Source organism: Astatotilapia calliptera, chromosome 2, assembly GCF_900246225.1.
Source record: "Astatotilapia calliptera chromosome 2, fAstCal1.2, whole genome shotgun sequence".
NCBI classification, from domain to species: domain Eukaryota; kingdom Metazoa; phylum Chordata; class Actinopteri; order Cichliformes; family Cichlidae; genus Astatotilapia; species Astatotilapia calliptera.
In genome coordinates this window covers 33118473-33260878 of record NC_039303.1, presented here as the reverse complement: position 1 = coordinate 33260878, position 142406 = coordinate 33118473, and the positions used below count along the sequence as shown (strand labels likewise).

The window sequence follows — 142406 nt, the reverse complement described above, 5'->3', positions numbered from 1 at the left end:
TTCCTTCATATATTTTTGACTCTGTCTTCTGTTGCATCAGTGGCAGATATAGAGAATTTTAGATTGGGTGGAAAAGGAGGGGCAAGAGCTCTAGGCAGGGTGGCACCTAGCTCTTCAGTGAAGTATACTAAAATCCCCTATATGTAAATGGACTCAACAAAATATCCACAAAAACACTATTATATACAACTATTTATTGTATCATAACTAGAGATGGCACGATACCACTTTTTTATGTCCGATACCGATATCATAAATTTGGATATCTGCCGATACCGATATGAATCCAATATAGTGTGTTTTTTAATCAATAAAACTGTTTTTTAATATCTTGCTGCATTTTGTATAAGTTCATACTCAAGTTTAAATAAACAACAACACTAAAGCTATTCTGTTATACCTGTATGTAAAAAAATACACTGCACCCAAAATATTTCATAGTTCAGCAAAACTGAGCAATCTAATGAACTTAAACCTGCTCCATCCTCCCTATTCTGGTATTTTGAAGAGTACTTAGCAGAAATATTAAGCAACCTAACTAATAGGTTTGTAAACTCCCAGCAAAAAAAAATAGGGAACCACCCCCCCCCCTCATGATGCTTAATCGACGTAATCAACTTTAATTTGATGCAGTGTGAAAAAAAAATACACAGAATTAAATTATTTTTCAAGAATAATTAAATAGATTCAACATCTTTCTTCAGCAAAATTGCAGACTGCACAGATGGTACCTTCCCAAAGGAAAAAGTAGTATAGCTTACTAGGGTATATTAGACTTAATAGTTACTATATACAGTAATGGACTTCTATACATTTTACATCAGATTAAAACTTTGGGTGTAAGATTCAGATAATTATTTATTAAAAGCTAGACATTTTAAATGAGAATAAGAAAGAAAAGTATGTCTTTGTGCCCCCCTTTTCGCTGTTAATGCCCTATCCTATCGGCCCCCCTGGCTAAACTTTGCTAGATCCGCCCCTGCACAGTTACCAGCCGTCACCTACGTCAGCGGTCCCCAACCCCCGGGCCACGGACCGATACTGGTCCGTGAGTCGTTTGGTACCGGGCCGCGAGAGTTGAGGCTCAGGTGTGAAATGTATGGTTTTCAGGGTTTTTATCGGTTTTCAGCGTTATTTTGTTATCGTTTTTATCGTTTACTCGGTTTTCCTTGGTCTTTTCACGTGTGTTATGAATAAATCTTCTTTTTTTCGGTACCGGTACTAGTTTTATTTTGTTGTATTTATCCGCGACACCTTAAAGGCCGGTCCATGAAAATATTGTCGGGCATAAACCGGTCCGTGGTGCAAAAAAGGTTGGAGACCGCTGAGCTACGTAGAAAAGGATCCTGGTGTAGAAAGTAATATTAAATAAATTCTAACAACAGTTTATCAAGTTTAAACGTGCTGCTGTTATTCAGCCGCTGTTTTCCTCTTTCTGGTGCAAAGTGGGCCAAAAACAAACAAGAGAAACGGACTCGCAACAGAAAAGCTGATCAGCTGATCATTAAGCAGTTTCATGATTGAAGTAGCAGCAGGAGAGGGAGGGAGAGAGAATATATCCATATATCGGTTAACGTGGGAATGCTTTACAAACATTCAGAGATGAACTTACACACTTGCTTTACTTCTCTCTGGGATAACTTCCTCGGAGATGAAATGCTGGTTTGGTAGCGAGGTTACAAATACACACAGCCGCTCTATCACGTGAGCACACTGCTCCAACGTGCAACGGTTATGAGGCGAGTTATGCCATGTTGCAAGTTTTGTGAGGTGCTTTTTTGATATTTAATGGATCGATTGCATTTTTTATTTCTCTCCGATCCAATAATTGATGTCAGTATCGGACCGATACTGATACATAATATCGGATCGGTCCATCTCTAATCATTACATTAAATATATTCTGTACCACTTTACAAATTACAGGAAAGTTTGGTTGCTTAGAACCAAAATTCAAAGAAAGGAAGTTTGACTTAAGATTTTTGCACAGTATTATTGATAGTATTAATATTGTTATTTGTTTTACTTTTTCTTTATCTCATTTGACCATGGTCAGAACACGGTTAACATGCTCAGCACCACTTTAAATGTGGAAGCCAACACACACCATACACATCCTAATATCCCCTCATCTGTCCTGATTATCCCAGTTTGTCTTGTTTTGCATGGTCTATATCCACACCTTGTTTCATTATTGCCCTACTTTTATTAATAAAGTTAAAAATACAAATAGAAAACTATTAACAAGCAGGATTGATGACATTAACATATTAATATAAACCGTCTTTAGAGAAGCTACCAGAAAACTGTGGCTATGGATCTGTAATAAGACATTACGGCACAACTAAAGTCAAAGTCAAAGTCAAACCATTTGGTTTACTACTACTGTTTATAGCGTTGCCCAAAATTACTTAATTGTAACTAACCAGACTTTATCTGCAGACTGCAAATCACAGCAATCACAGACCACACACAGAGTCTGGCAGCAAAACAAAACCTGACTCAGTGTTAATATTTGAGGGAGAATACCGAGGGGTTTCTGTTATCTGCTGATCTGCTGGCTGACATGTCTCCCTCCTCATTCCAGCGGTCGCAAAACACCCAGAAACCCAGACATCACAGTCTCACACTAACATGCAAATCTCAGTCAACAACTATATCTGTTTTGTTTTTATCTTTTTTTCTTTCTTTTTTTTAACTCCGCCTCTGGGTAGCTCGCTTCCCAGTGCCAGTCCCAAGCCCGGATAAAGGAGGAGGGTTTGGTCGGGGCTAGCAACCCCTTCCTGTAAAAACCTGCTATGCTACAGAAACGACAAGTGAAAACCAACGAGCAATCAGTGGAGAGGAAGGTCAATTGCTAGTGACGAGGACGGACCAAAGTCTCGCGACCATCCCTCTCTCAATGGATCGACCATTCCTCAATGCAAGAATATCGACTTGTATCGGGACATGGAATGTCAGATCACTCTACCGAATGGGATACCGCATGCAAAGGCTAAAGGCCTTCGATGACTATCGACTATCGACTTGTTGAAGTTGGCTTCAAAGCCAACTTCAAAGTTGGCTTCAAAGGCATTGATCGGTTGGGAACCAGTTTCCGACCGCATCGTCTCGGCTTGATTTCGAACTTGGCAGGCCAAGATCACGTTCATCCAGGACTATGCCCCCACGGAGGAGGGCGAACGATACAATCAAGGATGCCTTCTACAACCAGCTCCAAGACTTTTTAGCAGCCATTCCGTGGCACGATCACCTGTTAATGGTTAGCGACTATAACGCACAACTGGACGGGGACCGGGCTGGATTTGAATCGACCATCAGGCCCCATGGATTGGGGGCATGCACGACTGATAACGGCGACCGGCTCTGTTCATTTTGCGCCACGAACGACCTTTGCTTTGGGAATACCTTTTTCCAACACAAGAGAGCACACAAGACGACATGGCGGGCTCCGTGAGGAACATACGAAAACAAAACCAATTTCGTTTGTGTACGGAGACTATTGCGGTCATCGTTACTCGACGTGCGATGTTGGCGGGGCGCGGACACTCATCACCAAGCGTCGACTCTGGCTCATGAGAACAGTGTCCAACGGTCAGTGCCCCAAGCCTTTCGATGTCACTCGTCTCAGGGATCCAGAAATGGCCAGCCAGTATTGATTGGACGGGGGACCTTATTGATGAGCGGAATAAGGCAAAGCAAGTACGTGATCAAGAGCCACCGGGACAAGTCTTGGATGCAGCGGATATGCGTTATCGGCTGATAGATCAAATCGTCACACGGAGTTGCAGATGGGACAAACGGGATTGGATCGGACGGAAAGGACAAGAAGCGCAAGAGGCAGCAAACAAGAATGATACCAAAACGCTTTATCGAATCGTTCAGGAATTGAGCGGTGCTCTAAGCGGCAGACAAGTACCAATCAAGGGCAAGGACGGCCGCCTCTTAACAATGGCAGAGGAACAAGACCGATGATGGGTCCAACATTTCAAGGAAATCCTGAATCAACCGGCACCTATGTCGACAACACGCCTTCCGCCCCGTGGATGACCTTCCAGTTAACGTTGGTCCAATCTGGTCAGTGTTATAACACTGGACGGTGGCTTGGACAAGCACATCGCCTGTTGGCTCGGAAAGGCAGCATTGGCCATGCGCAACTTGAATCTGGTTTGGAGATCGACCACCATCTCGATATCATCCAAAGTCCGTTTGTTCAATACAATAGTCGTAACAATGGCTATCTATGCGAGTGAAACATGGAAGTCGACGGCAACAATCACCCGATGACTGAATGTTTTCCAACAGCGCAGCCTCCGACGGATTTTCAAGATTTCGTATCGAGATCAAAACAGACATGGAGACAGTCATTCATTGAGGACCTAAAAGCGGTCGATCTTTCATGGGACGAGGCTGAAGATGTGGCTGCAAACCGAGCTCGTTGGCGATCCCTTGCCGCCTAATGTGCCATCCGGCACAGGAGGAACTAAGTCTAAGTAAGTAAAAGTAAGTTTATTCATTTTTGATGGTTAAAGGTTAAATACAGTTAAATGCATTATTTTCATATCTATGCATAAATATGACCCAAAATATTTTGAAATGTTTAAGTCATAAAGTTAGACAAATGGATGAAAGCTTTGGTATGAAATGATCCAATATAAACAAAAGTTCGCGAACTTCTAGGATGAACAGCCAACTTGAAGGTGAATTTAGAATCAGGTGTGTTGATCGGTCTGATCATCACAACTAATCCACATCATTGTCACTGTCACACAGGAGTAGCTGAAGGTTGTAAAAGTCCTTGATGTAAAAAGGAAACACAGGATTCCAGTAACCAAAGGCCTCTATCGCACTGAGTAATGCCATTGTTCACAAGTCCACCATCAGGAGATCACTGAGTAATGATGGTATGCATGTTTTTCAATTCTCATTCAAGAGATTTCTGCCACCACGGGGCTGTCTCGTTCAAAGTGGTCCTGAGGTTTATTGACCCACCCTCATGCAAGTTGTTAAGGGCCACTTGAATGGTATGAATCAAGGCGTTGAGATATAATCACAGTTTCCTTAGCAAAGTTGCACTAATTTAACATCAGTGACAGAGTAATAGAAAATAAGCGTTGGTACAGTGAATGTTTTATCTGTTTTATGAGAATTCCCCGGAAAGAAATTAAGGGCAGTAAACTTTCACAGGTTTTATCACCGATGTTTTATTTGCCGCTCCATATAGTGTTATCAGGTAAACTCATATAAATGGACTGCAGTAGAATTACCAGATGACAGCTGAGGAAGAGTGTTCATACAAAATACACTTGGAGCTTTTAATAGACTGTGAAACTTCCCGCTGAACCAGGTTATCAAATTTTAGGCTTGCACAATACTGAACATGGCAGTGGACCAAGTAATTAAATGAGATGGGATAAAATAAGCCAGTGATATAGAGGAGCTTTTTCTGACCCCTTTCCTGTGCAGACTCATGGCCTGTGTGCTACATTCACCTTTTTTGTTGTAAGCCCCTGTTGAAGCCTTAACTTCAAAAAACTGAATTACAAAAATGTGTTTAATGTGAATTAAAACACCACAAACGCTCACACCAAGTCTGCTTTTGGGGTTAAAGGGTGCACAGCCACACACAGACAGAGCTAATCGACATGTTGATTGCACATGTTGAGCATGTACATTTACAGAGCATTAGTCATAGCAGAGCACCTGGCAGTCAGACACTTGGTGCCACTGAAGCATTTTACACAGGAAGCCTTTTACCTACCTCCTCTGAATTATGACTCAGCTAATGAGGAAGGGTGCAGGATTTAAAGACAAACATTAAAGATGGAGATTAAGCGCAGTATCGGTGGGGTGTGTTACTTTTCATCACAATGAGCAGGAAGCCACACGAGTATTCAAAATGAAAAAGGATTACCACAAAAAAAGGTATGTGGAGGTGAAAGCACGAACCATTCAAAGAGAGATCAGACGGGCTAATGTACCTGCCTTTAATAAACAATGGTGGAGTAAGCTAAGCCTTTTCTCACTTCCTAATTTACAAGTTTTTCACTGCTCATTAAGCTCCCACCACACAAAGACCAAAACACAGAAAACACCATCTGAGAGTTGAGTCTTCTTAAAAAAAATGCTTCTGTATTCGATTATGTGTCGTTGCTTCATGAGTCAGACGGGTGACAGACTAAAGGAAAAAACCCTATAAAGTGTCTCTGGAGGTCTCCTGAAGAGATGCAACACCATTCTTTAAAAGATATTTCCTGATTTTTTGATTTGGATCCAAAAATCTCCTCTTTGTGTTTATTGGGGTTGAGGTCTTGTCCCAGTGAAAGCCATAGCAAAGCATGAAGAACAACTCTGTCCCTTCCCTCTATAAAGATGCCACATGTCCTCTGTACAGTTCTGTGGAGCTCCATTATTTCCCCAGGGGTCTTCACGTGTTTGATGTGCCACAGATTTTAGACTGCATACCCCTCCTAACACAACCCTGCCATTTATCCGGGCAGCACAGGGAGTACTCTGGCTTGTGAGAGAGGAGACTTCTGTGACTAAAGTCTAGCATAAATCTAGTAAAAGAAAGCTGGATTAACAGCCATGAGCCTAGGTTACTGAGTATGCATTAGCTTCACACGGAGCATCGGGTATCCGGTGGTTAAGACACACACCTGTAGCATACCTGGATCATCCAAGACCTAAAAACTAGGTTGGCCCAAGCATTTTTTTTAATGTTTTAAATAACTGAACATATAACTTACAGAATACATACAGAGATACACTGTGCCTGAGTGGAAACTTAAAAGCAATAATCACATTTTCAATTCACAAAAAGTCTTAAAGTTTAAGTTGAAAATAGAGCAGGTTTTTCATGAGGTTTAATGTAAGTGCCCTTCTCATATCTCTTGTTTCATTCCATTTATAACACAGACTACTCTATTGTTCCACATATATTACTCTGTCATGATATATAAATAAACCAATAAATAAATGAATATACCTATGTTTTTGGTAATAGGAATATCAAGGTTTTAATTTTAATTGACTGGTATTTAGTATCCACATCCAGCCATTCACATTCATACAAAGCTTTACTCGGTACACGTTATAATGTTTTTATCTCACTCTTCGGTGCTTGCATCAGGTGCGACATCTTGCCCAAGGACACTCCAACATGTGAACTGAAAGAACAAGTTATTGAACCACAGACCTTCAGTGGTGGCATGGCCTGTGCCAAACTGGATATTCCAACCCAAATCCTTGCATTTAACTCTGGCCTGAGGCCTATAATGAAGACTATGTCGCTCTTCATCCATTTCGATTTCATATTTAAAGTTCAAATCCAGTCTGGGGCCTTGTCTGTGTGGAGTCTGCACGTTCTTCACGTGTCTGTGTTAATGTAAATGTAAATGGTTCTCTGTCTCTATGTGTTAGTCCTGTGATATACTGGCAATCTGTCCAGGGTGTACCCCACCTCTCACCCTGTGGCAACTGGTATAGGCTCCAACCCAACCTGAATTGAATAAGTGGAAGAAAATGGATAGATTTAGATTTTTAACACACTTAAGGTGGGTTCTGAATTACCTATGGATGCAAAATTGTTTTTTAGTTGTAGTAGCCACAGTGGGTAGAACTGCATATTTGATTTGGCACAGTTTTACACATAACTGATGCAGTACCTAATAGATTGGTGTCTCTACTCCTCCTGAGTGTACATATTGCTAATTAATATAATTATTTATAAAATGCCATAAAATCTTATTTATTCGTTTCCCAGGTAATAAGACAAGATGTTTTTAAATAGCATTAACGAATAGCTTAAATTAGGATATAGCTCAGTAAAATGTAACTAATCTGAAAGTTACAATAAATCACAAATAACTACATTAAAGTTAAAACAAATTATTAAGCAATATCACATGTAATAAAGTAATAAAGCACAGTCAAATTCAACAAAGCTAAATAAAACAGAATCCATACAAGTTTACTAAATGTATTATTAAAAACTGGAAATTTGAGGAGGTATTCAGAGGGACCTCTATGTATGAGTAAACATTAAAATTTAAGGTTATAATTATTGTTTGTTTGTTTCTGGAAATAATGTAATTTTGCAGTCTTTTCTTGTCTCGTGTTTCTAATTACCGGTAATACCTTAAATGGCCTAAGAGTACTTAGGACACTTTCATAAACTGTTACATAATGTTCCACTACAGGTACATGTTGCCATCGAGCGCGGCTGTTTACGTCGGAACCGTCTGCCACACACAGGACTCGCCTTCCCAGAATTCCATTGTGCGCAGGCGCAGAGTGCGTTGCCTGACAGTGGTAAACAGACGTCAGAAGGGAGTCTTCGCCTCGAGTCAAAACAAAACAAAACAAGTCGAAAAGATCCCGAAGGAGTGAATATTTGTACCGACACAACAACAGGAAGTTTTACAAAAGTCAGCGCGGACTAGAAACGGCAACTTGGATGAAGTTATCGGAGGCTTTTCACGGACTTTTCCACGGATTGTAAACTCTGGAGTAGCAGGAGCTTAAGCGGCTAACGTTACGGAGGCTATCGGTGCTGTTTTCAAAGTGCTGCGAGTGGGAGCCGACAGACCTGCGGGCGACCCCAGTTTCACCCAAGCGCCTGCGGAGAAACTGCGAGGCTTGGTTAGCGACACAACGAGACGAGGGTCGGCTGAGTTCCGGGCTGCGGTCGAGTGGGCTTTTTAAAACCCGCTTCTTCGAGTATCGTGTGCCGCGGCAGGACTGTGGGGAAACATGGCAGATGGTGACATGCGCCCGACCGCAATGTGGCGGACCGTGCAGACCTGAGGCGCGGACTTCTCTTTGCACATTTCTGTCATCTCTCTAGTGTTATAAACAAATCCCGAAGCGTCCTTACTGACATCTTATCCTCGCTGGAGGCTCGTTTTTCCCACCAGAAGACAGACAGAGACGTGTGCCAGCGTACCGGGGCAGTGTTGAACAGACCGCCAGCTCGGACAGTCAGCCGCCGCACATCTTCACTTTGACTGACTAAGCCGCACCGGTTAGTGGATGTCTGCGGAACTTAAAATAAATAAATAAATAAACTTTGGTCGTTTTCTCTCCCTTTTTCTGGTCTTGTGGAGACCTCAGACTGCCCGGTTGTTTACAAGAACAACCAGAAGCTCCTTTGTAACCGCAGCCAGCTAATCCTCGCATGCATACTGCATAGTTTCACAAGAAAACTTCACGTGTGAGTTCACAAATTTAATCCGCAATAATTACAAAATCTCCACCCGCATATAAACCACTCTCTCCTTGAAAGTAAAATATAGCAATGTAAGCGATTTTAAATGGCTTCAATTTCTATTTTTAGCCACACATGTTCACATATATATATTTTCTTCTTCTTATTATTATTATTATTATTATTATTATTATTATTATTATTATTATTATTATTATTAATAATAATAATAATAATAATTTCCAGATGCGGCCCCGAACCCCGTCTAGGTCCAGATGTTTTGGTGCTTATTGTCATTGTGCGACTATCTTTTTAGATTTCATTCAAACAAAGAGAGTCCCGCCCCAGCCCTCCTTATTTCTATATAAATCTGAAGGTTTATGATAGTTACTATTAAGGAGATTATTTGGGTTCCCTAATCTCCAATCTGAGGATTAACCGAGGCTATTGGCGTGTTCAGATTATTACGTCTCTTTTCTAGGCCCTTCGGTTGACACCCCCGCGGAGGGTGAAGTATATTGTTTGTTTATTTTTGTTTGTTTGTTTGTTTATTTTAAAGGTGGTGTGTTTGTTTTCTCTTAAGGTGTCATCGGCTCAAACTTACCTGTCAAACTTTAAATGTTTTAAGTTGAACACCTCTCTGAGTGGAAGTTCAGAGGACCGCCATGGAGGAGTCGCCAGTGCCCCCGATTGACCCAGATTTTGAGCCGCAGAGCAGACCTCGCTCTTGCACGTGGCCGCTGCCGAGGCCCGACATCACGGCTGTCAAGTCGGAGGGGGCGGACGGCGCCGAGTCCGCCGCCGGGACCCCGCCCGCTGACGAGGACAAGCCCGAGCCCCAGCAAATCGCGTCCGAGCCCGAGAAAGCGGCTGCGGCGTCCGTGGAGGGCGGGGTCGTGGCCGGCGTGGGCGGACCCGGAGCGACGCCGCGCAAAGGATCCTCCCGGCGCAACGCGTGGGGGAACCAGAGCTACGCGGACCTGATCAGCCAGGCCATCGAGAACTCACCCGAGAAGAGGCTGACGCTAGCGCAGATATATGAGTGGATGGTGAAAACTGTGCCTTACTTCAGAGACAAAGGAGACAGCAACAGCTCCGCCGGCTGGAAGGTGAGGGCTTCATCTGCAGGGAATCATCTGAGTCAGTACACAGCCAAGGTTATCTTTATGTTTATGGGCCTTTTAGTTTTAAGAGTTGAGCTGAACTGTAATAAAATAAACACTTAGGTCCACCAGGTAAATGTGTCAGTAAGAGTTTTTCCTGGCACACCACAGAGCTGCATTAAGAGTTACGGCAGAGAGTGTGTGTGTTTCCTTATTTAACCCAAGTTTGTGCATAGGCCAGCCATTCTGGTTGTCCTAGTTTTAAAAATAAACTAAAATACTTAACTTTAAGTAAATAAGCTTTGGGAAAAGTGGTTAAACATATTATTAATCACAGTTCTGCTTATTTTCCTTTTAGTGGGCAGGAAAACCCCTGGATGGCATTTACAGGCAGTACTGAGGTTAATCACGTGACCTCGTGCACATTGTTAAAAGTTGTAAACATTTTGGAGGTGATACAGCTACTAGTTGCTAGGTGGTTGGCATTGGTTGTTGACTGTCACTGGGTGAAAAAAGATGCTTTTCTACTCTACCTGAGGACTGGGAGCGCTTCATACAACATGCCTCATTTACACAAACACCCCCCAAACGCTTAAGTGCTTTCTATCTAACAGTCACACTCTGATGGTTGCATCAGGGATGCTCAAGGATGTTTGGGATGGAGACTGGAGCAGCCAGGGATCGATCCACCAACCTTCTGATTATCCTTGGGCAAGATACTGAACAGCCTGAATGTTAGATAGGAGGCACCCAGGTAGAAAAAGAAGTGCTGGTGTGAATGAGGCATGTTGTGTACATGCTTTGAGTGCTCGAGTAAAGAAGCGATCAATAAGAAGCAGTCCAAGTTAAATAAAAAGCACTGGAAACATCTTCATTTTTACACTTTTGACAATTTTGTCAAGCTACAAGAAGCACCAGGAGGCTTTGGTGCAGATGTTTATTCATACTTGTGGTGTCTGCGTCACGCCGGCTGCCTAAACAGCATGTTGAGTTTGTATTTTAATACCTCTTCTGATATTGTTATGCTAGGAGGAGACAGATACCTCCTCAATAAAACTAAAGCTGAGGCCACACTCATTTGTACTACTGTTAGCAGACGGGTGGTTCCCAGCAAGCGTTGGTGTGAAACCCTTCGAAACAAAGTTGTAATTGCTCGGGCTTATTACCGTCTAAGATCGCCTGTTTTGGTATAAACCCTTTTCAAAGATAATAAATACATTTTGTGTCATCCAAGATGAGACAAAAACTATTTTGAAAATCCTTTACTAAAGATTATATCCACAGTAGCCATACTTTAATTTTATTATTCTCATTTAAAGATAAGTGATTAATCTGCAAATCACCAGTGTAATAAAAGCAAGTTTCACCACTCTGCAACCAACTTGAAACACCTTTGGGGAGTTATTGTAAAGCATTATTTAATAAATAAACTTTAATTTCAGTGGCTACTTGGATGTAAAAATGCATTCACGGAATAAAAAGTCAAATCTGTTAAAAAACACAAAAAAAGTAGAAAAGTTTGCTCCAAAATAAGGTTTAAAATGCTTTTTAATCCTGAAAGTTTTCATTCAGTCAGCATCTTTTCTATTGCTGGATTCTCCTGTGAGTTTCAATTCATGACTCTCTCTTCATTGTTGTGTTTTGTGTTTTTTTTTTTGTTTGTTTTTTTACCTTTTGATTTTCAGAATTCAATTCGCCACAATTTGTCACTCCACAACAAGTTCCTGAGGGTACACAATGAATCGACCGGAAAGAGCTCTTGGTGGATGCTCAACCCCGAAGGAGGCAAGACCGGCAAGGCGCCGCGTCGCCGGGCTGCATCTATGGACAACAGCAGTAAGCTGCTGAAGAGCCGCATGAGGGCCAAGCAGACCAAGAAGCAGGCGGGAGCGGCCGGCCTGGGAGGCACCGCAGGTGTGTTGCAGGGCGATGGTGCCACGGGCTCGGCGGGCGCGGACAGCCCTAACTCATCCCAGCAGTTCTCCAAATGGGGGGTGAACAGCAGCAGCCCCTCGTCCCGCGGCAGCCTGGACGACACGGATATGTGGACCACCTTCCGCCCACGCACGAGCTCTAACGCCAGCACCCTGAGCGGACGTCTGTCCCCCATTGCTCCGGGCCAGGAGGATGACGACAACCTGCCTGATGACGGCCTGCTGGGGCGGTTCTCTGCCAGCAACTTGACTCCCACCCTCACCGAGACGCTCATGGAGGAGCTGGACCTGATCGATGGCCTCACTCTGATGACTGGACAGCAGGGAGGGGCCAGTCCCAGCACAGCCCCACCAGCACCTCCCACTCCACTGCCCTCCGCCTCCACCCTGCTGCCTCGAGGCTCCAGCTTCCCCTCCTTCCATCAGCTTTCATCCAGCCTCCCACAGGCCCCTACCCACACCAGGGCCACAACCTCCGTGTCTCCCTGCGGGCCCGGCAGCAAAGAGCAGACGACGTTCAGCAACTCCCTCTTCAACCCAATGCCCACCCCCAGCTCCCGTGGGAGCGGCCATTACAGCGCCCACGTACCCTCCAGCTTGGAAGCGCTGCTCACCTCCGACTCCCCTCCTCCCAGCGATGTCCTGATGGCCCAAGTGGATTCCATCATGCCGAATTCTGGAGGGGTGGGAATGATAGGTTTGGGCACGTCTGTTGCAGGAGTGAGGTTGGGTAAGGGGTTGGAGCCGAACACCGTGTCCCCCATCGGGCTGCAGGCACAGATGCAGCCTCAGCAGCATCACCTTCACCACCAGCAGCAGCAGCAGCCACCACCACCGGCGCAGCAGCAGCAGCAACAACACCAGCATCACTCTCAGATGGAGTTGGGGATGATCCTCTCAGGTCTGTCTCAGGACCCGTCACAGCTCTCTGCCCTCAAAGCCCAACACGCCGCGCTACCAGCCGTTGGCTCGCAACACGGGGGGCCCATCACCACCCTGCCGGGAATCAGTCAGTTTGGAGTGCCGTCCTGCTTCTCCACCGGTCCGGGTCGGCTCCCTACGGACTTGGACATTGACATGTTCACCGAAAACCTGGATTGCGATGTGGACTACATAATCAACAGTGACCTCATGGACGGAGACGGCCTCGATTTCAACTTCGACCCCATGCTGCCTGGAGGCCAAGGCTACCCGGGACCGACCACCACGCAGGGCTCCGCTCACAACTGGGTGCCCAGCTAATCACTCACCTGACCACACGGTGTTAGCCAGGTACACCAACCACTGTCAGAGACACGAACTATTTACTAGTCTAAAGAATTAAAAAAAAATTGTCTTTAGGTGTTGAAAACTTAAATATATTCAATTCACGGTGGTGCGAAGTAAAGAAAAGCAGCAAATCTAGAGAATATTTAGCATTTTAATTCAGGATTTAGTGAAAATGACCTTCGGTGATCAACTGTTCCTTAAAAAAAATCTATATTATATTAAATGAAAAAAACGTAATATTTTCAGTATTTTCCGACTTTCTAATCTAAAGCGTTTTTATCTTTATTCTGTTTTTTTCTGTCACTGTAGATTGAATATTTCCACCCCTTTTAGTTTTTTTCACAAAGATCTGCTCATTACTCACAGCATTGCATGCAGATATGGCTAACAGATCTTCTCAAACGGCCTTTTTAAGCGACAGCGAGGTGAATGATCCTCTCTATCGTCTTTGCAGGAAACTAATCTCCCATCAAGATAACGTCACGCAACCACCGGTTGATCCCTCCTCCCTGCTGGCCGAAGATGCTTGTCTTCAAAGCGCGCCGTTTCTCTTGGACTTTTACAAACGAAGACCTCACTCATATCACGTGCCAAGACATGCAGAGGAAGCGGAGGAGATTCAGGCTACTATGCACAACTTTCTGTTTATTTTTATTTTGTTTTGTTTTGGGGGGTTTTAAATAACACTCGGACGATTGGGCTGCTAGCCATTTTTGTTGTTGTTGTTTGTTTTTTTGTTTGTTTGTTTTTTCACTGCAAACTGATTTTTTTTTAAATGTGTGACTTGATGGTTTTTGGTTTGGTTTTGTTTTGTTTTTTTAGATTGACAAGACAAATCACCTATTTCCCCGTCCCCACCCCTCCTCCCTCCCTCCCTCTGGCTGGAATGAGTTTCCACTTTAGTTATGTTACACGACAAAAGCTTTAGGGCGGATATGGTACTCCGGATCTCAAAGGCGCTGGTTTGAGAGACTTGATGGACTGTTTTTTTGTTGTTGTCGTTTGTTTTGTTTTGATTTTTGGAGAAATGGCCAGTTTTCCCGCTCGGCGTGACTTGCCAGACCAAATGCTCGTCTGAATGAGGTACACTTGCCCTGCTGCACCGACCTCGATACAGATAAAGCGAGCGAGAGGACTGTTGTGAACAGGTGGAAGATAAAGATGGGACGGCCGGAGGCATGAAACATGTGGTTGCACATCTTGCCCTGATTAAATGTACGATTTTAAATTCATGATTTTAGAGAAAAGAGTTGAGAGGGTATGTACTTGCAGTTTGGCTTTTTTTTTTTACTTCAATCCATTGTGTTAAGGTAGATGTCAGATAGAGGGTGTTTTGTTTTGTTTTTTTAATCTCTGATGTGCAGTTGAACTAACAAAATGAAGAAATGGGATTTGTGAATTTACACACGGGGCATTCAAGGGTAAATCCATACGCTAACGAGTGATTGGTTGGCCAAGTATTACATTGTCCTAGACAGCTGACATGCCTCCACTGTCCAACCTGACTCCTTCTTCTTCTTCTTCTTCCTTTATTTCCCTCGAGCCTGTGCATTTTCAAAGCACTTAGGTTTCCTGCAACACAGGGACCCCACACTAAAAGATGCATCCATATTAGGTTGTACCATCTCAAAAGAAGAGAGTTTATGATCCTGTAAATGTACAAATTGCGCAGGTACACGATGCTATGCAGACCTATCTTTTGAAGGAAATTTGAGAAAGAAAAAAAAAGTCCCTCCCTCAAGGGTTTGTTTTTGCTATTTAACATTTTCCCGATATATTGTTGGACGTTTTCTTTTATTATTCAGTACTAACGTTGGAAAAGAAAAATTAATTCACTGTGTGAGAAGTACAAAAAAAGAATATATTTGATGATAGTTTTAATATACAGTTTAGATGGAAATCAGATATTAATACGTATGAATATATTACTAATGACAAGTGATGTTTTTTTACACATTGGAAGAAGCATTCTCAGATCATTTTTAACTGTAATTTTCTATACTTTTATTTTTGTAAAGAATAAGATGCATGTAGATTTCTTTCTTTTTTTTTTACATAACCAAAGGAACACTAATATTTGCATTGGCATGGCATGTAGGGAGCGCTTGGGCCTGAGTATACTCAGTGTACATAAGCTTTGCAAAACAGCAAATATACATACATACATACATACATACATATATATATAAGCGAGAGATACCTGTAAGGTGACTTTAAAAGTTGAAAGAGGCAAATACTTGACAGTTTTAAAGCAGATTTCCAGCCGCCTGCCTCGTGCTTCCTGTTTTCTTTTTTCTTTCTTTGAGTCCAAGTAAAAAAAACGATTTTTAAAAAATGCATCAAATAGGAAAAAAACTTTCATCTCAAAACGAGGCTCATGCAACCGTTATCTCTCAGGAAAAACAACACTTGTGCACAGACCTAATCAGATGCCGGCAAAAAAATAAACAAAAATGAATAAATGAACTTTATTTTGCACAATTTGTCTTGTATGCAGACTGGAAACCAACTCACAGCTCCCCCCCTCGCATCCCAAATTTGACTTCACCTTTAATTTTAGCTTCTCAGCCGTGTAAATCACAGCTAGCTTGTCCCCTCGGTTGTTTTGTTTTGTTTTTCTGCCAATATTTAAAACACTATAGCACGACTTTACTCTGTAGCGACGCTTTATTTTGTCATCTCTCCCCTTTCTTAACTAACTTTTTGTGTTTTTGTTTCGTTTTTTTAATTTAATTTAAAAAATCCCTGGAGTTTATTATTCATCATTTCGCTGTAGCTGTGTGAATATGTTAGCCTCTGATATGTTTAAAGCACTCTTCTTCTTTCTGTTTTGTTTTTGTCACCCACAAATATTTCCTTTTTTTAAAATTCTCATTTGTTTGGTTTTGTAATGGTGCTAGATGTCATATCAGTTGTGATGTTATCCTGGAATATGCCACAATGCAAGGGGTGCATATCGGGGGAATTTTTTTGTATACGGCACAAGGATAACGACTTGGTGTTATGGTAGAAGTTCACACGCAATCAGTAGGAATTAATACAGAACCCCTACTGTGCCGTGTGAGGATATTATCATGTGCACACAAGTTAATTATGTCCGCAGGAGTTATTTTAATTCGTGCAAGAGTTATTTATCTCCTGCAGGAGTTATTTACCTTGTGTGCACTAGTAATTTATATTTTGCAGACAAGATTTGAAAAAAAAAAAAAAGACTCCATACTTTCCTCGTCCTTGTTATTTTTATTTTTATAAACCCGACCCAACCTGGTCTTTTAAATCTAAAAGCAGGGTAACTGCACTTATTTTGAATCATAACACGATTACTTTTGTTATTATGTTTTGCACCCTTTTTTCTGTTTTTTTTTTCCTTAACCGAGTTCCACAGTTGGGGAAATTTTAGTAACATCTGACTAAAGGAGCGGCGGCTGGTTGGTGAGAATCTACTTTGATGTCTCTAGTTTACTGTTGCCTCCTTGAAGCAGTCAGGTGTGATGTTATTACTTCTCTTGTGTCTCCCCTTATGTAACTTTGTGAATATTCTTCATCCTTCAGCTTTTTTAAGTAGCAGTTAGTCCCTTCATGTTTTTACATTTTAAATCGCCCCTATTTGATACAGTATTGTAGCATTTGGCAAGGGTGAAATTGTTTTTTCCATTGGGGAGGGTGGGAAGTTGTGCATAAGCCAATTATGTTAATGATTTTTTTTTAAATCATGTTGATAGTTTTTTTTCATCCCCTGCGCCCCTCTTTATTAGTTTTCTTTCTTTACACATTGTTAAAGTCAGCCAGAGATGACAAACAGTTCTGAACAGCAAAAATCGATTCAATAAACTGTTTAACCCACTTTTCCTGCTCATTGATGACTTGTGACGCTTCAGACATGGTGCACTTGTGCATGTCTTCCACTAGAGGCCGCTGTGATCCAAGGATCCCGTCACTTACGTACAGGTATGCACTTTGTGCTGGTAGTTATTCATCTTAAAACCACGTCACAGCCTTCCTGAGTATGCACAAATTAAAACTTAAACACCGTCATTCAAAAAAACAAAAACAAAAAACAACCTCAAAGACTTATTGTAAGCCTACAATTATAACTCTTTCCAGGACCTAGTAATATTTTTTCCTAGGAGGATATGCTATGCAAATATCTTGAGCCTCCAAGGACTTTGTAAATTGGTCTTGGGATCCACCATGTAATACCATTTGGAAAGCATCTGATAGGCAACAGCCTAATTCTTCAGCGTGACAGTGATCCCAAACAATGCCAATACAATAAAAGGATACCTGGATAGAAAAACTCACAATTGAACTCAGTCCTGGACTGGCATTCCCAGAACCTCAGAATTATTGAAAAATCTTGACAGAGAACAGAAAAAAACACGGCAAACATCCGAAGAAGTCCGGAGAACTATTCCTGAAGACGACTTAAAGAAATGACCAGTTCAGGCTGTGTTGAAGAATAAAGGTCATACTAAATATTGACTCGTACAAACACTGTTTTTGCCTTGCATATTGTATTTCCATGCATGTTTGTACTTTTCAATACATTCCGTTGCCTATTTCCCAAATAGAAAATATAAAGAAATGAGAGATCGAAATATCATCATATATTATCACGAGTACACTGGCCAGTTCTCTGGCACTCAGCACTATCACTGATGAAATCTATCACTAGAAGCAAGCAGTCTCTTTGCAGTGACCTCAGATTGTGCTGATGATATGTGATGCCCCATTTACCTAAAAATAGGTAATTCAAACATATTTGATGTCGTGGGAAGTGATAAGACATCAAATCAAACAGCTGAAAACAGAAAAACAGGCTATGAGCGCTTGTTTCTGAACTGATAGCAGCAGCACTGATATAGCACTGCCCCCCAGTGGGCATTCAAGAAGCTGCAAGTGGCCTATGTAAAATAAGAGATGTTTTTATACAATTATGTTTTCAATTACTGTAAGTATAAACAGGAAAAAAAAATCAAATAAAAGAAACCAATAAGATTTAAATCACACCTTTTGAAATACGACTTGTGAATCAGAGAGTTAAAACTGAGCCAAAGGTATCAGCTGGCAAAAGGATTTATAAGAAATTAAATGTCTGGGTGGACCACAGAGCTTTTAAACTAAGTAGCCTCAGGCTTTTCTCTTTGAAGGAACAGACGACAGTAGGCAGATTTATTTTTCATAGAGCATCTTTATAGAAAAACATTTCTTCACATTTTCCAAAAAAAAAACCATTTTTTTGTCTTTGCACTTATTCTCTTTTTTAGGTTATTTATTTTAAGGTAAGGTCCTTTTTTTTTTTTTTTTTTTGTAAGTCTACTAAAGTTGAACATTTTTAACATCCATCTGTGTCAAAGGCTCTTGCTGAGTTGCTGGGGCTTGTAGAAGGTGTCTGTTAGAAAACATGGGCGTTCACAGCTGCAACGTTCATCAGAACCGGCTCCGACCTACACCAAGAAAGAAAAACAAGAACTGTTCCCACTCGGGCAGGAAAAGCTTTCCCGCCTGTCAGCCGGGCTCGTTTCCGGCCCACGTTCAGCCTCCAGTCGTCACATCCTTCCACTTCAGCAGCACTCCAGTTTTAGCCTGAAGGCACCTGTGTTAACAGCGCTTTTTGCTTTAGTCGATATGGACTTCAGTTTCTGTTCTATATCCTGCAGTTACCAATTCTAAATCTACAGTCTGTCACACTTCTACAACTACCCAGGCCGCAGCATGACAAGTAGGTCCTACTGTCACCCAGAAACAAACAAAACAAAAAGTACTCCAAAAGTTTACTACAAAAAAAAAAAAAAAAAAAAACTGTAAAAAGAAAAGACAGAAAGGAGATACAGGTGTTATTAACAGCTACTCTGCACATCGCTCTGCTAAGTGTACCACGGGTTCTCTGCTGTGATGATCTACTTCGATACAGTTCACACAAAGAAAGAAAAGCTTTAACACAAATCCCCGAACAAAAATCTGAACTCACAGATCAACCTTAAGTGTTATTTATTTTTAAAATTGCTCCAATTGATTTTTTGTACTTTTGTGAAAGGTTGAGGTCTTAAAGGACCCGTGGTCTAACATTTAGTCTCTGATTTGATCGTCTCTGAAGCGTGTCAGTGGGGAGAGAAAAAAAAAAAACGTGGCTCAGCTTACTCGTCGCTGTAAGAAACAGCTTACTGACTTCTTCAGATTAGTTTCAGAGTCCCTGTGCCAGAACTAAACTGAAAATATTAGAGCAATATTTCAATGAAATATCCTGAAACGCGTACCTTCACTCAGAAATCGGGGCTGGGGAAACAAAAGCAGAGTCTGAAAGTTTGAGGACAAACAGTCAAATCTTTTTCTCTCTCTCTTTTTTTTTTTTTTTTTTTTTTTTTAAAACATGTCATAAAGACGAGACCCACAAACTCAGTATGTCTACTCATTAGCTACCTTGCATTATAAATATATAAAGTTTTAAAAAGTGCTTATTAAAAGAAACTATAGTGATGTGATAACTTCCAGCAGTGTCATTCTCATTTTTGTTCTTGACCAGCATTAATACGAAATGTCAGGGAGAGCAAAACGGTCGTCCTTCACAGTCCTCCTCCAACACTGACAAGGATTGTCCACAAAAAAACCCCAAAAAAACCCCCCAAAGAACTGGTCTCCCATTAACATTCATTCAACGTGTACACAAAGATAGACGTTTTTGGAAAAGCATAGTTAATACAAAAGTAGACTTCTCAAACTAAAGAGGAGAGTATTGGCGACTGGTAACACACTGCTGCTGCGACCAACTGGAACACAAGACGACAGGTAAAAATTAAAATAACTAGCAATAATTGCACATAACCTTCGAGAGCCAAGATGTCTGATAAGAGGACTTCACAATAAGATGAGTTGCAGGAGGGGTGTGGCACGCTATGGTTTAAATATACTGGATCTGAGGAGAAAAAGCACATTCAAAGAGGCACAGCTGCAAACAGTGCAGCTCTGTGTCCTTAAAAGTGCCGCTCTCATCCCACGTCACTGGCTGCTCTTCAGATGTCTTCATCCTCTTGTTTCCGGGTCTCTCTGTACCGGCGAAGAGTTTTAATGACGTGCCTCTACATCCTCTTAGGCAATCATGTACTGAGTGATGGCTCTCAGCGCGTACAGCAGCTCCGCCTGCAGCCGGGCCTCCATGATTAGTAAGTTTATGTGTATCTGAGGAGAGAAAAAACTAAACATTAACACCGAGGGCTGATGCTAGTGATAACTAACAGTTTCTGGGAATGTGTTGAGTGGACAGGTTGATGTGACGGGGAATGCGCACATTTGTTGGAGTTATGCTTCTAGTTCAAATCTGTGCTGTAGGGGGCGCCAGTATTACTCCCTGGTTTGAACATGTAAACCATGAGCCACAATGCATTTCATCCTTCTGCACTTTGTCCCTGCTTTCCCATCTAAAAGCTAAAAATCACAAAATATATTTAAAAATCTACACTGCAGATACACCATAACCCTACACCCTGACATCCACCTGCAACATCCTGCAACTTTAATGTTCAGTACTCTTGTTTCCAGCTCTTCAGTTGGTTCAGAAAAAAGCTGGCAGAAAAAGTGCTGAACTGACCAGCTTGGAGAGAGAAATCCCAGAGCAATGCAGGCACACCAGTATGAGCATAAAATACCTGAACTGGAAGCTTCTCGGATGAGAGGTGAAACATCTTCAAAAAACTTAAGTCGCTTTCTTTTTAAGCTCCTTAGACCAAGTATAAACCTTTATCAATGTGGCTCGAGTCAATGCAGTTCTTTTCCCACCTGATTTTAGCGTTTCTTGGTTTAGTTTTAGTTGATAATGACCTCAGTTCAAAAGCGAAAGCTCTGCTGATCCTGCCAGATCCTTGTTTTGCTGCATTTGTGCCAAATTAAATATTGCGGCTCTCACTTCTAGCGTCATACGTTGTTTGCAGACATGACAACTTTCTTCGTAACACGAAAAAATAGTCTTACCCGTTCTGAAGTCTTAAGTGGAGTCCATCTCAGCGGACACACTGGAGTTTTGGTGGAGTCCGGAAAACAGGCCACAGCCTTGACGTACAGCTTCAAATCTCGCTCCAGCAACTGGTTCACTTCACCGTAATCGTAATCATCGTAGCTGCGACCAAAAGCAAACACAACTTTAACTATTGAACACACACACAAAAAAGCAGGTTTCTGTACGTCTCTTGTATTTTTTATTTTTATTGTTTCGGCACGAAGTGGCAGCCTCACCGTATTCCTAACACACAGTGGATGTAATTCCAGATCGCCCTCTTCAGGTCGTCACTGTGCAATGAGGAGAGGGTGGCTACGCTCCTGAACCGGTCATCCAGGAGGTGCCCAATGTCAGAATACAATCTGTTGACTAAGGAGAAGCCGTGATCTTCCCAGGAATAGTCCTAGAGGGGAAAAAAAAGGGGTCACATGAGTTTTCCTCATTGTGAGCAGTTCTGAAAATTGCAGTCAAATAGAAGAACATAACATTTTTTTCCTCGTGATTGATGCCAAACCTTTAATCTATAGAGCTTAAGTAGTAAATATTTGAAACTACTTTTCAGCATTAGTAATGCTTTTATTTGCTCTACTTTTGTTTTATGATGATCCCCTAAGGCTAGCCCCACCAATCTATGTACCATGCTGTTCTTCATTTTGTGGTTTTTAGAGGCATTCATTTGTAAAATGATCCAAAAGCGTTGCAGAATATGATTTTGTTATGATTCTTCAAGATTTCTCCCAGATATGTACTAAGTCCTATCTCCACACAGAAAGATCCTGGCCAGATGATAGAAACCCAGGCCCTTCTTGCTCTGAGGCAACAGTCAACTGTGTCACCGTGCTGCTTCCCATCAGAGAATTATGCCTTCTGCGATACATTTATTAGCGGACATCACCTTCGCTTTGTTTTCAGTGTTTAGTAACTGCTAAACTACAAGCTTCGGGCTCTTCCTGCCATATGCTTCCTGAGCAGCTGCCTCACAAGCCAGGTCTCTATTGTGGTGGTCCTCAACATCTTTCAGCCGCCCCTACAGAGAGGACATGATGCCACTAACAAGCACAAATGGAGGACAAGTTAAATGATGCCATTTGGGGGCAGCTTGAGCTGTGGGATTTAGCTTTTATAGTGAAAGTAGGAAAAAAAGTAGAGGACTTGGAGAAAGAGACTCCTAGCTCTCTGTTGTACCGTTTCTTCTCCTGTTAACAAATACAGATTTTCTGGTAATTTACACAAAACTTACATTTCTAAAAGCTCTTATATCTATTTTCATTTTATATTGTGCCTTATGAACTGGACCATGATTAAGAAAACGCATCTAATTAAAATATGAAGGGGAAAAAACTTCAGCTCACATCTTGTTAGTTATTCCTCTCCTGTTGGTCTGTGAGCCAAAGCAGTGTGTTAAAATGTCAAAGAAAGTACTGATTAACTCACTCTGCCTCGGGCTGCCTGATACCAAATTTACATGTTAATTTGGCTACCAGCATCTCAAAGTGCTTCAGACTGTGGCACAGATGCACTTCAGCAGTGGAGAGTAATAAAACTGTGCTAATGTCTTTAATAGACACCAGCCAGACAATCGGAAACTCAGAACAAAAAACAAAACCCTACACATAATCACACTGACACGTTCACTGCTATAAAGACACTCACCTGAACTCTGAACACTTGGAAGTGGTCCTCCTCCTTGCGCGCAAACTCCTGATAGCAAAAGTCAGGGTCTGTGATAAAACGCGAAGGATCTGCGAGGCATATCATCTCCTCCTCCTCCTCCGTGTCTTTAAAAGAAATGATGAAAGCAAAGGAGATAATGAGGCTAAGTAAGGAGTGGTAAACGCTCAGGTTTCACACTGTGCGACTTCACTAATGCTCGAAGAGTGAGTGGGAATGTCTCGGTGGTGTTACCTGTCTGCTGGAGTGTTTGCTTTTCACGCTCTTCCTGGGACTTCTGGATCCTCTCCTTCAGACACGTCACATCACCACTTGAGTCCAGAGACTGTCGATAAAAAAAAAAAAAAGTATCTCATCAAGTTTGATATATTAAAGCAACTGCTAAGGGTACAGAAATAATCTAATTGTGTATGCAACATCAGAAAATATCCAACTGAATTTGATGATATTTATCAAAGGAAAAATACTGAACAAATTAATCGGTCATTTTACACTATTAAACATTTTTTCCAATCCTTATTATATGATGTAAGGCCAGTGAAATAAAAAAAATACACTCCTAAAATACATTTTCATCTGGTAAAACTGGTGATATTTACTTTGGCTATCTTGGCCTTTTTCTTCTTATTCCTTTCCACAAGCACCAGTGGGTTGAGTGATACCAGTATTGCACATATTGGTCCCTTTTTTAAAGCTATTCTAACTATTTATGAACTAATTTCAGTTTATAGCTTCAGATATGTATATAAGTATATTTTTACCCGTCGTCGTGTTATATGTTCGGAGGGAGTGGCGAGGGACTGAGGCACATTGGTGTTGCCGTTGGCAGCGTCACAGGGGCAGAAGGTCGGCGGAGTACCGTTGGGAGATTTGGAGGAGAGAGGGACAAAGTCTGCGTCTGTGTCGCATCCAAACACAAAGCTGCAGAGGGAGTGGCAGTGGGCCAGGATCACCACGGCCTGCACCAGCTCAGCCAGTGACCAGCACTGCTCGCCCGCCTTCAGCAGCGTCTGGAGAGCAGAGGCAAAAACAAACACACATTTAGAACGAGGAAATGAAATAAAGCAAAGCATCAAAGTATTCTTTTTTTTTTTTTTAAATACTTATGTAAATGTTACATTTTATCCGTGGTCTGTCTTTGCTGTACCTGGATATGCGAGCAGGCGGTGAGCCAGGGTTGGTGGGCCAGCACTTTGTTAATGTTGTCAAGGAGCCGAAGGCGAAGGGGTGCCACCTCCAAACCCTGCAACCACTTGGGATCCCCGCCCACCCTCAGAAAATGCGCTGAGTGCAGGTACACCAGGTAGTTGCAGTGATGACGTGCTGCAGCCTGTTAGTCACAGGAACAAAGATGAAAACTCAAAAAAAAAAAAAAAAAAAAAAAAAAAGCTTTGTGTATGTTTGGCTGCATGATGACAGCTGGTGAGGGGTTTGGATGTATCCTAGAGAGAAAAGCCAGGTCACTAACCATGATGGCGATGTAATGGCGGTATGGCAGCGGCAGGGGGCCATCCATGTGCAGGATGTAATGCTGTGTGCGCAGGAAGCTCTCCAGGTACTGAGGGTGAGACGCCATCTGCTGGGACACGGCATCTACACTCCCCCTGCTGACCAGCAGTGACACTCGCTCCTTCTCACCATTCACCATCATCTGCAGAAACAGTGACAAGGACGAGAAAGACTGTTGGTTTCTGGAAGAGGGACCTTAAAACCATATTGTACCATAAGATATAGTTCTCCCATTTTGTGGGAAATAGCTATAATGGCTGAAACAAAGTGCTGACAGAAGAAAAAAAAAATGAGAACATTAATGGCTGTGAAAAATCTTAAAATTATGCTGGATGAAGCTGCTCTGAACTACACCACTGTAAATCCAAAATCTTTGGCTCTTTGGTGGAGTTTGGACGTCACTAAAGAGCGACTTTGACATTTTACAGACAAAGCAATCAGTTAATCCACAATGGGAACACATTTTATTATTTAAAACTGGCAATAAATAAATATATGGGACAAAAAATAAAAATAATTCAGTAACCCGAGGATGACTTTCTTTTGGAGTAATCGTTAGATCTGTAGGAAAAAACAGGCTAGACTTCTGTGTCCGTGACATGGACCGAACTTGTTTTACCCCCCCATAAATCAGCTGAAAGAAAAACAGCTTTGGGAAAACAGCAGTGATACAGGCGCCACTGGCAAGTGAGCGCATTCCTTGCATTATTCCTTCTCCAAATAAAACAAGCAAACAACAGTAGCTCAGCTGAGAGCTCGTCAGACAAACAGACACCATGGCAGGTTGGCTGCAGCAGGGCCAGATGCTTCCTAGTTCAACACCACTTCATTATTATCAAACACAGAAGCAGCACTGTGGATTTTTTTTTTTTTTTTCCTTCCAAAGGTACTTCTACTTCTGTGAAATGAAAATGGACAGCAGCCTGCTAAAACTACAGGGGGAAAAAAAACACCCATGTTTTCCTTAGAAAAGGGGATTTACATGCTGGGAGGAAGCACAGACGAAGCAACTAATGTGAAAGTTGAGCTTAAGAGGCCTTGAAGAGGGAAGCTCATGAGCAGCAGCAGCAGCAAAGAAATTCATAAGCCCTAACAGACAAACAAGGGAGCGACTGGGCTCAGGAGCCAGAGGCCAAGAGAAACAGACCCATGCGGAGAGGGGAGCTGGATCGTCCTCATGGGCACAGCCTCTGTCACCATCTTACAATCGGTTCTAGGAAAAGGTGTTTGGGAACTCAGCCATGAGCAGGAATCAGCTCCACTGTATGTGAAACCCGAGTGTGGACGGCACTCATCAAAGCCAAATGTTTCACTCCAGTTTGGCAAAGACTTCTCCCTTTAACAGCTGAACGTCTGTCAAGGATTACTACTGTCCTGTCAAATCACAGACGCCTCAGCTTATGTCACAGATAGTCGTAGCAAATGGCGACTAGAAGGACTCGCTGCTTAATTTTAGCCTTGTACAGATCTTTGGTATTCAGCTCCATGTGGTATTTCACTTCTCCCTGCAGTCGACCAGGGTTTCCTCCTGATCCTGAAGGAGGCTCCACCTCTTGACCTATTATAGACTCCATGCTCAGATCTTAAAAAACATGTCAAGACAGCACAGATTTAACAAACGTCACACTGAGACTGACTTATTTGTATAAACTACGAGTTATTTTAACTCTAAGGAGAATGCAAGGGAATAAAATGAGCTGGCAGTGAATAACGCAAGCTTAGATGCAAACCCTGACCCTCATTTATCTGTCATCATACATGAGAAATGGTTTGAATGGGAATGTAGAGTGCACAGGTGCCTGCCAATCAAAACCTGACAAGAGCACATTCACAAGAGTAGGTCTGATTAGTATGCTGAGCTGCAGAATCTAGGTTACAGCTCCATCAAAGCACTAACTGGCTCGATGGGGCCTGCACCGTGAAGAAAACACACCAGTCAAATAATTAACATGCAAGGAGATCTGCGCCTGTTTTTTTTCCCTAGTCTTTTCATTCCGGCATGAAATGGACTCCAACATAGATCGATCATACTTTTAGGCAAATACAAAAAACAATGACCAAGCTGTGCAAGCACAGAAAACTTCTTTATAGGACTAATTATTTTCCAAGTAATTTTGCTGGACAATATAAAAGATGTACTGTTGTGACTTTTTGAAATATTGCCAACTCAGTGAACAGATAAAGTACCCACTGGGGACACTCAAGTTGCTAAAATTACTGTTTTATATTATTATGCACTAGTACCTGCGATGAAAGAGGAATCCTGCCTCAAGTGTATACCCTTCTCCCTCACAGTTCATATTACATAAATCAGATATAAGAAAGTGAGACACCATTTCATCAGGAACAAGCTGGAAAGGGCTCAGGATGGGTTAGGATTATGATGGAGGAGAGCACAGAGGCTACAAAATAACTTGCCACCAAGAAAGGAGCTGTGGCTGCTGCCATTTGGAAGTTTTTCAGTATATTACAAAAAACCCCAAAAACAAAATCTTGTTCTGACCCCTCAGACTGTGCACGAGGCTCAGCAAGCTCAGCCACACCACAGACAGTATAAAATAGGAATGTAAGGCAGCCGATTGTTTGGTGTTTTAAAACCAGGTTATATGAGCAGGAGACTGACTGTGGCAGCAAACCTCACAATTTCTCAATCACAACTTGTCAACCAATGAACATATCCTGGATTATCCTTTTAACACTTAAAATGACCAAAATTTATAAAACAGCTCTAATGATTTAGAGGGTCCAAGGGCTGTTTTCCAATCCATTTCTATAGGACCGTTAATCTTTTTACAACACTGTCAGCTGTGAGAAAGAATGCACTGGCTTCTCGTTTTAGAGCCTGAAGCCATCTCCATGTTTGTGTATCTCCACCTGTCTATGCTAGGGTGTGATTTTATATTTTAAATACTCCCATGAGAAAAATAAGCAACTGTAAACATATATAAAAGGGAAAGTATTTCAAATCAGAGATGGGTATGGTTAACAGTTAAACACCAGTCTACAATCCCATCAACATTATGACAAACCCTCGGCAAAATAGGAAACTAACCCTGAAAATGGCACTGACACTCACCCTGCTGATGCATCTTTTCTCGGTGTGATTACTTCAGCTAAAAAGGTTACCGTTAGAGAAGTCAAAGCCAAAATTAAGGACTTGTGCAAAGAACTAAAAACCCACAGTGCTAAGCAGTATTGTCAAATTTTAGCAAACACCCTGCATTCGTCATCACACAGATAAATACTGACAACACTCATAGAAACACACAGAAATCAGAAAAAGCAACCCTCTAATTGTCATATTCTGTTAATTTTCAAATCTGAAGTAAAATAAGCAACAAACCTACTCTTTTAGAGACTGAGGAGATGGGATTTGCCATCACATAATCAAAGAGGAAATTGGTATTTTGCAAATTTTCAAACATGTCTGGACAAATACAAGGTAATAAGTCAAACTGAAACAGGAACTACAGTGGATGTGAAGGCATTCAGAAAGCAGGAAATGACACATCCTACAGGTTTATGGTGTCTGTTGAGGACACAGAAGCAGAAATCAAATAGAAAACAAAGAGTTTACAGTATGCTCATCAATACATTTCATTTCAAAAAATCCTAAATTTTGCTATTTTTTCATGTCCTAGCTCTGTCTTGAAAGTGATCTATCTTTATCCAAACTAATCAACATTTTCTGATTTATATGCGCTGTGGGAAAAGCTTTAGGCAGATGTATTATTGTCCCAATACCCAGCTTTATTGTTATTGCCTGATAACAACCCAGAGAAGCTGCACATAGCTTTGACAAGGCGATATACTCCTTACTGGCCACCCACATGAACACAAAAAAAAAAAAAAAAAAAAAAAAAAAAAAAAAATTGCACTGAAAGAAGAGAGAAAAAAGGGTAAGTAAGGGTGGGTGGTCATATAAAGCAGCATCATGTCTGCAACTGTGTATGCTATTACAAAGCATATTGTGGTTTCACATGTACACTCGGAAGCCTATCAATTCAGCTTACAGTACACGCAGAAACAAAGCAATTTTTTGTAGTCAAAAACAGGCCTGAGGGGGTGACATTAGAGCGTTGCTGTATTCAAATCACAAGATGCAGTCAAACTTGTGGCTTGCCTGCAAAATATTAACATAAACAACCCACAGTAGGGCCTGTTGTGAAAGAAAAAGATTCACAGGTGCAGATCATTTGACATTCAAAAGAAATCTCCTTTTTCCTCAACACGGGAGAGGACAGATAATTTGTGTATTGATCAGAGAGGACTACGGATGAAATGAAAAACAGGGATGACGTCACCGAGAGGAGGAAAGGTAAAGGGAGACAAAGACAGGCTTTGATAGCTGGCTGACAAACAAGCAAGGCTAGGAAGGAGAGCGCTGGACTAAGATGACACACAAAGAGAGGAAAATTACACCAGCAGCCGCTTCAGTGTGTTGGTGCGTGGTGGGCTGCAGGAGGGGGCTGCTGCAGATATAGGAGAAGGACATTCAATCTGCATTCCTTACTGAGTCTGGGAGGGGTTCAACTTCATCATGCGCCCACCTTTATCACCAGAAGAAGCAGCTTGGGGGGGTGGGGAGGTGTTGCTCTTGCAACCTGAACTTGGGGAGTAGTGCAAAACAAACCAGCTGCAGCCAAGATTGGAAAAGGAGAAGGAAGGGAAAGAAGCTGGAGCTTCACATACAACACAACCAAGATAAACAAAACACTGCTGCAGGATGATGGGGGGGGGGGGGAACAAAGGCGAGCATACATACTGCACATGAATGATGGGACCTGTCAGAAAACATGGCATGCAGGTAGAGCAAGGACACTGTAGGGGTAGAAAAGACTTTCCCTGATAATTAGGTCTCACAAACAAGCAAAAGGTTTAAGGTTATCAAATCAAAAGGCAAATGCACGGCCAGTATATATTGCTTATCGTTTGTCTCCAGTTGCAGCAAATTTATGTAAAAGTATAGCAGCAGTAAAAAAAAAAAAAGCAAAAAAAAAACAAACAAAAAAAAGCAACGCATATTAGTCTTTAAACACAAAGTAGCTGCTCACATTCCTGCTTGTTTTGTTCCATTTCTGGACCTCTAATCTGCAGCAAATACGTCTCTTTCGGGCTACAACTTGGGACAGCGCCCCCCTTTTGTTGTGAAGTGGAAAAACACCGGCAGAGGAGAAAAACAACTTTGATTGGCAGTCCAGTTGAAGCCAGCAAAAAACAGCACAATAAAAAAAAAAAAGTTGCCAACATTTAGAGGCACCGCAAGCGACAAAACCCGCACAATGCCCGTCAATCCTTGAGGATTAGGTATGTCTACACGCTGAATGTGTCCTGCAAAACCCGTGCTTGTGTGTTATTTAGGAGTAAATATATGGTGCTGCATTACTTCACAGCCACTTCTCTCCCCAAACCTTCAGATGATGTCATCGTCACCTGCAGCTTTCTCCTCACACTGCACCGTCTTATCGGGCTCTTAGTGCACGGACACATTAATAATCCGCAAAAGCGACGCCAAATTTAACACAAATATTAAAAGGAAGCGTTTAAATCTTCTCCCTCCTGTGGCAGAACAAAGGCAGAGCCGTCATCTCGCAGTTTGTGCGGTTAGGGTAATGTGTTCGGGCCTGGTTTTATTTACAGAAAAAAACCCAAAAAGAGAAACAGGTAAATTTGTAGCTTTAATCGGTCAAAATTAAGCGTTAAAACAGCGAGAAAGCGCTGCAAGCTTTACGTGACGCTTTAACGGCTGGAGATGGAAACCGAGCTCAGTGCGGTCCTAACCCCCATATTCAACCACTAAAACCCCACTTCTCCGCCGTCAAAATGTCATCTAAGTCAAACTAGTTTTCTTTGTGAACTGTTAAGCGTTAGCGAGCTACAACGTAAGTTTGCTGCGACTGTTTTTTTCCCTTTCCTTTTTTTTTGGTCGCTAATGTTAGCCAACCGTTCGTTAAAAACTTTGAAAAACAGTTAAATGCAAGCTAGCCGTCGTCTATCACCTCGTTTTAAGCTTTAAAAGGCATTGAGAGTGAATTCAAGAGCTGCCAAAAAAAGGAGATGTTTTCTTTGATATAAATGATCCCTTAGGCAAATGAATGAACGCTACTGAGTTAGCCGCTATTAGCTTCAATTGTCCTAAAACTAACTTACCCCCCTCCCCCTTCTCTGTCGAAATTCAGCTAACCTTATAACCTACCTGTTTCTGGACTCGCTGGCACTGGGTTCTCAGGGGGTACTCCATTTTATTCGTACAGAAGATCATTTTCCAAAAAAGTGTGCTATTTCATGGATGTGGCTACGTCCTTTCTTGGTGCTTTACCAGCTAGCTAACAAAGGCAGAGAGCCTCTGCTGGCTTCTGTCAGTCTGTAGCTGCAGACCGGACTGAGACGAAAACCTTCCTGCAGCTGAGCTGACAGCTCCAGTAACAGTGCGTCCAATCAGAGCGCAGGGGGGCGGAGCTCCAAATGCTAATGAACATCTGCAAACAACCGAGCAGAGAGAGGCGAAAACAGGCCGGGCAGACCGCGGGGCTGGACTACTAACTTACCCTGGGACGGGAAAGTTACTAGGAAGGAGCACTCCGTGTTATTTTAGCTGCCACTAAAGACTTCAAGAACGCACAGGTTCCCCTCCCCCAACTTTATTTTCATCAACATCATAAACAGAACTGCAAAAAAGTCCACAGATGAAAGAAAAAGAGACAAACAAGGAGAAGAAAAAGCAAACAAGAGAACAAACAAAGCACTATACTAAACACGATTATATGTAATAATGCCAGGGTGGAAATTAGATGCATCCTAATTCTTTGTCTTAACTGCTTATCCATTTCAGAGGATTAGTGAGGAGGAAGTGAAGGTAGCTATGAAGATGATGAAGAGTAGAAATGCAACTGAATGCCTGTAGAAGTGTGGAGATGTCTAGGGGAGAGGGACTTTTTAACCAGATTTGTTAACGCAATCTTGAAGAATGAGGAAAGGAGAAGTGTGCTGGTGCCAATTTTTAAAGAACAAGGGTGATGTGCAGAGTTGTAGCAACACTTAAGCCATGAAGCTGTGGGGAAAGGTGTTAAAGTTAGGTTTAGAAAAGAGACACTGGGATTAGCAATGCCAAGAGGGCACATACAGATGTGATGTTTGTTTTGAGATTTTTGATGGAGAAGTGTAGAGGAGCTCAGGAGCTGGACTGTGTCTTTGTGGGTCTAGAGAAAGGGTATGATCAATACCAAGAGTGGAGGGGCAGAGAAGCACGTGAGGGTGGTGCAGGGTATGTATAACGACAGCAAGACAGTGGTGAGGTGTGCAGCTGGAGTGACAGATGGCTTCAAGGTGAGGGTGGGATTACATCATGGATCACCATTAAGGCCCTAATTGTTTGCAGTGATGGTGGACAAATGAGGCCAGAATGGAGTCTCTGTGGACTCTGATGTCTGCAGACGACTTCGTGATCTGTAGTGAGAGTAGAGAAGAGGTGGAAGAGGTATGCTCTGGATAGAAGAGGAATGAAACTCAGTAGAAGCAAGAAATGACACGTGTGTATGAGAGGGAGACAGGTTTAACACTGAAGCTAAAAAGAGCAGAGGTAGTGAAGGCGGACGAGTTTAAATACCTGGAGTCAACCATCCAAAGCAACAGATGGGGCACAAGAGAGGTGAAGTTGAGAGTGCAGAGAGGGTAGAGAAGAGTGTCAGGCATGATTTGTGACAGAAGTAGAGCTGTCGCAAGAAGAAGAAAAAGATTCAATAAGGAGAATGGCTTTATGTCTTATTTTTACGTTATATTAGGAGGTGCTATATTGTTTAGACCACCAACAAAGCCTGTACGTGGTTCCTGATTGTGGAATTTTACAAAAGTCATTACTTTTCTTTCTTAGCTGTTTATCCATTTTAGGGTCATGGTGGGGTTTGAACATACCACAGCTGTCATGGTGTGTGAGGCAGGGTACACCAGCCCATCACAGGGCTAACACACTACCATTCACACCTACAGCCACTTCAGCATCACCAATTAACCTAACCCCATGCATGTCTTAGGACTGGGAGGAAGCTGGAGTATCCAGAGGGAACCCAGTCACAGGGAAAAAGTCCATACCTGCCCAGTGGTTTTAAACCCAGGACCTTCCTGCTGTGAAGGTTAGTACAGCAAGAAGGTCAGGATAGGTTCTTTTCAACTTATTTTGGGTAAAGTAAAATATATATTTTTTTATCTTGGCATTGTTTATAAAGGTAGCTATACCTGTTCAAAATAGTGTGTTTATGGTAGAAAAACAGATGAGAAATACTTTTATTTTCCAGCCCACAAAAGACACATTTACAGTCTTATTAATAAATCTTCACCTTTAAAACAGTATTTTGTACTGTAACAGCACTTCTTGGTATATCACTGAAAATGACTGTGGGTAGGCAGGTTCCCACTTTTGACATTTTGCTTGGTGTAGACAGCCCCTGCCCACACTGGCTGAGGTTATGATGGTTAACTAAATTTAAACTAAAAACTCAAGCAACTGTGAGAAAACAAGCAAAAAAACACATTTTAGTAAATTCAAATCAAATTAACAGTAGACGGTAGTTTGGGGGGGAACTATCGAATCTATAGTGTGAACCTTTGAAATGAACTAAGGTGAAATAAAACATTTTTTTAACAACAAAAGTGAAAATAAATGAGCAATGTCATCCAGGAAACTGAAACTACACTGATTTAACAAACATACAAAATAATCCCAAGTCTGTGTAGTAGGTATGTTTAGGTCAGGTTAAGTGATGTAGTTGTTGTCCGTGTAGTAGTCTACCACAGGTTCCTATGTTTGGGAAAAGTCCTCTGTCATCTGATTTATCATCAGTTCTTCTCTTATATATTTATTGTTAGACAAAAGAAGCTCTTAGCATGACACCCACAACGTAGTTAGTTGTAGTTTGCTCTAAGGCATCGGCTATAAATACACCCTTGTCTTGGTAGTTTTGATATAAATCTGATATGATATTAATCTGATACCTGGAGTTTAAAAAAGGAGCATTTCCAGCTTTTGCATGTGAAAGTTATTCAGTTAGTCTGCTTTCAGGTTAGAGATTAGGAGGTGAGTTGATTTTAGGCCTGCATTGTATATGCAGAGATATAAAGACACCCTGGCCTCATGTTTTGTTTTGTTTTTCAAGCAGGGGCTGTTCATGCCTTGCTCTTGATTTCCTGTTTACTGACATTAACAGGCATTTTCATTAAGACTGCAAAGGCTGCTAAAAGACTGCGAAAAAAACACTCCATCCAAGTTTTCAACACAGGTTTTCTGGTTTTCTCACCATTCCTCCTTTAGAGACACCAGTAATTTTCCTTGTGACTAATCACAAGGACTGATCATCATGTCTGATAATCAGTCTTCTCAGTTAATGGCACAATATACAATGTTATTTTAGACCACATGTGATTTATACTTCCATAAAGAAATGAGGCTCCTAGTTTTGGTTTAGGGAAAGAGGCTGACTAGCTTGTGCAGAGCTCCAACCTCAATCTCAAGCTAACCCCGGGGATTTACAGGATTTAAATAGGGGGAGAAAGAATCAGTGTATGTGGGGGTGTATATGAAATCAGGAGATTATATCAGGGGAAAAAATACCCTACTAAATCATCTGATAATTCATTGAGTAATCCTGGATAGACCTCAGGAGATGCTGCATGAGGAGACATTGCTGTCTTGTAACAATAAGCTGCTACAATAAAGCAGAAGATTTAAATGTGACTTAATGCATTCTGGTTAGACATAGGCAATATAAAAGATGGACGTAGCTTCAGGGTTTCAGGGTGAAATGCCTGACATCTGCAAGGGCGACTTCTGTGGATCCAAAAAGATTTTTGGCTGTTTGTCTGTTTTAACTGCCCCACATCTTTATGGGCTCTGTTGCTTCACGTCACACTGAATAAATTGTGAATTTAATGTTGTAAATTATGATCATTATTAAAAAGGAGGATTATTCAGAACATGCTCACAGACTAAAGATTTGTCAGTTACAGTCAAATCCACCCCTGCTTCGTCACATCTGGTCTCAAATCTCCACGATGCCGACAGCATAATTGCTCAGCTTGAGCCTTCATAAAGAGGATTTCATGTCTCTAGCCATACATACTGAAAGATTTCGGGCATGCAACCTATGCAGATGTCCTTGCGTGTAGTCCCAAAAAACTGCTGTGCATAGCCTGACAGTGGTAATGCTGTGCGTTGGGCAGAATGAAAAGCACAGGCAGTGTGGCCCAGGGGGCAGGTTTCATTATTTCTAACACTTAGTTTCACTTCTCCAGGGCAGCAGCTAAGCAAAATGACCAACAACAACAAAAACACAAACACAAACAAAGAGAAGCCCACGGATCACACATTTTTGGCCCTGAACCCTGGAGGGAGTAAACAGCTACAGCAGGGGAGACAACAGTTTGCAAAGCCCATCATCGAACCAACACACAACCATATCGGCCCTCTACCAGGACCGATGGGTGCTGTCACAGTGGCCTCATCCGTCCTTTATGCTTCTCCATCTCTAAAAATGCTTTATTATTTCGAATGGTAATAAAGAACAGTGTCTCACACAAATGATGGCAGTGGACTGAACTACTAGTTTCGAAAACTTTAACTTGATTGTTTTTGATAAATAGTTGTATTCACAGAGTTCCACTGAGGGGGACCTTTTTCCAGAAAAAGGGAATCTCCCTTTTACCCCTGTAATTTCCCCCTATGGCTGCATTGGCACAGCAACACAATTAAATGAAACAATCAAATTTCAAAATTTGATCGTAGCAACACCATTACAGCTAACGCACTCATTTTACATAATTTAAAAATCTTGTGTAAAATCTTCATGGAAGGATGTGGTAGGAATACTGGCACAAGATGTTTAGCAGCTACACAGACACGTAATATTCCACAGTGTACTGTGTCTAGCCATTAACCAACTGGTATGGCAACATTACCAAACTGGATAATTCCACTAAAGCTGAAGCAACAGAGACAGTGCAACTAAGACGGATGGATCAATTACTGACTTTTCAAAGCCACAAGGGGAAGTTGAAATAAAACCACACATCTGATTAAACAGCTGAGCTTCATAAAATGTGGCTTATCTCCAACAAGTCTGTAAGTCACGCAAAACTTTGCAGAGGAGACGGTAAAATCTCAATCATCTCGCTGTCACACAGTGAATCAGTTAAAAGGAATGATCTGATGTAGCACACAACCAGCACTGATTCAAGTTCCTGTGATATCCACAACTGACCACTGCATTCAGAGCTGTTTGACTGACCCTCAGCGTTGACCCAGCTGTTACTTTTTGTATGGATGTATTCAGTCCACTCAGAATGAGCCATTTGTGTATCAGAGAGCTTACTGCTATACTTCAAATCCAGTTGCTTTCTGCGTGCAGGAGTCATAACTTTCACTAACATTACAAGCACTTCATTTCTATTAAGAATTTAGTAACATTAAAGTAATATTTCCCAATTTCCAACTTGTAAGCATAAAAAAAGAGTGCACAAAACACAAGAAACCATATAAATATGCAAAAGATTGCTTATAACCACATATTTCCTTGCTATGAGTTGATGTGTTTGTAAAACAAATTTGCTGAATAACTAGATTTTCTTTAAATCTGAAAACTGGAATTCCTGGCACGCCAGTTTTAAGAGAGTGTGGGGGAGTATACAGGGCCATTAAGCAACATGAAGGCATTGTTGCCACAGCCATGACTCATCAAACATTACCACACAACAGCTTTACTAACTTTAGTCAGTTCATCTCTATTAGATTAACCCGCAGTTTGCACAAACATCATGTGAATCTAATTGTGTGCCAGACAGAAGCAGTCCAAACTGGAGCTGAATTAAAGAAAGAAAGAAAAAAAGTAAAACGCCTGAGAGGTCATTTAGACTGAGGAGGTTTTTCAGTCAGACATTAACCCTCACATAATGAAGCTATTCGATGAGTGAAATGACCCAGTGGGTTCATAATGACCCACATTATATGGCTCTATTTGTGTTTATCATGCCTACACTGTTTATTGTATCTATGACAGATATTCTAAAATGCTCCAGTATAATTAATTGTAGGTTTCAATTGCTTAAAAAAAAAAGAAGAAAAGAAGTTAACCTGAGCTGTTTTCATCATCACTTGGGCCATAAAGTATCTGCCTTGAGGCACTGGCAGGAGTACCTTTTGGTGCTGTGAGCCTGTTACTCATGATTCAATCAAAAACTGTTAGCCAGGTACTTCTAAATATATGTGTGTGGTATCAGTGACTTGAAGGTTAAGAATAGTAATAGATTTAAATAACATTTGACGGGGAAATTAAAATACAGAAGAGCCCAAGTGTACATACTGGCCACTCTATTAGGTACATCTTCCTAGAACTGGGTTGGACATCCTTTTGCATTTAGAACTGGCTTAATTCTTCATTGCACAGATTCAACAAGGAGCTGGAGACATTCCTGAGAGATGTTGGTCCATATTGACACAATAGCATCACAAAGTCGTTTCAGCTGTACATGCGTGATGGGACTGTGAAGGCCATTTGAGTGAAATTGTCACATTCTTGAATTGTCACTTTCAAGAAGCCCGTTTGAGAAAATTTGAGCTTTCTGATATGGTGCATTATCCTCCAGGAAGCAGCCATCAGAAGATGGGCACACTGTGATCATAAAGAAATGATATTCAAGAAGGCTGTGGGATTTAGACGATGCTCAGTCGGTACTCAGAGCCCAAATAGTGCCAAAAAATATCTCCGACGCCATTATAACATCACCACTAGCCTGAGTTGCTAATATGAGGAAGGAGGAATCCATTTTTTTGTGTCATTTACAACAAATTTTGACCCCATCATCTAAAAACCACAGCAGGATCTTCTACTGGCCAGTACCCAGTGTGGTCTTCTGCTGCTGTGGTCCATCTGCTTCAAGGTTTGAAATACATTCAGAGCTTTCTTGTGCATGTGCATTCTTATGATCTTGAAGCAATGTGGCCACTCTTCTCTGACATCAGCAAGGCATTTTCACCCAGAGAACTGCCATCCACTGGATATTTCTCTTTTCAGACCATTCTTGGTAAAACCTACAGATGGCTGTGTGAGAAATAATCCTAGCAGAGCAGCAGTCTGTGAAATACTCAGAACACCCTTACGCTCATGCCACATTCAAAGTCCACTATATCACCTTTCTTTCTCATTCTGATAGTTTGAACTTCAGCAAGTTGTCTTGATGACTAAATGGACCAAGAAGATTCCCTGTGATTGGATCATTAGAAATCTGCATTAATAAGAGGTTTAAGGTGTACCTAATGAATTTGGCATAAGTGTATCTATGTATGGAAAGCAGCTTTAAATTCAAGTAATAACTCAGATTGCATGTTGTGCCTTGTGGCTTCTATTCAGTTAGATCTGATTTCGGGTTGTAACACCAAATATAGCCTGTCACTAATGTGTTTTGAGTACTTGCCTATATGAAGTTCGCTGTGTCATTATGTGGTGTCATCCCATCATTTATATTTCTTTTCATTTGTCATATCAAAGCAATTATTTATTTAATTAAGCTGATGAGGATATAAGAGCCACCTGGTTTATAGAATTCGATTCTATGAATATACTTCCTTTAGCACCTTCCTCAGAAGCAGCTGTGACACACTTGATTGGTGAAAAAAAAAAAAGCTAAACTATAACCCGAGTTCCTTTCAGAGCAAGTCCTGCGCTTCCACTGAAATTCGTCTAGAAACAACGACCAGGGACTTTCCTGAGAAGAAAATCTGCCGTGTTCGGGTTCACTCCTCCTATACGAAAATCTGAAACTGAAACTGATTTAAAAGCCATCTATACTTGTGGAAATATGGGAAGTTAACAATAAATGACAATCATTCGGACATGAACAGGTTTAATATGCGACTTGGTGAAACATTAGCAGCTTATCAGTTGTTGCTCTCCAGCGTCTGTGGTCACAGTGGACTGAAATACTTCCTGTTGTGACTTTAAACACTGTCAAGAGGCTGAAGAGCCAAATCTGCGACGTGCTGCCTCTCACCAATCATTTCCTGTTTAGCAAACCATTGTCTCGATGAAGAAATGAAGACTCAGCAGTGCATGACCAGTATTCACACTTTTCCTCTATTTCAAAGATATTGCGTGAAATACAGGAGCCAGATCACCCTTGTAGGGATGGTCATTACTTGCAGTGACGCAGCACAGAAACTGATGTAACCTTTCTTCCCTGTGTAGCAATTCACTGAAGGCCAAATCGTCTAAATTGTGATATTTTCACTCATATTTGCTTCTGCAGACTTGGCTGCCATGTAGAACCACACCATGAAGACTCACATATTTAAGTTTGCTTTTTTGTTTATTTATTTTTTTAAAATTGTTAACCAGCTCATAGGCTAATTACACTATAAATGGGTCCTACTTTATGTTAAGCAATGCATTTAACTTTATGTTAGTTTTCAGAGTTTACCTACCTACCAAGTGATCTGTATTTTCTGCTCACATACTGAGAGTGTGGTAATAATCTGTACATGATTCGCAGTGTGTAGAGAGCAGGAAGGGGATCACTATCTCTTAACACATAATGTAAACTGTACTTTTTTAAAAAGATCATCGACAGTGACCGTTTTTACAGATTATTTGCTATAAAACTGGTTTATATGACTAATCTCCCTTTAAGATCTGCACAGTTAAATTAGCATCACCCCACTCCCCACTTACCTTGAGGTTAGGTTTTTTTCAAAGATGAACCAGCGCTTTTTTTTCCTTTTTTTTTGTTAAATCAGATATTTCGGGGCATAGAGAAATGGTTCTGTAAAACAAATAAAAACAAAACCCCAAAAAATGTCTTCCTGGAGGAGACCGCAGGGTACAGCTGGAGAGATGGCATTTCTTTGCTGGCTTGGGAATGCCTCAGTTCCCTCTGGAAGAGCTGGAGGTGGTGGCCAGCTCAGACTGCAATCAGGACTGGCAGAAGCACCAGAAACTGGATGTAATAAAAAAAAAAAAGAGAAAGAAAGAAAAAAGAAAGACTGGATATAGCTTCAGTTCTATGTTTGGTAGGCTTGTGGTCCTCCACTGACTCCACCTCTGATGCACAGACTCTATAAAAGTGCATTTAAAGTGTTACACTGGCTCAAAAACAGAAAACATATACCGTAATTGTCGGGCTATAAGCCGCTACTTTTTGCACAAGCTTTGAACCCTGCGGCTTTTAGTCAGGTGCGGCTTTTCTATAGATTGTCCATGATTTTTGTCATATCGTAAGACGATTTGTTTTGTGTGTTCCGCTGTTGTACGGCACTACGTTGCCTGGCGGAAGGATCGGGGTTCAAGAGTGGTATGTTGGTCACATGTCCGTCCGCCAGGCAATGTAGTGCCGTACGAAGTAGCGCGAAAAACAAACTTCAAAGTAGCGCTACGCGTTCAGCGGGAGGCGTGGATGACGAGCGGCGATAAACTTGCGAAAAGCAAGTTATGCTCAACTCCACCGGTGGATTCTGACAGCGTGGAAAAGTGTGAAAACATCCACGATCACCAACGGATTTTGAAGGGCTGGACTGCTGCATGATGGAGAGGACGACACCGCCACGGCCCTTCAGAGGGTGTTCGACTCTGACACTGACAATGAGGATTTCTTTGGTTTTGAAAGTGACAACGAAGGAGAGAAGCGGAGAGTGGATGACGAAGCCATCCTGAGCCTGTTTGTATCCGACACTGGAGAAGAGGACTTTGGTGGTTTTAGTGCGCAGGAAGAAGAGAAAGATGGTGGTGAATGACTGACTTTTCTTCTTGTTAAAGCTGTGTCACTGCACCTGAGCCTAAAAGGTAGTCCGAATCTATTTTTCTGGTGTGCTGTAGGCTACTGTTATGTACTACATGTGCAAATATGTACCCATAACTTGTTTTTCAAAAATATTAATAAAAGGGGTGTGTCTCCAAACAGCCATCTCTTTCCTGACAATTCCCTTTGTGCATATTCTCTTACATATGATAAGTCAACATTGAAACACCTGCGGCTTTTAGTCAGGTGCGGCTAATGTATGTACAAAACAGGATTTTCCCCTGATTTTAGCTTGTGCGGCTAATATTCAGGTGCGCTTTGTAGTCCGGGAAATACGGTAATATGTATTAAAACAAAAGCCTCTCATTTCAAAGCATCGAAGATACATATAGTGTATACCTCTTCTCTGATGCTATGATTTATTAAAGCACCTCTTGGACTGATCACTGAAGCAGATGGTGGTGGCTCTTATCCAAGCTAAGCTATTTTAAAATACCACTTCTCCTCTACTGTTTTGCAAAAACTCCCTGCAGCAATTCCCCCACATGGCTACAAATTTAAACATCATCTCACCCTTGTGGCAAACATGAGAACAACCAGAGCAGCCTTTTGTTTGAAGTAGAAATCATTTACATTGAGAAATCCATGCACAGTTATTCAGGTTGTTCTGGAGTTTGTGGACTTTCAAAGTCCTAAAGCTTGTTCCGAGTCAGAGTCGTGGGAGGGCAGCGGACACAGAAATAAATGAGGTGGAAAAATGCACAATCACAGGCCTGCAGCCAGAGTTAGGCCTCAGTCAAGCAGTCTCTCAAGACTATGACACATGCGTTCAAAAAGTCACAGTGGACTTTAAATAAATCAAACATGGCAATAAATACTAACAAACACCATAATAAAACAGATAAACTGCAGATCGTGTTTACTTCATAAATAAGCAATCTTGTAAACATTATTTTCACTCAGTCTAAGAGATTTTTAAATTTACAGAAAACTCTACACGATGCAATGAACCAAACACTACATGATTTACAACCCTCACCCCGTTCGGCTTTCTGTAACGTCCAAATCATTTCTAAAGTTCAAACAGGCTTCCAGCACCTTTTAAATGTATTTTAATTGTTTCTCAGTATGTCTGTTATTCTTTCCAGAGAAAGACGCTCACTTAACTTGAAATCATTCATCATATCCAGTGCACGTGAGTCTTTTTCCCCCAAGAAATTTAACAGCAGTTCTAAAAATAGCTACAAATGAAGCATAGCCTGTGAGCTAGTTCAGGCAGGCACCCCAAGCTGGATTGGATTGCACACACACACACACACACACACACACACACACACACACACACACACACACACACACACACACACACACACACACACACACACACACACACACCCCCCCCTACAATCTGGCAGTCTATTAAAGCTGCAGATTCCCCCATTTCTCCCTCTGATATGTCATTACCCTCCATCACAGCTTGCAGTTTTAACACATCCACCGCCGCAGCATCCACCTGGATGCTCCACAGAGACATCTAAATAGGACATGTCAACACAATAAAGAAATGCAACTAGGTCAGAGAGCTTCACTCTTTTCTCTTTCCTCAATTTTTCCTTGACACCAAACACTTGAAATGAGCACCTTAAAATTCGATGCATTCATATAAAACGTCTTTAGAAGACAAATCTAGAACATACAAAATAATTAAAAATATACAGCAGGGTTGTATTGAGTTGTTTTTAGATGTGTATCATTATTGCATACAAAAATATAACACATCATAGTGTCATCTGTGTATCGTACAGGTACATAACACGACATCATGCAGATATAGACTTTTCACTTAATGCCAAGAGCTTTGTCCATAAAGTCTGCAAATTTCTTTGGCTGTCCAGGCGGGAAGGGCTGCAGGACTGAGAGGTCCATGGTCCTTAGAGTTTCTGTCAGGGTGCTGAAACATTTCATCCAGAGACAAACAGCTGTTACTTCAATCTGACTGATAATTCTCACATGAATCAGCTGCATGTGGGTTCTGTGTAGGAGCACATACCTGCACGTGCAGTACAACAGGTGGGAGTCCATGTGCAGCTGTCTGGCCAACTCCAGCTGGTGGTTGTCCATCAGTTTGTCATTGACTACGACCAGCAGAGATTTGCCTGCACCGAGAGCCTCCAGACAGCTTCCTGCCCCTGAGGAGGAATAACAACACTGAGATTCTTACCCAGGGAATACACCGGGTGTGTATCTGTGTGACGTCACACCGCTGATAAGTATCTGTTTCATTCTCCGCTGAGATTTTACTCTGCAGAGGGTCTGAAACCTAACTGGATTCTCTGCTGCATTCCTGTATCTCACTTCCTGCGCTTCTCATCAGCTCTGTGCAGGTCAATGCTGTTGAAGATTGTCAAGACAGTCTCACTGTGTCGATGCTACTATGGAGTAGTAAACAGTAGCAAACTGTCCATGTAGGAAGTTTTCTATTCCCTGGAGTGTGACTTCCTGATCACCCCTCTGTTTTACCCGTTTATGTCTTAGTCATGATCCTGTCACAACACTCCCTCATTGTCTACCTGACCCTTGATGTTTTACAACTATATACAAACTATACACCCCACTGATTGTTGCCCTCTCCCATCCTCTTGTGCTTCTATATAAACAGTATGCTTGTCAGTAGCTCACTTTACCAACCCACTCTCCTGGTTGGTAAACCCACTGTATACTAAAATACCATCACAGCTATGGAAAACATGCCTTTGAGCCATTTCTTCAACAACACAGAGCAGAAAGACGATTCTGCTTATGAAACCCGCTGCAGCACATTTGGTGGATCTGCAGTTGTCTTTATTGGGCAGCTGCACTGTTTGTATTCCCAGGATTATTTGTAACTAGAACCCAAGTTAAAGAAAAAACAACAACATTTTGTTGGAAAGTTTTATAGCAACTTCATTGTAATCTTGCAACTGGTAATCCATCACACGAGCATGCTGTGGCCTGTTTATTGTTGGCTGAATTAATGAAGGTGGCTATTATGTAAATGACAAAAATCTAAGAATATTAAGAGTTTCTAGACAAATTATGTCTCAACAGGACCTCAGACATCTTTCCAATGTGTTTATTTTGATGTTATGAGTCTAAAAACGCAATCGGAGCAAAAAGGAATCGAACCACCAACCTTCCGATTAGTGGCTGACCTACTCTACCTCCTGATCCACCCCATAATGAGGTTAGGAAATGTACAAGGTATCTCTGTGAGCTGTAACAAACCGCTTCAGGCAGTTTTTTCTCCTGTTTTTGCTTTGAGACATCACTGAAAATAGATGTCTCTAATTTGACCACCTCGTGCACTGAAGCCCCGCCTACACGCTGTTTAAACTTTCTGGTTATGACAGGCAGCCAGTCAGAAGACAGATGGCTTAAAGGGTTAAAAAGAAAAAAGCTCGTTTCAGGCAGAGGACAAACTCAGGAGTTGCACAGTAAGATAAACGAGAGTCATTTTTAACTGTGACTCATACAAATATACTTTAATAGAGCCCAAGTAGAAAAATAGGGAGCTGGAAATGAACATAATAGGTTCACTTTAATGTTTTTGTTTGTCACTCTTACACTGTACTGTAGCTGCACTTTTATTATTACCATATTTTTAAATCCTTACTTCGGTCTTCTCTACAGTTTATTTGACATTTTCTTCTTAGTTCTCTAAATTAACCACCTGTTTATAATTAATACAAATAACATTAATAATGGCCCATTAAATATCCCAGGAGGCCTCTCTAGAGAGCCAACAGTACATTAACAAACCACAGACCTGACTCATCCAGATGGAAAACAGCCATCATGAGAGTTATTAATTGCACCTGTGCTTTTCCTTCTCTGACATGTCAAATGTCTTCTGTGTAAATGGGTCTACTGGGAGAGGAAAACAGGACCAAGTAAAAAGACACAGCAGTGGCTCAAGACTAAGAGCAAACTCAGCCGATTAAAAGAAGAATTTACTATATTTAAACCAGACAACCATTTGTCAACACTGATGGCTCCAGCTGCAGTTTTCTGCTCTTGTTTTGTGTGACAGTAAGCTCGGGATGTTTGTCAGTTTTAGACACTGGGTCAGGAGTAAAAATGTGGAAATGAGAAAAAAAAAAAGTGTCCCATCTATGGGGATGGGATGGGAACTGGTTCTTGTAGAAAACCAGTTCCAAGTCGTCTAATTCCTTGGAAATGTTAGTAAGTGTAATATGTGTAATAATTACTTGATGAGTAACGACTTTGCATGAAAGTAATTTCTTTATTGCTGCTTAGCAATGGTGGTGACTCTCAAAACTGAGCCAATGAGAATCAATAAGGAATCTAATGAATAACTGATATTGACAATGGAATCTGAATCGCTAATTTCTTATCAATCCCCATCCCTACCAGCCTTTTACAGCCATTCTGACACTTTACAGACCGATCTATTTACACAACAGATACACAGTAGTAACTTGTAAAGGAAACAGTCATTTGCAGCTTCAAGTGCCTCTAGAGGCAAAAGGCCTGGTCTTCAGTCATATTTTAAAAGCGTTTAGCTCTGTCTGAAAACTGCTTTGTTATGAATATCCTCCTGTTTGTAACTCCAACTCCACTCGGAGGCCCTCGTACGGCTGCACCATTAATCATCAGTCTTGTGTTTGTACACTGATGAAACATTTCTTTTGCTTTGACTTATGTTTTCCGGGAAGGTCTTTTAACACTTAAAAATTATCGCATGCTTTCCTTGTGTTCATTAAACACACGGGGCCCACATCCATATCAGAGCTGCAATGGTTGGTGGATTAACCTTCATTTGGCAGGAGTGGAGTCATGCAGGATCCTGGCTGCATACTTATATGTTGGTGTGATATTTTTATTTAAAAAAAAAACAAAAAACTGTCTTCTTTTTTAAAACCATTAAATATGAAGCAATTTAATAATAATAATAATAATAATAATAATAATAAATTTTATTTGTGAGCGCCTTTCAAGTCACCCAAGGACACTTTACAATAGGATAAAACACTTAGTAAAACAATGGCAGAATAAGAACAATAAAATAAAAGCACAAGATAAAATTAACAAACAGTGGATTCACAGTGAATATGCAGATTTGAACAGATGAGTTTTGAGTTGGGATTTAAACTGTGGGAGAGAACCAATGTTTCTTATTTCTGGGGGCAGAGAGTTCCACAGCCTGGGAGCAGAGCAGCTGAAAGCTCTGCTTCCCATGGTGGTGAGGCGGAAGGAAGGTGCAGTAAGCTGGATAAAAGAAGAAGAACGAAGTGAACGGGCAGAACAGGTGGTGGTTAACAGGTCAGAAAGGTAAGGAGGAGCGAGGTTATGAATGGCCTTGAAGGTGAGCAGAAGAAGTTTGAAAATTATCCGGAATTTCACAGGGAGCCAGTGAAGTTCCTGAAGAACAGGGGTGATGTGCTGGTAGGAGGGGGTTCTGGTGATAATGCGAGCAGCAGAGTTCTGAACCAGTTGAAGCTTATGGAGGGATTTTTTTATGAAATATGCATACATAATTAGATTCATCACTCCATAAAAGCTGTTGCCACTGATTTTCAGTCCAGTTCTTGAGTAATTTGTTCCACCTCAGCCTTTTCTCTCCATTTCCCCTCCTTATAAATGTCTTGCTAACAGCCACCCGTCCACACCATTTCTAATGAGGCTTCAGTGAACAGTAGATGGACCAGGTGCATCTCTCAGGTCTTTGCCATTTACTCAAACTTTTTTAAGGACACAGTGCACACCATGTCGAGGTATGTCAAGTTTTCAATTAGAACTAAAGAAATGAGAACAAATTATCTGTTTTTGTGACAGGCCGCTAGCAACAATAGTTATGTGTCGACACAACACTGGCTCATCCTGTGAGTCATTCAAGAAATGCTTGAGTGAGGCTCAAGATTTGCAGATCTTCTTTCCTCCATTTACTCCTGCTGTGACACGGGGGGCATTGATATTTACATGCAGCTCTCAACCAACCAACAGTGAGGCTCTGCAAGTTTTTTGAATGTGTTTCTTATAAATTTAAATGGAAGCTGAGGTTCCTTTTATGCAAGAATCTCACCTTTTTAATTCCAACAGCCATTTAAACCAATTTCAGACGCTTTGGGTTTCTGTAGAGATGTATCCATAGATATAAAAATCTCTTTTCCAGCTAATTGTTTACTCTTATTTTCAACTAGAGATAATAAAAATGAAATAAACTGTCACCATGTGTGGGACGGGAATGCATTAGCTGTGTAGGACACCTGATCGCCCTACCTGCGTGGCTGATGACGAGATCGGCCTGACTGATGTCCTCTGCTATTGAGTTTTTGAATCGAAAAGCCTCCAGTCTGATGTGTGGACAGCTGTCAGCAGCTGGAAGAACTGAACCTCTTCCAACCTGAAGCACCAAACGCTCATATCCACGAGCCTTTAAAGCCTGAGGGAGAAAATAATTGCTTAGTATGAAAGCAGCACAAATTCACATCAATAATTTACACATTATTGACATTTTTAGACTTCAGAAAGATTTTAGAGGGAATATCTTTCAGTCATATGATATACACATTGTGCAGGTGTGAGCCACCTGCGGCACCTTTTTGAATTAGTTTCCTGAGAACCTTATTCATAACTTGATACCTGCGAGCGTCACAGGTTTGGTTTCATATTTCCTTTTGTCTGCACACAGACAGTCCCGTATGTCATTATATCACCACAGTGCAGTGTTTTAACCTCTAACACAACTTAAAAGCTGTGAATACTGGATTTGTTATTATTATTATTATTATTATACAGATTTTCCTATAATTAATTTATCTACATAATGGTACATGTTGTAGTTCAGGATTAATTGATAAATATTTGCCCATCCTGTTTAATGGCAGCTAATTTTCCATCAAGCTCGAGAACAGCGCTTCACTTGTTCCATATTTTGTCACGTTATAGTTATATTTCTTCAATATTGTTAGAAAATTAGTAAGACACAATGATTACTGTGGTGCTGAAGGGAGATTTTTAAAAAAAGAAATCAAACAAAATGCAAATTTAGGGCTCTAAACAGGGGCAGTACCTGTGGACTGGCAGACCGGGGTGGTGGTCCCCATCTTTAAGAAAGGGGACCGGAGGGTGTGTTCCAACTACAGGGGGATCACACTCCTCAGCCTCCCTGGGAAAGTCTATGCCAGGGTGCTGGAAAGGAGAGTTCGTCCGTTAGTCGAACATCGGATACAGGAGGAACAATGCGGTTTTCGTCCTGGTCGCGGAACACTGGACCAGCTCTTTATCCTCTCCAGGATACTTGAGGGTGCATGGGAGTTTGCCCAACCAGTCTACATGTGTTTTGTGGACTTGGAGAAGGCATTCGACCGTGTCCCTCGGGGTGTCCTGTGGGAGGTGTTGCGGGAATATGGGGTGTCTGGCCCATTGCTACGGGCCATTCGATCCCTATACAACCGTTGCAAGAGCTTGGTTCGCATTGCCGGCAATAAGTCGGACTCATTCCTGGTGGGTGATGGGCTCCGCCAGGGCTGCCCTTTGTCTCCGGTTCTGTTCATAATTTTTATGGACAGGATTTCTAGGCGCAGCCAAGTGGCGGAGGGCTTTCGCTTTGGTGGCCTCAGAATCTCATCTCTGATTTTTGCAGATGATGTGGTTCTGTTGGCTTCATCGGGTGAGGGCCTCCAGCTCGCACTGGAACGGTTCGCAGCCGAGTGTGAAGCAGCGGGAATGAGGATCAGCACCTCCAAATCTGAGGCCATGGTTCTCAGCCGGAAAAGGGTGGAGTGCCCACTCCGGGTCGGGGATGAGTTCCTGCCCCAAGTGGAGGAGTTCAAGTATCTCAGGGTCTTGTTCGCGAGTGATGGGAGAAGGGAGCCGGAGATCGACAGACGGATTGGGGCTGCAGCTGCAGTAATGCGGACGCTGCACCGGTCCGTCGTGGTGAAGAGGGAGCTGAGTGTAAAAGCGAAGCTCTCAATTTACCGGTCGATCTACGTCCCTACCCTCACCTATGGCCACGAGCTGTGGGTAGTGACCGAAAGAACGAGATCGCGGATACAAGCGGCAGAAATGAGCTTCCTCCGAAGGGTGGCTGGCCTCTCCCTTAGAGATAGGGTGAGAAGTTCGGCCATCCGGGAGGGGCTCAGAGTAGAGCAGCTGCTGCTCCACATCGAAAGGAGCCAGCTGAGGTGGTTCGGGCATCTGACAAGGATGCCCCCTGGGCGCCTCCTGGGTGAGGTGTTCCAGGCATGTCCCACCGGGAGGAGGCCCCGGGGCAGACCCAGGACACGCTGGAGAGATTATATCTCTCGGCTGGCCTGGGAACGCCTTGGTATTCCCCCGGATAAGCTGGAGGAGGTGGCTGGGGAGAGGGAGGTCTGGGCCTCTTTGCTTAGGCTGCTGCCCCCGCGACCCGGCCCCGGACAAAGCGGATGAAGATGGATGGATGGATGGGCTCTAACAGACATTTAAGTTACTGTAGCACATACTGAGACCATTTTGGTGAAGAGAAATATTTATTGTTCAGTATTTTATTTTGCACACATGAATGAAATTCTACTCTTATTAATACTGTTATTTTAAATGTTGCTAGGTGCACCTTTTCAATTGCTCATTAGATAAATATCCAATCTACCAATCACATGGTAGCAACTGGTGTTGACGATGTTTCCGTGCCTGAATACATGGTCAAGACAACCTGCTGAAGTTCAAATTGAGCATCAGAAAAAGAACTTAACTGACTTGAAAGTGGCCTTGTTGTTAGTCTCAGTATTTGAGCAACTCGTCTGATCTACTGTGATATTCTTACAAAACCATGAGATAATGGTTAAAAAACAAACAAACAAAAAACCCCAGAAAATATTAGGTGAACATCTGGGTAAAAATGCCTTGTAGATGCCAGAGGTTAGAGGAAAATAGCCAGGCTGCTTTAAGATCATAAGAAGGCATCAGTAACTTAAATAACCACTTGTTACAATCAAGGTATGCAGATGAGCATCTTTGAACACATAACAGCTGGGCAGCAGAAGAGCACACCGGGTGCCACTCCCATCAGCTAAGAACAGGCAGCTGTGACTAAAATTCACATGAGCTCCCCAACGGTGGAAAACAGATGACCGGAAAATGTTGCCTGGTCTGATTAGTCTTGATTTCTTGAACATTCAAACAGTAGGATCATGAAAGCACGGCTCCATGCTGCCTTTGGCGTAATGGTGTTGTTGACATTTCTTTGCATTCTTAGTGCCAACTGATTATCATTTAAAGTCTAAGAGTATTATTTCTGACTATATCTTTCATTTTATGACCACAGTGTACCATCTTCTGATGCTTGCTTCCAACAGGATATAACACCGTGTTAAAAAGCTCACATAATCCTCAGCCTGTTTTCCTGAACAAGACAACGAGTCACCAAATCTAAATCAAATGGAGCACTTATGGAATATGTTGGAATGGGTGTGCACCAGCTATGTGACGCCAGCATGTTAATATGAACAAAACTATGTGAGGAATGTTTTCAGCACCTTGTTATATGTTATAAGTGAATGTTATAAAGATTTAAGACAGTTTTGCAGACAAAAGGGAGTCCAAACCAGTCATTGCAAGGTATACCTAATAAATTGACCGGTGAATACATGTACAGATGGCCAGAGATAACTTCCACTTGGTTTTTAAACATAAAACTGGGAGGTTGTCCGCAAAATAACAGAGCACATTTAGCCCACTTATATTGGTCACAGATAAAAGTATTCCTGCATAAAAATAATAGGGAGCTCATAGATTTTAAAAGCTCTACGGCCTATGCCCTGCTGATTTCAGTGGTTTATTGCACACTATTCACATCTTCAATAACTCCTCAGGTAACTTTCCTCACCTGAGTGGCCTCAGAGGAAGTGATGCTCTCAATCAGCTCGTCGAAGCTCGTGGTGCCGACAGTTACAAACACCGTCTTCATGTCTGCTCAGCGAAATTGCCCGGGTTTTCTAAATTTACGCACTTCAGTTTTCATCTCATCCACATCTTCGTCGTGCACCCGCAGACCTGACAGCTACTTCCGCTTCAGAGCCGATGGCGTCACAGCTATGACGTACAACGCGTCATGGCGCCACCTATAGGACCGGAGGTGTTTCTGCGAGGGGTACTATGTGTATGTGTGAGCTGCAGCATGGAAAAATACCAGTTTACTGCTTATGCAGGAAGGTGTCGATTCAGTGACAGGAATGTTAAGCAAGAGCAGGGTAACATGAATGAAAAAATATTAATAATTCCAGGAATCGTTTGGTTTTTCAACATATTTTTCACCATGAAACACAAACATAATGTCCCATGTTTATTATTAATACTAATAATATTGATTATGATGAGGACAATAGTATAATCAGACTACATTTCAACATTTTTCAGGTTATCATAATAAAAAATTATTATGTCATAAGGAATCCAGAGAGCAGATAATGGTGACAAAGACAACAATATAAAAGGGAGTAAGAACAATGTATTTGTAAAGCACATAAATACATGTGCTTTAACTGACCCAAGGACACCTATACACACAGAGGAATGTGATTTCATTATAAAAAAGTAAAAATTGGCACAGAATACAGAACAAAAGAGACACATAGAGTCAACAATAACCAGAGGACAGTAAGGTGGCATGTAGAGTTACAGATATTACAACAAATGAGTGAAAATGTGGGGTTTTAGCCCAGACTTAAAAGCAGAGCTGAAGGATGTTCAACACAAATGTGGAGCAGCGACTGCAAAGACTGTCAGCTCTTTGTTTCACCTTGGAACATATTCATGAGATCTTGGCTTGTGGATCTGACAGACCTGGGAGCTGAATGAAAATGAAAAAGAAGGTAATATAAGCCGGGCTTGTTTATTAAGAGCCCTAAAAACAATCAGTGTGATATTAAAGTGAATTTTTAAATAGACAGACAGCCAGTGTAGCGTGGCCAAGACTGGAGTGATGTGCTCAAATTTTAAAGAGTTACATTAATTCAGAAATGAGCTTCCTCCGAAGGGTGGCTGGCCTCTCCCTTAGAGATAGGGTGAGAAGTTCGGCCATCTGGGAGGGGCTCAGAGTAGAGCCGCTGCTGCTCCACATCGAAAGGAGCCAGCTGAGGTGGTTCGGGCATCTGACAAGGATGCCTCCTGGGCGCCTCCTGGGTGAGCTGGGTGAGGTGTTCCAGGCATGTCCCACCAGGAGGAGGCCCCGGGGCAGACCCAGGACATGCTGGAGAGATTATATCTCTCGGCTGGCCTGGGAACGCCTTGGTGTTCCCCCGGATAAGCTGGAGGAGGTGGCTGGGGAGAGGGAGGTCTGGGCCTCTCTGCTTAGGCTGCTGTCCCCGCGACCCGGCCTCGGATAAAGCGGATGAAGATGGATGGATGGATACATTAATTCAAATGTGAAGTAATAAAGGCATGGACGACTGTTTCCAGATCATTTAAAGAAGGAAAGATTTGAGTTTGCTAATGGTTTTTAACTGGTAGCAGCTATTTTTTGACAACGGAACAAATTTGTTTGTCAAAGCGAAGCCCCGGATGAAAAATAATACCCAGGTCTTTTCCATGAGACTTTAAATATGGGATGAGATTACCTAAATTGCTGTCAAAAGCACTCCTAGATTTGGTAGGACCAAAGATGATAGCCTCAGTTTTGTCACTGTTTAACTGGAGGAAGTTAATTATCATCCTGCCTTTAATATCTTCACGACAGTCCAGTAAGAGCTGGTTTGTAGTTCTGGTTTAAATGATAACGTGCTGGGTTGTTACCAGGTGAACTCTGGCTGGAAGGCTGAGTCATTTGTTTTTGTTTCAGCTGTGTTTTTCCTGTGACAGGTCAAAGGGGTTGTTGTGAAATCTGATTAAACATCAGTGCAAACGGATTAAGCACCAGCTGGCCACACCTGAACAAGCTCCTGAAAGCTCAGCACACACTCATTGTGTAGCATCATAATGAATGCAGGACTGGTAGCTGCAGGCACACCTGGACTACTAATGATGAAAAGCTGCTGTCCATTTACTTCACTGTGGCTTTACAGTGAGCCCTGCCAGGTCTCTTTCACAGACATGGCACCAACAACACGGCTGGGCTCAAAGCTGTCCATGCTGCAACGACAACCATCAAATTCTCATACAGTACTGTATATTTCCACTTCAGTGGGCCAATTCCTGTAAATATGTTGTACTTTTTATGGGACATTGTAGGACAAATAGTCAAAATTACGTGACAGGAATAATGTTTATTGGTTAAAAATAACACAAAGACGTATGAATATACAGGCTTTGTTCATAAATAACTCCACTTGGTCACTTGAAGGGGCCATTCCAGCGGCCTTTACTTAACTCTCGACAGATCTTCTCCACGTCTGTTTGGGTCCCCCCACTTTCCTTTTTCTTTGTGGGTTCCCCTAACCCTTGTGACGTTGTCGAAAGGTTTTTCGAATTTTGTGGCCAATCCGGCCCCATTTTCTCTTCTTGATGTCTTGACCAACTGGGTTCTGTCTGGTTCTCTTCCACAGGTCTGTGTTCGAGATCTTCTCAGGCCATCTGATGTTGAGGATGTGTCGCAAGCACTTGTTGATGAAGATCTGTATCTTACTGGTAATGGTGTTGGTTACCCGCCATGTCTCGGACCCATACAGGAGGACTGCTTTCACATTGGTGTTGAAGATGCGGATCTTGCTGCGCTGAGATAAGGCTTTGGAGTTCCAGATGGGTCGCAGGATGTTGAATGCAAGCCTTGCTTTGTTGATACAGCTCCTAACATCTTCATCTGCACTGCCATCACTGTTGACTACGCTTCCTAGGTAGACAACGCGGTCAGTTCCCATTAAGTCTTCTCCCTGTAGCTGCTGTGGATGTTTTTGTCGGTTGTTCAGCCGCATCACCTCTGTTTTTCTGACATTAATCTTCAGGACGGGCTTTTCTGCCTCTTCACTGAGCCGGGTAAGCTTGGACTGTGCATGTTGCTGCTTATGGGACAGAAGGCTGACGTCGTCTGCAAAATCCAGGTCCTTCAGCTGTTTGGTGAAGGTCCACTGGATACCGGTATTGCTGCCCTCTGTGGTTCTTCTCATGTCCAGTCCATGACGATCGGGAAGCTCGTCGGTGACTGCATGCAGCCTTGCCTCACTTCGTTTTTCACTGCGAAGTGGTTGGCCAGTTTTCAGTTGTGGATGATCTGGCAGGATGTGTCTTCGTATAGCTCTTGGATGATGTTGATGCGCTTCTGTGGGATTCCGTAGTGTTGCATCAGTTTCCAAATGGTCTCCCTGTCGACACTGTCGAAGGCTTTTTCAAAGTCGACGAAGATTGTGTACAAGGGAGACTGCCATTCGATAGACTGCTCGATGATGATGCGCAGAGTGGCGATGTGGTCTGTACATGATCTGTCTTGTCTAAATCCTGCCTGCTCTGATCTCAGTCTCTTGTCCAATGCCTCCTGCAGTCTCTCCAAGATGATTCTGGTCAACACCTTGCTGGGGATAGACAGCAGCATAATTCCTCGCCAGTTGCCAAACTGGGATAGATCGTCTTTCTTTGGGAGCTTCACCAGGTACCCAAGCTTCCAGTCAGAAGGCACTTGCTCCTGTTCCCATATCTTCACTAAGAGAGGATGTAGCATCTCCACTGCTGCTGCCACGTCTGCCTTGAGAGCTTCTGGAAGGATGCCGTCAGGCCCCGGTGCCTTTCCATTGTTCAAGGACTTGATGGCTTTGGTCATCTCTGCCTTGGTTGGTGGATTGTAGTTACATGGACATTTTAATTGACAAAAAAGGTGGGCATGGGGGGGGTCACAAAGTCTCAGAAAAGCAGAAAGAGAAGTATAATGACATGGGAAGGGCATTCATGCTTTGAATAATTTGCTCACAAACATTCACCAAGTTATAAGTAGTGTTGGGTCTGTGTTTCCACAGGCTCCGCTGGTTTAGAGACTTATTCATCATGAAGAAAACAAGACAGTCAGCGATCGATCGATTTACTTGCATGAAACGCACTTCGAATCTCATTACGAATGACCCCGGCGACGGGCTCCTCTCGCTGCCTTTTATTGAAAACGTTCACAATAAACAGTAGTACCTCCCCTCGTAAACCCAGGGGGTCAGGGACAAACAGGGACAAAGGCATGTCTTGATCCTATAGATTGAACTAAGACCTTACAAATTTAAGAAGCATAATGACAAACATCCAACAATTAGACTTAACAAGTAGGCTGACATAAACCGAAACATCACTGACATTAAAAACCAGTGCCAGCGACAATTTATGCCAAGTAGACTCTCCTGCAATGTAAAGCATCAAAGTGTGGGCGGCCTGTGGTGTAAAGACTTCCTGTACCTGGGGCATGCAGGTGTAGAGCAGCAAATGTGGTGACAAAGCTCTGCAGAGGCATCAGGGCACCAGCATAAAGCGACGAGCAGCAGCATCAAGGAGCTGAAGGTCAAGAGACATCCAGGAGTCCACACTTTGAGATCTCATGTGTACTGCATAAATCGTGCTGTATTTAGTGACCTAAAAGTTTACGGTTTTTGCTAAAGTTTTCTGTGAAGCTAAACAACCACAAAATCCTCTCACATCTGCTCAGGACCTTTTTAACCAATTCATGCTTCTTTTAAATCCAGAAGCAATAACACTTTTCAGGTCGCAGCACCTAAACTTCAGACTCTTTTCTTCCATGATGCACATCTGATGTGGGTGGAAAGACGAAAATTCTGATTTAGATGGTCGCAGTTGAACTTGTTTCTCATTCGGTGAATTTAAAAGACTCACTTTGTTTGTGGTAATCATGTTTTCATTTATGATGACACACTCCTGTTCCCTGTAGGCTGATGTGGTGTTTTTTGCTGTACTCACAGTGCAGATTGAGATAAACTCAGCAGGAAAACGGGACTTTAGTTTCCTTGAAGAGCTGAGATGAGCCTGCTGATTGTGAGACATCAGCGACCCCACACAGCAGCAGAAGCATCTGCCAGCTCAGTGCAGGATGCAGATTCAGTGTGCACCCAACAGCTCCACCTGACAGCCAAATAGCAGTAGCAATGAAGATGAGCCAGTTTTCTGCTGTGTGGGAAGTTGCAGCACCATCATGTGTGAAATCTGCAAGAAAAAAAAAACTCTGCAAATGGTGCGCACGCGCACACACAGATAACAAACTGCCAGGCTGGTGCACGAAAAAACAAACACATTAACAAGGAAATGGAAAGTGTGGCCTATTACTGGCAGTGTTTATTTTTAGACGATTAAAAGTTGGAACTCTTCTTGCTCGTTTACCAGAAACATCACAAAAGTTGTTGTGTGGGCCTTATTGGTGCACATGTCAGGTATGGTGTTAAAACCTGCATGCACTCATTTATGTATCAAGGTGCAGTAAAGAGGACCCAAGGCCCATTTTTTTCACGTTGACTACAAACCCCAGATATTGCTGGGAAACCTCGGTAGAGCTGATTTCAGGTACCGTGCACCTTTCACATAGTATGAACTGTCCTCACAGCAGAACTGAGGAGATCTTAAGCTCTTAGTTCTCTTTTAGGGAAACATAAAGCATCCTTAATATTTCTTGTTACTTTCATAAGTCGAGAAAATTAAACTCCATCTTTCTGTGTATATAAGCAGTCATGTGAAAAAATAAAGGTGTCTCTGTGCAGTGCTTGCTTTCCATTTCAGCCATTCTAATGTAGATTTGCTAGTGTGATTGGGATCACTGACCTATTGCATGACTCAACTTCGGCCAAGCTTTATCTGTCAGATGTCCTCACATTTGAGCATACTTTTATGTAGAGTTCATTTCATTTTCATTTATTTATTTCAGACTTTTAGTCACTGAGTCATTGAGCTGACTCAGTGACTAAAAGATGCCCAGGGCCTGTGGCTGGAAAATAAGTCCAGATCATCACCCCTCCACCACCATGCCTGACAGCTGGAATGAGGAAGAGAAACTGTAGTTCCTCTACTGGCCACTTGAGGGCGACCCCAAAAGAGACTCCCATGTTAATATGCCTAATTTTACAGCCTGGCCTCTGTGGATAATTCTCCCATTCATCACAGCTGCATGTCCTGACACAGGCAGTTGGATCAGATTGGGGTCTGCTAGGCCTCAGCTACTATTTTGAGCCATTAAACTGGACCTCTTTACTGTTTGTGTGCTGTTGGTGCCTTTTGGATCATTTCTGGATTATCTGACTAACATTACAGCTTCCTGGGAGGTACAGATCACGCAAGAAATTATTCTCCAGTTTTGATGAGTGAAATTAGCACTAATTAAATAATAAATACCCAGTTAATGGTAACCTCTGGCTCAAAATTATGCAGTGGTTCACGCACGCTATGTCCATATTTTATACCAAATTTGCATGACACATCTGACAAAGCACCAAATCACGTCTTACAAGGTGATCAAATACTTACATCACTAACTAAAATGTACATTTTTTGTAAATCTAATAGTTTTGTTGAGAATTTAATTAAATTATTAAAATAAACCCACCAATTACATTATGGACTGCTGGTGAATTTAATAATTCAGCAATGACTTGTTTACCCTAGTGTATAAATGATCAAATCAGGGTTATTTAGTCAAGTAAAAGACAAAATTTGTGTCACATCACAAAAGCAGATTCCAGCATGTTTATTACCAAATGATGACAATTGTTATCTTCCAGGGGGAAAAAAAAAAACAAACAAACAAAAGAAATATGAGGCCAAACGGGGTGCAACAGATATCTTAAGGCTCTGTTAAATTCTTAGCTTCAAAACAAAGATACAACATAGCATGTATCCCAAAAATGCACAGAAAGCAAATAACTAGTATAAGTTTAAAACTGGCTAGCCCGTGTCATTAGCTCTTAATAAATAGGTTACTATAAGAAAAAGAAGAATACAAAGTGAAATCTGATTAACTGTGTCAGAACTTCTTATTAATCCACATTTTAGAGGAAGTTATTTTTTTCTAAATGATAAGGAATCGGCGTCTCTGAATATTTAAAGTGACACGCGTCATGGAGTCAAACACAAATATGCACGCTGAACTTCCTGCAGTCGTTCCCCCCTCCCTCCAATAGAATAAAATAACAAAATAAAAAACTGCCCTCAAGAAAGCTGAAAATGGAAGACCAGCGTCCACGCAAGTCACACCTTGTAGAGACTGAAAACAGCAAAATGGCTCATCCACATCACTTCAAGTTGAATTAGCGGTAAAAAACATTTTCACTTTTGAGCGTGCGTGCTTTCAGATGAGTTTCACTGCCTCAAACTACTGAAAAATTAAAAATAAGCATCACTGGTTTAATACAGTTATTCACCCTGCTGAGCTAAAAAAACAAAAACAAAAAACCTCACGTTACTTTAATTTGTGTCAGTTTTACGGAATAAGATTTTCAAAATAAGATCAGCACAGTACACCAGGATGGGAAACTGGCTGAAGTAAGCATGCTTAAAAGTGAAAATGCTCCAATAATATGAAATAATTTTTTCAAATTCCAAACTTGAGACATAATACAAGGAATATTAAAGTATATAGTAATGATTTAAGCAGCTTTAAAAAGATGCTGCAACCTCACAACACTCCTGCTTTCAGGGATATTTCAGAAAAAAAAAAAACCCCACACACACATAAAAAACAAAACAAAACAAAAAAACCCGAAAAGACGAATTCACAGGTGGCCGTTCGTAAAAGTCAGTCAGTACAACTTGATCCCGGGTCATCGCGAAGGCCGTTGAGGTTGCAGCAGAAACATCTTCTAACAGTTATGATATCAAAAATAGGACCGACGTCTTTCCTGTCAGATGCTCTGAGACAGGAAGTCAGAAACCACCTCAAGCAGAAACTTTGCCAGCTGCGGTAAGTTTTTAATCAGCAGGGTTGAAGTCAGGTTGTGCCCGCGTTAACGGATCATCAAAAAGCTTGAGGTGGATCCAGACAAATGATGAGTCTGTGAAACAGAAAGACAGGAGGCCATTAGCTCAGGGTTTGTGAAGTTAAACGCAATGATTTTTAAGATCAAAGCATGTCAAAGTTATTTTCAAATACAAGTCAGAGTCATGTTTGGATTATTTAACAGTTTTTTATGCTTTTCTCTGCCATATGTAACGGTAAACTAAAGCTTCCCTGGTTTCTGGACTGCTGCTCAGACAAAATGTACAAATAAAAGTCATTGACGGCAAACGTCTCCTTACTAACAATCCTTATGATGCTTTAAATCCACTAAGGATATGGCATAAAGTATTCCATGTCCGAGGTGCATAAAGAAAATGGTTTTCTCTCAAACTTAAAAACTCTGTGCACAATAAAAAACACAAAAACAAGAAAACAAAAAACTGTTTGGATTACTGTCCAGTGAATTTCTTCCAGTGTACTGCAGCCTGCTGGACCCAAAATGGCTGCCCTCATACTGGATTATTTTTGTTTAAACATAATAAAATTTGCTCATGTAGCTTATTAACCTACTTTCTTAAACTAATTTGAATCCTGGAGTGCAACAGTATTGACTGTTCTTAGGTATATTTCTTCTTTATTTGTAATACACGCAGGGTTACATCCTCCTGCAGGTCAATGCCCAAACAGAACGATGTTTAAGGAACGCTACGGTTTGTGTGATAAAATCAAGTTGTGGATAAAAACTGATACTCACATGGCGGTATTTTGAGTTGCGTTTACTGTGTACACGGTAATGCTCGATGTTTTATTTTTAAATTACTGAGTTTTGCGGTTTAAGGAAAGAAAATTCGTAAAGCTTGCAACTGATGCTTAAAGGTTACAGTGAAGTTACAGTACTGAGAAAAAGTATTTGCCCCTGCTCTCTCTTTTGTTTCTTTTTTCCACATTTACAGGTTTCAGATCATCAAACAAATGTTAATATTGGAAAAAGATAACCCAAGTAAAATACAAATAGCAGCTTTTAATGATTTCATATATTATGGAAAACTAACCCAAACTACCTGACCCCATGTGAAAACGTAATTGTCCTCTAATTATAAGAGCTAGTCACAGCAAGAACTGCAATCAAGTGTTTGCCATAACTGGCATTGAGTCTTTCATATCCCTTTGGAGGAATTCTGGCCCACTCTTCTTTACAGAACTATTTTAATTCACTAATACTTTTTGAGGGTTTCAAGTATAAATAGTCTAAGGTCATACCAAAGCATCTCAATTTGATTTAAGCCCATTCAGAGGTGGACTTATCTCATTGTGCTGCTGCATAACCAGGGATGGGAATTGTTAAGAATTTAGTGATTCAGATTCCATTATCCATATCTAGAGCTGGGCGATATGAGATTTTTTCATATCACGATATGTTTTTTTCATTTCAGGCGATAACGATATCTATCACGATATAAGCCAAATAACTATATTTGTAAGATTTAAATGTGCTGTTGCTCACAAGTAAAATGTGAAATAATCAGCAGCTTGTTTTTATTTAAATATTTATTTCCCATAATAAGTTCAACAGGGTAGATGTACTTAAGGAACATGAGACTTTTTCAAATAAATAAAGGCAAATATTGCAAACTACACAAAAGGCAGCCGCTAAAGCGTTTAAGTTTCAAAACAGAACAAACGAAACAGACTAAATTGTCAATTCCACTTAGAAACAAAATATTAATTCTAAAAATAAATCTTAGTTTGTTTTACAGAAGAACAGACAAAACTGACTAACTTTTGTCAATATCAAATAAACTGAGAACTAAAAGGAAATTCTCAATCTCTCCTTGTTGTATAGCTGAGCTTTTCAAACAGTTTTAACAGTTACTTTAGTCTGACAAAAGCCGAATGACGAATTAGCGCTTCCAGTCAGAGACTGAGGCTACGTCCACACGTACACGGGTATTTTTGAAAACGGAGATTTTCCGTTTTCGTTTTAAAAAATAATCCCGTCCACACATAAAGGCAGAAATGAAGGAAAACGCTGTTATGAACATGCCAAAGCAGCAGGTGGCGCTAGATTCCTAACCGTGCAGAAATGTTGGCCAATCAGAAGTCTAGAAGCCTCGGTGGGAAAAAGTAAACAAAGCTGGGGCATAGAAGCAGAACCGAGTCGTATGTGTGGAGGGACAGTAACTGTGTGTATATATGTAAGCATTTAAACACTGCAGAGAGTACAATTAACAGAAACAGTATTGTAGAAATTCATTTCACCGAAACAATAACGTGGCGCACAGTGTGACGCATGCACCAGTTTATTGTATTTCCAGACTTGCTTTCGGCACAATTTACAGTGCATGCTACTCTGTTTTTTGTCAGACTTGAAATAGCCGAAATACCTTCACACTACGGAACTTCTATGGCTCTTCCGTTCGACAATCTCTCCGGCATTGGAACCATCATCTGTTTTCTCTTCGGTCACGCTCGGTTGATTTTTCTAGTCGGCACACTCATTTCCTCCGCTGGCTGCTTCCCAAACAAACCCACGTGCGGCTTGGCACTTGTGCTGTACGTAACAAGTCACGCGAGGTGACGCTGCGGCTGTGATTGGTTCGGCTCTGCGCTACTTAATTTAGATTGGCTGACCTTTTTTTTTTTTTTTTTAAGAGGACGAGAGTGGCGAGGTCTATCGCGATAGCTTAATTTCTCTATGAGTAAAAGTTATATCGCGATACATATCGTTATCGTTCTATCGCCCAGCTCTATCCATATCATTTACTGATTGATTCCTTATCGATTCAATTCTTACTGATAGTGCTGTGTGGTTAAATGTTTGTGCATGTTGGAGGCTTTTCCTGTCTTTGATGTGTTGGTGGACATTAAAAACAAATAATGTATTATGGTAAATGGCCTGTATTTATATAGCGCTTTACTAGTCCCTAAGGACCCCAAAGCGCTTTACATATCCAGTCATCCACCCATTCACACACATATATTATACATATATTATGCAGAACACTTTGAGGAAGTAATTTGACACATTACTTTCGCGTTTCTCAGTAAAATGACCTGAAACATACCATCTCATAATTACCATTTAACAACATAAACCTCAGGCTACAGTCCCACGCATCAGCACAAATCCCTATCCTAATGAATGGACAATAAGCTGGGCTTAATTGGCAGGCAAGAAACTGAAATACTGGGAAAAGGTTCTCAATTCCCATCCCAATTTAAAACCCAAATGATTTTGAGCTTCAAAGCATGATCTGATGGCAGGATATTCTTCAGGTTTTTTTGTTTCTGTTTTTGTAGCGAGCAGAGTTCATAGTTCCATCAATTACATCAAGTCATCCAAGTCCTGAAGCAGCAAAGCAGCCCCAAAGCATCACATTACCACCACCATGTTTGGCTGTTGATACAATGTTCTTTTTATGAAATGCTGTGTTAGTTCTCCACCTAATGTAACAGAAATATTTTAAGCTCACATTTGTTTTTAGCCACACACAAATCAAGCCTTTGGGTTTGTTTTGTTCATCGGTGGCTTTTGTCTCTTTCTTATTTCTGAATCATGAACTCTGACATCTATTGCAGGAAGTGAGGCCTAAAGTTCTTTAGATGTTCTGAGTGCTTTTGTGACCTCTTGGATGAGTTGTTGATGCACTCTTGGGAGTAATTTTGGTAGGTCACCCACTGCTGGTAATGTGCACTGCAGTTCTCTATATTTATGTGATTCAGTGGAGTTCCAAAGCCTTAGAAATTGCTTTTTAACTCTTTCCATACTAAGAGATGTCAATGTTTCTAATCAGTTTGAGTTTCTTTAACTCACAGCACGACATGTTGCTTTTTGAGTTAATTTAGCCTACTTCACTTTGTTAGACATGTTCTTGTTAAGTGATTTCCTGATTCAACATGTCTGGTAGGGTGTACTAGTGAAACTGAACTTACCCCCTGTGAATTAATCACAGTTAATTCGGGATTTTGGATAGATCTTTTCCCATAATAAAAAACTCCATTTTGTTTTTACTTGGGTTATCTAATATTAAATTTTGTTTGATCTGGCAATTTCTTAACTTTGCTGCAGAATGACAACAGCAGGCACTCTCTTTCTACAGTAGTAACAATATCTGCAGCATTCTCAAGAGAGGCGCATCATTTATTTTACTACATTTATTTATGCCCCAAAACGCATTTATGATACTGTTGTGCATTTAGCTAGCAGTATATAATATATAAAAAAAATCCCAGTGAGCCAACAGATCAGACATTTTAATTTATAAATACGTATTTATAATTTAAAATGTCTGATCTGTTGGCTCACTGGGATTTTTTTTTTTAAAACACTGAGCTGGGGATCCACTGATCTAATAACTGGATCAGATATCATTCCAGGCTTAACTCAAAAATTTGGAACGTACATCTGTGCCTGCTGTCTACAGAAGCATCTATTAAACTCAGCTGTATGTTTTGTTCTGTGTTTACTTCTAGCGTGAAAATGTGAAGTACTTCAAAAAACGTAATCTACCGTGTTGATGGACTCAAAGAAAATCCAAAGGGTTTAAGGATTACTTATTATTGATTATCTGACACATTTTGGATCCTGAACTTCACAGATGTCATCATTAGTTAAAAACAACTTAAAAGTCCAAATTAAAGGTACTGATGGAGAACCTCATATATCACCATAAGATGACAATGAATTAACAGAGTAATGATTAAAGGTTTAGCACTCAGAATTTTTAAAGCAGCCATCTTTATTTTCTTGTTTTAATTTGAGACTAAATGACCGGCGAGAATCCTACAGCTGCATAAGATTTAAAAGGCTGGTGGGTTTTAAACCGCGGTTGCATCTCTCACAGAATCTAAACTGAACTTCCTGTTTTGGAACATAAATTATTTTTCAGGATGTCACATTTTCCTCTTTCTGCGACTCGCCTCATAGGACCATCTGCTTCATTGCCCCCTGCTCTTCCTCCCGGCCCTGAGCATTCAGACAGTTGCATTCTTCATGCTGCATACTTTCTGCGATCTTATGATAACAAGATAAACCAAACAGTTTGCCCAGAGCAGCACCACCCACTCTTCTTTCTCACTTCCAGCCGAATCTCTCTCTCCCTCACACTGCACTCAAAACACCACACAGTCTTGTGAACCGTCTCTACAGGGACATTTTATCACATTTCGTAAAAATAGTAAGGGGCCAACTGTGCTGTGTGTCCAGAGCATGGGTACAGCCCTGCTAGATGATGTCCCTACCTTTTCCTCACTGTACCACGCAGGCTGTGCAGCACTGTTCCTGCTTCTCTGGCAGCGAGGAGTAATTCATCTGCCGGACAATCTCTGCAAACAGCTCATCCACCATCGTCTTGCTCTTGGCAGAGGTTTCGATAAAAGGGCAGCCCCACTCTTGAGCCAAAGCCCGTCCATCCGATCCGGCCACCTCACGCTCAGACTCCAGGTCGACTTTGTTACCAACCAGAATCAGCGGCACCTTCTCAAAGCGCTTCACTCGCACTATTTGGTCTCGCATTGGTCTGATGTCCTTAAAAATTGAGAAAAATAAGAAGTGTGAGATATTGAAATTTAAACAAAAAAAATTAATCATCAAGCAGATGCGAACTTTGGTTATTTCTCAATAGGCACAATTTCTTCATGATGCAAACATTTAATTACGATTTTTCTGGCTCAAAACTGGTCACATTGTTGAGGTAAAGCTTTGTTTTACCCAGCAGACATTCGTGAATTTTCATGAAAGTTTTGGAAATATGCAAATATATATTTTACGGTTGCTAAACATTTCCTTTTGGGAAGGCCAAAACTTCTTTTCACATCTAGTTAAAGCACTTTTATTTATTGGTACTTCAAAAGTAATTATCCATTAAATACCGAGTGCTAATATTGAAGGCTCTAAAATATCAGGACGTGGGATGACTATTTTCTTTAGTAGACCTGGTTCATAGTTATCTAAGCTTTCTTATGCACTGTTTGTTTTCTGTGTGGTGCCATCCTTCAACAAATGAGTGCTATATGGAGATATTGGGGGTCCAAATGAGCCCTAGCCTTCACATTTTAATCTCGATAATGTGGCTTGTAGCATTCCCTGCATGAGAAGTATGAATCACAGCCTGATTAACCACATACGGTTGCAGATTTCAGGTGTGTGTGGTGCATCTGGGGTACCTGGAAAGACTGCTGGTTGACCAGGCTGTAGACCAGGATGAAGCCCTGTCCGTTCTTGATGTACAGGTCTCTCATGGACGCGAACTGCTCCGTCCCCGCCGTGTCCAGGATCTCCAGCACGGAGGGCGACGAGTCCACCTCGATCTCCTTCCGGTAGAAGTCCTCGATGGTCGGGTCATATTTCTCGATAAAAGTGCCGGTGACAAACTGCACGGTGAGCGCGGATTTCCCGACGCCGCCGCTGCCCAGCACGACAACTTTGTATTCTTTCATTGGGGCGGTCAAGGCGGGCTAACTCAGCAGCTAACGACTGCTATACTCGCTCCACAAACATTTATCAGGCCTTTACGAGAGCTAACGAGAGAAGCCACAAAAGTTAGACGATATACAATAACCCCCCTCATTCACATAAACAGTTCAACCGCTCATACTTGGGTTTTTCTACGTTTTCCAGCTAGTGAGACAGTAAAAGTTGATGTCCGGCAACTCCGGCGTTAGCTAGCGTTAAAGCTAGCTCGCGCCTTGCTGAATTCCCGCTGTGCCATCCTCGCGCTTTCAGTCGTTAGATCGATGTGATTCACCACAAGCGCCGGCGTTGGTCAGTGAACTTGTTGTCTACTGACGGCAGGTCACGGTGGTACACATTAGACCCTCACCCCAAACCGCATGACAGTCCCCACAGCAGCCCGCCGGTATCGCCGCAGCGTTGACTGCGTCCTTCCCTTAGTCCGGGCCTGGTTCTGGTTCCGGCCCAGCCCGGCGCCCTAGCAACCGGGCCCGTTATCGACGCAGACTCAGTGTTATAATCCCACCGTCCATTGGCTACAGTTTATTACTGATCCGGTATATATGTGACTGTGTACAGGGTGGGTTCTGCTTCAGAAAGAAAGGCTTTTTTTTCAACCATCTGATTTCCTGGAGCTAACAACCTGTTTCCGCTAACGAGAATCAGACTTCCGCTGCGACGGTTTTCATAATAAAAGCACACAAAACGTTACAGAAAATTACGATTTTTCGTTTCTAACATCCATCCAGGTTTTCCACTTAGCCAATTCTGGGTCGCGGGGACTTGATCATGTTCTTTCCTTGATATTTATTTATTTATTTAAATACAGTACTGTGCAAATGCCTTGAGACACCCCTTATTCCTTTAAATTAGTTTTTTTTAAATGCGCCCTCTCCAGGCTTTTTGAAGAAAATCTTTTTTCCTTTTCACTCATTTTCAGTCCAGTCCTTGTACCTGACCATTTTCAGATGACAATTTTAAAAAAATGTTTTACACTGACGTTTGAGTCATTCAAACAAGTGATGAGCTAGTTTTATGTCCACACACAATAGACAGTTTGTTACATTTCAGTTTTATTACAGTTTAGTTGAATACACAATAATAATAATAATGATAATTGCTAACCTACATATTTAGCGATTTATCATGCAGACCTATCTTATTCACACAAGTTATCTAAATGAGCAGATTGTTGTCACATGAAGTGGTTTCATTTATTTTCCCGCAGTTACACACTATCCTCCAGGGGATTAGCTTCACTGATGCATAAGTGTGGGTTAGTTCACAATGTGAAAAACACCAAGACTGGACGTTGTGAGCAAAGACTGGTTTAATGTGCAATCACAATGTTGCCGTTATATGAAGGAAGAATTTGTTTAAAGAAACAGCCACAAAATGAATCAGCTACAGGTCCATCTTGACCATTTCTCCGTGTTACTGAGGATGTCACACTCAGAGGTTGCAGTCTTACATCAGCAGCATAAGGAAGCTGGTCAACCTCACTTCCTCTGAGAGCAGTTTCGATTCCTGTTTTTATATTTATATTTGGGTGAAGTTCTCTGAATAGCTTTACTATAGTGCTTTTAACTGCAATAGATTAAGTTAGTGGTCTGCTAATTCAGATTAATTCTGCATACTGAAGACAGTGACTCTCTACAGTGCAGTTAATTTCAAAACTGCATCATTCATCACACTTTGCACTCTGTTATCCAAGAAACTTTAATTTCATCTGGTTTTTGCCATACTGTCTTTAGTAAGCCATTTTGCATTTTTTATTGTAATGCATAGTCATATTACCTCATTATATTTGAGTTAATTTATTTTTTAGATAATTAAGATAATTGTTTGATCCTGTTTTATTTAATTTTATTGAGCTATAGACTATTTTATTCATTTAAACTATATGTTGTTGGGCAGATCATTAGGTATGCCTTTAAACTCCTCAATCAACACAAATATTTAATCAGCCAATAACATGGCAGCAACTCAGTGTATTGACATGTTGAGTTCAAATTGAGCATCAAAATAGGGAAGAATTGTGATTTAAGGAACTTTGAAAATGGCATGAATGGGATGGTCTGAGTATTTCAGAAACTGTGGATCTAGTGGGATTTTCCCACAAAATCACCGGGTTTACAGAGCATGGTTTTCTGAGGGAAAATGCCTTGTTGATACCTGAGGTCAGAGGAGAATGGTGAGACTATGTCAAGCTGATAAGGGTCAACAGTAATTCGTTACAACCAAGGAGGAAGAGCATCTGTGAACCCAGATGAGCTGCAGCAGCAGAAGTCCACATCAGGTGCCAGTATTGTCAGCTAAGAACAGGAAACTGAGGCCACGATTTGAGGCTACAACATTTCTGAGGAATGTTTCCAGTTCCCAGTACTGGCAAGGTGTACCTAACAAATTGTCCAGTGTGTCTATACCCTATGCTTGAATAAATTTAACCCCATAATATTTTCATCTTGATCCCAATGACCTGATTTCTCTTTTGTGAAAGGTTAAAAGGTCTTTCCTGGGTGCCAAAACACTTTATATACAGATAAGCCCCTGAGATGCATGTGTGTTATTGTAGTCTTAGTTATTAACAGTTGTTGCATAAAGGGGTCCTTTAAGGCCATATATGCACATTTAGGGGCATTACCAGATGTTCAGGGTGTACGTTGTGGTTTGTATACTTCTTTTGCTGTATGTGTATGTCTGCAATGAAAGAGACAAAAAAACACACACAAGAGGATCACAATGAAGTGTTTTATTTAAGGTCAAACAGAAATTGCAGAACTCATCATAGGCACAGTAACTTACTCATAATTAGCTATACACTGCAAAATATATTGGCATGTAGCACAGCAGCACATACAAGCACCACAAGCAGAAAACAGAGTGAAACAAAGAAACAGCAGTCACGTTCAAGTCTGCCCAAGAGTGTCAGAGTTTTTTATGGCTTAGTCCTGAACAGTCTTTGGCCCTCATCATCTTCCACGGGGGTGTCGTTCAGTCGGCGATTGTACCCAATTTAAAAAATAAGTTGTGGACTCAACAGAGGATGTAATTAAATTGATATGATTGGCACACGCTCAGTTCACGTGGCGGTTTTAGTCATTGAGATGTAGAACCTAAAAGTCCAGTTTGCACATTAAAGGCACAATCACAACTAAAATGAATCGTAACAATACAGTGATTTAAAACCCACAGCATGTACTTAAACTGGGACAGCAATGATGAGGGGAGCTGGTGAGTCAGTAGAGACGCTTTGGTGAGTTGTGGGTACACGTCGTTCAGAGACCCGTCCCTGCTCACAAACTCTTTGAAGTCAATATTCAACAGTCAGAGGGCTGTGAACCGATTCTCCAGGATGACTCAGTCAGTTCAACACTAGGAGAAGTGCCATGGCAACAAAATCGCTGGCTTTGGGGGCAAATAAAGAGGATCACATGTTCAAATCAGCAGAACCAGAGTCATGTGAGGATGCTGCTGCTGCTGGGAGAGGAAAATATTGGAAAAGCCGTTTGTTTGCAATTTAGTCTAAAATCCTGAGGAGAATTCAGATTTATTGTTGTTTTGGTTAATGACAAGAAACAGGAGAGTTTAAAAAAATTACAAAATGACAGAGATGAAGGAGAATTTAAATCTCTGTTCCTCTGTGGTCAGATTTAATATCGGCTCCTATTTTGTTTTTTTCCAGCCTGCAGATGGAGCTACTCTGTGCTTTATTTCGGTGCTTTACTGGAGAGAGGAATGTGTCTGCATGTCATCTGCTCAGATTAGGTTCTTACATATGATCCACCTCTCCTGTTTGATGTCAGGGTCGCATATTATTAAACCACAGAGGATCAATCAACTGAAGTGAACTGAAAAAAAATAGCTTTATAAAGCAAATCATTTGTAGTTTACAGCTAGGCAGTGCCATGCTTAGCAAAGAACAGGGCTCTAGCAACAAACAAAAGGGCAGATGTAAGAAAACAATAGACATATCGTTAACAATATATTGATTAGATTTTTTTTAATTGACTCTTTTATCTGTATTTATTCAAAATAAATTTTGAGTATTCTGACATAGTTATGTACATAAGTGCAAACAAGGTGAACATCACACATTCGTATACACCTCAGTGAGGATCGACATCACCCAGCACAGCTGGGCAGTAAGAGACCTCGAGACCACCTTCTTGGCCAAAACCTGAGCCAGATCTCTCGGTCTGTAGGAGGCAAACGGCAAAAACCGCTCGCCTCCACAGAAAAAAAGATCTTCCAGTTAGTCCAAGGGTCTCTTTACCTCCCTGACAGATGTTTGCTCTAAAAGCCAGAGTTCATTCCTATTTCTCAAAAACACCATGTACAAGAAGAAAAAACCTAAATATAAAATGAACGTCAAATAAACAAAACAAAATAAATGGCTGACCTCCCCTAAGGACCTTTGGATATTACAAGGATTAAAGTTTTTTCAATCACGTTGCAACAAGACAAACTAATAATTAGACATTCCCTTTTCGGATAGGTTAGTGCTGTATGTCATCTCAATTATTGTGGAAAAAAAATCACTATTAGGATAATAAAAAGGTAGCCATGTTGTCATTTTGTTGCCATAGCAACAGCAACTATTACCATTAACAATGACTCCATCATTGTGTACAAACGATTTTCATATCATAATGTTTTTCATATTGGTCTACACAAACTATTAACTACATATAAATGATTTTTTTGTTGTCATTATTGTTATTATTATTTTCATGCCGCGTTTTTTTTTTTTTTTCAGAAAAAAAAAATCTTACATTTATTACATTTTCATACACAGCTGTGACATATGATCGAGGATTAAGGCCCTTTGTTTGTATTCTCAGGACTGAGTTAACTGTGTCCACATGCTGAAGGATCTGATCACAGGACAGCGAAGATCAGAGCTCTGCACACGTTGAACAGTTATGATTCAGGACCGTGTGGGGAAAAAAAATTACAACCAGGCCCAAAGGTAATCAAGTACAAGAGAATGAATGAGGGAACAAAATTAAGAGGTAAAAACATTGTTTGTATTTTTTTTTTTTCTCATGGTGCTCCACAATCCTCAAATTAATACACTCTTGAGCCTTAATAGATACATTTAAATGTATTTAAAAACCTCAAATGCCCTCGAGAGGCACAGTTTATTAATCAAGTATTCTGTTTTTCCAGCTGGACAGTGAAGGCATACTGATGTTAGGGGTAGGGTCACTTAAGGAGGGGATTGGCTGGACGAAGCTAGTCTTTAGAAAAAGGGACCTGTCTGGACATTCTGATCATCAGGTTCATAGAGACAGCTATGAGCCTACATACTGTTTGATCCACCATGCAGATAAAAAGTCAGCTATACTTTAAAAAATACTTTATTCAACTATTTTGGGAGATACACTTATTCACAAGATTTTATATCACTCTTATGTCTGTATAGTAAATATGAAGCTTAAATCAGCTGTATGGGGCACTAGCCTGTTTCCATACAAAGTGGAGCTACACAGATAAATTAACAGGTATTAGGTTATTACAAATAAGGTGTCCTCTAAAAGTATGTAAACTGAAATAGATATTTTAAACCTCAGTTTTAGCATTTTAGGATGAAAGCATTGCATGAGATAAAATACAGACTGGCTTTAGCTTTTATTATGTGCTATTTAATACACAAACAGCACAGAAATAGATAGTTATGCATCTTGATATTTGTAGACCAGTTCAGTAGCGTTTACTTTAGGCTACCTTTTCGCTGTTCAGTCAACATGCTTTCATATGGCTTCTGATGTAGAGGATCTGTGGATTTGTTCTCTGCTCGGTCTGTTTGACCTCAGCACAGCCTCTGATACTGTCGACCATGATACTTTCCTTAGTAGACCTATGGTTTCCATTTGACTAACCTTCTTCTTATTTATCTGCAAGGCTCAGATAAATGCGAGGCTCAATCCTGAGCCAGCTGGCATCATTCAGGGTTTTTCAGAAGTTTCTTATCGTTTCTATGCAGATGACATTTACTTATACGTCTATCATTTTCTATTATATTTTATTGTGATTTTTCACAGTTTTTATTTATTTTACACTATTTTTTGCCAAGCACTTTATAACTTCATTTCTGTGACAAGTGCTTTTATAAATAAACTTTACTTATATACTATATAAGAGCTAAAGCCACCTACTGTTTTGTCTCATTTTTGTGCTTTAATAGCAACTTCAGATGCACAAATTATCCAATAATATCTGTTAACGCACTTATAGAGGGCACTCTATTCTTGTTTAAGTTGGCTTAAGTTATTACAAACATTACACAGTTTGTCCAAAAGCTAACTTTTAGTTATCTAAAAGGTGTAAACACCTTCCATGCAAGACTGCACATTTAATCTTTAAAATGGATATAAAGAGGGCACTCTGTAGTTTTATAGATGTTTTCCTCCTGTAATTATTTCTTCATGGACAGTTTACAATCCATCTGGGTTATATTGCTGGTTGCCTGGCAACCTCACTGTTCACAAGCAGTCACGATGTGTAATGCGGTTGTTTTTGCACAACTGTTTATTAAGGTGTGCTGGCCTTTTCTCTGTGTTAACTAGCAGCTCTTTCCAGCTTAGTATTAGCACAGAAACATAAGAGCAGCTCAGATCTTCTGTCTTTAAAAAAAAAGTAAGCAGATATGTGTACTTTTTCTTAAACTGCCACAAATACGCCATTTGGGGCATTTAGGTGGTCAGGAGGGAAAAGCTTTTACACGCCCAAAATGAGGGTTAATCCCAGGATTATACCTGGTGCTGAACTTGCAGCTCTGGCTGGGTGGGTTTTCTGCACAGTTATGTCTCCACAAAGCTTTTCTACACCAAAAGTTAACAGAATCAGGGCTGCAGTACTGGGACAAGGGAAATACATGTGAGAAAAAAGGTAGCATGCTGACTTTCTGCCTAATGAGAATATGCTTTGTTTATAGTGCTTTGGATACTACAGAGGGTAGGGGTAGAAAAACTGACTAGCAATAAATGGTACTGAAATGTACCTGAATTGTGTACATTTGTACTTCAAAGAGTACAGCAGTCTGCTCTACCTTTTCTGACAGTGAAAGATATTTCTAAAAGTAGTCACACCACCCATTAACATTAAATATAAATCTATATAACAATACACATACTTTAATATGTCTTAACACAGTTTCATCATGGTACCTACAGTATGTGACCTCTGAAATAGTCTATATAGAGTGAACCATTACATTTCAGCATGCCTGTCTTTTAGAAGGGCATGTGTAAAGTTTTTGCATTAGATACATTCACGACACATTAACATTATTTAAAATGAATAATGTTCAATGGGAGATGTGTAATATCTGCAGCATTTACATCTAACCAAATATGTGATCCATCGTCTTTTCTGACACACGTATGTATGCACACAACTCTCTGATTTATTTCCTTACATTGACAGTAAGACAGCACAGCTGTCTCAGAGAAGAAACTGATACAAATGTGATTTCATATTATAATAATGTACCAAATAACACATCTGTCTTTGAGCACTGGTCTGGTCTTACAGTGTACTGACAGTTTTGTTTGAGGAGACTTGAAAGAGGCACATTTGAATTTGGATATAAGTGATTTCAGCCCAGTTTCCAAAGCTGTTAAGTTCATTTTTTTGTATACACCTACAAAGCAATTCCTTACACACTTGAAAGTCCCCCCCAATTTTTTTTTCACCATCAGACATCAAGCATGAGAATTGTTCATCCTTTTCTACAACTTGATTCTGGTTATAAGAATATTTAGAGTCTCGTCATTTTTGACAAACAGGACAGCAGTAGAAAGACATGACATTTTAAAGTCAGACAGGACATTTTCAAGTTCGAAGCTTTCTCCCTGCAGAACCATAAAACATAAAAATCTTGTGCCACTTATTTAGTCCAAAAGCCACATTAAACAAACAGCCTTTTGAAATACATCTCTGCATTAGAGAGGGAAACATTTATTTGGAGGATTTATCCAGATATTGCATTAAACGGGCAGTTCCTTGCATATACCGCAGACTTTAGGCACAACAAAAGGAAACCGATCTCGCTTCCATCTTGTGCAATAACTGACATCAGGTGTAAAAGTTTAAGTGGCATTTACAGGCGAGCTGAACACACACAGAATCGGTTTCAAAGAGTGTTCAGGTTTCAAATCACAGAGGAAACAGGATGAACCTTTCCTTTTTTAGTCGTTACACAGTTACCCATCACAAAAGAAACACAATCACTGATCGGAAATCACGATTCAAGAAACTTCACAGCTCAGGTTTATCAGTTTTGATGATTGGAGCTGTCTGGTCTATTACTGGAGAGTACTATACAGAGAGGGGCCCTTACATAGAGAACATAACCTCAGCTGCTTTAAGGCAGTTTATTTAACACATCCTAAAGATATCCCTCATCCCATCTTCTTTATAAGAAGTAATTACATACTAAGTTACTTTCACCCAGTCTACATTTTTCAATAAAACAGGGGGGGCGAATCATTCATTGCATTTAGGAAACTCTAATATACATTTTAAGAGGCATTTGCTGTAACCAGTAGACTTTATCCCAATAGCAGCTACAGGCTAATACACTCTATTTACGTAACTAATTCTTCTTTGAATTATTTTTGGGACACTAAGTCTCCTCTGCAGCTGAGCAGAAAAAATCAAAGGCACAAACAAATGAACAACAACCCCTTACTGACGTATCACCGGGCAAAATGAGACCATGATGACAGACTGAGCGGTACACGTCGTACAACACAAACGTCACATTTGCACTCATCTTGAAACGTAAACGTGACATGATATGAAACACTCTTTCACTTTGACAGCCCGTCATGGTTGGAGACCGGCAGCTGGTCCGTCTGAATTTTCTACAATGAACTTCTCAGAGTTTCTTACTTTGGAACAGTCAAATGTGTTGGGTGGCCTCATGTGATGGCTCCGACCCATAAAGGGCATTTAGTCTTGAATATATATGTGTGTGTGTGTGTGTGTGTGTGTGTGTGTTTATGTGTGTGCACATGTGCTGCACTTTTAAGGTGTGGGCATGTATGGCTGTAAGGACGAGGGAGCTCTATTGCTCGCCCCGATCAAGTCAGTATGCATCAGGGTGGCTGCTTTAAAGCAACGGTAATACGTCCAGGTCTGTATTGCATGAACCATCGCAGCTCTCTTACGTTCACAACATGATATCAGTCGGTGTGCACTGTGGGCGAGGCACATGTTTGCTGCAGTGCTCGGGGTTTATGGGACTTTAACTGGGGTTTCGGGAAAGGCTTACTGAGTTTAGTGCCACAGGAGCTGCCACCAGCAGTTTGGGGACGGGGCAGAAATGGGTTTCCATGGGAATGCACTGGAGCTCCACCGGATCTGAAGTCAGAAGCTCCGAGGGGTCTACTGGAAGAGAGAGAGGGGGGGAAGAGGAGGAGGAGGAGCTGTGAGTTCTTACAGACACAAACATATGCAGGCAAACCTCTGTAGCAGATTATTTTATACTGATATCTGTGCTTAATTATAATGATCTTTTAAAATTATGGGCAAAGCAAATAGTCAAGTTAGCACTGAGGTTGTTTTTATAGATGTTAATGCTGAATGTGTGTTATCACCTCACTTTACACCTTTGCTTGTTTGAATCTTCACGTCAAAAAGAGAGAGGGTTGGGTGTAACATCTCAGGAAGGAAAGTTTACAAAATCTGTGATACCTAGTCGACTAGTTATGCACTCATCCATAGTAGCAGCAGGTTAGTTCAAAATCATGGACTGGTATGATGCTGGTAAACCGAAAGAATGCAAATTTAGTTCATTTCAGGTAAATTCCATTAAAGCTGCATAGTAGAGTCGAGCCACATGTGATTTCATCTTAAATGTGAAACATTTTTTCCTGCTGGTTTTGAAATTAAAAATCCCCATCATGTTTCGTAAAAATCAAAGCAAACGGACTTCTGTTTTAGCTGTAAGTAAACAACAAAAAGCAGCAAACACCACCAGTCAAAGGATTTTAGAGCGCTCTCATTTTTATACATATTAAGGGAAATTACATTGTGTAATATCTCAGTGCACTCTGAGTAAATAATGGTAATGGTTAATCCTTCAGTTTGTGCAAGCTCTTAAATCAAAGTGATGTTTTTATTGCTAAAATATCAAATTTACTGCTTTACAAAAAAACAGAAAGAATTAGTAAAGCACATTATTGTTTTTTGATCGAGATGGTAAATTACAGCTATTTACTAGTTTTGGTGGTTGAATGCTATCTAACGCTTGATTAAGTGTGCTGGCTCAAATTCGGGAATAAAAACGTGAATTCAGTTTGTTGTTTGCCAAATAAATAAAAACATAATTTTTAGTTTTAAGCAAGTTTTTGACAGATTTCTAAAATATTTGTGCTTTTTTTTTGGTGTTTTGTCAGGTGGTCTAACAAATTTGTGAAGCACTGTGGCCACTTTCAGTTGTTTCCTTATTCACGAGAGGTCACCACAGCAGGTAGCTTTAATTTGGCAGATTTTCTACTCTGGATCCCCTTCCTGATGCAGCCCCAAAGGGATCTGGATCTCCTCCTGGGATCAAACCGGGACTCCTTCACTTGTTAGGTGGGCTCTGGGCTTTAATTTCAGTGATCACTGGGACATAAAAGAAAACACACATAAAGAATGAAGAGGCAAATTTGATAAAAAAACTGCTTAAAATTTTGTGCCAAAATTAAGGTTTAACAAGCATTTTTCATCTTTTTGTGTTGTGGATTTTTTTTTGTCACATATCTCTTGTAACGTCTGTGTTGTACCGGTCTTTCCACAGTGGCGCACACATCAATGCACTTGCGGGTTGACCTGTCTGGTTAATCGAAGTTAAACTCTCTGTCCAGTTTGTTTCTTCAGAAATTTCAGGTCTTTGTGCTGCTGTGGGATAAACTGCAGACCCAGATTGCTTCAACTCTGTATTATATTTGATACACAAGTTTTTGTGAGTTTTTGAAATGTCTGCATCGTCAGTGTTGTTTTATTCTCTCTCAAAAACAAAATGTTTTAAGCAATAAAACATACCACATATAGCAAATTGATATTTATTTTCTTTTTTAATTTGTCAGAAGGTTCAATAAACGCTCCAGTTTCAAAAAGAATAAAACATTTCTGGCCATTTTTCACAGTTCAGGATTTTCAGGGCCAACGGTGCATCAGAGGGTGTAGATTGTTCCTGTACAGACCAAGGGTTTCTAGTATTTGAGAAAAGTTGGGACACTTACGGGTGAATTTATTAACTTCCAGAGCTGCAGGAAAGCTGTAGTTCAACCAGTTTTCTTAAACTTAGACTTATTTTTTAATAAATTTACACATTTTTCTTTTCCTTTTTCCTTTGCTGGTGACCTGCTGACCTTCGTACCATTCAAGTTTATTAGAAATTTAAATAATGAGGGTGCCCTAAATCATTTGACTGGTAGGTTGTATCCAAGCAAATTAAGTAACTGTTTGGCTGCAAACATTTATTTTTATATGATATATATTTTTTAACAGAGATGAGAGCTGGCATGCTTTAATGCCAGGCCACATACTGCACACAGTAACGACTGAGACAGACATGATGTGATTCAACACCAAACAAAGACACTCAGATGAAAACAGTTGTCAATTTCAAGATTCCTCTCAAAACGAGTTGTTTTCATTTGCTCGCATCATAAGAAACAGAAACGTGAGGAGAGATGAAATGTGAAGATAACACGTGACACTACGGGCAGACAGTGAAAAGGACTGAGATCCTACAGAGCTAAAATCAAAAGAGGACTGAAATGAAAGAGCAAACCTGATTCGAGGCGGCAGATTCAGCGAAAGGAACATTGGTGACTGGGGTCGAGGCCGACGAAACAGTGGAGGTGGTGGCACCGTGCATCATGGGAACTTTTATTCGGGCGAGTCAGACGAAAGACAGAGGACGAGGATATGGGCGGGGAGGAGGGAAGGGGAGGGGAGGGGAAGGGAGGGGGAACAGGAATGATATGGTTACCATGGCAAAATGTGTAGGATCAAAAGTCATGGCACAAGTCAAGTGATATTGCCAGGATGAATTTGAACAAGTACCAGGACACATGCAAACAAAATCAGAGATAAAAGGAGAAAAAAATACATATTTAAATAGCTGACAGGATACAAAATAAAAAAAAATTAATTGCTCACCAACAAAATGGCAGTTAAACAAACAAAGCAATACACAGTCATACAATCTAATCAGACTGGAGTATCTGATAATTGTATTGAATGGACGGAGCATGTGTATGGAAAGAGCAAATGATCCATAAGAAATACTTTTATTCCTTTCGATTACAATGGAAGAGAAATCCTGAGAATTTAGTGATTTAATGGCAATCATATTTTATCGTTGCTCTGAAGTCCTGAGCTGAAGGTGCTAAAGACTGAAAGTACTGGTCCATTTTTATCCTCATTTGAGTCGCTTTTTATTATTATTATTATTATTATTACTAACTAAACAAAAGGCACTGGAACAAATCAAAGTTTAGTTGACTACTTGCAAAGACCAACAAGTCTGAAAACAGCACAGATCTTGTCTAAGATGTATAATACTATTAAGATTCTCAATTGGTGTGTGTCAGACCAACCAAACTCACATATATGAACATAAGCCTGAAATATGTACACAAAACATGCACTGTGCTATTGTCCATCATCATACACAGCACAGCTGTGGCTCTGCAGCAACATTAGAAAGCATCTCTCACACCCAGAGGCGATAAGGTCATCGTCTCACTGCTCCACAGAAACATATAGTTGATTCATACCTTGAGCTGAAGCTTTTCAGCATAAACAAGAACTGAATTTGTCACATTTAATCTAATATGTTGCTTTTAATTGCACTTTTATCAATGTAACTTTAAAAGGGTTTTTTTATATTGACTTTGTATTGTCTCCGGCATGATCAGTTACTTGATTGTTGTGTTTTCCTTGACCTGTCACCCTGGACAGGATGTGCACTTCTGTAATCTATGGCAGGATGCAGGACAGTGACAACATCCACTTGTGGATTCATTATACAATAGATCGGCACTGTGACACTCAAACTGGTGTTTTCACCCCAGCTTCTTAATTATAGCTCGACTGAGGACTGTGAGGATGTATACACTGGGATTAATGTCGTCATACATGAAGAGTAGGGACACCAAACACTGTTATTGCTTTTATGTTCTATTTGTACATTTAGCAAGTAGGAAGGATATAATGAAATTATGTTTTTTTGGTTGCATTGTGAGAAATGTAGTAGTCAGAAGTTTTCATACACTCATCATTGTGGTCATTTTGGGCTGGTAGCTTCTCTTTGCTCACTCACTGGATTGCCCAACACAGAGCTACACCTGCTTGTTGATGACTGCTAAAAGCATTTGGTTGAGGTGGAATCTGTTAAGGAATATTTAACCAAAATATCAGCGGGTTTGTTATGTGTATATAACTGAGAGTGTCTGTTTACCTGTGTGGATTAGAGCAAATCCCCAATAAATTCAAACTTGTGCAACAAATTCTTGTTTTTTAAAGCCATTAAAGATCTATGCTGTGCAGGTTGAAATATGACCCTTTTTAATTCATTCCATTTCCCCATGCTTCCCTGAGCTTGGCACTACAACATTTTTAGGACATTTAAGGATTGTTAAAAAGGGAATCAAATCGATCTGATATCCAAACCAAAATCTCGATATCTTTACTGCATGTAAAGAAAAAACCCCCAGCTCATTCTGAGGGGATCGTGTGGAAGGCTCTGATTAATTTTTCATGCAACCATACCCATGTATTGACCCATATATTGCACTAAAGTGAGACTACCTCTTCTGCTTAATTTTTTTTTTATATTTTCAAGTGAGGTAAGCAAAAGCACAAACAAAGTTTCCCACCGTTATAGAAATGCAGTCTGCTTTAGGCTGGAAACTAAAGTGGACAAAATTCAGCAAAAGAAATCCCCAAAAACAAAACCAGAGAGGGACTCGGACCATCCTGAAAAAGTATTTTACTGCAATTTATAACAGCAAAGACACATGAAAATATTTTGCTTCTTTTTTTCTTTTATGTCAAAATTATTCTCCAAATGTATTAAATTTACGTCCTAATATCAGTATGTAGCACTGGGAAATGTAATAAAGGTGGAACTGAAGTTAGGAAACACACACACGCAGACGTATGCATGACTAAACATCTTCTGCAACTTTTTGTGATTCTAATCTACCAGATTTTTAGTTCAGATGGACTGACCGAGTGAATCGTGTATCTGTGCTTCTCATCACTGTTGGTATCCCTAAACTATCTGAATAGAAACCCTGCATCAGTCTGCTGCTGTTCCACGGTTATGTAATCCTGAACAGCATTGACCTCAGACATAGTCTAATCCTCCATGGTTAAACTACAATATTCTGATATTTCTGACATCAGTTTAGTGAACATTTGTTTCGTGCATTTAAAAGAAAATCTGTAAAACCTTCCTCTAAACCAGCTGGCACTTCACTTCAGCCCTGAAGTGAGCTTCTGGAAGCTCTAAGGAGGGTGGTGCAGGTGGGGTCCTTGTGTGGTGAGCAAAAAAAGGAGGTCCCTTAATCTGTGAGTACAGACACTGACAGGAAGCTGATGAGGTTTTTTTCCACTCCCTGCTTTCCCAGCAGTCTGAGCTACCGGAGCTGGCACAGTTCATGTAAATCCAAATGCTTAAATGATTAAACACTTGCACTTAAGACTTGTTTGTTAAACTGGATGGAGAAAATCAGTGTTCGACTTCAGCAACGGAGAATAGTCGGTTCTCATTGTCAGGTCATCCAGTAGTTTGGTTTTGATTAAATAACGCATAGTCCATGAACTATGCTGCAAATAGAAAGTCATCGTCCATGTAACACTTCCAGGTTTAGGTCTGTCTGCTTTTGAAATTTCATTCCCCTAAAGGAAAACCGTTTCACATAAAACACAAGAAGCATGAACTTGAATCCCTGCTAATCAATTCTACTGCACATGTACGAACTACACAATTTATAGTTAACTGGGCGAAACATGGTCACCTGTATGGTCGTGCAGGCCTCTGATTAACACACCAATCCTACGGCTGGTCACATTTTGTACAAACACGTACATAAAACAAGAAACAGATGACAGCGAAAGTTAAGACGAGAGAGCAGACAAAGGTGTGCCCACAGGTTCAGGTTAGAGCAGGTAGCACAAGCAAGCAGCATGGAGTTAGTGCACAATGTGTACCGGTGCACAAAAACACACTGATGCAAGCTGCTGGTAAAGTAAAAGTGCAAACACCTCAAATCTCTAAATGCTGTAGTGAAGAAAATGGCATTCAAGTATCGAGGAATAAAAACTGCATGCCAAGTGTGTATGTGCACATGTACTATCCTATTGGTCAAACGTCTAGGTTTTGCTATGCTTCCCTGTTTAGTTGGTGATAGTAGCTTTGTCGTCTCAGTTTAATTGTAATTAAAAACCTTTATTTTAGTGCCAAATTTGCTTCCTTGGTGCAGACACTTTTATTTTTACTTCCCCGCATTCCCTCCAGACTTCCTGGAGAACGTAACAATCAGCAGTCAAGCTGAAGGTGATTATCAACTCCACCAGTAAACCCGGGGTGTCCTCAATCTATCTTGGAGCCGTTCACATGAAAGAGGTGGTGTTGGCAGCATCTGACCAATCACAAACATGGCAGCAGAACAGCTGATTTTACAAAGGAAGACAAAGCTACAAAAGACTGGAAAAAATGCTACAATAGAAAATGTTTAGGTTAACTGACTTGTCATTATCAAAGCTCAATCATTAAGGCTCAATAGGATCTGACATATTCAGAAATCTGCACAAGACACTTGTAACCTTATTCTTTGAGCTGCAGCCCCGGCTGTGTAAAACCGTCTGAGAGCAAGGACAGAACAATTAAAAAACTGAATTGAAACCAGTAGGTGTGCAGATTTTATGAACAGTCAGTAATAACGAGTATTAAGTGTTCAGTTTTAGGATCAGACATGATTTTAAGCCTTGCAGAACAAATGAAAATAAATAAAATGGCTTTAAAACTGCTTGCTAGATAAAAATGAGCATTAACGTTGCTCTTAAGGATCTATATTTCTCTAAAGCACGACCTTCTCCTACCTGGATATTAAGGTCCACCTGTTTTTCCAGGACTGATGATGGCATTTTCCTGAGAATTGGTTAGTGACTAGGCGGTTGTTTCCTACGTGCAGGTTAGGTTTGCAGCTTTAGCTGCCATAGTGACTAATGAACCACCTTTGTGACTCAAAACTCTAAGTTAAACCTGAACCTTGCTAAAAACCTAATCCGGCTTTGTGGTTTAGGCCTTTAATGTGTTTGTCTCTTTAAGCTGTGTCCTCTGACTCTATGGCCTCATCACAAGCCAAGCAAGAGTGAATCCGAATCAAGCAACACAACAGACAGTGGAACAGAAGAGAAGCGTCACACAGCACAGAAGCCCTGAACAGACACAGCAACTTCTTCGTCCTACAGTTCTCCACCTTTGTGTTTGTGTGCACAGGCCACTTCTTGGATTCAAGGTTTGAGGGTGTATGAATTCAAGGGACCTCCTACTGGTGTTGCTAAGGTTTCCAGAGACTCACCAGTGGGGATAAAGGCTGGTTGCTGGAGCTGCATGTTAGCCAGGGCTTGCTGGTAGTGGAACATGCTGGGATTGAAGACGGTGGCAGCAGCTCCGTTGCTCTTCTCTAAGACAGGCCTCTTTGGTAGCGGCTGCATGGCCCCCGGGGGCAGACCCTGGCCATGAAGAGAAGGATATGAATGAAAGCAGTGGTTATCTTTCAACACAGGTAGTGATGGGTGTACAGAAAACACTCTCCCTGGAACAAAAAAAACAAAAGTAGATTAATCTGGTGTCATCTCAGGGTGAATATAAACTTTACCATTAAGATTACATGGATGCTTTTTACCACCACAAGAGGGCACTGCAGTATCTAAGATTAACTGAAGTGATGTAAGGACAGCCCAGAGGTCAGGCCAAGAGCAAAATGGGGCTTCTATCATTTCATCTTCTAATGGGGCCGGTGCTGAACCATCAAAATGCTATGGAAGATAACCAGGATATATAGGTATAAAACCTTAACACACAGGCCATTAATGTGGGATGTGGCTGAAGCAGGAGTATGTTTGAATGACCCCACCTGATCTACAGAAGTAACACAGCAGCAATCCCCTTCTTTACTGAAGTTAAAACAATGTTACAAGCTAAAACCAAAACCAAATTACCTAGAAATGATCTTTCTAAGTTCTTTCACTTTAATGATTTGTATCTTCTTTCAGTAACTATAGATTACTCACATCGATGGCGTTAGTCATTACAGGCAGCTTCACTCAAAATAGTGAACGATACGATAGAAGCAGTTAATGTGCTAAAAAACAAACCGTTTAGACCAGATCATCCTATCTGAAGCAGGATATTATGATCTTACATTGTATCATTGAACAATATAGCACTGGAAAGGAAAATCTGCTGCTGGTAATACAGCCTGGACTTGACGTGACATGAATTGTCCTGTTTTTTACTGCAACTTGGACACTAATTTCAGTGATAAGTGTTTTGTGTGTGGAGCACATATGCTGTCAAGAATCTTTGGCAGGGAAGCTTTAGAAGAAGCAGCAACTGTTGTACTCAAATAATCTTCAAGAACCTGATAAACTGAAAATTGTAGCTTCAGGAACACAAATCAAGAGAATAACATAGAATAACAAACTATTTTGTGAAATGCTGTTAAACAGCAGATACAGTTGGGTCTATAATTTGTAGTTTTGTATAAACAACTACAGTCGATTTTAAATCAAACAATCGAGATGTGATTGAAGATCAGATACCATCCATCCATTTTATACTGCTTATCTGGGTTCACGTCACGGGGGTAGGAGTCTAAACAGACAAACCTGGACTTCCATTACCCTAGGCAACACTTCCAGCTCATCCAGGGGGACACTAAGTCTTTCCCAAGCCAGCCGAGATATGTAATATCTCCAGCGGGTCCTCGGTCTGCCCCGGGCCTCCTTCTGGTAGGACATTAAATCATTCAAAAGGAGGCATCCTAGTCAGATACCCAAACCTCCTCAACTGACTCCTTTCGAGGTGGAGGAGCAACACTTCTACTCTGAGATCATCTTGAATGACTCAGCTCTTTATCTTATCTCTAAAGGAGAGCCCAGTCATCCTTCAAAAGGAAACTCATTTCCGACACTTGTATCTCTGACCTCATTCGTCTAGTCCCTACCCAGAGCTCGTGACCATAGGTGACCACAGGTGAGTGCAGGAACATAGACAGACTGGTAAATCCACAGCTACGTTTTTATGCTCAGTTCTCTCGACCACAACAGATTGGTACCAATCCAGCCCAGTCATCAGCAGGTGAGGCCTGTTTCCTTGTTACTTCATAAAAAACTTCACTTTAATTTTAAATATAAGACCCAAAGAGACGTAGAAAAAAACTGGAAAAATCAACAACCTGATCCATTCTTAAAAAGAAGGAATACAGTGGCCAGCTCAGCAACACCAAATGATAACAGAACGATTTCCACGATTAAGAAAAACAGCTTCCCAACATTTAACAAAGTCATGAACTTGAGAGAATGCAAACCACTGGTTACACTAAAGAACAAAAAGGCCCAAAAAAGTCTGCAAAGTTCTAGAAGTTTTATTTTGTGGGGGGAATAGATAAAGCTGCCAGGAGCAGAGGTAGTGAATGTGGATGAGTTTAAATACCTGGGGTTAACCATCCAAAGCAGCAAACAAAAGATGTGAAGAAGAGAGTGCAGGCAGAGTGGAGTGGGTGGAGATGAGTGTCAGGGTGATTTGTGGCAGCAACAGTGAAAAGGGAGGTTTACGAGATGATAGTGAGACCGGATATGATCTTTGGTTTGGAGACGATGGCACTGACAAAAAGACAGGAGGCCAGCATGGAGGTGGCAAAGCTGAAAACTGTAATTCTCAAAGAGCTGATGCAATTTTTTTGTAAAACCCCTAGAAATGAAAGCTGAAAGTCCAAACTTCAATTACATCTTGATTCAACCCAGCAGTGCTATTAATTAAACAGAGCAACAAAACAAAAACTGTCCAACAAATTATGGATTTAGCTGTATGGCAGAGGTTGGCTTGCTTTACAGTTGGCTTACACGCATGTTTTTCTTCTGAAAAACATGAGAATATTTTAATGCTTATTTTTGTTAAAAAGTACAGAGACACAGTGTCGAGGACGACTCACCAAGCCTGAGGACGGGGTGTTTTGACCGGCTTGGTGCTGTGCAGCCTTGATTCTGGCCTGCAGGTGAGCTGGAGGGTGGAAGTACTTGCACTTGTCTCGGCTGCAGCGGCCTTTAATATAGTCCATGCAGACAATGACCGAGTTCTCGTTGCAGTCCACCATGCCCGCCTCCAGGGGGTGAGCGTAGCGGCAGTCGTTCTCACCTCGCGTGCAGTTCCCGCGCTGGAATTCTCTGCAAACCTGGCGGGGCAGGTGGGAGCACCGATCAACAATCACCTTTCAGCGTTTTTCCACAAAACATAGAAACACAACAACTGCACGCTGGCTGCATACCTCCAGCTTGTCTGTGCGCACATGTTTTTGTGCGGAGGTGCCATTTCCCATGGCTGCCAGACCGGTAGGACTCCCGGGGACGAGCAGGGGAGTGCTGGGCAGCAGCTCAGGCATCAAACCCATCGCTGGGCCCATGTGGCTCAGATATGGACTGAATGCCATGCTGGGACTCGTTGCCAGAGAGGGTGTCACTGGGAATGTTGTCTGAAAGAAAGAGAACAAGAAAGAGACAATTTATGGCAGAGCTTTCAATAGGAGGCTTGAAGTGCTTGACTGCCAGCACTGCTTTTTACAGGAATAAGAACAATGCAGCTGCCTAAACAACTTCTACAAGCATGAAAAAAAAGCTGAGCAGGCAGAATACATAAAAGACTTTCAATGTCACTTGAGATTCTGCAAATTTTTCCTTGTACAGTAAGAAACTTTGGCTTTCAAACACTTTTTAAAAACAAAAAGGCTCTTTTTATTCCCTCTTTCATGTATGTAAGAGGACAGAAATAACCAGCATTGATAGAGTGAAATATTATTCTACTCCTTGTTGTCTGTTTAGCGCACATCTTGCACACGGCACGGTGTTTTGTTGACTGCATTACTGTAGAGTCATAGTTTAGGATGGGCTGCTCACTATGGGCTGCAGTTGTGTTCCAGGCAGCATGAACTGCATCTGCTGAGCCAACATGGCTGCCGCGGCCTTCTGCTGGATCAGGTTGTTCCTCCCATTGATTTCCAGCTGGGTTTTCAGGTGCGGAGGTGGGTGCAGGTATTTGCAGTTCTCGCGTGTGCAACGCCCCTGAAGAGGAGAGCGGAGACAGGAAGGATGAGCATAGAAGCTTTAAGCAGGCAACAAAAACTCACTCTCACTCAAAAAATAATTAAATAAATAAAAATCACCTCTTATCAGAGCAACCGATTCAAGTTTAGCAGAGGAGTCATCCATATAATCAAGTGTAATTTGTTACACTAAACATCAAGGATCTAGTGTGCTTTCAGAGGAGTCCTAATGACTATGCCTTATAAATTTTGGTGAATGAAGTACTAATGAAGCCCCAGAAGAGCTTCTGCTGCATAATTCATGAGAAAAATGCAACTGCTTTGTAAAAGAGTTCTGACGAATATTCAAAGGTGGGTTTTTTTTTAATTTCTCAGGATATAATCATTTCATTTTGTCATTAAGTCATTTTTTGAGGCAATGTGAAACGACAGGTGTTGTATTTGAGCCAGCTTTGGATTTTTCCACAGCAGAAAAATAAACTAAAGTGACAAGCGATAAAGCTGGAGGCTGATAACACATGCTTAACTCTCACCGTCCTCTATGATAGAGTCAGTATCTCCATCGGGAAGATATCAGCTCAAAAATAAAATAAAATAACCTATTTTCTGAAATAAGGGAAAAACATTGCAGTGCATGAGTGAAAAAGCAAAAGCAGTCATTACTGGAAAAAATAAACTCACAAGCCAAATTTGTACATTTTGACATAACAGAGGGAAAGAGATATGAGTCCCCCGGGGGTTGTGCCAGGAAGGGTATCCGGCGTAAAAATCTGCCAAATCAAACATGTGGAGCTACCTGCTGTGGTGAGCTCTTGTGACAAGGAAGCAGCCGAAAGTGGCTTTGATATAACAGATGAATTGATACAGAACAGCATCAGCCAAAAAAAAGCTGGTCTGCAAAGAATCATGATATCTTCAAGAAGCATTTCAACTATGAGTTAACTGTACATAGGCCTATAATTCATATATGCAGACTAGATTTATAAAGTAAAGTTGGGAACCAGTCCTTACTAATTATTAATTTCTGTTTGTGATTTTTCTTTTCTTTCTAATAATATATTAAAAAAATGTTTAAAAAAAGAAAAATCATAGATACGATAATCTACTGAACACAGAGATACATCCATCAGTACGTGAGCTTATGTAATAAGCATCTTTATTTGTAACTGATTTCCTATTCTTGAATTCTAGCCTTGGTTAAGAAAATAGCTGCAAAATTTGCTGGGTGAGTTTATTGAACGTCACCTGGACGTTCACTTTGGGGTTTCTAGCAATGTAGGTCTGTAGAGAAGAGAGAGTTGTTTTATATCAGTCTTTTAGTAATAAGAACAAAGGGAAGTGAAAATACCATTTTTAAAGTGAGAGAAATGAAAAAATTCTTTCAAGGTAACAATGTTTCCAGCGATGTTGTGAACCATGTTATTGTAAATCAACCACGAACTGCCAGTCAAAAAGAACACTGTGTATAGATTTAAACCAAGTACACCTGACCACAGCACCTGAAAAGGCACAAACCTACCAGGGACAGAAACTGTTACCGGGAGGGTTGCTTTTGCCAAGCCTGTGCCATCACCAGAAGCAGTGTAGGTTACAAAAGCAAAGATCAGCCAGCACATAAAGAAAAAGCAGCCTGTTTTCCTGTGCAGAATCACCATCCAGTACTCTTTGCACTGGTTTTCACTGAAACTGCTGCAGTGGTACTTTAACAGATTGCTTTGTATAAGGAGTAAATAAGTCAAATAATGCATTGCTTTAAAACAAGCATTTACAATTGATAAGCTGATCTGAATGATCTAAAATCTGACAAGCACTTTGATTGATCTTCTTCATCTAAGTTGATTTAGCTTTAAGTAAACTTAAAAAGGCTTTATATTGGGTTAATTCTAATTCTATTTATTTAATTAAAATGCAGTTTAACGTAGTTCCACTACGGCACATGAAACCAATGTGCTGCACGATGGGTTTATAACTGTTGCTAATTCACGACCCTTGTCCCTTGTTGGGCTTTTACATTCACATTTTACAACATTCATAACATAAATCAACATATATAAAACCACAATAAACTATAAATACATAGTGTAAAATATAGTGTAGAAAAACAAAGAATTAATATAATTTCCAAAAGTATTAATAATTATAAAATTATAATATAGTTATTTAAAATGACTACAGCTCTGATTTACCACTAATCCACTCTTGACCTTTATGTTAAACATTATATATCTGTAAATGTGCTTCACACATTATAATCTTTTATGCTAATTGTCCAAATTTAGATGCGCAATGTGGTATTGCTTGTGATGCCTCTAGAAAGAATCTTTGAAGTCAGTCATTAAGGAAACATAAATGAATGAAACTCAATTCATTTCTTTACAATACTACAATGATGTCACAACTGGCTTTTTATCCATAATTTTCAGAGTGTGATTGGATATTTTCACAACTTTTCTTCTTTAATGTGCCATTTCTAATCAACAGAAATGAAAATTTCAGGGGCTTTATATTAAAACAAACATTTCCAAATATCACACAGCTCTGCATTATCATGGAATAGAAATTAAAAGATTATTAAATTGGATAAACATCGCAGGACACCGAAATGCCAGCTCCAGTTCTTTTTTTTTAAATCTGATCATCTAATGAGACTACAACTCAGCTGGTTCTAGCTACACTCTGTAATCAATGCCATGGATTTACAGATGCAACTGAGGATAATCTCATTACTGCACAATACGTGGATATTTTGAATTTATCATCTCAGAAAAGTGGGAAAAATTAAAGTCATAAATTACCAGCGAATCTTATCCTGCATCAGCAGCTGTGGCCAAAACCCGTTTTGATCAGAAGTCATTCTTCATGCTCCTTTTTACTTGTCATTTCTGGCTTTTTGACAAACTCTAAATCAGATTTGGATCCATTTATCTAAAAGCAATCAATTTGGCCCAGAATGCCGTTAAAGCAGTGTCCTTGCTCCCTGGCAGACTGTGGGGAAGGTGAAGATGGTGCTGCAGGAACACTGCAGGTCAACGCACACTCAGAGGAGAAACTGCAGTCTTCATTAAACCCCTGGGCTGACAGCATCTGTCTGCTCCTGCAGATGAGTCGTTAACCCGCTAAACTACCTCCGCTGAGCCTCGGCAACATGCTCTGTCATCAAACCACACCCACAGAAAGTCCCTCGCATTAGGTGATCACGAGCAAACCAAGAGCACTAAAGCAGAGGACAATAATACAATCTGAAGACAAGCTGACGTCATGGTGCAGAGGCTCTGATTGTGATGGATAACATGCTGAGATGAGGGCACATAAAAAGGGTGTTAGCAGCAGGATAACTCTATAAAAATAGGGGGAAGCCGCAGTGTCTCTTCACCAGCATCCACTCACACAACCTCACACAGCAGACAAAAAAGCACGAGAGCACACAGCAACGCAGCCGCCTGAAAACCGGTCATGATGGTACACAGGCATATAAAAACACTCTCGCCTACACCGGAGCAAGCTTTGCGTCAGCGAGCTGTGTGTTTAGGGATGAGACTGTAATGAAGAGAGAGTCCCATGAGCACAGCATGCCTGCTCCAACTGAGAGGGAAAGAAAAGTATCTATTAATGAATCTAATGGTGCATTGACGTTATGCATTGCACGATCCAGACAGAAACACAAAGAAATAAAGAAAACTTTGATACAAAACCTTTATGAAAGCTGTGACATCTGGGTTAGAGAAAGAGGCCAATGAATAGCGGTGCTGAGGAGAGTACTAGGTCAGGAATCTCCTTTTGGTAGCCATGGCAACACACTACACAACACAGAGAAAGTCCCTGTTTGTACAGTAGTGTGCTGCTGATGCGCAGAGAGAAGAGAGAGCTAGTACGTCGATAAAAAAAAGATCACAGCGCAGCTCTACTCTGTGGCACACAATGACAGAACTGCACTGTAAACAATATTAACATGAAACACAACTGGTGCTTTCTTTCAGTTAAAGACGACCTGTTACGCTCATTTCCACCACTTTTTTTATTCTTGGACTCAGCTAGAGTGGCCTTTGCATTGGTTGCCAGTTCAACATAATCCATCTTCTGATTGGCTGCTCTTCATAAAGCAGGTTAGAACACCAGATAGGAGGAGCTGTCCCTCATGTGGCCCAACATAACAATATTAGGGATATCGCAGTGATACAAACACATATGTAATGCCAACATTGCGTTTCTTGCTAAGTCTGGTAAGACTGCAATAATACTGCTCTGTAACTGCAGAATAACCAGAGTACATGGAGACTTTTCTGCATTAATATCAAACATAAATACTATGCATTTTACTGATATAACTATGACATCGTTATTAGATTATGTTGGCAAATCCAACTGTTTAGAATATCAGTGTAGCATTCACAGTGGTATTTGGTAACATTGATGCGATGAGGGCCTGGTCTTACGTTTTTACTTACTTTGTTGTGTAAGTTCTCACTAACATCATGCAAATGAAAGAATAGAAACAGCTGGACATATCTACCACGAATGTCGTTACCCCCCGGGCCGGTCTTTTCAGCTGGTCTCAGGGTTTTGAGTAATTTTTAAGTTTAGGATCCTTGTTTGTTTTTGGAGGTACTCTCAGTTTGATCATTCCAGGGTTTTTTCATTCTTTATTTTGTTTATTGCTAAACTTTAATTTTCAGTCATTCCTTCGGATTGTAAGGAAACACTTCTGGTGATATTTTAATTCTAGTTTTGTAGTTTGTATTTATGATATTTTATTAGTCCCCTCGGTGTTTCAGTGTTGGCATTTCCCTGTTTCGCTGTTATTCATTTTCTGTTTTACTTTGGTGATCATCTCTTTCCTGTGTTAAACTTTTAGTTTAACTTCCCCTCCTGACCCATTGTTGTTGATTGTCTTCACCTGTGTGATCACTCTTGTGTTGTTACCCTCTTTCATTCAGCTCTCTTGTTACCTCAAGTGTATGAATAGTCCAATCCTTTACTTTAGTCTTTGTCTTGCTGTCTGTTGATCTTCCTTTGCAGTCACCATTGTGTACTCCTGCATGACTTTTTGACTTTGCTACTTTGTTTATGAGTTGTGTACTTCCCTTATTATCTCATGTATATAAATAGTCCGGTCCTTCTCCTTAGTCTATGTCCTGGTGACTCTTAATTTTCCTGCGTATTCACCATTGATTTCGATTTTGGTATATCAGCTTAAACAAATGGCTTTTGGTCTGCCTCCTGTTATCCTGCCTCAGTCCTCACCAGTCCTACAATCCAAATTCATAACAGTGAAGTGAAACCACACTCGTGATTGACAACTTATTAACTGATTAGGATACCTGGATAATCCTCCTTTGTGAAATTTAGAATGACCAAAATTTACAAAATGAAATTAATATTTTATTCAGTGTGGCCTGAAATGAGTGGCTGAGCCCATGAAATCCTCGGGAAATAAGGCCATTTTCCCAGAACTGTTCAACCATATATATGGCCACCTGGTGGCCGTCAAAAAGTTTAATGTCAGTTTAAGAAATTTCCTTACTGGCTTTGCTTTTCAGATCAGGAGGTAATGTCCATCTTTTATATTGGGTCTGATTGAACCATGAACCTTGGCTCAGACACATAAAAAGGGTGTTAGCAGCACCCAAATATTTTGGGGTATTGTTGGTTTTTTTGGACAAAAAAAATCGATTTCAAAGAAGAATTTGGCTTTTAAACTTGGAGATTTTCATGCGCTTCACATTAGGTTAGTTGACCACAAAGATTAGTTCCTAAATCTAAATCGCATAAAATGTTGTTAGCTGCAGTCCTTCGATGATGTCATTCAAAGGTGACACTGCTATTGAATCATCTTTAGGTTGAAAAGTAGCATGGTGGGTAGATGCAGTGCCTACATTAATCATTTGAGATGACAGCAGCACTTCAGTTAACAAGGTAAAAAGAACTAGGCGGTGGGTTCAGACCAACCAGACAGAGCTAATGGAGGAGCAACAGAGAATGACAGCGGTCGGCTTGGGCCGGCATGGAGATGCCAGATATGGGAGGGATGATGAGGAGGGAAGCCATTAGAAATGAAATTAACAAAGGAGGGAGGGGTGGGCGGGGAGCAGGAGGAAGGAGCGATGCTGTAGAGTGGCTCTGCCTGGGACAGTGCGTGACGCTTCCTTGTTTTTTCTAGTCAGTCGACTGAAAGCAACAACTGTCAGCTGAGCACAATCCCGAACAACAACGACAGAAACACTGGCATAGAAAAGATGGTTTCACACTCTGTGGCGGCACTGCATGTTAAAACCATCTGATCTGACCTTCGTCACCAGCTTCAGCTCTCTCTCAGACTATCAACGTGACCCTGGAGCTTCAAACAGCCTCTTCTTCCTGTCAGTGAGACCAGTACAGGGCCAGGCTGTTGCTCGGTGCTAAAAACAGCCGTGCCACTCAGGAAGATCAAACTATCCAATGGGTATGCACTCCTGTGCTGTTGCTAGGCCCCCTCTCTCTTTCGCTCTCTCTCCTCTCCAACTCCCCCCTTCTCTGGAGGACATAACACAGAAAAATGGCTGAATAATAAATTCTAACTCAATAAACGAGGAGACAGCAGCTGCACTCAGACAGAAAGCCCCTTGTCCGAGTCTCACTTTTTCACTGAGGCAAAGCTGGTGGACAAACATGCATAGATCAACACGAATGCACGCGCACGAGTGGAGCAACAGTGTATTCTGGATTTTAGCATAATTGGCCATTGAGAGATGTAACTCCTCTAAAATGCACCACGTTTCAGACTGTTTTTACACAGCGTGCGAGCAGCGCTAGTGTTGTGATTCTGTGGTAGAGGAGCGAGAGGGGGTGAGGAAAGCAGCGGCAGAGATGCTGGAGCAGTACAACCGACTAGCCCACATCAGAGGTGGTGGAGGAACAGAGAGCATCAGCTGAGCCGCTTTACGAGAAATTATGCCTCGTCCGAGCGGAAACAATAAATATCTGGAAAACCAGATGTCATTCCCTGGTTTATCTAGCTACAAATAAAGACAGAATCTGTATTTAGTTATTAAGACTCATGCCTGGTTATACCAGTTATACCATGGCCAAAAAAAATCTGGCTGAAAGGTTTATGACCCAGACAGTAACCAGACACATGTTTTTTCACCTCTAAATCAATATGGTAACATTAAACTATAAGTTTTTTTTTAAAAAAAGACAGTATTTTACATGGAGACAGTAAAACGGCTAATTAGCTAATGTGCCTATTTGGGGGGTGATATTTGAGGCAGCCAAATGATACATAGTAATTCATAATCAGAAATAATAATTTTAAAAAAACCTTTACTTTGTGATTTTCAGTTTAAAATATAAAGCTACTATCAAATGTCACCAGACATAACAGAGCTTTTATTGTGAAAATCACAGGCTACACCTAAAATTGAATGAAAGAGGTATAACGCCACATTATACGAAAAAATTCAGCTCTTGCTACTTTAAACTTTGATATTAGTTCAAGAAAAGCCAAAAAAGTATCCAAGTAAAAAAACCAAAAATCCAATAACACACAAACTGTTTTTTGTTTTTTGATATTAAAGCAAGAATTGCAACTATATTAAGATATATTAACCCTGACATCTGAGCCACAGAGGAAATCACTAGTGCAAGATTATAGTTTTGCAGCTGATGACAATTTCTATTAATTAAAACAATTCTGATATTAATACTGAATGATATTTTATAAATACACAGGTATAAAATTGCACAGCTATGATAAAAAGTGTAAATGCTGGGGTTTTTATTAAAAAACCATCTATCCTTCACAAACTACCACATCTTTCACAAGCAATTCAATGTGAAGACACCGCCTGACTGCACTACTGTCTGTTCATGCTACTCTGCTGCATGTGCTGAAAACACTAATAAGACTATTTCTAAATTACTCCAAGCATATTTTCTCTATTATGTTCTTTGGGAAAAAATTATCATAAAGTTATCATATAAAATGGAGCATGTAGGAAAAGGTAAATATGGTGTCTCTAATACATCTGTAATCGCTCAACATTAGCCAAGAAGCTGACAGACAGACAGATATGCAGAATGTATCAGCTGGGCTCTAATCTATTACAGGTATGGAAATGATTGTCAGCAGTGCCTCTTTATCATACAGTAGACTATCTAAACTACAGGGTGTTTCACTATCACAGGTTTTTCCCGGCTTCCCAGGCCTTTTGGAGACTAACTAATGTTAAGTACAAATAGATAAGAAACTGAGCCAGTGTTACTTCACTTAACAGAATATTTTTGGCATTTGTGAAATAAAAATATATTATAGTCTTGAGTAAATGAAACTGCCACTCAGAATAACTGGTTAAAAATATTCTGTATCGCAGTCTCGGTGGTTTTCCTTTTTGGGGGAAAGGCCAAAGCCTGAATTTTCTTTCTTATATATATATATACCTGAACAGGGTTTTTTTGTACCTCAAAATAGGCCTTTGGCCACAACTTGTCACAAACAGTGAAAGGAAAGAGTCTTTGTTACCTCACTTACATTAAGTTTATGCACTATGCTGTTATTTCCGGCAATTCGATAGACGAAAACGTACTTTACAGTTACTGGTAAGTAAATAACTCCCAACTTAAATAGCTCAAAAGAATTTTATTACAGTCTTGGTGATTTTCCCCTTAGGGGGAGGCCAGACGCTCTTTACAGGCAGTAAACCCCTAATGACGTGTTCTTATCTTAGCTAAATGGTGACAAAATAAAATATGTCATTTACAGCTGTTTTTCTCATGAATTAAAAAGGCCATTGTGGGACGTGAAAAGAACACACTTTTCCTTCATTATACAATTTTTTTTAAAAAACTACAGAAAAATGTTACTAAGACTTGAAATAACACACATCCCTATACTTTCCAGGCCCAGAATCACAGAGATTTACACTATAAAGATAAAATTAGAATATATTGTTAAGTAAAGTTATGACCAACTGACATAGTTTAATAGGTTTAAGGGGTGGACCACGCAAATCCTAACGTATCGCTACGTGATGTGTTTTTCCTGCTAAAGACGAGCAAACTCATTTGAAACACTGCACAAAATCCTGGTTTGTGTGTACGTCAGGATGTGTTTATATGTCATTCAGCTATATAATACTTCACAGAGCCAAAAGCCATTGACTAGCTTGACATGAAGCACAATGAATGTGTGGAAACAAACAAGCTGTATTAGAGCAGCGTGTCTGTAGCACAGTTACCTTGAGCGAATCAAAGCAGGCGATGACTCGGCCGTTCTCCACATGGCAGCTCCGTGAGGGATGTGCAAACTTACACTCAGCGTCAGACCGCGAGCAGGTGCCTCTCTGAAACTCACGACACACTTCCAAGGTCAGCCATTTGGTGTCTCGTCCCATGGTCATGCTGACAGCCATCAGAGACGCTCGCAGACGCTGTGCAGCGGCAGTGGGCAAACTGACGGAAAACTGTCTGATGAGAGCAAGGGTGACTAATGGTGATTCAAGACAAAAAATCCCCCAGCACAACACAGAGGAAACAGAAGCAAAAATATTTTCGGTTTCTCCTCAGTGCAAATAGGCAGCAAGTCCTTTTGGTTGGTGTATTTTGGGGGATGTTTATTAGTTCTTCCTGGGAAAAGTGGCAGCTGAAGTCTCACTGCAGTGAGATATATAGAGGGGCTTGACTGTGAGCAGAGGCCAGCTCTGTCTCAAAAAAAAGGAAGAAAAAAAGGAAACTAATCTGAGGGCATCACTCTGGCATGTCGCTTGGATCGCAGAGTCGCCGAGTGTGTGCATTCACCTGTATCAGCCCGCTGTAAATCACCACTACATTCACGTCAACATGGCCAGGCTGGGGCATTCACTGTAGTTCTACTTTAGTTATATTTGGGCAGCCTGACAAGGAAACTAAAGATTTCTTTAGAGCAAAACAAAAAACAAGAACAAAACAAAAATAAAACAAAAAAAAAGACAGACAGTCTTACACGGAGATGTCCTTGTAATGATGAGACGAAGTGGCTGCTCAGCTCAGGGTATGCTGGGACTGCAGCTCAGCAATGTGGGATGGATGACTCTGTGGCTGTCAGGATAAAATACAGCCTCCATTCAAGGCCAGACACACACCGTCCCGCTGTAATCCAGCAGACTCGGCAGACGTACCCTCGCAGTAGGCACTTTGGAGTTCCACTTCCTCCTCTTACTTCAGTCTCTTTCTCATCCCTCCTTGTCCGTTTCCTATTCTTCTGCTGTCATCCTCCTCCTCCTCCTCACTGACCTCTCTGCTGCATGTCCTTGCTTGCTGCCTTGCTGTGGATTGCAAAAACAGAGGAGCGTTAACAAAACACCAGCCTGTTGAGGAGAGAACGTGACTGTAGAGCTACAACCTGGTGTGGAGTTTGCTTAAACGGAGGGCGACGAGGATCACGAGGCAGGGAGGGTGGACGCGAAACAGCCAAAGAGGAGAAGACGAGGGCAAACAAATAGGGTAGCAGGGAGGGAGGCAGCGGTGAACAGGAAAGGGCAAGCTACAGTATGTCTTGATTAAGTGATATAAGAGAGGGAGAGAGAGGGAGAGGATGGAGGGAGGGAGATTGCAGGCAGTGGAGACGTCACTTTAACTCCGGTGAGCTCCATGGAGCAGAAAGTAATTGACTAACTTGACATGATTCACGCAGAAACACACAGCGGATAGAGGTGTCCTTGAAGTGGCACAGGTTGGCACGCTGGTCCACACAGATGAGTGCCAGACAGTTATTAATGCGAGGGGTAGAGACAGGAAAAGCAGAGCCAGGGCAGAGAGAGAAGGGGTAGTTCATCACAACTGCAGCTGCTGTGCTCAATGCAGAGCAGCAGCCAATCAGGCAGACTCTTACAGGCAGGCAGGGCACGTGACTAACCAATGACAGAGCAGTTTAAAGCTCAGCTCCTCCCTTCACACAGCCTGTCCTTGTTCCTCTCTGATTCCCCCACCCCTCCTCACTGGTACAAGCACAGTCATGGCAGTCATGGCTGAGCCACATGCTAATATCCACGCTGTACAAGAGCCCTGAGCTGAAACCAGACAGCTCAGTCTTCTCACAGATGTGGAGGAGTTATCCAAACTGTGCACTCTGCTGCAGCATGATGCAAGGATGATGCATGCAGCCTGTTGTGCTGCTCACTCTGAAGGAGCAGAGTGACGTGTCCAGACACTAAGTGAATACAGATACTGATCAGAGAGGTGACACATGCACACAGAAGAAACTAGCAGCTTCTCAAGGGAAGAGGAGGTCCAGACTGCATTTTGGGGGGGACTTTTTAAATTGTAAATTGAAGAGAAAGAAGACTATGCTGTTTAAAACCTGAGTGCATGTCCAATTAATTAAGAACAGAAGAGATGCAGGAAAGAAGGAGTGAAAAATAAAAAAACAAAACAGGGGAAGGAGGACAGGGCGTTGGAGCAGATATTATCAGTCCCTGCGTCTGACGGTGGCAGACACAGACGGAGGAAGCGACGGGGGGGGGGGCTAGAATGTGAGGGAACGAGTGTGTGTGTGTGTGTGTGTGTGTGTGTGAGCATGCAGATACACAGCGCAGAAGGAGAACACTGCAGCAGAGTGGGAGACGGAGGGATAAGGGGGAGGTGGGAACTGAATTGATACACCCACCTTCAAACACAAGAACAAAGACACATCCCAGCCAAAAAAAGAGGAATGAGAGATGAGCAGGTACAGCAATTGCTTTGCTTGCTTTAACCACTCTGCTTGTCTGTGCCTCTTCTCTCCTCTCAGCCTACCTATAGATCGATAGAAACTTTTCTCAGGGGCACAAGGCAAGCACCTCCTCCTCCTGCAGCTCTGCCTGTCCTTCATTCAGGTCCACATCAGTGTCAAACGCCTCTGCTTACGCACATCCTGACGATGCAGCTCAGCAATATGCAACACACATCATCAAAATGCTCCTCAGCAACACTCCTCGCGCTCGCCACACCAGACACCAAATGGCGCACAGTTGCCATTACAACCATTCTTGGAAAGCTGCATTGAAAAACTGGCTCTCCTCCAATGCCAGCCTAGTTTACACTGCACTGGGCAACTTTGAATATACACAGGAACAATTTTTTACTTCCTCATACAAGCTGCTGGGACTCTGCTTTCCTCAGTTTGCCTCTTGCCTCTATTGAGGCCTTTATGGATACAGCAAGACAAAGGAAACAGTTAAAAACAGAGAATTAAAGCCATGGAATAATGTGTAAGTGGGTTAAATGTGACATGGCCACTTGGGGGTGTTGGTTTGTTTGTTTTTTTACAGCATGGTCATAAACAGACCAGTGAGCGCCTGAGTTAGCAGACCTGACATTTTGCAAGTGATAAAGTAACTTTTATTAATTAGTTACTTATAAGTGGGAGCTGCTCCTACATCGCCTAGCATGTAAATGTAGCTAAATGGAAAAGAACAGATGACTTTTACTGCAACCTAAGAGTATCAAATTATTCAGAAGGACTCTGAATGAACTGACAATCCTTTCCTTTCCTAGTGGATATGTGTGATGCTCTTCTTGCACGCTAATACTGTGAGCTACATGCAAAATACTGCAAAATTCCCATATAACCCTAACAAACTAGTACATACTTTAACACTGTAGGTTAGTGCACGGCTGTGCATGTTAACTTACTAGGCACCACTGCCCAGTATCCTGGCAAAACATATGGTAGGGGACTATAGTAAGCAAACATGTACCTGCTCATTAATACTGTTGGAAATTTTAAAATCTCATCTTCATCAGAAACCACACATTTCTTTGCAGAAATTTCATGGCATTCATTCCAATAAGTGTTAAGCTACTTCTTTGTTGCCCTGTGATGGGTAGCTTTCTTGTAATAAGCTCCAACCACTTCACAGCCTTGAATTAGATAAGAAAGCTGGATGAATGGATGGATACTAGAGAGAGGACAAAAGGTGGATCAAGTCTGAAAAGTGAAGCTAATGTAAGAAGTGCCCGAAACCTGCATTATTTTTAATGGTCCATAGGGGACAACCTCTCTGGTTATAAAAAGACTTCTGGTTGTGTAGAAGCCTATGAGAAAAAAAAGTGCTTGGCCAACTTGATCTATGTCCTCAGTAAACACTTTCCTATTGACTTTATTGAATAAAATTTTGAATTTAAAATCCATCTCATCACATGCAAGGTCCCGTTTTACCTCAAAGACCTCATAGTACCATATCACCCCAGTAGAGCTTTTCATTCTCAGACTCCAGGCTTACTTGTTCCTAGAGTACTTAAAAGTAGATCGGGAGGCAGAGCCTTCAGCTTTCAGATCCCTCTTTTGTGGAACCAGCTCCCAGTTTGGATTTGGGAGACATCCTCTCTACTTTTAAGATTAGGCTTAAAACTTTCCTTTGTGATAAAGCACATAGTCCCTCAGCTGACCCCGATCAGGTGACCTTGAATTCTCCCTTAGTTACACTGCAATAGGTCTAGGCTGCTGGGGGTTTCCCATGATGCACTGTTTCTTTTTCACTGACTATGTGTTAATAGAGCTCTTGTCATTTAATAATTAGTTATTATTAATCTTTGGCTCTCTTCCACAGCATGTCTTTTGTCCTGTCTTCCTGACCTCACCCCAACCGGTCATGGCCGAGGGCCGCCTCTCCCTGAGCTTGGTTCTTCCAGATGTTTCTTCCTGTTAAAAGGGAGTTTTTCCTTTCAACTATCGTCACTCATAGGAGGTCAACTGATTGTTGGGGTTTTCTCTGTATTTTGTAGGGTCTTTACCTTTTAATATAAAGTGCATTGAGGCGATTATTGTTGCTATATAAATAAAATCGAATTGAAAAACACTGAATTTATGAGCTGAACTGTAAATTATAATCACAACAACACACCTCAGCATCCGTTGGCCTGTTGCTGTTGGTAAACTGATGTCCTTTATGTAAAGAAAAGTAAAATAAATAAATAAATAAGACTGGTAGATGTTATGTATATGCTAAAAATCGGTCAAGCGTTATCCCACTGCAAGGTGGTTGCTAGGCAATGTGATGGCATCATAAGGTATTAAGCACAATTTATCTTTTGTATAGTAAACGTTATTGTGAAATAAAATGGATGGGGTATTTCTATGAGGTTTTACAGACGCGTAAATGCCAAATATCAGGTCATTTTAGCCTGTTGCTAGGAGGTTGTTAAGCAACATGATGATGACATAATATAGGACATAGCCAAGAACAGGGGCTGGCAATACATCTTCCCAAGAGGCCACATGACAAAGCTGAGATTCTCGTGGAGGGCCACACCTATAATTTGAATTTAATTCCGCTCAGTGTTAATTTTAGTTCTTTATAAGCTTATTGATGCGGCCCTCTACAACAGTGCCAGTTTCATATGTGGTTCCCTTAAGGAAAATCAATTGCCCATCCTTGGCTAAGAGCTTTCAGGGGCCTAAGATTTATCTGTTTTCTAAGTTTCGTTGCCCAACTCCTGATAGCGTAGAAAGACTTTGCAGACAAGGAAACAAACACACAGTCAGACAGACAGAGACTTTGTGTATTATAGTCAGATTATTAGAGTCGGAGAGGAGGATAATCCAGGACGCACCACGATCACTGGAATGAGCATGCACTGTAAGTGGTTTCTTTGTCAGACCCACACCTTTCCTCTTCATATATAGCTCTAAAACACCATGAAAACACTTGAAACGGTGTAAACTGGTCAACCAGGACTCATTAACATACTACTGCAGCTGAAAAACTGTAATCTCTGTTAAAAATAGTTCAGGCTAATAAGACATTGACATATCAACAGTCTCAATATGTTTTTAAACACAGTTTAGAATTGACATCTACTGCTAAGCTGCTTTGTTGCAAAACCCGACCTACCACAATAGATCTGACAGGAGGAGACCACAAGGCACACGAGTTGAACAAAAAGCCAGTGAGCACGGAATGAAGAAGCAGACAGAGTGAAAGGGTTGACTAAGAAAAAATGAAAGAGAAAGAATTTGGTTCTTACACTAAATGCTGATCAGGAAACGTGGGTGTGATACTGCATACTTTAGTTTTATTAATGTTAATTATCTGCTCAAACACCACAGATAACAAAGTGCTGTTCAGTGATTAAACATAATATATCCAGGAAAGGGTTTATAATGTGTATATTAAAATAATAATGTCTTAATGAAGTGTATATATGCACAATTACATTGACAAATAATCCCATTTGCAATGTTGACATACAATGACTTGCTGTTTAAAGACTAAAGCATGAATATCATGCTTATAAAAAGTAGGTTATGGCCATGCTGACACACCAAGAGCTGGAGGTAATCTACCTTAATTCTGGTTGACAGATAAACTGATTTTAACTAATGAAACTAACTTTCTTAAAATACACTTCCTTGATCCTCTGATTAATTAATGATTTCCAGATACTTTTTGTCTTCATCTTTTCACTCATGTTGTGACTAAAGTTCATTTGGATCAAGCAATTCTTTATAGGTCAATTCATAATCAACATTGGCTTTTTCACCATTGTGGGAATGTTGGATTCACTTATTTTGCTTGTTAGCAAGCAAAGAAACTGCGTGCAGGTGAACAAAGGAAAACAACTTCAACATTTTTAGACTTGTGAAAAGAGAAACTAAAGTCTTCTAAGCAGCTCTGCTGGGAATCTGCAAAAGCAGCAGGCACGTTTAAGCTTCTGCAGGTCTGCTAAGGCCCGTCAGAATAAGTGGCAAATAAGACTGCGTGAGTTTGTGGACACCACTGCAAGGTCACAAAGAGTCAAACAACATGATGATTAAGGGCTTTTTTAAGATAACTCTTAAGGGGGAAATCTAATACTATATCATCTGTAGTGGGAACCAGAACATTGACATCATTTTGCACTTTTGCTTAAAAAATATTGATCAATACAAAAAAAAAAGCTGCTGATTAGTTTTCTGGCAACAAATTACTTTTATTTATGTTTTCGGATGCGCATTTTAGACTTTTACATAAGATATGGGGTAGAGGATGAGCCCACTACAATGAGGACTACAGTCGTCAGTGTGTGGGGTCACCTGCGCAACCAGGGCTACAGAGACGAGCCACGATTACTTTCTGATTAGAAAACTGATGATCTGCATTCCTGCTTAGTTAAAGTCGAGCTGTACAAACGAGTGTACTTTTTTTTTTACATAAATAATCTCAGCTGATGTAGCACAAACAGGTGATTACAGGGATGCAGCACGGTGAATAAATACAGACTGCCCTAGTTATAACAGTGATTAAACCGCTGCCTGTCCTCCAGGTTTCTGCAGCGAGCAGAGGGGCTCAAGGAGTCAGCAGGTGGGGGTCAACACGTAGGTGGCTTACGGATGGGGGAGGACTGACGCTGGCTGCTGTTGACACCAGCGCACTGCGTCCGTCATCAAACAGGGTGCACCGACAGCGTAACCTTCACCGGAGCTCTGACGTCTGCATTATGTCTGGCCCGTGGGCCGGCTGTCACCTCGACAGGCACACTAGCAGGTAGCCTAATACCAATAAAAATGTAGGAGATACAGAAAAAACAATCCAGTGTTTCTTTTGCATAATGGAGCATTTTAGTGTTTTCCCCAGCGGTCCAATTTGAGTGGCTTAAAACTGACCTTTCTCTGCTGTTTGTGTTTATTTTCAGTCGTTAAAAGCTGAGTGTTACTGGTTAATGCTGCGTGTTGACAGAAACAACAATAGAATAATAAAAGCAGAGTGGGTGAACTTCCTACATCTTATATTAATGTTAGATTGAGCAAAAATGGCCTTTAACCAACCGGGGGAAGACCGTGTGGGATTTTTAAAACTGTACCCTGGAAAAAATGTTTTGGTTTCACACGAGAATCTCTGAGTTTCCTGTGGGAGTTTTTTTGTTTAATCTGGAGTTTCCTCATTCCCCCAAAGCCTGGTGATTTCTACTTCTAGAGGGCACAGGTAGTTATGAAACAAAATACCAAAGCTGTGAAAGCACATCACTTATCTGCAGGTTACAACCCAGCAAACAGACAGCTTTTTTTTATAGGAGTGCACACCAGGACAACATCAATGAGCAGGTGATTGATTAAAAAAAGTGAACAATCCATAAATCAGAATGAGAGCAAAAGCCAGCAGCCAGGAGAGAGAGAGACGGAGCAGAGTAATTAGGTTAAGTATCAGTAATCCCTTCAGCTCATTAAAGCGCCACAGCTTCCATTCAAGCAAACTTACAACAAACCTATTTCATCACTTAGGACAACACCGATCATATTAGTCAGAAGCATGCAGCTCAGCTCGTCCATTTCACGCCCTTCACCAGTTTTGAATGAGAGAAAAACTCTCAGTTCACTTCCTTGTGTGGCTGCTTTCGATTGGAAGTTTCACATCTTTGCAGCGAGATAATAAAAGTTATCTATTTTACAGCCGAGACAGTAAAAATATTGTGCATCCCTGACTCTGCAATCGCTGCTACAGTGTCGGTGAATGGTTTTATTTGTGCCATAAAAGATGGAGGGCTGTTAATGTGTGTCTGTGAGAGAGGGGGAAATGAAAACAGGTTATGTGGGAAATGCAGCTGTGTGCACTCCTGTGTGTGTGTCAGTTTATCTGTATTTATATTAAGTAAAGAAAAACTAGCTAGACTGGTACAGAGTCCACAGCCTGGAGGGAGTGTGAACTTGTCCTGACAGGCTGCACTGTTAGATGAGTCTGATATGATGGCAATACATACACTCACGCACGCACACGCACACACACAAGCACTGCATACAGTTTAGGCAGGGAAGTAGTGACAACACAGCGTCGCATGGTGGCTTGAGTGTCTGACCTCATACAGGACAAACAAGGACAAGGCTGGCCGCATGACAGCATAGATAGAAACCTGCAGGGTTTAATAGCTTTACAGTCGATATTACTGTAGAGAGGCTGACTCGGGGAGTAATTTAACACCGATTATTTTTAAAATATTTGGTGCAGTTCACTCTGGGGAGAACACAAAAAATAAATAAATAAAAATTGGACTTTAAATGTCCAATAAATTATAATTCTCCATACAAGCTAAAACGCTTTTCTCTGCACCACTTGTCTCCACACAGCGCATTGCACTCCTCTACCAGACATGCTCTTAAGCGTGCAAATACCTATAAACGTTATTACTACAATGCATAGGTGTAAAACGCGGCGATTTACGCACGCGTTTAGCAATAACCGAGGCAGCTTTCAGTGTCCACGCAACAGGCTGCAGTCAAACAGGGCACATTAAATGGCTGCAGCACGGGTTAAATACGAAACTCACAGTTATTACAAATGCGTCAGGCTGCGCCAGTCTCTGCGTGCTCTGCGCTCTCTTACCTGTCCAAGTGATCCGCCGGGCTCAGACGTCTCCTCCTAAAAACGTAACGTCGGCTGAAATGTTTGTTTGATCGTTGTTTTCTGTTTTTCTGCACAGACGGGGTGTAACGCACTCAGCATTGCCTTAAAGCGAGGAGAGAGAATTAGGGGAGGGAGAAGGAGAAAAAAGGAGGGGGACGCTTGCTGGGTGAAATAAAATAAATCTGAAGCGAGTAGAAAATTAAAAAAGCGTGTTACCGCAGGGGAGTGAAAGGAAGAAGAAGAAGAAGAAGCGGGCTCTGTCTACAGGGCAGCTCAAATGCAAGTGAACACAACACAGAGAACAGATTTGTAAAAAAAAAAAAAATTCTGAGGGAGGGCAATGTGGAGAGGGAGGAGTTGGACGAGCGTGTGTGTGTGTGTGTGTGTGTGTGTGTGTGTGTGTGTGTGTGTGTGTGTGTGTGTGTGTGTGTGCGTGTGTCGCTTACTTGATAACATCATTAAGGGAAATCAGAGTCACGACTGAAGGGAGGCAGGTATGAAGGTGGACCGCCATAACATGTAGCAGGTAGATAAAGCAAGCTCTATACGTGCATGTAGGTGACATCATATACATTCAGGTTCAACGAAAGGCTTACCTGAACGATTCCCCAATATAATATAATATAATATAATATAATATAATATAATATAATATAATATAATATAATATAATATAATATAATATAATATAATATAATTTTAGTGTCTAATGCTTGTGCTACACTACTGTGCAAAAGTCTTGAGCCACTTAAAAAAAAATTTGCTAGAAGATGGGAAATACTGTGTTTACGGCCAAAAACTATTTTTCCCAATTCTGAGGAGTTTAGGAGTCAATGTGACCACCTTTATTCTTTAACACATCCTGAACTCTCTTAGGCAAGCTTTCTCCTAATTTCTTTAAGCAGTCTCTACAAATAGTTCTCCACGCGTTTTGAAGGCTTATTCTTGGGGTGTTGGCTGTCTTGTCTTCTGTTCTCTGTCAAAATGATCTTACACTGCTTTAATAATGCTGAGGTTCGGGCTCTGAGTGGAGCTATCCATAATTTACATTGTTCTTTTGTGTGTTTCTATCCTTTGATTTTCATTCTAGTTCTTGTGTACTTTAGCCTTTGCTGGATTTCTTAAGGACATGACTGTCAAATACCATCTAAAAATTAAGTGGACAAACTACTATAATTATAAATATAGGTTTTGTTTTTAATATTTGGATGAAAAACCTTTACAGTCAAAGTCTGTCTGAAGTCTAGAACCCATGGACATCACCAGATGCTGTGTTCTGCCAGGCCTTGACTGCAGTCACCTTCAGTTGTTTTTCTGCATTCAGTTTTGTACTAAATAACTGAAAAGCTGCTCTGTTGGGTTGAGATCAGGTGACTGACTTGGCCTTTGAAGAATATCCCATTTGTTTGCCTCTTGGGTTGCTTTTGCTTTGGGTCATTATCCATTTGCACTGTGATCATTTTTGCAGCATTTAGCTGAGCCCTGAAGTACACTTCACAACTTAAAGCTGCTTCTATCAGCAGTCACATCATCAGTAAATATCATTGACAGGCTTTGACTAGCAGCCATACGTTCCCATACCATAATATCACCTCCACCATGTTTGACATGTGATATGCCACGCTTCAGATCGCAAGCTGTTTCTCCCCTTTTCCGTGTGTATATATATATATATATATATATAAAAATCTTTTTTCTGAAGTGTGAAGGATCTTTTACATGTTTTTTCTTCTTGTGGCAAAGTCTAATCTGACCTTCCTGGATTTGATTGTTACTGGTAGTTTTCACCTTGCTGTAAATAATCTGTATTTACATTCTTGATTGTTGACCTTCACAATGATATGCCTCCTCGAGAGTGTTCTTGACTTTTTAGATGTTAGAGTTGTTTTTCTTAACTATAGAAATAACTTTAGTTTTCTTCTGTGGTCTTTTCAGGCTTTTTGGTGTCGCCGATCTGGTCAGTACATTCATTGTTTTTAACAATTCACCAGATTGTTTATTCAGTGACTCCTAAAGTTTATGCCATCTCTCTGATAGATTTATTTTGATGATGACCTCTCTCTCTTTGGGCCTCCTTTTTAAAAATATAAAGCTTTAAAGTATAAATTTAACACTTTGAATCGAGTTACATGCCTTGCCTGACCATGAAACTACTTATCAGAAGCCTCTGAAAATGGGGGGCTGTTTATAAAAACGACTGTGGTATAGTACAGAGGCTACCATAGCAATAGTGAAGTGATACCATGTTTTTAATACACTTTTAAAAAAGTGTGTTAAAATGTTAGTTCCTTAAAAATACCTAAAATGATTTGTTGTTTAGCCTAATTATCTGCAAGTGTGCTCATTTTGAGTTAAACTAGCATTCAAACAAGGTACACTGGAGTAATATACGCCTGCTTATCAGGATTTTAGATTCCTGTCAACAACCTTATACATTTCTAAAAGTTACTAGTATTAAATCAAAGAGTAGCCAATAACTTTTCACAATCTGGTAAACTCCAAATAATAATTTTCCATTTGCTGTGCTAAACATTTATTTAATATTTTATACACATCAAATTTTCCGAGGTGCTTTTAATGATGATCTTAATACTACCCAACCGAATTCAAGAAAAAGCTATTACCTCCGTGAGTATCAGGAAGTTGCTGTTTCATTAAGGTTGCTTCAGCGCTCCCTGCTGGTTTTTCAAAGGTCTGCACGTGCAACACAAAAGCGTGCACCCTTTTGTGTTGCATTTGCAGACAAAAGGATATCAGCGAGGAAAAAGGAGACATCTCCATTTGGGAAGAACAGAAGAGCAATTCAGCAGATGCAACAGCATTTGTTTTATATTAAAAACAAAAAGCAAAACAGACACATTCAGTAATTGTACAACTTTAGCAGCTAATGTTATACATTGAGGTATCTAAAAAAAAACTCCATTCTCATTTTCTGTTACTAAAAAGACACTTGAGATCACAGGTACATTTCGAAATGTACACACCGCAGACCAGACAATGATTTGGCAAACATATAGATTATTAATCACAAGAAACAGTGTTTGTTTTCTTAAATAGAAAAACATATTAAAGTGTACCTTTGCAACAAAGAGGAATAAAACAACAATTTGTTGTTTTAGCTACATTATATTAGGAGTTCAGGTAGGTTCAATATGTAGTGTTGAAGGTTAAGTACCATCACTTAGACCGATATAGCTTGCCTTTCTGTGAGTCCATGTGGGAAAGAAATATAATCAATATAAATAATGTGTCGTTTAAGACTGTTCAATAGGACATCTGTGGAAGGTATATGCTAAAAATAACTTGGATATATGAAAACAGACAAGGCAGAAGTTGGCACACTTAGCATTAAGACACCCCACTGCTCGTACCCATCGCTACCACTGTTCCACATTGTCTAAATAGTCCTCTAAAGTGCTATTCTCATCCAGATCCCACCAGTCTGGGAGTGGCACTTCAGACGCCACGCTGTCCTCAGCAGGCTTTTCTCTCCGCCGCTCCTCGGTTACAACAGAGCGGCTGTTGGTGGGACGCGGCGTTTCTGTGGGCTTCAGCTGCCTCCCTTGGTTTGTTCTGAGCCCACCACGGAGCCGCCTCCTCTCCTGTTGTCGCCTCTCCCTGGCCTGCCTGCGCTCCTGCTGCCTCGCCAACTGGAAACGCTGCAGGAAAAGGTCGCGGGCGTACTCGTATAGCTCTACGTCCCATCGGTTCAGCTGGCGGATTCTGCGCTGCGTCTCTGGAGGTACCTCCACGCTGGAGGCGCGTGTGCCGTTGAGCTGCGTGAAGGGCGCGATGAACTCCAAGTTGAAGGTGCGCTCGAACAGGTACTGGGTCTTACGCTGGTACTCGGTCAGTCCAAAGAAGGCCATGCCCCGCAGGTTGCGTTTGGCGCTCTCCAAAAGCACTTCCCAGCGCTCCTCCTCGCTCATGGTGGAAACGTTGTAGCAGCCAACCAGGCTGAGGTCAGCCAGCATGCGGGTCTGCCGGTTGTTGGCTAGGTTGTAGGGACAGTCCATGAACTCCTGCAGGGAGCAGCCTGACCAGTCATCTCCTGAATAGCAGCTTGGCAGCTCTGACAGCGTTGGTGAACGTCCATCACACACGTGTAATGAGGCCTTCCACGTGGCGCCGCGCTGTACGTGACGCCACTCACTCAAGTAGCGTGATACAGGGTCTCTTAAGATGGTGATATAATAATAGTTCCTGCTGGAGAGAAACAGACACAATTAGATCAGTAATAAAGTTGTAACTAACAATGTTCTGATTTTTTATTTCATTTAGAGCTGAAGTATTTGATTTTACTTTCGTTCATACAGTTTTTCCTGGCTCACAGTGGGTTTGTATACAGTTTAATCAATGGGTGTGTGTTACCTTTACTGAACGGAAGTCTGTGCATTTTCCTGCTGTTTTATGGCTATTATGATCTAAAGTTGAACACTGACAGTATCAGAGTTTTCCTTCAGTGGAAGGTCTAAACCCGTTTGGTTGGTGCCAAAAAACTTTATCAAAACAAAACAAAAAAACTGCTTCATAATGTTTGGAGAAGGTGAGAGTGGTGAGCAGTAAAGAAGATGCTGATAAATGCAAGAAACCATCTTTAAACCTAAAGCGACCATTTATGACCCCATTATATTTTACACAGGATACTTCTGTATTGTCTCTATGCGCTTCTATCATACCGGTGCTGTTTCCTTTATCAATGAGAGATATTTTAAAATGTTCTACTGTAATTTAGTTGTGGTTTTTAAACTTTCTTTGAGTTTTGGCATCACAGTCTCACCAGATCTTTTTGCCATACTTGGCTGGTTTATAGGGGATGAGTTACCTCAAACTCCACCTGCCTGTAAAGCTGCTAAATGTTCATTCACACAGGTCAGTACAAGGGATATATTCACAATACATATAAGATTTGAGTAGAAATGCAAACATTAGCCACTTTTCCCTAGAAAGCAGGAAGTTTGTCCATGGCGTGCCCGTCTGTTCTGTTTGTACTTCAGGATATTTCTGAATCTAAATCTATTAGTCTTGTTTCGCTGCAAAACATTACAACACAGGGATTAGAAGTGGAAAACTAAAATAAAATCAAAGCACATAATTGACCCCTGGCAACTTTCCATTATCCCTGCCACACCAGTGAATTAGTTCCTTTAAAAACAACTCATGCATCGCTTCTCAGTCACCTTGAAGTTGAAATGCATCATGCTCAGCAAACATACTGACCCGTCTTTCTGTTTTTTACATTTCCATGTACTGCAGCACCATGCACTTTGCATACCTGGAATGTACAAGCAATCATGGCTAAACATAGAACAATTACAACAAATTGCTGTGGCATTACAAAGGTTTTCCTGCATACATAATTAATTTTTTTAAGTGGTGTTTAATTTACTCAAACTTTAAATACACTTTTGTTGGGATTGTTGTAAAGCAAACTATGTTTTTGTGCGATAAACACTTTCCCAGAACTTTTGGACCAAGCAACTCCCACACCACTTGCCACAGAAATACTGTTAAATGCCAAAATGACCAGCTTTATTGTGCAATTGTACTTATATACATTTTGACAAATATGTTATCGTTTTGACTTATTTGTTTTTCGCCAAAAAGGAAAAATAAGACAAATTAATGTCATTGGATGGTCTGTTCAAAGCTAAAGTGGAGAGACTAAATGATAGAGTGGAAGAAGAAATTTTTATCTAAAAACATCCTTTTCAACTTGCCAGTAAACCCACAATTTTCCCTCTACAGCAATCATTTTACCAACGAATCATAGGAAAATCCAGCCCCTTACTGACGAGGTCTTCCTCATCATTAATATGGTCATGAATATTTGCATATTAATAATCAAGGAACTGACCTCTCAGCCCATTGTTTATTCAGTGGACTAGGTTCAGTTATTGTGTAAATGTATTGTTTATAAGGTTGGGGAAACCTGCAGTAAAGTGAGACTGAAGGAGCCACTTGGATATGTGACAAAACATTTCTCCCAATGAAAACGCTACGTCGAGATGAAAAGAATCAACCTTTTGGGACAGTGTAAAAAATATCAGCTCTGTATTTACTTGGTACCATATCGATAAGAAGCTTTGCACTGTGCCACAGCACTAGCCTTCACCATATGTTGGAAAATCTCCCCCCAAAACCCATAAACCCATTTTGAATCAGAAAACCTTGCATTAGGAGTTTTTTTTCCTCTTGGATATTGACCATTTAGGATTACTTGTATAGTAATCTCACTATTATAGTGAATAAACAACTAGACTGTGCAATTGGTGGAAAAACTGGACTATAGTGAATGAATACGTTTTTTTCCTGCATACAATCACGAGCTCTGATTTAAAAAGTGTTAAAAAGTTTTTCCAACTATTTTTAAGTGTTGTTTAATTTACTCAAGCATAAAACAATCTTTTGTTTACAAAGCTGACAGGAAAATGCGCAATTATCTTAAATAAAGCAACAGACAAGCTTAATTACGAAGTGATTACCCCATTAAGACTGGGGGGAAACCTCTGATGAAAGGCACCAGACCCACTGAGCCCCCCTTTTTTTACCAACCTGGGCAGACTCCTCGGAGCCTCTCGGGAGTCCATGCGTGATGGGACACAGCTAGTCAGCTCAGTCCAGTCTGCGTGGAGGCCGCAGCTCCATCCGGTGGAGAAACGGGAGAAGAGCCAGGTTTCCTTTTTACCTGGACGGAAACAGGTACACTTCTTCTGACCTGCGTGACACTCGCAGGGTCTCTCTAGCTGGATATTTCTCACCAGATGTCGCCCAAAGGTCGTCCCCCCTGTCTTCTGAATGTGCAGAAACACTATGACATCGTCCCCTTTGATATTGAAGTCTACGACGCGATTTAAGTCTTCTTTGGTGAAGTTAAAACGAGGGACAAACCGGGCCATAGCGCCGTCTTCCGCAATGTACGGATCCTTCTGAAACCCGTCCGGGAGTTCGCTGTCCCCTACCCGGGTCCCAGTCGCTTTGCCGCTGTTAAACCAGGATCCCAGCCGGTGCAGCGCCTGGCACTCAGACCTGCTCGGGCACACATACTGGACCATAATTACGCCAAAGAGCATAACCATGAGCAGGACGATCAGAAGCCTATGGTGGCTGCTGCTGCTGGATTTCTCATCCATCTTCCAGGGACGGACAGCAGACCATCACTCTGGCAGTCTGGACTCCGGTCTCAGACGGGGGAGGATCTCGGGGAGCAGCGTGTGTGTGTCCGACGGATGAAGCCAAAACAACAACAATGAGTCTGTTAGGCAGCCAGAGAGTCAGGAAATCAAAGCACGACGAGCTCAGCGTTTCCCCGGAATATAAGCAACGCCCAGCGCGGCTCTCCGTTAAAGCCGCCGTGTGGTCCTTTCGTGAGTTTCCATCGGCCCCATAAAGCCAACAGTTCCCTGAACACAGCCCACCGCGTCCGGCGCGGCCATCGATTCTTGACCTTTCTACCCAGCAGCCTCCGCGCTCAGTGTGGCAAGAACAATTACGTCATCCAGCAACGTCCCAATCAAGAGCCACGACAGGGTCTGCGCCTCTTCCTGACCATGGAAAGCATTATGAGCACTGTTCCCTCTAAGCTGCGTGACACGGTCTACGCACAAAGAATTCCAACCTGAATTCAAATTAAAATATACACATAACAAGTCATTCTGTGCTGTTTTGCAGTGTGAGTCAGTGAGTGACCGGTGACTGGCGGCTCCAGCCAATGACAAGATTCACATTTGTATATCAGTTTTCAGTTTTATTTGTCATATGCAAGTTAGCACAGGGTCAACATTGCAATGAAATATGTTTGAGGAGCAGCAGTCACTCAGCAGCATGGTACAGTAGAATAAAATAAAATAAAATAATAAAAAAATAGAAAAATAGTAAGGAGCAAAATATTAGAGAGACGTGGTAAAAGAGAAAAGATGACTAAATATATATGTATCTATAAATATAAATATATGTGCACTAGTGATTATAGTATAGATTAGAGTATCAAAGCGGAAGACACACTAATGACAACTCGTCCAACCACTGGAAATGTGAGTAGGGAAGTCGAAAAATTTAAAGTAAAGTTTAGGGTCTCAGTCAGATTTTTGCACAGCTAGTGTCATTTATTTACAATTTTAATTTGTGGATACTGATCAATAAATACTGTCACTACTTTATGAGTAGTAGAAATACAAATAATTGTGTCATTATCAGAGATGGGAATAACGGCCATTACTTTTTTCAGTAACTAGTAATCTAAATAATTACCATTTCAATCATTACAACGCTGTTTTATATTGTTATTATTGTATTACATTGTTGCTTTTTAATGCCATTTTTATATTGTTAAGCACTTTATATTTATATTGTTAAGCATGGCTGTTTGAAATGTGCTATATAAATAAATTTGACTTTGACCTTGTTACTAACAAGAAAATGTGGTGTGGACTCGTTACTATGTTTCAACGCACAGAACCTGTCTTCAGCTTGGAGCTAGGAGGAGGAGACAATAGCACATGTGCTGCTGATTAGCTGAGGAAGAATAAAGTAGTCATGACCAAATTAAGATGACATTGCAAAAAGATGTTATGTCAACCGAAGACAACTATTCCATTTTTGTCTGAAAGTGTGGACTTCAAACTATATACCAGTTTTTAAATTGTGTTGATTGGCCATGTAAAACCAGAGTTATGATTAAAAAAATATATGCCATGTTTATTCCTGAACTATCATTGTTTATATTTACTGCTGGAAGAAACTGTAAAAACTGTGTTTTCTAAGGAAAGCGCTTGAAAGCACTCTCCGCTTGTGAGCAAAGACAAAAACCAAAAAACCTCCACCCTTTCCTATTGGTGGAAAAATGTACCATGTTGACAAATCAACAAATGATATGGCAACATGGCATTTGGATGTTTAGGAAGAAGGGGACGTTGTAGGAGTGACTGCGGAGGGAGATGTGAGAGATTTGTGACGTTAAGCCTGTTTGAAGTCGAAGGTTAGTGTGTTGCATTGTGTAATTAGTGTGTTTTGTGTGTGTAAATAATTTGTGTGGCATCTTATTTGATACAGACTGTAGCAAATTGGTACAGTTCAAGTTATTTTTACTTCCAATAGTGTTAACATACTACACAGGTCACGAACAAGATTTTTTACAGTTTTCATTGTAAGTGGGATAAAGCACTTAATTAAAAGGATTCTAAAAGAAATGTAAATACTGTAATTCGATTATTTTAATAAACCATGTAACTCAGATGAATTCGATGCTGCTGTGACCAGAGTGCACATGTTTGCTGTTGCGCACAGTGGTCCAAGGGACCGCTCAGGGAAGTTTGTGTGTTTGCTCAGACACATGAAAAATTAGAGGGAACATTGGTTATGAGGTCAAAGAAAACTTAGAAAAAAGATTATTATTATTATTATTTATTTGCATTCTTATGTACATACAAATCTCTTGGGTGTTGCACAATGTAGGACTTAAAATAAATAAATTCCTTTTTTGTTTGCTTGTTTTTTGTTTTTGCTGATGTCTTTAAGTCAAAATTTCAGGTTAGCATCTCGAAATTTCAGCTTTATAACATGCCTGGTACAGAAAACAGATTGGTTTCTAATTTCACCTTTATGGTTTGTTTGCTTTTAAAATAAATAATAAAATAAGCAAACAAACTGAGAATTACAGTAGTAAAAATGACATTGTTATTTTAGAAAGTGGAGCAGCCAGTTCAATTTAAGGTTTAACAGATTTTATTGGCTCTTTAATCTAATGCTCTCCCAAGAAAAAAACACAACTGATGAACTGGTCCACATCACATGAACGTTAATTAGAACTGTGCTGTTTTTCATTTCCACAACTTCTGGATATATTTAAAGTTTCAAGGACATGACCATATTAAGGAAATCCTCTCTCACTGACATCATACAAAGGCAACTACAAAAAAACTGAAACGGAGCATTTACACATTTAGAGGTTTTGGGAAATGTTGTTGAAACTTGCAGAAACCTTTATAGAGGCATAAGTTGTTTACGTATGTAATTAAAGAAAGCTTGTCTTCTTATTTAACTACAGTGGGTTTTCTGGGAGGTGACCACAGAGTTTTTAGGGTAGAGTATTTAAAAACAGATCACATTTTTCTTACATTTGCACAAGTAGAGGTAAACAACTTTTGAAGCAGATGTCCCTGTGCAAGTCAGACTTTTTCTTTTTGCAATTTAAAAGGAACCATTCAAAATGTGATCATGGTCTTTACCGTATAAAAGTGAATTAAGGTCACAGTTATTGCAAATCCACCAAGTTACTGCAAGTGATGCAAGTAAGGAGTTAGCCCACTGACTGTTTGTAGTCGGAGACACTATTATCACTGGTGTCTCATAGCCGAAATAGCTCAGCTGGGAGAGCGTCAAACTATAGATCTGAAGGTCTGTAGTTTAACCCTGGGTTTTAGTTGTTTTAAGTGGCATCACTGTCATTGATAAATTTAAGTTCTGATGCCAAACTCTATCCTCCAAAATGACAATGCTTTCACCCACAGACGCTGCTCACGTTTGGATTGTTCTGAGAGTATTGAACTGCTCTGCCATGCTTGTTCTGTTGGTGTTTAATAGGTTTGTGTTGGCTGTTTTCATCTTCCTTTAGCTCTCTGAGGACACGATAAATGTACCATAATTGGAGATCTATTAAATAACTTCAATGACTACATTTAAAATATATCAAGAAAGACAAAACAACTCACAAAATAAGCCATAAAACCACCACAAAAGTACTAAAACTAACAGTCAGTTCTTTCCATCTTTGCACTCTCCCCACCTTTACTGCACATCGGCACATAAATAAAACTGCAAAGTACTAATACATGAATATATTGCCTAATATAACTAATATATTGATGTCTTTATTTTCCTGGCACAAAGAGGGAAAAAAAACCCAAACAAATAAATCATCAAAATAATATCAGTGGTGTTCACTATCATGTCATTTTAAACAACGTTGGTATCAGGCTGCAGTTTATCAGTCAGTGCATTCCTGTCTGACAAACTGGTAAACACTGGTTTCAGTGTCCATTATGTTTGCTTCTATAGAACCACATGCTGCATGTGACTTGCTTCACCCTGTCATGTGACTCATTGATATCACCTCATGTAAGATGCCTGCTCATAATGACCTACGCCATTTTTGAATGGACAACTACCACTAGGGGTTAAATACCTGGGACTCTACACCTTTTTGGTTTTACAACTGAAGAAGCTTCTTGGATGAGAGGTGAAATGTCTTCAAGAAACTTCAACAAGTCCAATTGCTTTATTTATAACCTCCTTAGACTACCATCACCTCGATGACCAAGAACCCACACAGTCTGACACCAAACTTATATCCTCCAAGATGCTTGGCCCCATAGAGGCGTTTAAACTGAAGATAAAGAAGAAAGGTGATTGAAAGTGGCATGTTCTTGATGCCAGACATGCTGGTCTGACTGCTGTTTGAGTACCAGCTAATAATATTTAGCATCAGTGGCACCACCTTTCATTGCACAGCATAGCCGAAATAGCTCAGTTGGGAGAGCGTCAGACTGAAGCTCTGAAGGTCCCTGGTTCAATCCCGGGTTTTGGCAATATTTTTGCTTTGATGATTGTCATCCAGATTTTAGATGAAATTCTGCAACCATCTGACACCAAACTCTGTCCTCCAACATGACAATGCTTTCCCCCACACAGGCTATTTAACTTCAAATGTTCAAGGTCATGCTTGTGCTGGTGATTTTTAAAAGTTTTTTTGTGGGCTAATATGACTGAAGTCAAACGAGACTGAAAAAGTCACTTGGATGAGTGACGAAACATTTCTCCCACTGAAAACACTACAGAGGAACAGAATCAACTTTTTGGGATGTCCTCACCTGAATCAAGAAATTTGAGACACTGAATCAAAGATGTCAGCCCAATATTTTTTAACCTTGTCACAAAAAACAAAACTATGGCTTAACTTATCTTTAGCTAGGGAGCATTTCAAACAGATAGGAGAGACCTCAGGGTATAGTTTATTTAACTTTTCTCTTGAGAAGTGTAGACGATATAGAGATTTGAATTAAGTTAAGCACTGTCTTGCATTTATGGATCCTCCAAACCTTCTTCCCATTGAATATTAGTGATTGTAATACCTAACTCCTCTTCCCATTTAGACTTGATAAAGAACAAGTTCACAGGGCTCATTGACATTAGACTCTGATAGATGCAAAAAATACATTTCTCACTAAAAGGTGAAAGTTGGAGACATTTATCAAGAAAGGAATTGTTAAGACTCTCAAAGCTCTGTACGTATTTACTGACATAGTCTCTTATCTGCTGGTGTCTGAAAGTCTCTCCCTGATAGCTTGTATATCTCTTGTAGCTGCTTGAAAGAGGCAAAGACACCCTCCCAGTATAGATTACTGATTGTGCAAAGTCCTACCTGTTTCCAAAGTCTAAATGTATTGTCTAGAATAGACAGTTTAAAACATGGATTGCCTGAAATGGGCATGATAGAGGATAAAGACTTCAAATTAAAGTGTAGTTTAATCTGCTCAACAATACATATGGTGCTGTGTATCACCACATTGCCGTCATACATAGACTTATCCGTGGGCAAGAGAGACACCGGTATAACTCCTATGCAATAAGGCTGACAAGCTTCCTGCTCCAGTTGCAACCATGTAGGGGGATTAACACTGTCAGCTAGCCGGTATGTCATGAATTTTATATGTGAAGCCCAGTAATAGAACAATATTTTATCTTTGTACAGCACTTTGGCCAACATTTTGTTGTTATTAAATGTGCTATATAAATAAAGTAAAGTGTATTTTATTGTCCCACACCAGCATGACTGATTGGCTTGGTTGATTGCAATCTTATCTCTGATTGGAGTGTGTGGCACTACGGGTGCAGATTGTGGCCGAAATAGCTCAGTTGGGAGAGCGTCAGACTGAAGATCTGAAGGTCCCTCGTTCAATCCCGGGTTTCGGCAATTGTTAATGTTTACGTGAACCCTCAAATACTCCTTAGCAATGTGAGATTCCCTTTAACCCACTTTATCAAGCTGGTACGTGAGTATGAGCAAACAGCACATAAGAAGGCTCGTCTAGCACAGCATGAAAAGACTAAGACCAGGCAACAAATGTACTTTGACCCACTTGTTGTGTGTTGGAAACATTGTGGATGGAAGTTTCTGCCTTTCTCAGTAATGCAAAGGCGCCAACATCCAACATTAGTATGGAGCAGAGGAAGGCACTCACATCGCTTGGTAATGACAACCATATTATCATTCTTCTGGCAGTTGAAGGTAGGTGCATGGTTTTGCTAAACCAGAAAGACTATCATGAGAAAATGATATCACTGCTCAGTGACGAAAATATTTATGAGCCCAGAAAGCGGTTACAGGAAGAGGGTTATAGATTGTCTGAAGTAGTTAGAAAAAAAATACTACACTAGACCTACACCAAGTCTCCCAACTTAGCTATTTGGGCAGGATACTACTATTATGCTTGTGTCACCTAATAGTACCTTAGTGGATTTGCAATAACCGTGACCTCAAGGTACTTTAATAAGGTAAAGACCTACAATATCAGAGAGAAACCCGACCATCAGATGATGCTTTATATGCAATCCCAGTATAAGGCTTTTCCAGTGTCCTCACTTTTCAACAGCTAGAAGTTTGTTTGTTCTTTTCTATGAATTCAGCTGCCTAAGGATTTCTGCCACACCTGTGTGGTGTTATATGCCAAGCAGTAATTTAGGGTCAACATAAAAGAAAGCATTGCCGAAACCCGGGATTGAACCAGGGACCTTCAGATCTTCAGTCTGACGCTCTCCCCACTGAGCTATTTCGGCTTTACACTGATATAAGTAGTGCAAGTGACAGTGAGATTTCCATCAGTAATGGGGGACATTTAAAAGCTGATCTGTACCTTAAACCAATGCATACCGTTCATTATTTAAGGTTTGACTCTCAACATCCACTGGAGCACAAACTGGGTATCATCAGGACGCTAAAATATAGAGCGAACACCATCCCCACAGACACAGCGGCCAGGGAAGCAGAAGAACATCACATCAAGAAGGCCCTGAGCAAATGTGGTTATCCCAGCTGGACGTTTGTCAAAGCTGGGAAGGCACCTAGAAAATGCTCCAAGGGATCCAGGACAGAAGAAAGACAATTGCAGCCTGAGCGAAAACCTTTAGTGATCCTTTATGTGTCAGGAGAATCGGAAAAGGCAAGATGCATTTTCTCTAAACACTGCATCTCTGTGTGGCTTTCAAACCCCAAACCCCATGTTGTGCCAAAAATTGGTCCACCTCAACGATCAGCTCCCTCAGCACAAACAGATTAATATAGTGTTAAGTGCCAGGAGGATTTCTTTTATTTATACATCAGAGAAACCAAACAACCTCTGGTTACGCGTCTGGCACAACACAGAAGAGCTAACTCTTCAGGCCAGGACACCTATGGGCCAGTGGCCACTCTTTCAATGATGAGGATGTACACACTAACCCTAACCCCAAACCTGGACAAAGAGGACTGCTGGTTTGAGCGGAGGTTTGAAAATGGTACTCATGGCAATTGAAACAATGGTCATTAATAAATGGTCTTTTATCAGTGGTTGTGGATCATGGTCATGGCAATTTAGATATTAATGATGCAGCCTGATGCATGTATTAATGATGTTCGCCAGTGGTGTAAGCTTCAGTCATTATGCAAATGTACAGTTTATAAGGGTGGGGAAACTTGCAGGGAGCTGAGACTGAAGAAGTCACTTGGATGAGAGATGAAATGAAACCTCTCATCCAAGAAGCTTCTTCAGTTGTAAAACCAAGAGGTGGACATTTAACCCCCAGGTAAATGGCCTGTATTTGTATAGCACTTTACACTACATTCAGTCATCCACCCATTCACACACAGGAGATAGCAAGCTACATTATAGCCACAGCTGCCCTGGGGCACACTGACAGAGGCAAGGCTGCCAGACACTGACACCATCAGGCCCTCTGACCACCACCAGTAGGCAACGGGTGAAGTGGCTTGTCCAAGGACACAACAACTAAGACTGCCCAAGGCGGGGCTCAAACCGGCAACCTTCCAATTACAAGACAACCTGCCAACTCTTGAGCCACAATCACCCCACAAGAGCCCCTATTGAACCCCAAGTGCTAATAATAAGATGTCCTTAAGAGAGTCGCTGATCCACTATTGATCATGTGCCTCACCACACGAGCCAAGGTGTGAAAAGAAGGCGTGGGTCATTATGAGCAGATGTTTCGGGTGGCTTACAACTGTCTGCACCTACAATGCAGTTTTGAAATCCTTTCCTAGGCGCATGGACCCCCACTGGCATCTTGGATGAGGTGATCTCAATGAGACACATGATAGGAGACACATGATTGGGTGAAGCAAGGTTTGCTGCTCTCCCAACTGAGCTATATCAGCAGCAAAGCATCAGGCACAGAACATGTAGGCTGGATAAAGAAGTCACATCCAGCATGTTGGTCTATAGAAGCAAACATAAAGGGCACTGAAACCAGTGCTTACAGCAGGAATGCACTGACTGGTAAATTGCAGCCTGATACCACCATTGTTTAAAATGACATGATAGTAAACACCACTGATATATATATATCTTATGTCCTTGTCTTGTCTTGTGTTTTTACTTACTTTTCCCTGGAACACTCTCTCACAGTCTGTTCTCTAAAACCTAAAAGAGGAATTATGGATTTGATCAACTGGTCTCTGAATGCAATTGACACCCCTTCTCAATGAGAAGTCTGGGCTCAGGGGAGCCTGACTGCTGAAGATATCTACCTATTCGGAACCATGATAACAGGGTTCTTGCTGATCGGAGCTGGCTTGGCCCTGACTTATCGAAGAATTAAGGAAGCGGAACCGGCTGTTTAAACCCCCACAAGGCTGCCCGCTGGGATTGAAATGGTGGGACGAGGCGTGAGTTTCTCAAAATGGGCTCATTGAGTGCAGCACGGAGAAGATCTTGGAGAACGCACGGCTGCCGTGAATACTCAGAACAAGACCTCTGAGTGAAAAACTGGATTACATCTGGAGGGGCTAGCTCGAATAACACCTTTGAGCGCAAATTTGATCACATCTTGGGGAAGTGCACTGCGGTCGTGAGTTCTCAGAACCTGCTCTTTGAGCAAAAAGAACGACAACATCACGGAACGTAAGTTTGGATAACATCATAGAAAGCTCACGGCTCTCCAACGGGAGATTCAGAGACTAGTGTTGGACTGTTAGAACAGCTTTGAAATTCATATGAGTTGTTCGCACTAAAGTAAAAACCGTCATCACTTCATGCGGAGACCCTTTCGGCGCCAGCTGTGGCCTCAAGGCTGGAGCTGAACAAAACACCCTGATAACGACTGTGTTTAGACTGTTCCCCCCATTCCATGCAAGGCCACCTGCGTTGGCTGGAAGACTGTTTACTGGGCGACTGGGCGAAGGACACTTTCTCAGCTGAACTCTGGACACACACACACACATACACTGATATGCACACACTGATCCCCCCTCCCTTTCCAAAGCCTTTGATGCTTGTGCCCTACCGGGGAAGATGGCAGTCGACTGGACCAGCGCAGACATGCTGCAGGACCAGATGTGCTGTCTACACCGGCTCTCTCTTACCCTTTACCCGCCCCTGTTGCTTGTCTTGTGTTTCTATGGTGTATTGATAGTCATGTGCTTTTTGTGCTGAGGTGTTTTTTCTGTTATCAAACTGTTCTCCCACTAGGAGCTCAGTCTGAGTGGAGTTTTTTTTCTCCCCCTCTTACCTCATGTTATGTATTTTCGTTGTTTTTTTCCTATCAGCCTACCTTTCTGACATGTCTCCCCAATGTGATGTTTGTGTAAAGTTGGTCAGAAGGTTCCTTTGTAAGTGTGCATGCGCCATTAGCGTGCTGCCTGCTGTAACCCTAATTTCCTTCGGGATTAATAAAGTATTCTGATTCTGATTCTGATATTCCTTTGATGGTTTATTTGTTATATTATATTATATTATATTATATTATATTATATTATATTATATTATATTATATTATATTATATCATATCATATCATATTATATTATAATTTGTTATATTAGGCAATATACTAGTGCATTTGTGGTTTACAGTTTCAATTATGGGCTGATGTGCAGTAAAAGTTGGAAGAGTGCAAGAATTAAGTTTTTGTCTTCCTTATTTTTTTAGGTGCTCTTGTAGTCATTAAATTGACAACAACAAAATCTAATGTGTTACCCCTGCCTTTTCTTTGTAGATTCTCTCAGTTGTTTTTGGTTCTGCTTTAATCTTCTGCTGTGAAACTGAAGCCTTCTCGACATAACTTGAGCTAATTTTAGGAAAATATGCTTTGGTTTATCAGCAATCTGAGGCAGCGGGGCTTGTACAGAGGAGAGGAATGTCACCGGCCCCACCCCACATTCCCCTCTGCCAGACTGAAGCATCCAGTTTGGACCCCTGTGGGGGCATTTAAAAGACGTGTAAGATACAGTGAATCCCTCTCTAAACCCACAACACCGCTGCTGTCTTATCTCACCAGCTTCTTTATGCGCAGTAAATTGCATTCCTGTGGTGTTTGCAATGAAATCGGCATGACTTACTTCCAACACTGAAAAATGTTCATCTCCCTTGAGCTAATTAGTCTTACATAATCACTCAGCAGGAGCTACAGAAAGCAAAAATAAAAACTCCAAATTTACAAGTCTAAAGTAAAGTTCAAAGACGACTTACATCGTCACACATGTGGTGTTATTTAATGAGGATTTCTGCGCAGAGCCCGAAATATCCGCCGATGAGCTCATCGATCACACATCTGACAGATAAACCAGAAAGATCATTCCCTCTGCAGGGTGATCGTTACAGCCTCTTATTCGCCATCTGATTTAAAGGGATCAAACGGATGACGTCGCCCTCTTTCGTCACTGAGCCACAAATTTGCAGATCGTTTATCCGTTAGATGTCTCACTCCTGTTGTCATATCGACTGTGGCTGCTGCTTTTTGAACCTTTGTGTTATAATAATTAGATCGAGGCTGCCAGTAATCTGAGAAAATCACTAATCCAGTTTACCGCACTATGTTATTACTGAGACACTTTAATGTCATTAGATATCTGTTGTGCCGTTTGAATACATAAAGAAAGCCAAGTTAAAGTCTTTTTATGATATAATAAAAAGATGTATTTAAATTGTGCTTGTTTTGCTTTTATTCTTTTTATTCTTTTATTTTTACTTGTTTCATTTAATTTAAGTCATGTACATTCTATTTATTTACCCCATTTGTAATAGGTTTTGTTTAATCATACTGCTATTAAAGAAATCCCCCACCTATTTTAAAATTGTTGTTGTTGTTTATTTGTTTGTTTTCAAATTCTGGTTCATATTGGTTCATATATTGGTCACACAATTGTACTTTTATCTCATTATAGTAATCTGCAGCCAAAATGATCAACTTTGTCAGTCTATTTTTTTGTGGATTCAGGCTTTTAGATGCCATTAAATATAGAGAGAGCAAGGAGCCATTGATTTCTCCTTTCTTTTTAAACTATGCATAATGTAAAAAAAACAAACAAAGACACAAACAAAAAAAACTAAATGCATTGTGCACAAGCATACTAATAATGGGTGAATCATCTCTCTTAAGATTTAGATATCAGGATCATATTGGATGAGATCACCATGTTACACGAGGTTAACTACAAATCAATTACTCCAGTGAATGACAACTTAAAACAATGCATTTCCTGAATAAAATGCAGTGTGAACGCTGATATGTGATCATTTCTTTTAGCTGAAATCCTGTAATTGCTGAAATATTTAACTGAAATACACCGAATCATTCACCTATAAGTCAAAGTGCAGACAGACGCTCACAGAGCAGTGAGTTACTGTGACACCTACGGACCGTCCACCTCACACCTTTAAGTCTGTTTGTGATGAAGTCTAAGTGCTGAGAGAAATCCTCTGTTTGGTTTTCTTTTGAAGGCTTTGGGAGTTTGAATTGAAGGATTTTTAAAAGAAGCCAATCCTCTTTTGACACTGGTAAGACTAGAAAACTCACAAGGCTTGTAGTAATTTGGAGATTTCTTTTTTCATTATGTTCACGTAACATCTTAAAAAATCTGCAACGTAAATGACTTTTCTGTTTCAGGTGTGGGCAGTGAATGTCATTAATAAAAGGAGGGACATAGAGTTTCAAGCCCAGATGCTCCTTAAACTGCCAAACCTCCTAAATTTCAGTGAGTCACATCTGACATACAATTGTTGACAGTTCAGCTATAGTCTTTCAATATATATGTTTAAAGGATCATTCTCATAACTTTATTCATAGAACACCCAGCAGGTAGAGCATAGCTTCAAACTGCTCACCGCACAGGATGTGGTGATAGAGGCAGTTCCCCACATCCTGCAGGGCTTCTGGGAGCTTCCTCCTCGCCTCTTCTTAAACATGGCCTAAGCATACTGTATGAGCATACTCTTCACCAGTGTCACAAAGGCCACTTTGGATCGAGTCTCCAAAACTATCACAGCAATGGAAAGCCGGGAGATCAGAGAGAAATATTCACCTGAAATTCTGCTCACTAACGTTGCAAACTTTACACCAGTGATGCTCACTACAATTGCCGATGTAGCAAAAAACCCCACATTTTCTAGATCTTTAAACCCCCTTCTGAAACTCCACCAATGCCTGACATTCTTCCCAATGAAGTTTTAAAGTTTGAATGGTGTCTGTTGGTTCACTTATGTGGAAGTAGTTAGAGTTGAAAGAGGAGTACGTTGAATGAGAATTTGAAGAGTCTCCCCATTGAAATATTTTATAAATTTCCCCTGAATAAAGTTGACAATTTAAAAAAAAGAAGAAGAAGAAGTTATAAATAACAAAAATAGAAGCACACATGTCTAAAAGATGAGAACTCTAATGGTGCTTGAATGTTTTTCTAAGTTGAAGGAGATAACCCGCAAAAAATGAACTGAATAAAAATAGCGTCTCAATACAAGCATTCAAACTAATTATTCAAATTTCTCTGGGTTAGTTCATGTGAGCCAAAAGCTCAGGTCTAAACACAGTTTGTGACAATTTTTTCTACTTTTGGCTATATAATATGATATGGATATGATTGTGTTAGAGGCAGACAGTCAATCATTAAAAAAGTTGGTTTAAAGGGAGGGTGACCTTAAATCAAGGATAGGAGCTATGTCAAACAGTGAGTCATGCAAAGCAGAGTCCAAGAATAGAAACGTGGAGGTGGAAATGATAATAATGTGTGCCTCCTTATTTCTGATAATTTTATTTTGTGTAATTGTTTAAATACCCGTCATGTCTAGTAGATCTTGCGAGAATCCGAATCAGGAGTTAAATGCCAAACATCTTTGCTTGTCCAGGACGAGCTCTATATCTATCTATCTCTATAGCTATTTAGGTTTCTATATGAACAAGTGCGTGTGTAAAATGGCGAAGCGGAATTGACAGGCAGAAAGAATAAAGAGAAAAAAAAGTATTTTTTTTAAGATAAGAAAGAACAGCAGCAGCTTTGCATTCAGTGTTTGTGCTGAAATGCAGGCATGATTACAGCGATGCGTTTTCTCTTGCTTGGTTCCTGGATTTTTTTGGCGGAGTGAGCCCTCTGTGTGTCCCCCTCCTCTCTGGCAGTACGTGCGGGTTGTGTAACGGTGGGAGCGACGGCTCGGTCCCCGCCCTGCTCCTTTAAATACCCGTAACGGGGTCAGTACAGCAGACAGACAGTGGGATGTGCTGATATCTGCTTCTTTCAGCGTGGGTACTCTAACCGTGTATCTGGTGTTCGTGCTGCGTCATGGAGCTGGACCGGCGACTACTGCTGGCGCACTGCACGGCTCACGCCCTCTCGGTAGCAGCGGGCTTGCTGGTGGTGGTCCCGATGGCTCTGAACGGTTCCGCTTTCAAAGGCCGCTGCGCCCTCTTTTCCAGTGGATACTGGAGGACGGATGAGCAGGTGGAGCCGACGGGCACGACGGGAGTCGTGGATCACCTGGTGGTGCAACAGTGGGGGCCGCCGGCAGCCTGCCAGTTCGCCACTTTTGTGGGCATTTTCACGGTGCTGTACGGAGCTGCGCAGGGCTGGAGGTGCCTCTTCTATCTGCATGGACAACATGACGAGTGAGTCTCCCTGCAGCACACACCCACCCCTCCATACGTCTCAAAACACAGAGAAGGGCGGGTACAACACTACTGACCTACATTTGGTTATGTTCTGCAGAAAGATAATGCTGCATGGTGCCACAGTAGTCCGGTGGTACTTGGAGATCCTGCAAACGCATTAAAATAGATGAAGGCATACATAAACGGATGCATGCAGAAACGGACGCAGTCATGTGGTGTGGATGATCAGTCAGCGTATCCACCAGCACAGAAGGCTGTCGGCCATGTTAAGGAGAGGAGAAAATGTTCTGAATATATCTGCATCCTTTATTCTAGTGATGTTTTTTGACCCCCCCCCCCCCCCAAAAAAAAGAAGTGTAGTGTAAAGAAACAGGAGAAGAAAGAAACACATTGAGAGCTCTTAAGAATAACGAGTTTACTTAAACAACAACAACAATTTTAGGTCTTTATGAATCAGCTTGCCTACATGTGAAAAAAATTCTCAACGTTTCATTATAGAAATGCTGGTACTGCCTCTCCACACCGGGAGCATCACCTACATTAAGTCAAAGGAAAAAAATAAACAAGGTCTCAGCTGCAACTTTCACACTTTTCATCAGGTGGGCCAAAGTGGACCTTCTGCCGGCCGGTTCTGACCCCGGAGGTGCGGGTTTGACACACCTCTGAGTCATGCTCAGGCCCCTGATGTCAACCAGCTGCTGGGCCTTTCTAAACCAAACCTGTGGGTCACATGACCTACAAAAACAAACTGCAGTTATCACAGTAGTCATAGCAGGGGTGTCAAACATAAGGCCCGTGGGTGGTATTTGGCCAGGCAGAGACTCCAGTATGGCCCTCTGGACAGCTTTGCATAATGTGAAGTTTGGCATAAATTTTGGACATTTAGCTTTGTTTTCATACGTTTTATAGCTTTTCCCAATGATAAAGGCCTAGCCCCTGGGTTACTAGACCAGTGTGAATAAGTAATAAACAATTCAATTTTATTAGATTAAATTTTACAGTGGATCCACAGTAAAGGAAAATGGACAAGGAGCTAACAGAACTACACATTTATTTCTTACGATTTAAGTTCAGAGAGTTTTGCTAACATTGTTCTGTTGCAAAACAGTTGCAAACCACCACAATACCACCGTATTTTACTGTTGGTATGATGTTCCTTTTCTGAAATGCTGTGTTACTTTTACAGCAGATGTAATTTTAAGACTACTGAAAGAGAGTTAAGGTTGTCCTGGTTGACTTACAAGCTTGTTCAGATTGTATGGTTTTTGGCTTATATACTGTATTTCCATGTATGTTTACCGATGTTTCCATAAATAGCTTTATCCATTTCCCAATTTACTTGTACAATGTAAAGCGATGAGGGGTGTTTCAAGACTTTTGTGCAGTACTGTATATACTGTTCGTCTGTATCTGTTGAGGAAATCTGTAGAAATAAAAACATTACTGTGATAACTGAAGCAGCAGAAAGAGGGGATGTAGCTGCAGTTGATATTATAAATTAATCGTGCATTTGCTCCAACGTTGGCCTTAAGCCTCAGCTCTCTGTGTGTCTGATGGCCATCTCTCTCTCTCTGTTTCTGCCCAGCACTCTGTTTTCGTCCTTCCTCACGGTCCTGCTGAGCGTGTGCGTGTTCTTCCTGTCTGGAGGAGCCAGTGTCATCTTGTCACTAGGACTCAGCTCCTGGTGCGACGTTGTGACAGAAAACGACACACAGCCATTCAGGTACATCTAACGCAGACGCCCCTTTGGTGTTGTGGATGGATGCCTGCTCAGTTTGACATCGAGAGGCCTGCACATTTCCAGACTTTTCTTTTGTTGCTCCATGTGTGATTTTAAAAAGAAAATGATTCAGGGTTGACGTTAAAATGTGTGTTTTTAAAGCGTGTGTGTAGCTGTCATCTTGTTTGAGCATATCTTCAGGTCCTTTTCTCATCTATTCTTGTTTGTTTTGAATTCAGCTGTGCAGAGTCCCAGTCTGTGCCGCTTTACCTGGACGTGGACACTTCATCTTTCTTCACAGAGCTCAGTCTGGCGCAGGTAGGAATGCTCAAATACAAGCAAACCCAAAATGTTGCGCACACCAGAACGCAAAAGGGACACCGACTTCCTCCCAGGCCTCTGAAACAAGAGCTTCACAGTTCGGCTGTCTGCTTTTCTGAAAGGCTGAAGGAGGTAGAGCACGATGAAGAAAAAAGAAAATAATTATTTAACAGTTCAGACAGATAACTTAAGTAATATTAAAATGATCACAACAAGCTAATTAGACATCTGAAATTATAGAACAGGGGTGTCAAACATAAGGCCAAGGGGACTGAATCAGCCCGACAAAGAGTCTAATCTGACCCCAATGGCCAAATTAACTGTATTTTCATAAGGTTAAAAAACTTTCCAACTGATGAAGACCTCCCCTGTGGCCATTAATGCTATAACACAGTAATTGATTAATAGATGAACCTTTAAAAATAACAGCATGAGCTCCCATCAGTGTAGCAGCTGCAGTAGTATTTACAGATTTATCCCCGTTTTGTGCTTAAATACAGGATGTTTTGTATGTAAACATTGTTCCTGATCACATCACTGTAGTCACTCATTTCAGGGTTTTTTTCCACCCTTTTGTTTGATTCGGTGTCAGCTGCAGTGATGTTGTGTGAGCTGTTTCTAATGGCAACAGATCTTTTGTCACAGATTTGATATTTTAGGAAAGCAGACGCGTGAAACAGGAAAGCAGGTTTCCTCTGTCAGAAGAAACCACTTTTGTTCGGCATCATGTTCGTCTGAAGCTTGTCTGTTTTGCAGATTTATCCAGGAATTAAAAGCATGCATTTAGGAGTTTCTTTGATGTTGTCAGTGCTTTGTGTTTTTGTTACAAAACATCATTGATCGACACAAGAGCTGATGTCAGCCTCCGTTCTAGCAGCTTCTGCAGCTCCATTCAGTGTCCTGGGCAGGATTGATCTAATCTGTCTTTTGGAAACAATGAAACGAGTGTGCGAGGTTCACTCCCGCAACAAACCGACTCATATTGATGAGACACGGTGACGCTCTCGGCTACGGTCATTTTTCAGTTTTTCCAGTTCTAATCTGTCCCGTCTAAAAACGGCGTCCCCTCATCTCTCCTGCTGTCGTCACAGTGAACTATCGACTCGTCCCTGAAATCAAAAGTCTCACAGGAAGTGGTGTTTGTTAAAGACACAGACTGTATGTTTTTACAAATTGATTTTTGGACTTCCACATTTCTGGAGCTGCATTGTTGATTTTTAGATTTCTCCTGTGAATCTTTGTCCCGGAGTTTTAAATGATCGAAACAATTGGCTGGGTCTTAACTCAGTTTTTCTACTTGTTTGTACATTTCTCTCAGCTCCGGTCCCATAGTTTCACCAATCTACCTCCAAGAATTTGCTGACAGTCGTTATACTGAGATGATAACTGTTGTTTCACTGATGTATTGTTAAAAATGGCATAAAATGAGAGTGGAAGATGGACATGTGAGTGTGTGCTATATACATTAGAGGGTTACCTAGGCAACCAGAGTCTGAAGCATCCACTCACTACAAAGGTTGAATGAATTGCTTCCCCTGTGTGCGCTGCTTTAGCTCAGCCATGTTGGTCATTCGGAGGCAGAAGTGACCATTTGTGGATCACACATAAATATAAAAGTCATCTGCTGCCTTTTGGGCCCATGTTTTTGAACCTTCCATGCTGGTGTTTTGACCTTTGCCATGGTAGTTCTTTTGGAGCCACACGTTCCATTATAAGGATAAAAAAGATGGATTCAGCAACTGAAGCAGCTGCATTTATAACCTGTAAAGATGCAAAGCACAGACACAGATATCTGCTAATTATTACTCAGTAACAGAATAATAAAACACAGGAATTTCACAAACTTCTTGGGTGCTTTCTGCATCGTTATCCTTCACCATGTGTCTGTTCAGTGTTTTTTCGATACGTGACTGTAAGCATCTCTCTTCATTCTCAGGCGTCGCTGTGGCTTGTGACGGCTCTGTGGCTGGTTCACTCCATCCTGGCTTTCCTGCGGCTCTACCACTCTCACAGCCAGCACATCAGCGGGCCCTGTCTGCACCGGGAGAAGGAGATGCTGCTGGGAAACAGTCCATCAGACAGCGGCTCTCCCTCGCCTCCTCCTGTGACACCCATCCTCTTAGTCTAACCCAGAGTGTGTGAGGTACTGACAGAAGAAGCCTCCAGTATTCACATTTAAAACTCAGTTTGTTCATGTCTCGATCGATGATGTCAACTCCGCGGTACATGAGCCTGACCAAGGAATCCATCAGGTGTAATATTAATCAACCAACAAAAGAACGCAGTACAGAAATTCCAAAGATACCATAGAAAGAGTTCAGGCTTAAATTAGATATGTCTGTAATGCATGTTACCTTTTTAAAAACATTGGCTGATCTGTGTTGTCCTTAAATATTAATTATCAAGTAATTTATCTTATTTAATGGCTTAATGTTATTTAACAGCTTAGTATCATCACTAATATCGGTGAAATCATGCCTACTGCATTTTAAAGGTTTTTCCACAATCTTTAAAACCTCTTTTAACCACTTGGATTTTTTTTATTTTATTATACGACAAACAAATTCACAGGAAAAAGAGGAAATAAGAAATCCTATAATAATTCAATAAATACAAAATCTTTCACATATTTGAAAAGGGTCCTCAGACCTGTTGAAACACCCACTGCAGTGTCAACGTTGGCAGATAAGTCCAAATTAAATTCAGTATTAAAAATAATACAAGTGATTCATAAATTTTAACAGGAACTGCACACAATGTGTTTTTTGTCTGGATTCACTTTAGTGCAGACATATAGAATACAAGTCATAGTTATTTTGAGGTATTTATACTCCATCTTGTTGCCTTGCAAGATAAAAAGAAATGCACAGATGGATGTAACTGACAGTAATGCATTTTAATTTTGGCTAAACAGGCTGTTTTGAGCTTGTGATTTTGCCAGGTTTAAAGGAGAGCTGCTTTTGAGACACTATAAATTCTGACTGTAAGCTCGACATAAGCTTTCTGACCTTAGTCTCACTTCATAGTACAATCCTGAGGTGATGGGATTGAGTACAACTCTATGGATCTGCTCAAACTGTGGCTGTAATGTGAGGGACTTGCTGCCCAATCATGGCTTACAAACCCTAAAATAACACGGAAAATTCTTTTTTTAGGAATTGAAAGTTTTGAAAACACGTGAACTTTATTGATTCACCGATTCATTTATGAGCATTAATATAATTTCAGTAAAAGGGATCTGCACGCTGAATGTCTTGTGATCAAAGGTTTTGATTGGAGATGAAATGTGTTTGCAATGATGTCAGGGACGTTTGTACTGAAGGATTTTATAGATTCAAAATATACCAGTTACTGAAGAATACAGTTGTTGTGTCAAATCCAACATTGAAGACATTTATGGGCAAAAACATTTCCTTAATAAGTGATAAGATAGGAACATGCAGTCTGTAGGTCCACAGAGTTGGTCTGTAGTGGGACTAAACTTATCTGCCTTCAAACAAAAAGGGATTTCACAGCTGAAGCACATTATAACAATAACCAGTGTTGTTGCTTATTTTTGTCTTTTCACCGCATTTTCGTGAGTCACTGTTCATTCACATCATTGATGACACCACAAGCAGCCAGCCTGGTGTTTGTTCCAAGTACATTTACAATGCATGGTTGTTTGCGTTTCTGCAGGAGCTCGACATTTTGCACAGTCGTGTCCTCATCAGGGAGAATTCGTTGTATTGTCCTGAGTGTAATATTCGGATGCTTTCATCGTGAAGCATGTGGCGAGAGCGTGACTGAGCCACCGTGTTCGTGTAACAGGCTCACTGTGTGAGCATGACCTGAATGTTCTGTTGTGTATTGGGAAAATCTCTGCCGGCCTCTCATCTTGTGACGATTTCTGTCATGATGCTGTTTGCGTGGAGGCGGCTGCTCTCGGACCGTCAGTGAAGCAGTCAAATCCTCTCAGACGATCCACGTAGAGTTTAATTAGCAGGAAAACTCTGATTTGTGACTTTTTGAGACAGATTTATGTGGAGCCCAGTGGGGTTGATATGAAGTCGTCGTTGCACTTCTGTCAACCCGAGCAGCTGTAATGACACGCAGACAGCAGAGGTGGAAATCTGAGGTAAAGAGGCGGCTTTGTGATGTATTAAATGTTTTTGTATGCTGAACATTGTCCTGCTTTTTACCTCTGAAAACCGTTTGTGCTCATTCACACTTGCGTTTTTGCATTGTTGTTGTTTACAAATAAAAAAGAGTCATTATAAGAGAACCTTGCTCATTTTTGTTATTTACAAAAGCACCATCACCCTGATCACACGTCTTCTGTTTGCTTTAGTCACTTTGATATTATTGTGGTTACAATGTTAATTACAGTGTTGAGTGCCAGATTGGATATCTATTAAATATTTTCTACATCATTTATTTAACTGTAAGTGTGTTGGGCTGCAGTGACCACAGCTTACATCCCATGCACAATAAGAGAGAATGCAGTCTAGCAGTACAACAATCAGCCACTGCCAGACACTTTATTACGTACACCGATTCAACTGCTCTTTAACACAGATATCCAGTCAGCTAATCATATGATCACGATTGCCTGCTGAAGTTTAAACTGAGCATCACAATGGGAAAGAAATTTGATTTAAGTGACTTTGAACATAGTGTGGTTGAATGATGTGACGGTCACACAACCATCTCTATAAGTTACAGAGAATGTCTATGAAATATTCATGAAAGAATGTTTTTCTTGTTGTCTTTAGACATACCAATAAATGTGTGGAAAAAAAAATACTATTGTCCTTGCATGTTTTCCTGACCTGCAGATATCTGAGAAAATCATTCCCACCACAGTTGTATTTCTCATGGACAACAAGAACAATGCCTAAGTCCTTTGGTATACCTTTTTTCCATATTAAAAACAAATACAGGATAAAAACAGGGCTCATGCTGCAACACATAGTTTGCTTTAGGGTGTCAATAGGAACACAAAGGTAATACATTCACTTCTGAATATATTACCTTATACTTATTTGTGTTACTGCTCAAGTTTATATAATGTAGTAACCACTATTAATAGAGTTAAAATTACACTGAACATCTGCTTGTGACAAATAGCCAGAGTTATATTTTTTGTATTTTGCAATTAGACTTTATTTTTATTTAGTTTTTTCAGAGAGGATTTTCTTGTTTCAGTTTATTTTTTAGTGTTTACAAATATTCAATTCTAGCATCGTTTTTATTAGTTTAGGTCTTTAGTTATTTTTGTATGGAGGGCATATGTTAGAGGTGATCAATGCATCATGCACCGGTTTGTTTGTTTGTTTGTTTGTTTTTTGCTTTTTTACCAAACTAACAAACTAAGGATATTTCCTTTAGTTATCTCCAAAAGTTAATTCTGTTCATCCGGATGAACAGAGTCAACTTGATTCAACAAGATTTACTTGCCTGGATGACTGAGAATGCATCAAGACGTTTCCTTTAGTTAGTTTTGTTGTGTGAATTGTGTTCACACAACACAATTCACAACAAACTACCACTGAAAATAAAAAAAACTATTTAAAATATTTTTAAATGAACTAATTGAAGCTAAATTGACCCGAAAACAACTATACGACTAAAAATAATACTTTTCAAAAATCCTGGTACGGTAGTTATGTTGATGTAGTAACATTTTCTTTCGCTAGATGGCAGTAAACAAAACGTATCTGTCTTAAATGAGAAAGAGGAAGAAGTAACGAGCCAATCAAATTCCAAGGCACCATATTGAACAGTTGTTTTGACTCCAGCCTGTTCTTCTTTTACAGTTTTTACTTTGTATTTGGCTTTTTTAAAACTTAAATAATTCGCATTTACAATTAAAAGACAAATAAACGTAATACTCGCGCGGGAACAATGAAGCTGGCGGACATTAAAAAGTTAAAAGTGGCCGAGCTGCGGTCCAGACTTAAAGAGCTGGGGCTGGACAGTAGAGGGCTGAAGGCTGAGCTGGTGGAGCGGCTGTGGTCCGCAGCAGAGGGGGAGCCGAGCGGGGGAGACGGTGAAGAAGAAACGCTGAAGCTACATGACAGCTCACCTATACTTTTAGTACAGACAGAGCCAGCAGACGTCCGCCCTCCATCCTCAGAGATTGGTGCTACTGCGCGACATGAAGTAGACCGCGGCTACACAGACATGGCCACACAGACTGTGGCTGAGCCCAGTCCAGCTGCACCACAGCCCGACTCGGAGGCTGCTGCTGCTGCGGGTGTCACTGCCTGCCCTGCGGAGGGAGGAGAACAGGGGCATGCGGAGGGTCCAGTAGAGGAGGACATGGGCAGAGGAAGGTCGTTCTACGAGTTCAAAGAGGAGATACGATACAAGAGGTAGAGTATGGTGAAGAAACCCGCCCCACAGAGGGCATCGGGTTCAGTGAAAATCCCTCACATCTGTCCACAGCATACTGTAATTACCGTGTGGAGCTCTCGTTGTGGAGTTTCATATGTGTAGGTTCTCTTGGTCTTGAGAACTTGATAAAGTTTGTAAAGATTTTTAAACTCTCACCCAAGACACTTCTTTAGTACCACATCCACTGATGGAAAATCCCAGTCAAACGAAGCGTGGGCCAAGTCCAGAATCACAGAGACTTTATTAATCCCACAGGGAACTTGAGTTCTCATAGCGGCACACATACAGCAAACGTCAAGCACTCATATAAAATGAAGAGTAGAAACAGAGATATTAATTGATAACTATTAAAATAAATATAGAGATACAGGTATAAATATAAACATAAATATGCATATAGACATAAAAGTACACAAATATGTGTGCAATATATGTCATTGCGTACAAAAGTGCCAGAGTGCAGTGAGGTGTGATTAATCCTGTTCTGCATGTGTGGGCCTGACCCAATTGGATGAATTAAAGAGTTTGAAAGCAGCAGGAAGGAAGGACCTGTAACGTTCACTCAGACAGGAGCGTGAAGGAATCTGTTGCTCTCAGTGAGCTAATCAGGTCATGTTAAAATAGGTTTTCTCAGTTTAAGAGAGAAGAAGGATTTAAAGCTCTTCCAATATTGTGGTCCTGGTTACTGCACCACTGTTTAGGAATATGTTTTAAATCCTTACTTTGAATGATTTTTTTTATGTGTATACATGTGTGGATGGAGCAGTTTTTTTTTCTTAAGGCCAGATTAGCATTTTATTTTTACTGTATTTATGTGTATTTATACTTTAATATTTCCTATTTTATTATTGTTATTTTATTCTGTGCAATGAACGATGAGTGAACGCATGTAAGAATGTATGTATGCTCGTCTGCTAAAACATAAGCTCTGATCCAGTTTCACTGCAGAATGCATAGCACAGCGGCATAAAAGGAATCTTTATCTTTGTGTTTTATTTAGATTTAGATTTAATGAAGTTCTTAAATCATTAAATGTGACATGTCTCTTTTTTTTCAACCAGAGCCAAATCACCACAGCCCCCTGCGGAGAGGAGTGAGGCAGAGGAACAAGATGAAGATAAAGTCAGACTAGATAAATGTGTGAAAACACACCCACACAAATTTTAATCAGCGCTTGAGTTTTCTTATGAGTTACTTGTTTTAATTTTGTCTGGACTAACCCCCAAGGGTGTATTTGATTTGACTCCCTGAGTCTCCTTGTCGATTACTCAGATGGCTCTCACCTGCACTTCGAGGTGAGTCCTGATGGATCCTCTGGCCAGCCGCGGTTCTGGGCTCAATTCCCCCTGCTGTGGTCAGGCTGCAGGCTCACCCATGGGGTGCAGCAGGGCAGGGTGGGCTTTGAGGTGAGGCTGGAGAGGAAACTGTTGACTGCACAGCCAGATGACCATGAAGTCAGGGAGCCATATGGACTGAGAGTTGGCTGGTCAGTGGCCGTCTCCTCTCTGCTGCTGGGTAAGAATGACGTTTTTTTTATATTTATTGTCTGTAGATGTGATTTACTTGTTAAAAAGCTTCTGAATCCTTCTGGGTTTCACGTCAGGTGAGGATGAACTCTCTTTTTGTTATGATGGACGTGGTAAAAAAGTGTCAGATAGAAAGGAAGAGAACTTTGGAGAGCCTTTTTCGGAGGGGGATATCATCGGCTGTTATGCTGTGAGTTATGTTTTCAGTCAGCTTTACTAGCGCTCGAGTGACTTTTCTCTCATTTAAACCATTTTTTTGTGTTTGTGTGTCATGTTCACACCTGCACACACCCAGTCTTTCTCCTCAGATGGCGCTGTCGAGCTCTCTTTCCATAAAAACGGTCGTTTTGTAGGAGTGGCCTTTTCCACGGACACCTCGGTGCTACGGGGTCGTGCTCTGTTCCCTCATGTCCTCTGTAAGAGCTGTTCGTTCAAATTGCTCCTGGACCCTGCAGCTCAACCCTGGTACCCCGGCCCTCCGGGGTTCACACCGTTGGCCACTCTTCCTCCTGGGCAAAGGGTGTGCTCCACATCAGCTCCAACCTCCAGAGCACAGTGCGAAGTGAGAGTCAAATTTAGATTTGTATTCCCAATCTTTCTACTACTAAAGGCTCCTCCTAAAGTTGAAATTGTAGTGTGAAGATGAATTGTAATGTTTTCTAAGAATTTCCTCTGAAAGTTTGAACTAAACAAAGTTCAGATGATCTTGCACATGGAGCATTTTAGCCATAGAAAATGCTCCTAAGGTGGAAAATTGTTGGGAGTGGAGGATGTAAGCAGGGGGGAAAATGGCAGAACGACAACGTTTAGTGTTACAGCAGTGATCACCTGAGTCATTAGGATCATCCTATGGGAGCCATGAATGTTTGTGCAAAATTTAATTTTCTGACAGTTGACATGTCAATTTTGTTATGTCTTATCTTCCTCTCTGCTCCACCAGGTGGTGCTGATGGTGGGTCTTCCTGCCTCTGGGAAGAGCGTCTGGGCGAGGAATTACATGAAGCAGCATCCAGAGAAACAGCACAGACTGCTGGGAACGGAGGAGCTGCTCGCTTGTATGATTGTCAGTCAGATCTCCGCTCTTCACTCCTGTGATTCACATTCAGAGGTTATGGTTCGCACCTGATGTAAAATGTTTGACCCGTGTGTATGTGTGTGTATAGAGTGGTGGGCAGAGGGACAGCAGGCTCCAGCAGGCCTCTCACGGTCTTACTGAAATAATCAAGATGGCTGCCCAAACTCCTGGAAACTACATCCTAGACCAGGTAATGCTTCACGGTCAAAAAAAAAAAAAGACTTATGAGATGTCCCCTTGTGAAACTCACTGAAGGATAGTAGTTGCTATCAGGTGGTAGAACAAAAGCCGTTATTGGAGAATCAGCCTCTGCAAGCAAAGTGTCAGGAGACCAAAGTGAACTGGTTCATTTAGGCTCATGTGATAGAGGTTTGGATGAGCAGCAGAAGATTTTCTGGTTTCAAATCGGGCCTCGGCAGTCTGGAGTTTGGGATTATTTCTTGGTCCTATTAATAATTAAATATTTACTTTAAAGCAGTTATATGTGGAATAAAATCTAAACTGTAACCACCACAGTTATGAGCAAAGAGCTTCGACAAAACATTTCACTATGCTGTAGTCTTAGTAGTTATTTCACTTCATCTTTCTGTTTCCAGTGCAACATCCTCTTCTCTGCACTCCGTCACAAGCTGCGGCTGTTCACAGGCTTCAGGCGTCGGGTGGTGGTGGTGTTTCCCTCAGGCGACGAGTGGAAAAGGCGACTGTCGCAGCACCAGATGAGAGACGGTGAACACATCCCAGAGACCGCCCTGCTCAAATTACAAGGTTTACCTACATTTGTAATATTATGTTCCATTACAGGTCTATATTAGGGGATCAGAAACAAAACATGAATTTGTTTCATATGTTCCATTTGGTCTCTACAGTAATCCCTGTAAATTTACACTGAGGAATGGGTTCAGATTCTTCTTGGTTAAATCCGTGAATCCTTCAGAAAGAAAGGTTCTTCCTCTCATTACTCGGTTTATTGATATCATTTAAGGTCTCAGATGTGCTGGGAGCCACAGAGTTTATAAAAGATCTTTACAGCTGGTGCTGCTGACAGTTAAAATAAACAGCAGTCATTCCTGTAATACTTTCCTCTCTCTGTCCAGTGAGCTGCAGTCTTCCAGAGCAGCAGGATGACCTCCTGGAGGAGTTGCAGTATGTCGAGCTGCCGCAGGAAAAGGCGCTAAAGCTCCTGCAGGAGTATAAAGATGAGGCCCGCAGACTGCTACCCCCCGTCCCCAAACATGAGAAGACACGGCGACTTTACAGGAAAAGACCCCACCCTCACGGTCCTCCATCCTCTCACAGGACATGGAGTCAGCCGCCAAGATACGTGAGTGCCAACCTGGCTCATTTCTCTCTAAAAGCACAGCTGCATTTGCTAGATGTTAAATTAATTTTGTGTCATTCACATTTCAGTGGAGCGTGCCTTATCAGGATCAGGGGTATTACTACAGCGCGTACCAGAACTACTCATGAGCGAACCTGGAGCAAGAGGACTCGAATAATGCTGCTGCATTACCAGTGATTACATAACACCAACACTGCTGAGGTTTTATTATATGGAACTGCACACTCCCTGCTCAAACATAATCAGTGTCATATTTTATCTTTTATGAAAAGACATGGACACTTTAGGTTTTTATTCAAAATATTTTAATACATTTTTACTTGTTCTTGCTGTACAGTGTATAAATGAATTACACAGTACTGAATTATCAGTAACTTGTAAATAAAACCCCAAACTTTAATCAGTCTGTTTCTTTGTGCACATGTGGTGGTGTCAACTTGGCATCGCCTCGTCCGCGTTGGTCTGGAACTACGTCAGGTTTAACAGTCTGATAAAGCAGCACGGCTCCTTTAGCTGACGGACAAAGCTCCGACCACAGAGGGCTGCTTCTGTCCAGCTGCAAAACTTCCTACAGTGTGCAAAATACAACTGTGTGAGAAAGTGTTTGCCCCCTTCCTAATTTCCTGTTTTGTTTTGGAGTTTTGTTGCATTTAAATGCTCCAGATAATCAAATAAATTTAAATATTAGACAAAAAGGTAAGTAAACCTACATGGCTCTGTGTGAAAATAGTGATTGCCCCCATATCTGTTCTATCATAAATTAACTGGTATATCACAACTTTGGAAAGCTGAGTTCAATTTGTCTAGCCACACCCGGTTCTGATGTAATCACCTTAACGAGAAACCTCTTTATTTAGAAACTGCATTTACTTGTGCCGTCTTTGTCTAACATTTAAATTTGTTTGATGATCTGAAACATTTAAGTGTGACAAACATACAAAAAAATAGGAAATCAGCAAACACTTTTTCACACTACTGTATATAAAAAGGCAGAATTGCCTTATATGCTTGTAATCTCTCCATAAAGTGATGATTGTACTTTGTTCCCTACTGCAGACGCAAGTACAAGAATCTCGTTTTGGTGTTGGTCTGCAGGTATTTGTATGTCTGTAACATCTCACCGTTCTGCTGACAAAGACGACCTCTGTGGACTCGCTGGCCTCCACTCCTCCTTTCCAGTACAACTTTCTCACTTCATCAGAATTTAAGGAGCAACTGAAAGCACACAGATTAAAATTTATATCTTTATAGAGCCATTCAAACCACATTTATTATTTCACGATGCTTGATTTAGGATTGTGTGCAGCTTTATGCTGCCCTTCCTAACCTCAGCTGGGCAAATCTGGTTAGATAATTGAGACCCAATCTAATAGTAACTTTAACTTTGGACTTCATTTTGTATGACACCTTTTTATAGGCTTGCCATCATGTGATGTCATCTTTTATGGTCTCTCAGTTGTCTTCATTATTACTTCTGTTCCTTTACTTTTAGTCTTTCACTGGTGTGCATTTTTATTGTTTCTATTTTAACTCTCTATTAACTTTACTCATCTCAAGCCCAAATATCTAACTTTTATATGGGGCAGTAAAACTGTTTTTTCTTCTTAATACTGAACTTGTTTAACTCCAAGAGAATTATTTGTAATAGGAGTGAGATTCCAGTTACAAATGGATTTCAAGAATAAAAAGAAAAGTTTAAAGAAGGTTTAGATTCCCTAAACATACATATAACACATCATGTAGTCTTACAGCCTAAATATATATTTGTTTAAGCCTCATTGCAGTTATTTGCAGTCAGTGCTCCTGAATGTGCTTTTAATTCAGTCAGCTCAGGAAATTGCAGTTTTTTTCTACTCCTAGGTCTGTATGATGTCAAAGAGAGAGGGTAGCCCTAATATAGTCATCTCACTCTGGCTGTGACCAGAAGCCTCACCCACTCATGTTCTGTTTACCAGAGGCAGCCAATCACAAAAAGTTTGCAGGGGATTATTTTGAACTGTGACTCATACAAAGCTACTTCAATAGTCCACATGGAAAACTACGCAGTCTTTAGTAGTGGAGATGTGGTCATCGTGATGATTTTATCTTTATAAATTTTTTTGCCATACTTTCATTTTCTGAGCAACTTTCACTGACACACCTACTTCAAGAAATCTGTGCTGCAGGTTTCACAGTATGGATTAAAACTGAAGCGACGACTACCTGACGTAAAACTCGGCACTCGGTCTTCCAGCGCTGGTGTGATTCAGAGCGACGCCCATCAGGACGGGCGGTCCTAGGGAGCTCAGAGGAATATTCACCTGGGACAGAACAGTAAAATTAATAATATTAATATTTTAGACCTTTCATTACTTAGACAAAACAGCTGGTGCAAAGTTTTATTAAAGAAAAGTGACTGTGTGAATACTGCTTTAGGCATAAAATCCTTGTTTTACACTGTGATGTCGTGAGGTCCCATGTGTAGGATCTGACCTAACAATTTTCCACTTCATAAAAAAACTTGGTAAATTTTCTGATGTGTGGATCAAATATTAGGGCTGAGTCAAACTGTGGTGCCAAGTTTCTGGAAGCTGGTTTCACTTTGTGGGGCCTATGACATGCATGATTGAACAAGAATTCTGATTTTGAGGTATTTCACTGAAGGAAATCTGCTGACACCATTTAGACTGTTTAAAAAGAGTTGCTAGCAGGCTTCTGGCGGTAAGTATACGTGCATAAACGTGAAACACGACATTACAATTCTGAATAAAAAGAATACAAACAGAAAAGGAATGACTTTTCACCTCATCTCTGATCTCAGCGCACACAGAGGAGAAAAGCTCTGAGACGATGGTCTCTGGCTTCCTCTCCATCATGGCTATGCCGATCTGCTCCTCACACACCCTCTGTCCTAGACGCTCACACACAGCCTGAGGACAACAGGGTTGATATGAGCAACACATCAAGCATTTTGGTGAGACTGAATCCTCTTTATTCATAACACCTTTGGCTCTGGGTGGCCTCCGGGGATATCCAGGAGCCCTCCCGCCTCTGCCACCTTTTGGCTCCTCCTGATCATGACCACCTGACCATTGCTGGTGCACAGTATGGCACCGACACCTAGAGGCTGAGCCAGCAGCGTCAGAGGATCTCCGAACTCGGCCTCACCACGCTGTCGCAGCTTGGCCACCCCACACGACCAGTTTGTCCCCAGGTAGTCCTTGTAGCACGTGAGGCCTAACCTCAGAGTGAGGAGGGGTGCAGGGTGTGGAGGAAGTTTGTCTGCAATGCCATTAAACTCTCTGTAGTCATGATTAGAGGCACCCTCAGCATTTTCTGTCTGACTTATACACCTGTTATGTATTTCACCCAAATCCCTCTGTCCTTGATTGTTTTGGTCCTCTGTGTGGTGGAAAATGGTGCCATGGGACAACGGAGTGGAAGGTGGATTTTGTGGATCTGCTAAGCAGAAAGAATGTAGCCTGAATTTTGCCCCGTTGAAAAGCCACGGCTCCTTGGACACCCGCTTCGTCCACACCTCATCTATGTGACGCTCCAGAGCCAGATCTGTCTGCCTGTTAAACCTGAGAGAGGAGGAATTGATTTTACATGACGTGTGATGAAAAGTATTTAAAGGATGTACTGCACTGTATGTTTGCACCTTTCTGAAAGCTCCACTTGTACTTGAGACTCGAGCAGCCCATGCCAGTGTGCACAGTGCAGCAGCACAGACACCTCAGGGTCCATCATTTCCCACTGCGGCTCTTCACTGGAAGCATCAGTTACTTGATCCAAGTTGTGTTCTTTGAGAAGACTTGGAGTGGGATGGTTTAAGATGTTAAGATGGTTGCTGGAAGTGATAGGAATGAGCAGGATTAGAAATGAGTCTATCAGAGGGACAGTTCAGGTTGAGCACTTTGAAGACAAAATCAGAGAGGCAAGGCTGAGATCTTTTGGACATGTTGGACAAAGGATGCTGAAGATGGATCTGCCTTGAAGTAAGGAAAAAAGAAAGACCATGGAGAAGAGTAATAGAGTGAAGGAGGACATGCAGAGGGTTGGTGTGATAGAAGAGCGTGTTGGAGATAGGGTGAGATAATCATCTGTGGTGACCCATAAAGGGAACAGCCAAAAGAAGAAGAAAATGTGAGCTGTTTCAGCTGAAGCTTTAAACCTTAAGGCCCATGAAGGCATCAAATCAAGTGAGGTGATCAACTCTGTGCAGGTTAATAAGTCCACTCCTGTTATACAAAGACACACATCAAGTGCACCCACATATAAGAGATTAGAGCAGGCAAATAAATCTGACCATGGATAAGGTTAATGGAAGCACAACATCAAATTATTAAAAAAAGATTTCTAAATATATTAGAAATTTGTTACTATCATGGCAGTAACTACCTTTAAAATGCATGATTTTTTTAAATAGACACAAAATAATTGACCAAAATAACTGATTTAACTAATTAAACTAAGCAGCCCTAATGTTTGCATAAATGCAGGTCCAGGTGAGCTGTAAGTATACTGCAGTCATCCTCTAATTCAATAAAGTATTCTGATTCAGGGGGATATAATGACAATTTCAACAGGGCCCGTGGGATCATGACAGCATTGGGTGCAGTGGCATAACCAAAAACGGGAGGACAACTTCTTTAAGGCGTCAACAGTTTGTTCAATGCAGATTTGTCAGCGAGGTTGAAAAGGAGAACAGACACATTTAAAAACGTGACCGCTCAGCGTCAATTTACTCACATAAAAGCTCCTGATTTGTTACTGCTAATGAAGTTATTCTTTATTTACTTACCAGTAGCTCCCAATTTTTTCCACCATTGGACTAAAAACAGTCAAAAACTTTCAATGAACCGGAGAGCTGGAAAGGAATTAAATAGGAAGTGCGACTTCCTGATAAAATAAACGTCTAACATAACAACTCCTGTGTTCTCGTTTACTCTAAGATAATATTGTCTGGTTGATTTTCTATAAAACCAAATAAGGACAAACGTTTTGTGGCTTGTTTACCTGTCGTTTCCGAGGTAGGCGAAGAAGAAGCCAAACCAGCGAAAGGTGGTTTCTTCCTCTTTTCCCACGAACGGCAAAAATTTGCTTCTTATCACCACCTAGCGGCAAAGAGTGTAAATAATAATAATGTTATATTGTCAGTAAGATATTACTGACAGATGTGGAAAAAAATATAAATTTTGTGCATATTTCTACAATGTAAATTATATTTATGAATTATAGTTATAAGACAAACTTATTTTAATATTAATTATAATCCAATTCAATCCAACTTTATTTATAAAGCACTTTAAAATAGCCAGCACAGGACCAAAGTGCTGTACAGTAAATAAATAAATAATGTAGTGCTGTCCAAAAGTCCTCAGCACCCTCTCAATATTTTTCAAATATTGACATTCAAGGAAATGAGTGGAGGCTCCAAACGTTTGCACAGCGCTGTGTGTATTTAATTTAGTTTTCTTTTCTTTTTAAG

General features: G+C 41.0%; 9 protein-coding genes and 3 non-coding genes across 19 annotated transcripts; 5 read left to right on the top strand and 7 right to left on the bottom strand.

Moving 5' to 3' along the window:
* The first annotated feature begins 8213 nt into the window (after positions 1-8213).
* On the top strand, positions 8214-14272 carry foxo4 (forkhead box O4). 2 transcript variants are annotated; one of them, XM_026144056.1, is made up of 4 exons: positions 8214-9214; positions 9792-10317; positions 11997-13517; positions 13969-14272. In XM_026144056.1, the coding sequence occupies exons 2-3, from the start codon at positions 9874-9876 to the stop codon at positions 13485-13487; spliced, it is 1935 nt and encodes a 644-aa protein (XP_025999841.1). In that variant the 5' UTR covers positions 8214-9214; positions 9792-9873; the 3' UTR covers positions 13488-13517; positions 13969-14272. The 2 variants fall into 2 exon arrangements, with proteins under 2 accessions (XP_025999841.1, XP_025999843.1); XM_026144058.1 differs by having other exon boundaries at positions 8216-9025.
* Positions 14273-19854: 5582 nt separating this feature from the next.
* sesn4 (sestrin 4) lies at positions 19855-31100 on the bottom strand. The gene is made up of 9 exons (XM_026144053.1): positions 30881-31100; positions 24644-24826; positions 24323-24505; positions 23937-24185; positions 23410-23500; positions 23158-23282; positions 21741-21907; positions 21480-21624; positions 19855-20690 (listed from the first exon to the last, which is right to left on the bottom strand). Exons 1-9 carry the CDS (start codon positions 30944-30946, stop codon positions 20601-20603), a joined length of 1299 nt encoding a protein of 432 aa, XP_025999838.1. The 5' UTR covers positions 30947-31100; the 3' UTR covers positions 19855-20600.
* An 11062-nt stretch (positions 31101-42162) lies between these two features.
* On the bottom strand, positions 42163-50568 carry zgc:92907 (ALG13 UDP-N-acetylglucosaminyltransferase subunit). Its single transcript, XM_026144042.1, has 4 exons — positions 50330-50568; positions 46738-46900; positions 42509-42647; positions 42163-42409 (listed from the first exon to the last, which is right to left on the bottom strand). Exons 1-4 carry the CDS (start codon positions 50408-50410, stop codon positions 42298-42300), a joined length of 495 nt encoding a protein of 164 aa, XP_025999827.1. The 5' UTR covers positions 50411-50568; the 3' UTR covers positions 42163-42297.
* Positions 50569-57073: 6505 nt separating this feature from the next.
* Positions 57074-65462, bottom strand: rap2c (RAP2C, member of RAS oncogene family). Its single transcript, XM_026144029.1, has 3 exons — positions 64502-65462; positions 63578-63863; positions 57074-58391 (listed from the first exon to the last, which is right to left on the bottom strand). Exons 1-2 carry the CDS (start codon positions 64772-64774, stop codon positions 63585-63587), a joined length of 552 nt encoding a protein of 183 aa, XP_025999814.1. The 5' UTR covers positions 64775-65462; the 3' UTR covers positions 57074-58391; positions 63578-63584.
* A 6448-nt stretch (positions 65463-71910) lies between these two features.
* mbnl3 (muscleblind-like splicing regulator 3) lies at positions 71911-103733 on the bottom strand. 6 transcript variants are annotated; one of them, XM_026143972.1, is made up of 8 exons: positions 103414-103733; positions 95082-95403; positions 94339-94567; positions 84981-85145; positions 84356-84559; positions 84023-84262; positions 81386-81539; positions 71911-74186 (listed from the first exon to the last, which is right to left on the bottom strand). In XM_026143972.1, the coding sequence occupies exons 3-8, from the start codon at positions 94510-94512 to the stop codon at positions 74044-74046; spliced, it is 1080 nt and encodes a 359-aa protein (XP_025999757.1). In that variant the 5' UTR covers positions 94513-94567; positions 95082-95403; positions 103414-103733; the 3' UTR covers positions 71911-74043. The 6 variants fall into 6 exon arrangements, with proteins under 6 accessions (XP_025999757.1, XP_025999765.1, XP_025999784.1 ...); XM_026143980.1 differs by having other exon boundaries at positions 94339-94563; XM_026144007.1 differs by adding an exon at positions 76582-76676 and having other exon boundaries at positions 74095-74183; positions 94339-95403.
* Positions 103734-106245: 2512 nt separating this feature from the next.
* On the bottom strand, positions 106246-111196 carry hs6st2 (heparan sulfate 6-O-sulfotransferase 2). 2 transcript variants are annotated; one of them, XM_026143959.1, is made up of 2 exons: positions 109990-111196; positions 106246-107637 (listed from the first exon to the last, which is right to left on the bottom strand). In XM_026143959.1, exons 1-2 carry the CDS (start codon positions 110565-110567, stop codon positions 106812-106814), a joined length of 1404 nt encoding a protein of 467 aa, XP_025999744.1. In that variant the 5' UTR covers positions 110568-111196; the 3' UTR covers positions 106246-106811. The 2 variants fall into 2 exon arrangements, with proteins under 2 accessions (XP_025999744.1, XP_025999735.1); XM_026143950.1 differs by having other exon boundaries at positions 106246-107640; positions 109990-111195.
* A 3750-nt stretch (positions 111197-114946) lies between these two features.
* On the top strand, positions 114947-115019 carry trnaf-gaa (transfer RNA phenylalanine (anticodon GAA)). The gene has a single exon. It is a non-coding gene; the product is annotated as a tRNA-Phe (tRNA).
* Positions 115020-116331: 1312 nt separating this feature from the next.
* On the top strand, positions 116332-116404 carry trnaf-gaa (transfer RNA phenylalanine (anticodon GAA)). The gene has a single exon. It is a non-coding gene; the product is annotated as a tRNA-Phe (tRNA).
* Positions 116405-117194: 790 nt separating this feature from the next.
* On the bottom strand, positions 117195-117267 carry trnaf-gaa (transfer RNA phenylalanine (anticodon GAA)). The gene has a single exon. It is a non-coding gene; the product is annotated as a tRNA-Phe (tRNA).
* A 6734-nt stretch (positions 117268-124001) lies between these two features.
* On the top strand, positions 124002-130882 carry LOC113007402 (transmembrane protein 179). The gene is made up of 4 exons (XM_026143938.1): positions 124002-124574; positions 126163-126300; positions 126537-126615; positions 128555-130882. The coding sequence occupies exons 1-4, from the start codon at positions 124252-124254 to the stop codon at positions 128744-128746; spliced, it is 732 nt and encodes a 243-aa protein (XP_025999723.1). The 5' UTR covers positions 124002-124251; the 3' UTR covers positions 128747-130882.
* Positions 130883-132348: 1466 nt separating this feature from the next.
* On the top strand, positions 132349-137336 carry LOC113007394 (heterogeneous nuclear ribonucleoprotein U-like protein 2). Its single transcript, XM_026143910.1, has 10 exons — positions 132349-132974; positions 134058-134134; positions 134269-134511; positions 134600-134712; positions 134818-135084; positions 135463-135585; positions 135686-135787; positions 136194-136362; positions 136692-136918; positions 137005-137336. Exons 1-10 carry the CDS (start codon positions 132505-132507, stop codon positions 137062-137064), a joined length of 1851 nt encoding a protein of 616 aa, XP_025999695.1. The 5' UTR covers positions 132349-132504; the 3' UTR covers positions 137065-137336.
* Positions 137214-141928, bottom strand: nudt22 (nudix (nucleoside diphosphate linked moiety X)-type motif 22). The gene is made up of 7 exons (XM_026143925.1): positions 141720-141928; positions 140577-140765; positions 139920-140499; positions 139720-139845; positions 139139-139236; positions 138058-138151; positions 137214-137504 (listed from the first exon to the last, which is right to left on the bottom strand). The coding sequence occupies exons 1-7, from the start codon at positions 141743-141745 to the stop codon at positions 137337-137339; spliced, it is 1281 nt and encodes a 426-aa protein (XP_025999710.1). The 5' UTR covers positions 141746-141928; the 3' UTR covers positions 137214-137336.
* Between the last annotated feature and the right edge of the window lie 478 nt (positions 141929-142406).

Coding starts and splice junctions, on each gene's coding strand:
- foxo4 (XM_026144056.1), top strand. CDS start 9,874: ATGGAGGAGTCGCCAGTGCCCCCGATTGACCCAGATTTTGAGCCGCAG. Junction 10,318..11,996: donor ACAGCTCCGCCGGCTGGAAG/GTGAGGGCTTCA, acceptor TTTGATTTTCAG/AATTCAATTCGCCACAATTT.
- sesn4 (XM_026144053.1), bottom strand. CDS start 30,946: ATGATCTTCTGTACGAATAAAATGGAGTACCCCCTGAGAACCCAGTGC. Junction 24,827..30,880: donor GCCAGCGAGTCCAGAAACAG/GTAGGTTATAAG, acceptor CTGTTTCTGCAG/ATGATGGTGAATGGTGAGAA. Junction 23,501..23,936: donor AACATATAACACGACGACGG/GTAAAAATATAC, acceptor TTTTATCGACAG/TCTCTGGACTCAAGTGGTGA.
- zgc:92907 (XM_026144042.1), bottom strand. CDS start 50,410: ATGAAGACGGTGTTTGTAACTGTCGGCACCACGAGCTTCGACGAGCTG. Junction 42,648..46,737: donor TCTCGTCATCAGCCACGCAG/GTAGGGCGATCA, acceptor ATTCCTCCTCAG/GGGCAGGAAGCTGTCTGGAG. Junction 42,410..42,508: donor CTGTTGTACTGCACGTGCAG/GTATGTGCTCCT, acceptor GAAATGTTTCAG/CACCCTGACAGAAACTCTAA.
- rap2c (XM_026144029.1), bottom strand. CDS start 64,774: ATGAAAGAATACAAAGTTGTCGTGCTGGGCAGCGGCGGCGTCGGGAAA. Junction 63,864..64,501: donor TCAACCAGCAGTCTTTCCAG/GTACCCCAGATG, acceptor TCAATTTTTAAG/GACATCAGACCAATGCGAGA.
- mbnl3 (XM_026143972.1), bottom strand. CDS start 94,512: ATGGCTGTCAGCATGACCATGGGACGAGACACCAAATGGCTGACCTTG. Junction 84,560..84,980: donor GAACACAACTGCAGCCCATA/GTGAGCAGCCCA, acceptor TCTTTCTTTCAG/ACAACATTCCCAGTGACACC. Junction 81,540..84,022: donor ACACCCCGTCCTCAGGCTTG/GTGAGTCGTCCT, acceptor CTTCATGGCCAG/GGTCTGCCCCCGGGGGCCAT.
- hs6st2 (XM_026143950.1), bottom strand. CDS start 110,567: ATGGATGAGAAATCCAGCAGCAGCAGCCACCATAGGCTTCTGATCGTC. Junction 107,641..109,989: donor GCTCCGAGGAGTCTGCCCAG/GTTGGTAAAAAA, acceptor GTTTCTCTCCAG/CAGGAACTATTATTATATCA.
- LOC113007402 (XM_026143938.1), top strand. CDS start 124,252: ATGGAGCTGGACCGGCGACTACTGCTGGCGCACTGCACGGCTCACGCC. Junction 124,575..126,162: donor CTGCATGGACAACATGACGA/GTGAGTCTCCCT, acceptor GTTTCTGCCCAG/CACTCTGTTTTCGTCCTTCC. Junction 126,301..126,536: donor AACGACACACAGCCATTCAG/GTACATCTAACG, acceptor TTTTGAATTCAG/CTGTGCAGAGTCCCAGTCTG.
- LOC113007394 (XM_026143910.1), top strand. CDS start 132,505: ATGAAGCTGGCGGACATTAAAAAGTTAAAAGTGGCCGAGCTGCGGTCC. Junction 135,586..135,685: donor AGCTGCTCGCTTGTATGATT/GTCAGTCAGATC, acceptor GTGTGTGTATAG/AGTGGTGGGCAGAGGGACAG. Junction 136,919..137,004: donor GGAGTCAGCCGCCAAGATAC/GTGAGTGCCAAC, acceptor TTCACATTTCAG/TGGAGCGTGCCTTATCAGGA.
- nudt22 (XM_026143925.1), bottom strand. CDS start 141,745: ATGGTGGAAAAAATTGGGAGCTACTG. Junction 139,846..139,919: donor GAGGCCACCCAGAGCCAAAG/GTGTTATGAATA, acceptor TGTTGTCCTCAG/GCTGTGTGTGAGCGTCTAGG. Junction 138,152..139,138: donor AGTGCCGAGTTTTACGTCAG/GTAGTCGTCGCT, acceptor GTGTGCTTTCAG/TTGCTCCTTAAATTCTGATG.